This window comes from Rhinolophus sinicus, chromosome X (assembly GCF_036562045.2).
Source record: "Rhinolophus sinicus isolate RSC01 chromosome X, ASM3656204v1, whole genome shotgun sequence".
NCBI lineage: Eukaryota > Metazoa > Chordata > Mammalia > Chiroptera > Rhinolophidae > Rhinolophus > Rhinolophus sinicus.
In genome coordinates, this window is record NC_133768.1 from 81610293 (window position 1) to 81754471 (window position 144179).

The 144179-nt window shown below is 39.6% G+C and overlaps 2 protein-coding genes across 3 annotated transcripts; both read left to right on the forward strand.

The window, feature by feature from the left end:
- Window positions 1-774: 774 nt before the first annotated feature.
- On the forward strand, window positions 775-73055 carry IL13RA1 (interleukin 13 receptor subunit alpha 1). Its single transcript, XM_074323313.1, has 9 exons — window positions 775-982; window positions 6921-7060; window positions 12911-13049; window positions 14529-14649; window positions 32705-32892; window positions 35322-35485; window positions 49202-49341; window positions 51568-51652; window positions 70551-73055. The coding sequence occupies exons 1-9, from the start codon at window positions 904-906 to the stop codon at window positions 70641-70643; spliced, it is 1149 nt and encodes a 382-aa protein (XP_074179414.1). The 5' UTR covers window positions 775-903; the 3' UTR covers window positions 70644-73055.
- A 41641-nt stretch (window positions 73056-114696) lies between these two features.
- ZCCHC12 (zinc finger CCHC-type containing 12) lies at window positions 114697-117933 on the forward strand. Of its 2 annotated transcripts, none has more exons than XM_019717019.2 (4): window positions 114697-114919; window positions 115276-115327; window positions 115516-115662; window positions 116085-117933. In XM_019717019.2, exon 4 carries the CDS (start codon window positions 116196-116198, stop codon window positions 117414-117416), a length of 1221 nt encoding a protein of 406 aa, XP_019572578.2. In that variant the 5' UTR covers window positions 114697-114919; window positions 115276-115327; window positions 115516-115662; window positions 116085-116195; the 3' UTR covers window positions 117417-117933. The 2 variants fall into 2 exon arrangements, with proteins under 2 accessions (XP_019572578.2, XP_074179828.1); XM_074323727.1 differs by having other exon boundaries at window positions 114739-115092.
- The last annotated feature ends 26246 nt before the right edge of the window (window positions 117934-144179 follow it).

Below are 144179 nucleotides of genomic sequence, written 5' to 3' on the forward strand. Positions count from 1 at the left end.
ATAAGTCTAAGTGTTATAGCAACAAGCCAAGGGATGTGGGCAGTCTCTAGAAATTGGAAAGGCAAGGAAACAGATTCTCCCTTAGAACCTCCAGAAGAAAAGCAGCTCTGCCCACACCTTGATTTTAGCCCAGTGAGACTTCTGACATCCAGAACTCGAATACTTCAAAACTGTGTTGTTTTAAGTCACTAAATTCGTGGTAATTCATTACAGCAGTAATAGGAAACTAATAAGGGTTCCGGCTTTCCTCCATCCCCAGCCTCAATGACCCTCACATTTAGAGTTGCGCTTTTTCTTTCCCATTCGACATTATGTATTATTCAAATACACCTCTCTTCCTTGTCACAGAGCCGCTCTGCCAAGTCCCCTTTCTGGCCTTCCAAATCCACCCTGTGAGGTCGGTCTGCGATTATTCACCCTGATGTCACAGTTTAGGAAACAAGGGCTCAGAGGTCAAGATTGGAAGCCCAGACTCCCAGGCCAAGGTTCTTTCCGTAGCTGGCCCTATCCTCGGCATTCCTGAGGCCTCCCAGTCGGCACGCAGCGGCGACGCAGGCCGGGGCGGGGACGGCAGGCACTGGGGCTGGGCCTCGACGTGGTCGAGGAAGTTCTGTTGGGCCGGCGACCGGACTCGGGAGGGGATAGGGGCGGCGAGACCAGGTGTCGCGCCGCGAAGCCGCGGAACCGCAGCGTCCCGCCCCCTGCCCCCGCCCCACCCCCGCTCCCGCCCCCGCCCGCGCTCGCGGGCTCGGGTTACCTGCGGCCGGTGGGCGGGGCGGCCCTTCCCGTCTGCGCCGTCCCCCAGCCTCCAGGGCGGCGGAGCCGGGAAGTGGGAGCGGGAGCGAGGGAGGCGGAGACTGGCGAGGCTGCCACCGCCCGCCGGGATCCAAGGCGAGGGGCTGCATGGAGCTACCGGCGCGGCTCTGCGGGCTGTGGGTGCTGCTGCTCTGCTTCGCCGACGGCGGGGACGCCGCGCCCACGGGTGAGTGCAGCCCCTGGGCCCGGGGCGGCGGCCGAGGGACTGGCGACAGCTCCGCGGGGCCGAGAGCCGCGGCGGGGGTGGGCGCCGGCGGTTTTCTCTTGATACCCAGCGCTGGGCGACGGCAGCCTCCGGGGCAGGGTTCGAGGTGGGGGACCCTGGAGCGGTGGGGCTTGCCCGGATTCCGGGCGGCGACGGCGGCGGCGGAGCGGGAGGACGACTCGCCGCCGCACTTCCCTTGCGCTGTCGGGAAGAGCCAAGGAGCCCGGCGCCGGGGCGCGGGACCGAAACATGCCCGCGGCGTCGTCCGGGGGCGGGGGGGCTGGTTGGAATCCTGAATGTCCTGTGTGGGCTCTGGGGATGAGGGGCCAGAAGCCAGTGGGGGACGGCGACCGATGTCCCGGCGAGCCGGGTCCAATGAAGGGGTGGGTGTGAAGGGAACCTCTACAGAGCCTCGTCCTCGTAGAATAAGGACGTGATGGTCATGGCCTCCTCCGCAGTCCAAGAAATCCGTTGGGAAATCCGGAGCAGCATCCAGGCAGATGCCTTTTTATTTTCTTTAATAACCTTTATATTTTGGAATAATTTTCTATTTACAGAAAAAGTTGCAAACAAAGTACAGAGATCCTGTGTACCTTTCACCCTCTGCTGCAACTTTTATTCAGCTCGTCAGAGTTTCTGTGAAAACTTGGGGGTTAATGACTTCCTCACCAACAGCTCTTGGCATGAGTGACCTTGCAGACATTTTGGGCCATGATACTATCTCCAAATTTGATAGGTTTTATTAGCATATCGACACAAACACCCACAATTTGCTTACTGCATTTTCACCATCGTGTTGTGCTTTGAAACCCAAGTTGAATGCTGATTAGGAAACCTTGACGTCCTCTATTGATTCAGTCAACAATACGTATGCAAAGTCTGCTCTGTGCCACGCAGTGTTTAGGGGCTGAGAATGCAGCGGTGAGCAAAACAGACCAAGTCCCCACCTTGTGGGTAGAGTCACAGAGGGGGGAAAAAGTAAAATATTAAGGTATGTCATATGGCCCTGAGTAATGCACAGATAAACTAAGAGGGGAGGGGTTTGCCATTGTAACGAGGGTACAGTGGGAAGGCTCACTGAAAAGGTGACATTTGAGTAGAGACCTGAAGGAGGTTTGAAGTTTGTCAGTCTGTAATTATTCAAGTGTCTGCCTTGTTTAATACTGAGCCAGACTCTGTAGGTTCTCTTAGAACCTGAGCATTTACAGCATCATCCTTGTCTCCAATGTGCCTCTAAGTTTAGTTGAGATTCGATTCCCATAATAATTTGGGGAAACGGAGGTCCAGAGATGGGAAACGACTTGTCTAGGGTCACCCATCTCATTAGTCTCCTGATTTTCACAGTGCTGCTCCAGCACCCTCCCTCCTATAGATTCCCTCCCACACACACCTGAAACAACAGCTGGTGTTCTAGACAATACTGGCAACCCCCAACTTAATCAGTTTTGTCACATGGGTTCATTGGTAACTTGATTACTTAGAATACAGAAACTTTTTTCCCTATTAGAAATATTGATAAAATTGCATTGAGGTATGAGGAAGGAAAGGGGGGGGGGCTTGAGTTTTAGTGGTCTGACATTTCCCAGCTGTGGGACTCTGGGCTAGTCATTTCCCCTTCCTTATGCAGCAGTTTTCTCATCTGTAAAAGGAGGGGATTGAGCTCCGTAAGTTCTAAAGGCTCTCTAGCTCTAATCATCTGAAAGTTTATAAAATGATTACGTTACCAGCTTAGTTTAGTCTGTTTAGGCTGATAGTCCACATTGTGACATGTCTTAATAACCATCTAGCATTTATGTAGTGTTTATGCCAGGCAGTGTTCTAAGTTTTTCACTTGTACTATTTCATTTAATCTTTACACAAAACCTATCTTGTAGGTGCTGTTATTAGTTCCATTTTGTACATGAGGAAGCTGAGGCACAGTGAGGCTAAGAGTCTTGCTCAAAGTCTCATAGCTGGTAGAGTGGAGGAGCCAGGCTTCTGACACTAGCAGCCTGATTCCAGAGGCCAGGCCCTTAACCATGGTATTCGGCACCTCTCTGTTTAGAAGTGAGGGGAGTCCTTGGCTGGGAAAGGAGCTGGGCACCTCCCATAGTAGCAGGGCAGGACTGGTTGGAACCCATGAAAGTACGTACAGGCCATTTGTTATGAAGTGAATAATCATAGATAGGAGACTCGCTTTATAATTGCCAGAATGTGTGGTCCAAACAGTAAGCACTGTAGGCGTTCAGAAAAGTGGAAACCGAGGGCTGGTAGTTTCGTGGAAGAGGTAAAACTAGATTTAGACCTTCAGAATGGGTGGAATTTGAGTAGGCGGAGGAGAGAAGTTATTCCCGATGTGGGGGGATAGCAGGAGCAGAGACCTTGAAGAGAGAGGGTGAGTGTTCCTTTGTGGTCAGCAAGGAGGGTGCATTGGTAAAGTCAGTCCAAGCAGTAGAGCCTCATTTGCCCTTGAAGGCCCTGAGGGAGGGCCAGCGCGGGGGAAATGACACTGGAGGAGAAGCCAGCAGGGAAACTGGCCTGGGTGAGGGGAATTGCTGGAGTATGATGCTGTTGTGCGGGAGACCTTGCTCGCTGCGCCATTTGTCTTGCGGGGCGGCCTGTGGGGCCTCTGGTCCCGCTCCCCACATAAGAACGCAGGATGTGGCTAGTCCAAAAAGGAACACCCACGGAGCCATATATAGGGGAGTCATACCACTATAGTCTCTCTGGCGGCCATGCGAGACACACACAGTAGTAATAGCCACACAATCCACAGTCCGCCGTTCACTTCTCTGCCTGCCAACCAACCAACCAGTCAACACAGCCCCGCAGTTACATCAGTAGTCAATTGGCTAACCGGTTACAGCTGATGGCCAACCAGTCACAGTTGATGGTCATTCACTACCCGAGCCAGGGGAGGCGAGGCTGAGAGCCTGGAAACTGCTCTCTGGGACTCTGTCCCCACAGATGCTATGCAGGAATTTAGGCTCGAAGGTGTCCACTAGAAAGATGTGTTGTGAATGCCTTCTGTTCAGAACAATGGCTTACTGGTTTCTGCCTGCCTCACGGGGCCCAGCAAAGCACATTAGTGTGATTGCGATCACGAGAGAGGTATTGCAAGAAAGAATGGACCGAGGTCGATGACTGAGTAGACAAAGGGAAGGAGATGGATGACTTATATGTGATTCTTATGATTTCCTTAACTTTTCCCAAAATATGCATGCAAAACTATGAGCTAAGCAATATGTCTTATTATGAGAAAGAGCATTGCTCATGTTAATTCCTAGTTAGAATAGGATATTGTGCTAGATGATCACTTGAGGTTTGAAGTTTAATTTGGGAAGTTACGTGAGTCCCTCTCCTTCCCACTTCGCTCTCTGAAGTCAGTGATCAATCTCTAAGACCTGGGTGAAATTAGGTAACTAAGGAAAGCTTATCAGGCAGAATAGATATATGTTCTGTCTCAAATGCCATGGGCACATATCACTTCCAAAACAATCATTTAGAATTCTTTTGTCTCTTCAAAAAGAAAGAAAGCAGCTAGCTAACATTTGTCTAGCACTGCCCGGTGCCAGGCACTGTTCTGAGCATTTTATCTATGTTAATTTATTTAATCCTCATAACAATCATTAGATTATCGTGATCATCCTCATGTTATAGATGCATAAACAGGCATAGGGAGGTTAAGTGACTTGCCAGCTAGTGAGTAGCATAGCTGGCATATGAACTCAGGCAGTCTGGCTCCAGAGTCCATGTTCTTAGTCACTACACTATACTGAAATTATCTGTCCTACTACATCGAGCAGTTGTTAGAGACTTTTATAAGAAGTACAGTCTCCACTTATTTATGTAGATGTCACAATGTATTATACACACATACACATGTATTTACATATATTTAAACATCTGGAGATTGTATTTAAAATTTCTGTGTGTGTGCGCGCGTGTGTTAAAGTATAGGAAGTAGAAAAATCTCAAGAGAAATGGAAGGAACCATTAGAAAGAAAATGGATGGCAGATAGCCACAAGTAGCCTAAAATGCAAAACAATTAGACGATCTGACTAAAGGACACTTTAAAACAGATGGGGGGAAAAGCAAACCCATTTGGAGATTGGAAATAGGTTAGGTTATTTATTGTTCTATTAAAATACTGAGGTTAAAAAATGGACTAAAAAGGTCTTATACCTTGAAAATTGGGGTCCAATTTAAGTGAACCATAGCTAGATAATATTTTTTATTATCAGGGCTTTAATTTTTGTGTGGGAGTGGGAGGTAGGTGGGAAGATAGTGCCAGGAAGTTTGTTGCAATGTGGTTCTGGAACGTGCAGAATGCGTTAGGTAATCCTAAAGTAGATTGTAGTCTTCAGTAGGAGCAAGGTTTTATTGGAGGCTCTATACCTGACCAATGATTTGTCTTCAAAAACATCATTGATAGGGCCAAAATGGAATAGTGGTATACTACTGTAATCGCTTCATATCCTAACGCCAGCACTGTTGCCAGAGCCATTGGTGCTCTCTGGCACTAGCTGGGTGTGAATGCAGTTGGGATTCCCTGTTTCCACAAGAACTTGGCCTGCTGTGGGCTGTTCCCCCTCACAGTTGGGCCTCTGGTCTACCTTGCAGAAAAGCTAATGGTACTGGAGTCGGGAAAGAGGGAATGAACATTGAGTCAAGGGCCTCTGCAAGCTGCTGTGTAGTAAACTGACTGTTGGGGAAATCCCAACTACGTAGTGCCTGTGTGGTTGATATTTTTGGGACACGTAGAACTTTTTTGTTCAGTTAAAGAGGAAGGTAATGTTTTAAGTATTGCAGATTATATAAGAGGCCCAGTGTACTCTAAAGCGTTGGTATAGAGTATAAAATGTAACTATTGACTAATAAATTAATACAACTGTAGTCCTTAGTAATTAATAATGATTAAGTTTCCCACTTTAGACAGTTTGAGGGGGTTGTTTTTTTAAATTAGTTTAATAAACTTTATTTTGGAATAATGTTTGATTTACAGAAAAGTTGCAAAGGTAGGACAGAGCATTCCTGTACATCCCTCACCCAGTGTCTAAGGGGATGGTTTTGATAGTCCTGGCCTCAGGAGAAGTTCTCAGGAAAGACTGAAATGATGTTTTCTCCCCCCACCCGCCACCAATGTATTTCCCTGTATTTGGAAGAAGCAGTGAAACTCCTTTCTCTGATATTCAGAGCTGCGTCCAAAATAATAGTCAGTAAATATTTGGTGGAGACAGTGGTGGGTTTTCTCCAGATGAATTATTTTTAAGACACTGGTTCACAGTTTCTCCTCTTTTCCTCCCTCTTCAGATGAGTCGAAGCTACAGTTCCAGCTGTTTAGTGTCAGGCCTCAGCGGAGCAGCAAGGGCTGTTAAGTTTCTTTCTCAGTGCTTCTAGGGAAAAGTTATAAAAACAATTACCAGGTTAAGTTAGCAAGGACGATTAAAGATGAGCTGCTTAAGCTCACTGGCAGAACTGCTGAGAGTGAAGTGTCTATTGAGGGAGATGTGGATTCCAAGTGTAGGGGACCCCAAATTCCTGCAGAACGAAAACTTAAAAATTTGGGAATATACTCCTCTCTGTGTTCACAGTATAGCAAGTAGTTACGAATATGGAGCCTTTGGAGCCACACTGTTTGGGTTTGCATCCCAGCTCTGCCATTTACCAGCCTTGGGATATGGGACAAGTGACGCAAAGTCCCTGTACCTCAGTTGCCTCATATTTAAGGTTGTTGTGAGGATTCAGTGGTTGAATATGTAGAGAGTACTTAGAACGGTGCCTGGATCATTGAATGTTAGATATTTCTACTCAGTTTTCTTATTCTTGGCCTCTAGGACTTGGAGGAACGGATTAAATGAACCACTAAAAACACTGGCTGATGTTGATATATTTATTTCTTGTGCTTGATTTGAACAGAAACTCAGCCACCAGTGACGAATTTGAGTGTTTCTGTTGAAAACCTCTGCACGGTAATATGGACATGGAATCCTCCAGAGGGAGCCAGCCCGAATTGTAGTCTATGGTATTTTAGTCATTTTGGCAACAAGCAGGATAAGGTAAGTTTTCTGGAACATATCTCATTGATGAGATAAAGGGAACACTATGAATTAGAGTCAAGAATAAGCCAAATCTAATCTTACTTCAAAATGGGAATTTTATTTTGGGTTGTGTTCAAATTTTAACTGGCAAAATTACAGAAACAACTGTTGACAAAATTGAACATTTGAGGATATTTGCTAATTATTTGACAATCAAATGCAGTTTGAGATCCTCTGATAGGAAATGCTAGATATCTTTATCTATTAGGCACTCAGTAAATAATTATGTTAAAATTGGTTCCTGTGTTCCTGCCTGTAGCCTTGTATTTGTACAACACTTTTAATTTCTCAGGGGATTTTCACATTCACCATCTTGCTAATTATATGCATTGATAGGTATGCAAGAACTAGTGATGCAAAGCAAATGTCCATATGGAAAGTGGAAAAAAAAAGATGTCAATGGCAGGTGGGGTTGACTAGACTAGGTTTCCTGATGCCTGAGGAAAAATGAGGGGAGCTTTCATCCTATCCAGTCAGATGTAGTTGACCGATTTATGTGAATTTTTGTTAACAAGATTGGATAATTTTGGGTTCTTTATGATAATCTTATTCAACGGAATTTTCTCTTGGACCTTACTAGTTTGTAGCCCCTTCTAATTGATGGGTTCTTCAAAACATCAGATCATCTGTTCAAATCTGTTTTATATCTTTATACTTTCTTTCAGTGGGGGTGTGTGGGGTGGAGGTGGGAGATGTTTGGGGTTGACTTTGTCCAGGATTTTGTGGAGACCGAATGAGAAGTTGTTATTAGTGACTACTTTGGAGTAGGGAATTGTGAAATCGCCATATTCAAGTAGCTTGGTGGCAGAAAGTCAGGAGAACTAGGTTCTTGGTAGCTAGTGCACCACTCAACTAGCTCAGTGGCCTGTGGTAAATTACTTAATTGAAAAGACCTCTCTGAGCCTCAGTGTCCTTGTGTGTAAAGTGTGGCTCTACTCACTTCCCTGGCTTGCTGGGACATGGAAACTAATGTATGCGAAGGCTTAATAAAGTGAGGATGGAACAGGCTTTTTCTCTTGTGGGAAATTTGCTAATCTGCCTTCCTGCCCTTTTCTTGCTGAGATGTTAATTAAAGTGTAGGTGTTAATGGATAAAGAATTGAGGCTAGTAAAAGTATTTGCATTTTAAAAGATGTCCTCTAAATGCAGAAGCCTGCAATATTTCTAGCAGGAAAAAACTTGAGTAGTTGAGTTCCCCTTTTCACTATGTTGGCTTCCTCTTCTTCCTAAGGAGGGGCTTTAGGCATTTGGAGTCAGTAGCAGCTTTTGGTAGTTCAGTCTTGAGAAATTCCGAGAAAGACCCTTAAGTGTCCACTAAGTATCTAATCAAAACTCTGATGAGAGGTCACCTTTTTTCTAACAGGTCCCTATTCATTAGCCTGTCAACCATGCTCAAGGATCAGTCAGGTAGACATGCTGATATTCTAGCCTATAAATGGATCTAATTCCTCAGTATACTTACAGAAATTTAGACTTAAAAGTAACTTTAGGAGGCAGTGGAATCAGATAGAATTGGATTTGGAATTTTGTCTCTTCCCCTTTCAAGCTGTGATCTTGGGCAAGTCACTTAACCTCTCTGAGTCTCCATTTCCTTGTTTGTAAAAGTCGGGGGTGGGGTGGGGTGGGATGAGCTAATAATAGTACAGAGGACCCTTGAACAACTCAAGTTCTAACCACACAGGTTCACTTATACATGAATGTTTTTCAATAAATACAGTAGGCTCTTGATATGTGCCGGTTTTTGTATCCGCGGATTCAACCAACCACTGATCAAAAATAGTATTTTTATATTCCCAACCGCGGTTTTGCAACTGCGAATTGAAAATATTGTTTTGGATTGAAAATACTGGTATATATACACAATGGAATACTATTCGGCGGTAAGAAAAGATGATATAGGAACATTTGTGACAACATGGATGGATCTTGAGAGTGTAATGCTGAGCGAAATAAGTCAGACAGAAAAAGCAGAGAACCATGTGATTTCACTGATATGTGGTATATAAACCAAAAACAACAAAAGAACAAGACAAACAAATGAGAAACAGAAACTCATAGACACAGACAATGGTTTGGTGGTTGCCAGAGGGTAAGGGGGGTGGGGGGTGGGAGATGAGGGTAAGGGGGATCGAATATATGGTGATGGAAGGAGAACTGACTGTGGGTGATGAACACACAATGGGATTTATAGATGATGTAATACAGAATTGTACACCTGAAATCTATGTAATTTTACTGACAATTGTCACCCCAATAAATTTAATAAAAAAAGAAAAAGAAAAGAAAATACTGTTTTCAGTCAGTGGTTAGTTGAATCTGCGTATTCAAAGGGTCAGCTGTAGATCAAAGTTATATGAGTATTTTCTACTGCGTTGGGGGAGAGTGGTTGCCCCAACCCCCTTGTTGTTCAAGGGCCAACTGTACCTACTTCACGTGAAGGGCATGTGTATTAAAAGGAGGTGATGTTTATAATGCACCTGGCACAGAATTAATATTCAATAGTTGTTAGCTTTTATTATTACTATTATTAGGTTGAACCATAAGCAATTGTCACTTTTATAGGTCATATTCTATGGTGTAACCTAATGTCATTTAATCTTGTTCCCTCCATTTTGCCTCTGAAGAGACCAGATGGAGAACATAAAGGGTGACCTCTGCTTAAAGTCATTTATTCCAGCCATTTGACAGCATTGGTGGCTATCAGTCCCTCAGTTGTGATAAATATGGATTATTCCTTCCAGTCAGTGCTGGGGGTAGATTTCCTGTCTGGACCTTTTGAAGGTTACAATCTTGAGGCTAAGAATGAATGGCAGGAGTGACTTTCCTTTTTTCATTTTGTTCTTTGGACACAGCATTAACATCATCAGACAAAACTGGGGTGCATATATCCTTTGAAGCATATTGAAGCAGTGGCATTATAATAGTTTGTAAATGTTAAGGGGCTTATGCGAATGTCTAAAGGTCCCAAGTTGCTAAGTGAGATAAACCTTTGAGGTCATTTTCAATCTTCAGATTGGAAGACCATAAGATGAGTCAAGGATTCATAGATGATTTAAAAAAAAAATTATCTTAAGTGGTTGCCCTCCACCACTGTTTAAGCAATCTCTAATAGTTTCACAGTCTGGCAAGTAGAAGAAGGATCTGGCATTAGATTTTAGATAGCTTTCATCACCAAGAGATAGGCAGGTCTCACCAGGTGAGTAAATTAAAAGGCATCCAGAGAGGCAGAGCTGAAGCTGACACCCCTTTTCTTCTGAGAAAGACATCTGTAATTGGGAGGAGTTTGATCCAGCCAAATGAACATTGTTCCTGAGGGGTAGGGGTCAGTTCAGGACTCTGGCCTTGGTTTTTGATAAATTTTCAAAGGAGGCCTGATTCACTGAGATGTGGAACAATACCATACAGCAGCTAGCTACCAGTGGAATGAGTCACTGTAGCCAAAAGTCACATGGGAGCCATCACACATACCTCATCAAGATCTGCTGGGAGGGCTTTAGCTCCTCGCCTGATAGAAAGAGATGCACTTTACTTGGCAGTCATTGACAATTCGGGTTCCTATTTTATTCATGCCAATTTAATATTATTTACTTTGAGCTTTGAAGAAGATTGAAAAAAAAATTTTCTATCTTTTCCCCTACTGTCTCTTTTCCAAGTAATTTTATTATTCATATGCCCAAAACAAGGTTCAAATTAAGGTACTAAAGTATCTTTTCAATTCAGACAATTCCTTATAATAAACATATTTGTATAATAAAACTCAGCCCTCTCACTGGAACATCTAATATAATAAGAAAACTGGGATTTTTCCATGGTGATTCTAATTTATGGCATTTGACTGTATATTTTTCCCCTGGTGTCCTCAAAAGTCAAATGCAGCTTTCAAACAAGAATTATCAAGGATCCCTAGGTCATGGTGGCTCATTCAGGGGTATTCAACATGTCCTCAAATGACGACATTTCTTTCAATGTTTTGTTGTAACGCTGATGAGATGCCCTAGGAACTTAACTCTTGTTTACATCAACTAGCCTGTGGTGCAGTTGGTTTCCTTATATGTCGTTTCACTTAAAGTCACAGAACCTACTAACAACGTTAAGTGAGGATTTACTGTGTAGGACTTGTGCTTAATAAAATTATGAGGTTGGTGAAATTTGCATTTGGAGCTTTCCTGCCACCAATAACTATGATTCTGGTCTTCAGCTTCACAGGCTGAGAAACCTCATTTGCTCAGCACACATTCACCTCTCAAGGGCCACTTTCTTACTTTGCCATGAAAATTGTAAAGGTGATACATTCTAGAAAGCCCTCTGTTGGCAAAACTGGTGCATTCCATCCCTGTAAGCAGCAACTGTATGGAAAGCCAAATGATAAGTAGGTTTCTTAGCAAGGAATCAGGAATTAGGTGTGAAAATGTACTTGGCTAAGAATAGCTGGAGGCCCCATTCCGGGTAGGCATAGCTTTGCAGATGGGACAGAAATACTCAATGTTCATGGAGTCTTGTCTCCTGGCCAGAATTTTGCTCACAGACATTTTTTTCTTTTCCTGCAGGGCTAACCAAATAACTCCCTTTTCAGATTGCTGTCTTGCCTGGGTCTAAGAGCTGTTCAGTATCTAGAAAGTGATTTTTTTTTCATGTCTTTGCTATGGTTCATGAATTCTTGAATTCTTGAATTCATGAATTCTTGGCTAGCTACCTCTCAGAGGGCATCCTATGTCCTGGTTTTGGGAGTTGCTTTCATGTTCAGCTGGCAGCAGGCATGTAAAATGGCAGAGTATCCCCTCAGGGTGGTAGAGGTAGCTATGACAAATTTTCCCCTTCATGTCCATTAGCACGTATATAAAAGGAAATGCTGTCTCCATCTTGAGTCAGAAACTATTGCAAAACAGGAAACTCCTTGGAGCTCTGATTAAAAGCAGCTCCATTCTTAATTCCAACTCTGTCACCATGGGAAATGTTAATTTCCTGAAGAGCCCTTTAATCTCATTATTCTAAATCATAATAACCAGATTTATGATTTATGTCTGTGTGCTGTCTATGAGTTGGCTTTCTGTTGTGGTTCCACAAAGCTTATCTACTTTTCAGAATAAGAGTGTGGTATACTCAGTGCACATAGCGACCCTTAAAATTTATATGTAGACGTGAGGTAGTCAAAATGGTCAAACAGTACAGAAAGATGCTTAATGAAAAGTCTCTCTTTGGCCCTCAGGTCCCCCTTCTTTACTTCCTTTCCTCAGAGGTAACTAGGATCACTGGATTCTTAAAGCAGTCCCGTTTACCTTGATCTTGATGGCATACTGTGTCTGCTTGTAATTGAATTTTGAGAATCTTACTGTGTTTCCTTTAGAATGGCTTTTAGACAGTTGAATGTTTTAGTATGGTAGGCTTATAGGTAAAGGTCATGATGTTTCTACATTTAAAATGTGGGAAATTGTCTTTTATCTATACCGGGGTTTCTCAGTGGTAGCACCATTGACATTTGGCGCAGGATAATTCTTGTTGTAGGGGGAAAGGAAGGTTGTCCTGTGCATTGTAGGATGTTTAGCAGCATCCTTGGCCTCTACCCACTAAATGCCAGTAACAGCTCCCTTCAAGTTAGGGCAACCAAAAGTATTCTTAGACATTACTAAATGTCCCCTGGGGAGCAGGGGAGCAAAATCACCCCAGGTTGAGATGACTTATTCATATCATTGGATAACTTTCCTGTTTTTTTTTTGTCTTACAACATTCGTCGACATGCTAATGTTTTATTACATAGGTGTATTTCTGTATGTTTGCTACAGCAATGCCTATTTTTATTTCCAAACTTTAGAAAATTGCTCCAGAAACTCATCGTTCGAAAGAAGTGCCCTTGAATGAGAGGGTTTGTTTGCAAGTGGGGTCCCAATGTAGCACCAATGAAAGTGACAATCCTAGCACTTTGGTGGAAAAGTGCATCTCACCCCCTGAAGGTAATAACTGAAAGCAGTTTCTCTTGGTATTTGGAGAATAAATCTCAATTATCCATGTGCTTATGTTCGGTGTTAATTTCATTTTCAAACATTTGCTGAGTCTAATAAGTTTCCAGCACTTAACTAGGTGGTAGCAACACAGTGATCAATATGAGGTCATCCCTGCCTTCGAAGTCCTGATGAATACCAATGTCTTGATTCATTTTATGAGGAAGAAGGGAACTGAATGAGTTGTTGTAAGTCTTCAGATTCCAGGTCCAGTGCCTCAGAAAACCCCAAAATATGTACCATCTTCCTCATTATATATAGAGATTAGTTTGATATACAGGATTATTTGGGGAAAGATGTGTAAAAAGGAAAATGGGCATGGTGGCCTGGTTCCAGTTCAAGACTACCCCTAGGAAAAGCTGTCAAGTAGTCAGGTTGATCATTGTCCACCAGCTGCCTTCCCACCCATTATCCAGTGTCCTTTGGCTTTTATGTTACATGCAGGGAGTAGCATATACTGATTAAGAGCAGGGCTACTAGGACCCAGATGTTCAAGTTTAAATCTCAGCTTGGCTAGCTTCTAGTTGTATGACCCTAGGCAGATCACTTAGCTCCTCTTCCCTTCAGTTTCCTCATCTGTAAAATGGGGATGATGATAGTACCTGCCTCCCAGGACTGTTGAAAAGGATTACATGTCAGTATAAGTGAGGACCTTAGAATAGTGCCTGGCAAAGAGAAAGTGCTCTATACATATTATCTATTAATATTATGTTGCCCCTTGATTGTGCAGGGCCTCTTCTCTTACCTCCAAACCTTAGCACTACATGGCTTGCTCTATAGACCATTCTATCTACTTGCCTTGTACTAATCAAAAGTATATGAAGTAATATTTGTAAAATTGTAAAATTCAGTACTGCTAGGAGGCTGGGAGCATGGTTTAAAACAACTTACCTCCCCTGTTCTCATTAGTTTAGGAGTTTGATAAATAACAAAAGAAACCTAAATTGTATTATGATAGTAAATTGGTTGATGATGACTCAGTATAGTACCACTTCAAGGATTCTTAGGGATAACATGTTTGCATCTTAAACAGAGGCATTTAATTTAGAGACATGATGCCTTAACTCAAAAAACTTTATAAAGGTAGAGATTTTAGATCATAAAGATGTTAGGGCTCCTAAAGTCATAACACATAATAGGCAACTACTAAGAGTCACATTGATTTAGGAATCCTGTAGTCATTTCCTATGAGTGAAATATATTTCATCTTTAAACTCCCTCTCCAGTTAGGGATATAAGAGTTGGGATCTCTTTATGATAATAAGAATGTTTTCTTAGTATCAGGAGTTAAGAGAGAAAGTTGTGAATGTGAACATTTTAGATTTGGGTAAAGCAGCATGAAACACCCTCACCATCCCCATGCCCTGGAGTGATTGGCTAGTTTGCCTTACAAGGAGAAAAACATCCTAAACTCTTGGGTGCATATTCTAGGTGATCCTGAGTCGGCTGTGACTGAGCTACAATGCATTTGGCACAACCTGAGCTACATGAATTGTACTTGGCTCCCTGGAAGGAACACAAGACCTGACACTAACTATACTCTCTACTACTGGTGAGTATGGACAGGAGACTTACAGGGGAAACACTGATTGTGATGATGCTGGGAATCTTTGGATCTAGCATAGCTTGTTTTTTTTTTTTTTTTTTAAAAAAAAAGCAAAAGCCTATTTTTGGCACCCCCAAGAAGATGGGCAGTTTGCTTCAGTGGAAAATGCATCTGCTTTTGGTGTCTACTTTTAGGAAAATAATAATTATAGGTCCACAGGATTCTGCAAAAAAACCGTACAGGGAGATCTCATGTACCCTTCACCCAGCTTCTCCCAATGGTAACGATATCAAACCAGAAAATTGGCATTGGTACAATCCACCAAACTTACTCAACTTTTACCAGGTAACATGCACTCATTTGTGTGTGTGTGTGTGTGTGTTTCTATGCAATTTTATTACATGTGTAGATACAGAATAGTTCTATTACCTCAAGTTGCCCTTTCATGGCCATACCTACCTCCCTCTGCATTCCCCCCTACCCACATTCTCTTCCCCAAGTCTCTAACCTCTGGCAACCTCAAATCTGTTCTCCATCTCTATAATTTTGTCATTTCAAGAGTTCTACTGAAATGAAATCATACAGCATATAACTATTTGAGGCTAAAGTTGTTTTGTTTTGTTTTTAACTGCATGATACCCTTGAGATCCATCTAAGTTGTTGTATGTATCAACAGTTTACTCCTTTTTATTGCTGGGTAGTATTCCATGACATGGATGTACTACTTTGTTTAACCATTCATTTATTGAAGGATATATCAATTTCCTATTTTTTGCTATTATGAATGGAGCTGATGTAAATATTCGCATTCAGGTTTTTATGTAAACATAATTTTTCATTTCTCTGGAATAATGCCTAAGAGTGCAGTTGCTGGATTATATGCTAATTGCATATTTAGTTTTATAACAAACTGCCAAACTGTTGTTCAGTGTGGCTATACCATTTTACATTCCCACCAGCTGTGTATGAGTCACTGGTGCCTACCTTAAAAAAGGAAAATTATTATCATGTCCAGGGTTAAAAAGTAATTTAGCTCCCCACAAAATAACTTATATGTGACATTTGTGACTATAACTGCAAAATTTGTTAAATTTCTAAATTAATCTTTAATCATTCCCTTTCCTTTAGAGCCTAGAATTATTAGCAATAGAACAAGGAAGAAAGGACCAGGTTAATCAATTCAATAAAACTTTAATTAGTGCATATTATGGGTAAACCACTCAATAGGCAGCTGAGATAAGAAACATGTCTCTTCGCTCCTAAAGCTTAAAATGTAGAGGGGGAGACAGTGCCCAACACAATTACATATATATATATATATATATATATATATATATATATATATATATATATATATATATATAAAACATGAGTATGTGATGAAGGCAGTTGCAGAGGTCTAGACAAACTCTCGTGAGGTATAGAAAAACTCTTGTGAGTAGCTAGTGTGGATCTTGGGGTAGTAGCAAGGGGAGGTTTTGATGAAGGGGTGAACAGCATGGATGGAGGGTTTCTAAGAGGCTGGCTTTTGAGGAGGAGCATTCTGCGGAATGGGGATATTTAGTCAGTGTGATGTCAGGGTGGGAAATCTAGTGTTGGCAATCTGTTCTCCACAGGGCCTTGTCCTCCTTTCTATCATTCTTTCAAACCACTTCTGAGAGAATGGAGTGTAAAGGACCGTGTCCAGGACTTGTGAAGCTATAAGATAAACATGGCTTTTCATCCTGGAGTGTCCATTTTGCCCAATGACTTGAAAAATATTTTTGGCATATTAAAGCACTCGTGGCTAGATCATGAATTGCTTGCAAAAGTTAGGGTTCTGCTCAAGATGGCAGAGTAGGTAAATGCTGTGCTTGCCTCTTTCATGACCACATCAAACTTACAACTAAACTATAAAACAACCTTTATTGAGAATTGCCTGAAGTCTCCCTGAACCAAATTCCTACAACTAAGGACATACAGAAGAAGCCACGGGGAGACTGGTAGGAGTGGCGGAGGCACAGAACAGACTGGTGCCACACCCATATGTGGTGGTTAAAAATTAGGAGCGAGGTGTCCCTGCCCCACATCAGACTCCCCAGCCCGTGGCTCCAGTGCTGGAAAGAAAAGTCCCCATAACTTCTGGCTCTGAAAACCAGCAGAGATTGGGGCTGAGTGAGATGGGGAATGGCTGCACTCCCAGGAGCTCCTCTTAAAGGGCCCACACATGGATTTGCTCAGTGACATACTTGTTCAGAGCTCCAGCACTGGGGCAGCAGCTAAAAGGGCGCCAGGGATACATGGGGACAAACTGAATTGTCTAGCTTCAGGACAAGGGCTGGAAGGGCAGCTTTTTCCCACACAGAAGTGTTGGCAGAAGCCATTATACCTTTGTTGAGCCCTCCCTGCCACCCAGAGTGCAGAGTCTACATCAACCTAGCTGACACCATTTGCCCCACCCTGGTACCCCATCCTACCCAACTTGTGGACCCACCCAAGCCACTTGTAGTGGCTTTTCCATACAAATGGCCTGTCTTGGCTCATGCTTCAGACTTTCTTAAAACGTCTGAAAGATTTACCAACTGCAAACAAGCAGCATCTGGCCTCAGCATGCCCTGTACCTCTTTCTAAGCAGCCCCATGCCTAGCACTAGTGGCAGTTGGTCTCGGTTTGCATTTCTTCCAGGTACCACCAAGCTCAGCACAAGTGGCGACCATTGGCAGATCACACTGTAGCTCATACCTAGTGGCCCAGAACAAGGCACAGGCAGCAGCTGACCTTGGCGAGCAGTAGAGCCCCTCACAAGAGGCCCCAGGACCAACACACCTGGTGGCCCACTTCAGACCACACCAGAGCCCCACCCAACTACCTCCACAAATGGCACACCCAAAGGGCAGACTTGGCAGGTACCAGAGCCCCAGTAATCTGAACCCTGCTCTGTAGAGTCAGCCCCTGCACAACAGCTCCTCCACTGTAGTCACAGCCAGTCCTCACAACCAATCAGATGAAGGTCAATCCCTCCCATTGATGTGCAAACAGCAACCAAGGCTCAACTACAATGGGAGGGCATATACATCCCATAAAAGGTACACGCCTGGAGCACCCAGCTTAGGTGACTGGGGAGACTGCACTACTAAGTCCTTAGTTCACCTACTACATAATACCACTCTACTAAGAACAGAAGACGTAGCACCCCTACCTAATACATAGAAACAAACACAGGGAGGCAGCCAAAATGGGGAGACAAAGAAACATGTCCCAAATGAAACAACAGAACAAAGCTCCAGAAAAAGAACTAAACGAAATGAAGATAAGCAATCTACCAGATGCAGAGTTCAAAATACAGGTTATAAAGATGCTCAGTGATCTCAGGGAGAACTTCAACAAAGAGATAGGAGACATTAAAAGGAACCAGTCAGAAATCAAGAATACAATAACTGAAATGAAGAATACATTAGAGGGAATCAACAGTAGATTAGATGAAGCAGAGGATCGAATCAGTGATTTAAAAGATAAGGCAGCATAAAACACCCAATCAGAACAGCAAAAAGAAAAAAAAAGAATCCAAAAAAGGATAGTTTAAGAGGCCTCTGGGACAACATCAAGTGTACCAACATTTGCATTATAGGGGTACCAGAAGGAGAAGAGATACAGCAAGGAATTGAAAACCTATTTGAAGAAATAATGATGGAAAAGTACCCTAACCTGGTGAAGGAAATAGACGTACAAGCCCAGGAAACAAACAAGAGTCCCAAACAAGATGAACCCAAAGAAGCCAAGATACATCCTAATCAAACGTTAAAGACAAAGAGATTCTTAAAAGTAGCAAGAGAAAAGCAGTTAGTTACCTATAAGGGATCCCCCATAAGACTATCAGCTGATTTCTCAACAGAAACGTTGCAGGCCAGAAGACACTGGCACAAAATATTCAGTGATGAAAAGCAAGACCTACAACCAAGATTACTCTACCCAGGAAAACCTATCATTTCAAGTCTAAGGAGCTTTCCAGACAAGGAAAAGGTAAAGGAGTTCATTATAACCAAACCAGTATTACAAGAAATGTTAAAGAGACTTCTTTAAGAAGAGGAAGGAAAAAAGATAAAAAATAAAAATAATAAAATGGCAATAACTACATATCAATAATTGCTTTAAATGTAAATGGTTAAATGTTCCAATCAAAAGACATAGGGCGGCTGAATGGATAAGAAAACAAGACCCTTACATATGCTGCCTACAAGAGACTCACTTCAGATTGACAGACACACACAGACTGAAAATAAAGGGATGGAAAAAGATACTCCTTGAAAATGGAAAAAACAAAACAAAACAAAAACGGGGGCAGTACTTGTACCAGACAAAATGGACTTTAAAACAAAGGCTATATAGCAAGAGACAAAGAAGAACCCAGTAATCCCACTTCTGGGTATTTATCCAAAGAAACCCAAAGCACTACTTTGAAGGGACATGTGCATCGTATTTGCATTGCAGCATTATTTACAAGATATGGAGGGAACCTGGGTGTCCACAAATGGATGAATGGATAAAGAAGAGGTGGTACACATGTGCAATGGAATAGTACTACGCCATAAAGAATGAAATCTGCCATTTGCAAGAACATGGATGGACCTAGAGGGTACTGTACTGAGTGGAGTAAGTCAGAGAAAGACAAATGCCATATAATTTCACTTATATGTGGAATCTAAAGAACAAAGTAAATGAACAAACAAAACAGAGAACATTTTGATGGTTGCCAGATTGGAGGGGGGGTTGTGGGATAGGTAGAAAAGGGGGAAAGGATTAAGTACAAATTGGTAGTTAAAACATAGTCATGGGGATGCAATTTGAAGCATTAGGGAATATAGTCAATAATATGGTAATAAATATGTGTAGTGTCAGATGGGTACTAGATTTATCGGGGTGATCACCTTGCAAGTCATACAAATGTTTAATCACTATGTTTTACACCTGAAACGAATAGAATATTGTATGTCAACTGTAATTGAAAAATAAAAAATTATTTTTAAAAAATGCAAAAATCACATGAATTTTTGAAGGAAAACCTCCAGAGTTACCTGGGGGTTTGCATTCATTCTCCTTCCCTGTTCCACAGGGTATTCCTGGCAAAGTTGAGAAGCCTTGCAGGTGAAGCCAGGTGGCACTGAGATGGTGTGGTTGAGTCTGGAGGGGTTTTTCTGATATGAAGAATTGTCCTTGGAGGTTTTGTAGTTTCACTGCCCACTTGTGTGACCTGTTGTTTCATCTGTCCTTAACACGTTGCGTACGGCGGGGTTTAAATCCCTCATACCCCTCTGTTCCGGCAGGTTTTTAAAAGAAACTACTTTAAAATGCACTCTTCTCTTTAAAGCGTAAATGCTTCTATGTCATTTATTATTTTTCTATGGAATTTTTTAGGATTTACTCACCTATGATGTTAGTAATCCCTCCTGGTGTGATACTGCAGAAAGCAGCTTCCTTTGTGCAGTGGGACACGGCAAAAATTGCATATGTACCAAGTTTCACTTCTCACTTTTTTTGATGCGCACACTTTACACACCCGTGTGTGATGTTTTTTCTTTCCTCTTCCCACTATGGGCTCCAGATGATGCGTGGCCAAATCTCCCGAGAGCCTGGCCGGATTGTCTTCCTTGGGGGCCCGCTGCGTAGGCACTTTCACAGCTGGTTCCCTATCGCCACTCATCTCACCTCCCTGTCTTGGCCTCTCACTGCTCTCTGCCCAGTCTTTTGAAATTCTCGTTATCCGTCCTTAACGCATGGCTCAGAAAAAAACGAAGATTCTCGTGATCCGTATGCAACGTGTTAAAACCCTTCAGTGGCTTGCTCGTGACTTCAGGATAAAGTCCAAATCTTCAGTATGACAGAAAAAGCCCTTTATGACCTGGCTTCTGTCAGTCTCTAGCCTCAGTCTCACCTCTATCCGTGCACCCCACCCCTCTTGCACCCAACTGTCCAGCCCACACTACTTTCAGCTCCTCAGTCTGACTCTTCAAACACTCAAACAGAATAATGGAATTCAAACTGAACAGTGGAAGCATTTGTGTCCCTTTGCAGCCTATGTCTTGCCCTCTCACCTGGATGCCTCTTATTTGTCCTTATCTTAGCTCAGATATCACTTCCTCTCCAGAAAGCCTTCCTTGACCTCTCAAGTCTACATATGTTCCCCCATCATCATCGTGTCCCATGGTACCTTGCACTTTCCCGTGACTTAGTACTCAGCACATTGTGTTGTCATTTCCTGTTTGCTAAGAGGTAGCCTCCCTAGACTGTGGTCTCCCTTGAGAACAGGGTCTGTATCTTGTTTTCCCCAGTGCCTGACACGTGGTGGGTGCTCCATAAATAAATCTTGAATGTTTGGTAAGATCCAAAGCTAGAGAACATTTGGGACTGGCGTGAGGACTGAGGAGGGATAAACAACTCAGGAGAATTATACTTCAGAAATAAAAAGAGAGGAGGATTGGGTTGATCTGACTCCCCAAAGAATTGGGAGTGAAGGGGCCAGAAGAGCCTTAAAAGGAGTAGCTTGGCTCTGATAATGTTGCAGTGAAGTCTGGAGAGAGCTGTTACTATAGGCTTTAAGGGGTTCTTAAAACTGGTAGCATCCCTGTGTTTATTATGCTGCTAACCCCTCTTGCTTTCCCTGGAGTTGTTACTGGTAAAATCACAGGCAACGCCTTTAAAGAGTCTGTGTCTATAGAGGGGGCAGGGAAAGGAAGGGAAGAAATCTTAAAACTGTGTCTTATTCCATGGCCAATTGTGTGGGATAGGAATCGGGGTGACACTAGCGGTAGATGGTGGCCTAGTCATTGGAGTTCTTGTAACACAAAAATGGGGAAGTGTGTTCGGGCATGTACTAGCACAAACCAAGTCTTAGAGCAAAGTGCAAAATGATCGCCCTCTTGGGTGACTAAATTACAAAACACTGGACCAACCAATTCAAAACAGCATTCTTCTTCCTCTGGGTTGAAGTATTCCTCTTGCTCTGGGCTGATGCAGCGTCTTGCCAAAGCTAACAGCAGAAGGTGCTTGGGCTGGCTTTCAGCCCTTAGTTGACGCCATTGTGCAAGGCACAGTCTACCATTACTGGAGGTGGTTCTAGAAGCCATCCCAAGAGAGGGGCAGTTCGCTGGCACCCTCGGGGGCAGGGATCGTATTTCTTGTCATACACATTCCCGGAGTTGGTCATCAGCACGGGCTCTTGCTGTAGTGTAGACCTGTGCTGTCCAATACAGGAGCCACTAGCCACATGTGACTATTTACATTTGAATTTAAGTTAAAGCAAATTAAAGCTCCAGTTGCTCAATCTTATTAGCCTGTTTTGCAGATGGCTAGTGGCTCCTGTGTTAGCACAGATACCGACCATTTCCATAATCCCAGAAAACTCTGTTGGACAGTGTAATATAGATTCTATATCTTCTGTCCTCACCATCCCATAGCTTTTACTTTTTTGGAGGCACACTGCCTGGGTTCAAATCCTGGCTCTCTTACTAGCAAGTGTGATTTGGGGTAAGTGCCTTCCCTCTGAGACTCATTTTTGTAATCTGTAAAATGGGTATAGTAATAGTACTACTTAAGGTTGTTGTGAGGGCTGCTATTGTATGGAAAGTATTTGGAAGGAACTGTGCCTAACCCCTAACATGGATAGAGTAAGCTATATTGTTTTTGATTATTCATCCCCACTCCCTTGCAGATTAGCCAGTATACATTGCTGGCCTCTTCCCCCACCTCACAGGACTAGTACCTAGCCCATACTTCCTGCTCCTCTGCTCTTCCCTAGAGAGATTCTTTCCAATCAAAAATGCAAAAGAAAGGGACACATTTGGCTCATTGCCAGGCACTCAGAATTGGATTCAGTACCAGTTTAAACCATGTCAAACTGCCAGACTATTTCCCTAATCCCCAATCAAAAAGTGGAGGGTCATTTTGAAGCCCCAGGGCAGCGACCTGTGGCTCTGCAGGGACAGTCTGGCATTGAAGAAGCCTGACCTTAATAGCTACAGACTAGCCATGCCAATGAATTTTAGGGAATTTCTTACCACATTAATCATCTTCAGAGTTTAGGAAACAGCCTTTCATTTGTCCATATCCTCATGTCTGCAGGGTGAGTCTGGGGAGGATTTCAGTGTGTAAATTTTAACAGGAAGCACCTTAATGCATTCTGTCTTAGGTCATCATCCAATCTTTCACAAAAAGTCCCCAAAAAATCATCTATTCAAAACCAATATATTTCCCTTTTCTTATTTTTTCTAAATTACAACAATTTTTTTTTTAATTTTATGTATGGGGTCCGTGACAATATGTGAAATAGGGTACAAAAATGAAAAAGGAATCTCAAAGATTGCTCAGTAGAGGAGTGCTTTTCATTATTTGAAACAAAAATTAATTTTCTACATAGTTTTCTTTAGTTATGTAACAGAAATGTCATGAGTGTCTTCAGTTTCTGTTTCTGGCTGTGGATGGAAAACATTCCAGGCCTGTGTGATCTGAAAACTAGCCAGGGTAGTAACTTAGTTTTTAAAAAACTGTTGTCATTCACGAACCAGTAGGGCCTACAACTAGGAAGAAAACTTGATGTACAGTGTTTTTTTTTTTAAAGGGACAAGAGCATTTTCTATATTGAAGCCTTTCTTTGCACAGCCTTTGAAGGATTAAATATATTGGACCTAAATTTTTCTTCTCTCTTTTTAAAGACCTTTTAAGAGCAGTTTTGGGTTTACAACAAAATGGAGAGGAAGGTACAGAGATTGCCCATATATCTCTCCGCCCCCCCCCCCACACGCATAGCCTCCCCATTATCAGCATCACTCACCAGAGGGCACATTTGTTACAGAGGATGAACCTGCATTGGTTCATCATGGTCACCCAAAGTCCATAGTGTACCTTAGGGTTCACTCTTGGTGGTGCACATTCTGTGGGTTTGCACACATGTATAATGACATGTATACATGATTATAGTATCATGCAGAGTATTTTCACTGCCCTAAAAATCCTCTGGGCTTTGCCTATTCATCTCTCCTCCACTCCAACCTCTGGAAATCACTGATTTTTTTTCTATATTTTTACCTTTACTAAAATGTCATATAGTTGGACTCATATAGTATGTAGCCTTCACAGATTGGCTTTTTTCACTTAAGAATATGCATTTAAGTTTCCTCCACGTCTTTTAATGGCTTGACAGCTCATTTTTAATTAGTGCTGAATAATATTCCACTGTCTGAATGTACCACAGTTTATTTATCTATTCACCTACTGAAGGACATCTTGGTTGCTTCCAAGCTCTGGTAATGGATGAATAAAGGTGCTATAAACATTCGTATGCAGGGTTTTGTGTGGACATAAGTTTTCAACTCCTTTAGGTAAGTATCAAGGAGTGGGATTGCTGGATCGTATGGTGAGAGGATGTTTGGTTTTGTAAGAAACCACCAAACTGTCTTCCAAAGTGGCGGTAGCAGTTTGCATCCCCACCAGCAGTGAAGGAGAGTTCCTGCTGCTGCACATCCTCGCCAGCATTTGGTGTTGTCAGAGGTCCGGATTTAACCATTCTAATAGGTGTGTACTGGTATCTCATAGTTGTTTTCATTTACATTTTCCTGATGACATATGATGTGGAACATCTTTTCAAGTTTATTTACCTTTTGTGTATCTTTTTTTTTAAATTTTACTTTATTAAATTTATTGGGGTGACAATTGTTAGTAAAATTACATAGATTTCAGGTGTACAATTCTGTATTACATCATCTATAAATCCCATTGTGTGTTCATCACCCAGAGTCAGTTCTCCTTCCATCACCATATATTTGATCCCCTTTACCCTCATATCCCACCCCCCACCCCCCTTACACTCTGGTAACCACTAAACTATTGTCTGTGTCTATGAGTTTCTGTTTCTCATTTGTTTGTCTTGTTCTTTTGTTGTTTTTGGTTTATATACCACATATCAGTGAAATCACATGGTTCTCTGCTTTTTCTGTCTGACTTATTTCGCTCAGCATTACACTCTCAAGATCCATCCATGTTGTCACAAATGTTCCTATATCATCTTTTCTTACCGCCGAATAGTATTCCATTGTGTATATATACCACAACTTCTTTATCCATTCATCTATCGAAGGACATTTTGGTTGTTTCCATGTCTTGGCCACCGTAAACAAAGCTGCAATGAACATTGGAGCACACGGGTCTTTATGTATAAATGTTTTCAGATTTTTTGGGTAGATACCCAGGAGAGGGATGGCTGGTTATATAGCAATTCTATTGGTAATTTTTTGAGGAACCTTCATACTGCCTTCCATAACGGCTGCACCAGTCTGCATTCCCACCAACAGTGTATGAGGGTTCCTTTTTCTCCACAGCCTCTCCAACACTTGTTACTATTGGTCTTGTTGATGATAGCCATTCTGACTGGGGTGAGGTGATATCTCATTGTGGTTTTGATTTGCATTTCTCTGATGATTAGTGATGTTGAGCATTTTTTCATATGTCTATTTGCCATTTGTATGTCCTCTTTGGAGAAATGTCTCTTCAAGTCCTCTGCCCATTTTTCAATTGGGTTGTTTGTTTTTTTGTTGTTGAGTTGCATGAGTTCCTTGTATTTTCTGGATATTAGCCCCTTCTCTGAGGCACTGTTTGCAAAAATCTTCTCCCATTCAGTTGGTGGCCTCTTTATTTTGTCGATGGTTTCTTTTGCTGTGCAGAAGCTTTTAAGTTTCATGTAGTCCCATTCGTTTATTTTAGCTTTTACTTCCATTGCCTTTGGAGTCAAGTTCATAAAATGCTCTTTGAACCCAAGGTCCATAAGTTTAGTACCTATGTTTTCTTCTATGCAGTTTATTGTGTCAGGTCTTATGCTTAAGTCTTTGATCCATTTTGAATTAACTTTGGTACATGGTGACAAATAGCAGTCCAGTTTCATTCTTTTGCACGTGGCTATCCAATTCTCCCAGCACCATTTATTGAAGAGGCTGTCTTTGCTCCATTGTATGTTTTTAGCTTCTTTGTCAAAAATTATCTGTCCATATTTATGTGGTTTTATTTCTGGGTTCTCAATTCTATTCCATTGGTCTATGTGTCTGTTTTTCTGCCAATACCATGCTGTTTTGATTATTGTAGCCCTGTAGTACAAGCCAAAGTCAGGAAGTGTGATACCTCCATTATTGTTCTTTTTCTTAAGATTGCTTTGGCTATTCGGGGTCTTTTGTGGTTCCAAACAAATCTGATGATTTTTGTTCTATTTCTTTAAAATATGCCATTGGGATTTTGATGGGGATTGCATTGAATCTGTATATTGCTTTGGGTAATATGGCCATTTTAACTATGTTGATTCTTCCAATCCATGAGCACGGAATGTCTTTCCATTTCTTTGTGTCTTCTTCAATTTCTTTCAAAAATGTCTTATAGTTTTCAGCATATAGGTCTTTCACATACTTGGTTAAGTTTATTCCTAGGTATTTTATTATTTTGCTACAATTGCAAAAGGAATTGTTTTTTGTATTTCTTTTTCTGAGATTTCATTGTTGGTATATAGGAAGGCAATGGACTTTTGTGCGTTGATTTTGTAGCCAGCAACTTTACTGTATTCGTTGATTGTTTCTAATAGCTTTTTGGTGGAGTCTTTAGGGTTTTCTATATATAGCATCATGTCATCTGCAAAGAGTGATAATTTAACTTCTTCATTCCCAATTTGGATGCCTTTTATTTCTTTCTCTTGCCTGATTGCTCTGGCAAGGACTTCCAACACTATGTTGAAAAGCACAGGTGATAGGGGACATCCCTGTCGTGTTCCTGAACGTAGAGCAAAGGGCTTCAGTTTTCTCCATTAATTATGAGATTAGCAGAGGGCTTGTCATATATGGCCTTTATTATGTTAAGGTATTTTCCTTCTATACCCATTTTATTAAGTGTTTTAATCATAAATGGATGTTGTATCTTGTCAAATGCTTTTTCTGCATCAATTGCTATAATCATATGATTTTTGTCCTTTATTTTGTTTATGTGATGTATCACATTGATGGATTTGCGTATGTTGAACCATCCTTGTGCCCCGGGGATGAACCCCACTTGGTCGTGATGAATAATCTTTTTAATGCATTGTTGTATTCGATTTGCTAGAATTTTATTTAGGATTTTTGCATCGGTATTCATCAGAGATATTGGTCTGTAGTTTTCTTTTGTGCTGTCCTTACCAGGTTTTGGTATCAGGGTAATGTTGGCCTCATAAAAATGAGTTAGGGAGTACTGTCTCTTCTTCAATTTTTTGGAAGAGTTTGTGCAAGATTGGTATTAGATCCTCCTTGAAGGTTTGGTAGAATTCACTAGTGAAGCCATCTGGTCCCGGACTTTTGCTTTTGGGAAGGTTTTGGATGACTGATTCAATTTCACATTGGTGATCGGTCTGTTTAGATTTTCCAGTTCTTCATGGTTCAGCCTTGAAGGCTATATGTTTCTAAGAACTTGTCCATTTCTTCTAGGTTGTTGAATTTGGTGGCATATAGTCCTTCATAGTATTCTTGGATGATCCTTTGTATTTCTGTGGTGTCCGTGATAACTTCCCTTTTACGTTTCTGATTTTGTTAATCAGTGTCTTCTCTTTTATCTTAGTAAGTCTAGCCAAGGGTTTGTCAATTTTGTTAATCTTTTCAAAGAACCAGCTCTTTGTCACATTAATTTTTTCTATTGTCTTTTGTTCTCTATTTCATTTAGTTCTGCTCTAATTTTTGTTATTTCCTTTCTTCTGCTGACCTTGGGTTTTACTTGTTCTTCTTTTTCTAGTTCTTTAAGGTGTAACATGAGGTTATTTATTTGGGAGTTTTCTTGTTTCTTGAGATAGGCCTGTAATGAGATAAATTTCCTCTTAAAACTGCTTTCGCTGCATCCCAAAAATTTTGGTAGGATGTATTTTCATTGTCATTTGTTTCTATGTATCTTTTGATCTCTCCTCTAATTTCTTCTTTGACCCAGTCCTTCTTTAAAAGTATGTTGTTTAATCTCCATGTATTTGTGTTTTTTCCCGCTTTCTTTTTACAGTTGATATCCAATTTCAAAGCCTTGTGATCAGAGAATATGCATGTTACGATTTCAATCTTCTTAAATTTGTTGAGACTGATTCTATGTCCCAATATATGGTCTATCCTTGAGAATGTTCCATGTACACTAGAAAAGAATGTATAGTCTGATGTTTTAGGATGAAGTGCTCTATAAATGTCCATTATGTCCATTTCCTCTAATGTGTCATTTAGGGCTACTATTTCGTTATTTATTTTCTGTTTGGATGATCTATCCATAGCTGTCAATGATGTATTTAAGTCCCCTAGTATAATTGTGTTTTGGTCAATTTCTCCCTTTAGTTCTGTTAGTAGTTGCTTGGTATATTTGGTGCTCCCTGATTGGGGGCATAAATATTGATGACTGTTATGTCTTCTTGTTGTACAGTCCCCTTCACCATTATGAAATGTCCATCTTTGTCTCTTGTTATCTTTTTCACCTTGAAGTCTGTTTCATCATTTTGGCTACACCTGATTTTCTCCGGGTACCATTCTCTTGGAGTGTCAATTTCCACCCTTTCACTTTGAGTCTAGGCTTGTCCTTGTAGCTGAGATGTGTCTCTTGGAGACAGCATATGGTTGGGTTTAGTTTTTTGATCCAATCTCCTACTCTGTTCCATTTTATTGGTGAGTTCAGTCCATTTACATTTAGGGTAATTATTGATATGTAGGGATTTCCTGTCATTCAATCTTCAGTTTTCTGGTAAGGCTGTGTCTCCATTGTTTCTTTGCCTTTTTGTTGTTGTCTATCATTTATGTGTGGTGGTATTTTATGATGTTTCCCTCTGTTTCTTCTTTTATTTCAGTATATATTTCAGTTCTGGATTTATTTTGAGTGGTTACCCTTAAGTTTATGTAAAAGAAAGTTTGATATTTAGAGTATTCCATTTTCTTCAGCACGCTTACTTTCTCCATTCCCATATTCCGTTCAGGCCTTTACTCTCCCCTTTTTGAGTTTTGGTTGCCACAAATTGTCCCTGTTGATGGTGGTCGAATAGCCTCCTTTAGTATTTCTTGTAGTGCAGGTCGTGTATTAGAAAATTCCCTCAGCTTCTGTATGTCTGGAAAGGTCTTTATTCCTCCTTCATATCTAAAGGATATCTTTGCTGGATATATTATTCTTGGCTCATGATTTCTCTCTTTCAATAGTTTGAATATTTGGTTCCACTCCTCCTGGCTTGTAGAGTTTCTGCTGAAAAATCTGATGATAATCTAATGGGCTTTCCTTTGTAAGTTACCGTCTTCTTTTCCCTGGCTGCCTTGAGGATTCTTTCTTTGTCGTTGATTTTAGACAGCTTCAATACAATGTGCCTTGGAGAAGGCCTGTTGGGATTGAGGTAACTAGGTGTTCTATTTGCTTCTTGGATTCGAGGGTCCAGTTCTGTCCACAAATTTGGGAAGTTCTCATCGACAATTTGTTTGAATATATTCTCTGTTCCTTTCTGTCTTTCTTCTCCTTCTGGTATGCCCATTATTCTTATATTCCTCTTTCTGATGGAGTCAGAAAGTTCTTGTAGAGTTCTTTCATTTCTTTTAAGTCTCAAGTCTCTTTCTTCTTCCATCTGTGTCATTTCCAGGTTTCTATCTTCGATGTCACTGATTCTTTCCTCCATCTGGTCAACTCTACTACCTAAGCTGGTTATTTCATTCTTAATTTCTTATATTGAGTTCTTAATCTCCAGAAATTATATTTGGTTCTTTTTAAAATTTCAATCTCTTTCGTAAAATGCTCATGCTGTTCTTTAATTGAGTTTCTGAGTTCATTTAACTGCCTATCTGTGTTTTCTTGTATCTCGTTGAGTTTTTTCAGAACTGCAATCTTGAATTCTCTGTCATTTAGGTCACATATTTCTGTATCTTTAAGTGCCTTTTCTGGAGATTTTTCACTTTCTTTCTGAGCTATCTTGTTGCCTTGGTTATTCATGGCAATTACTGGTTTACTATTTCTCTTCCTAGACATCTACAGGAGTGGCTTCTGCAACAGGTTGATAAGAAGCTGTGTTTCTTTTCTTTTCCAGTAGTTGTTGGTAGAATGTTTTATTTTTTCTCCAACTGCAGCTTATTTTTCTTCTCCCACACGGTAGTGCTATGTTTTCTCTGCACTATTCCAGCTTCTCACACAATGGGGGGATTCCCTTGGAGACGGGCTTCTCCTCTGTTAATAGTTCATCTATGTCACAGCGCGCAGTGTCCCGGTGGGTATGCGGAGAGCTTTTGATGTTCCAAAGCTCTTCCAGCTCCTGATTCAGAGCCCGTATGTTTCAGCAGTTCTGTTTACTCCTGCAGGGATCCGCCCGGATAGGTGGGGCCAGGGGCTGGGTGAGTTGTGAGAGGTGGCCCAGAGCAATGGCGCCGACCACCACCACAGCTGGTCCTGCTTCCACAGCTCCCTCCCTTTTACCAGAACTAGTTGGGCTGCGAAGTTGTGTCTGTGGTCCACAGTTCTCAGAACAGCAAATATTCTGTTCTTTGCTCTGACACTGCTACTGTTCTGTTTCTAGCATTGGGCAGGTGGGGGCGGGGCGAGCTCTGGGAGGGGAGTGAGGGGGCGGCTAGTCTCAGTGCCTAAGGCTCCCTTCTCTGTTCGGCCGTGAGGGCTTAAACCACTGTTTTCAGCCTTTTTCCCTCAGTCTTTTCTCCGAGGCCTCTGCTATGAGCGTTGGGTTCAGCCGTGTTATATGCTGCCCCCTCAGCCCTGTGGAGCCCTAGTGGAGCCCAAGCAGTCCGAGTTCTTCCCTCTCCCGCAGCTGCGGTAGTTGCGGGAAGCATCAAGCTCGGAGCACTGAGCTAGGTCTGCATCCTGCTCCCGCGCTGCTCCGTCTCCGCACTTCTCCCTCTCCTCCTCCCCTGCTCGCATGATTCTCCCACTTGTAGGTGACTACGGTAGTCGGCCTCTTTGTCTTGCCTGTCTGCTGTGCAGGGAGTTTTTTGTGGAGTTCTTGTTGTTCGAATTGTTGTAAGTTCCAGTGGAGCTTTACAGAGGCTCACCTCACGCCGCCATTTTTCTTCCGGAGTCCACCTTCTGTGTATCTTTGGTGAGGAGTCTGTAAAGGCCTTTGGTCCATTTTTCATTTGGGTTGTTTGTTTTCTTAGTGTTGAGTTTTAAGTGTTCTTTGTATATTTTGGATAACAGTCCTTTATCAGATGTATCTTTTACAAATATTTTCTTGCAACCTGTGGCTTGTTTTCTTATTCTTTTGATATTGTCTTTTGCAGAGCAGAAGTTTTTAATTTTAATGAAGCCTAGCTTATGAATTATTTCTTTTATAGATCATACCTTTGGTGTCATAGCTAAAAAGTCATTATTCTACCCAAATTCATCTAGGTTTTCTCCTAGGTGTTTTATAGGTTTGAATTTTCCATTTAGGTCTGTGATCCTTTGTGAGTTTAGTTTTGTGATGAGTATAAGATCTGTGACTAGATTATTCTGGTGTTTTTTGTTTGTTTGTTTGTTTTTTTGCATGTGGATGTCCAGTTGTTCCAGCACCATTTTTTGAAGACTGTCTGCTCCCTTATATGGCCTTTGCTCCTTTTTCAAAGATAGGCTGACTATATTCATGGAAGTAGATCTGAGTTTTATAAAACCTGATTTGTAGCAGAATCCCCTGGAGAATTGCTGTCAAAATGATGATTCTTAGGCCCTGGGCAAAGCCTTCTAAGTAGGATCCTCTGGGAGAAGGGTTGAGGAATCTGCATTTTAAATGACTACAGATGATTGTGAGGCAACAGGTCAAGGGTTTGGAATTCTTTACCCTTAGTTCATTTTTTAAATCGTTTCCCTTTTCTGCAGAACTTTTGCACACCTCCCATTGTGGTTGATGATGTAAGGCTTGACTCTGTGTCTTCTGCCAGTTATTACAAAACAGATAGCCTAGAAAAAATAGTGTAATGAGCACATGCTATCTGCCTGCACTGTGCTAGGTGTCAGTGATCATTGAGGAAAGGTATGTGTAGAGGTTTTCGAAACAGGAAATAAGATACCAGTAGTACTGGTTATGGAACACATTTAAAGCCACACAGTGAAGTAAGACACTTAGAAAGCCAGTGTGTTCTGGAACACTGTTCTGGCAGTGATCGGAGGGAACTAATAATGAAGGTCCAAGAGGTCAATCTGGAGAAGATATGAAGCCTGAAGTGATTAGGACATGAAACAGGGTTAGGGCAATGGAAATATTGTAGGAGAGAATGCAAGAAGCTTTGCAAAGGATGAAATAACAGAATTTGTTACTAGAATGTAGGGAAAGGAGGGAGGAAAGGTGATTTCAAAGGCTCTAATCGAGGAGCCCAGAAAAAATGAGCTATAACTGATGGAAATTGGGAAGGTTAGAAGAAAAGGCAGTTTGTCAAGGGAGAGGGGACACATGTTTTGGATGTTGAATTTGTGGCAAGAGTGGAACACTCAGATGGAGCACTTAGAAATCTGGGACTGGATCCAAGGTGAGAGAGCAGGACTAGGAATCCCCAGCATAGAAAGTCTAGTCGAGAGATGGAAGTGATAAGCTGGGGGTGAAGAGATGAGGGAGTTAGAAATAGAGAGGAATGTGCAGAGGGCTGAGGATTGAATGGGAACCCTCTGAGAAGAGGAGAAAGGACAGGGGCAAGACAAGAAAACAAGGAAGGAGCAGACATAGGGACCAGAGGAGAACCATGGACTTCAGCAGATGGGGCATTTTCAAGAAGTGCAAAATTTCTCATCCTGGCCTCATAACATCTTGTATACAGAAGAGGAAAAAGAGTCAGGATCCCTATAGTTTCCATAGCTATTGAAAGTACCAATGTTCCTCAAAAAGGAACATTCATTTCTGCCTAGAGTATGAAATGGTGCCACATAAAATCGGGTTTAGGAAAAGCTATCTTACCATATTGCAAATACTGCTTTTCATGGACATCTTCAGTCATTAAGAACAAACAAACTTCTGCTTTTGTTTCTTGAATGCCTTGTTAAAAATAATGCAGACCCCAATAAATTTAATAAAATAAAATTTTAAAAAAATTAATGCAGAAGATTGTCTCGTTTTATCTTGTAGGCACAGCAGCCTGGGAAAAATTCTTCAATGTGAAGACATCTATACAGCAGGTCAACACATTGGTTGTTCCTTTGCTCTGAATAAGTTGAAGGATTCCAGTTTCGACCAACACAGTGTCCAAGTAATGGTCAAGGATAATGCAGGAAAAATTAGACCATCCTTCAATATAGTACCTTTAACTTCTCATGGTAAGTTTGGGCAATCAACACAAATAATAAAAAAATGATGATTTTGGTTTTAAGATCTTTCCAGAAACACACACACACACACACACACACACACACAGAAACAAAACAAAAAAACAAAAAAAACCTGTTGTGTTTATATACCTTTCTTTGATCCTTTTTAAAGAAGCAAGCTTGGGAATTCTATATTAATTGAGCACGTGCCACATGCTTTCTCCTTATTTACTTATGAGTACACTGAGCCTGAAAGCAAGCAGTTAGTTTTAGAACCAAGATGTGAACCCAGGCTCTCTGACTCATAAGATCTACTCTCTTTTATTTGTAATATTTGACAGGATGCTGCTGCAGAATAAATATGATCAAATATAGCTCCTGAATAATCTACCTCTTAGTTTAAAAAAGCTTAGACTGGCGGTTGAGTGATCATGGGGTGATACTCAAACTACCTGCCATTCTGGGTGCCCAGGCACTGATCAATCAGAACAACCAGTGCAGCCAAGTGTTAGCTATTAGAAAGAGTCCTCCACTTGAAAACAAAATATCTGTTTGAGGTCTTAGCTTCTTCACTTTGGAAAAGGTGTATAAATTCTTTTTAAGTGTTTCCTTACCTATAAAACGGGGTACATAGTCCTTAACCTCAAAGGATTGTGCAGTTGACCCTTGAACATGAGTTTGAACTGTGTGGGTCCACTTATATACATGGTTTTTTTTCAGTGAATCCGTTTAGTACTGTAAATGTATTTTCTCTTCCTTATAATTTTCTTAATAACATTTTCTTTCTCTGGCTTACTTTATTGTAAGAATATAATATAAAGTACATATGCAAAATATCCATTAGTCGACTGTTTATGTTATCAGGAAGGCTTCTGGTCAACAGTAGACTACCGTGTTTTCCCACAAATAAGACCTAACCTGAAAATAAGCCCTTGCATGATTTTTCAGGATGACATCCCCTGAACATGAGCCCTAATGCGTCTTTTGGAGCAAAAATTAATATAAGACCCGGTCTTATTTTTGGGGAAACACAGCAGTTAAGTTTTGGAGAAATCAAAAGTTATATGTAGATTTTCGACTGCACAGGAAGTTGGCTCCCCTAACCCGTGTTGTTCAAGGGTCAGCTGTAGTAAGGTCCAAATAATGTGAGGTGTATAAAAGTGTTTGTAAATCTCTAAAGCAGACTACTATAAGCATCTTGTTTATTTATCTGTTATAATACCCCAATGGGAACTCAGATTCTGGCTAAGTGGTATACAGAAAATTTATAGGCAAATAACCATGAATTAACAGAGGCTCCCAAGTCTGAGAGTAGAGCACTTTCAGATTTACCGCCCCTTCAGATGGTCATGGAAGTGAATTCTAAGAGTGGACCAAAGGCAGCTTGGTTTGTAGGCCAAGGAAGTGAGGTCACGGTAACTTGCCAGGTGGGATAATCTGAAGCAAAGCCCATCTCTGTCTTCTCCCTTGCTTGGCAGGTTGTCCTCCGTAGACCTTTTAAAGCTCATTTTGCTACTTTTCTTCCCAGAGGTTAGTGGTGACATAAAGGGAGATCCTTCTCAGCTAGAAGATGACATCTTCAAGTTGTTTTCTGTTAATTATCTGTTCTCTTCTGTTGTGCAGTCTTAAGCATAGTTGACTCCTCCAAAACTAAATTGGCTAAGCTAATTTTTTTTTACTTTAAATTGTAGTTAGAGTAACATAACATTAAATTTACTGTCTTAAAAATTTTCAAGTGTACTGTGCAATAAAGTATGTTCATATTGTTGTGCAGCAGATCTCTACAACTTTTTTTCATCTTGTAAAACCAAAACACTAATTCCCCCACCCCTCCCACAGCTCTTGATAACCATCCTCCTTCTTTCTGTTTCTGTGATTTTGACTACTTTAGATGCCTCACATGAGTGGAATCATATAGTACTTGTCCTTTTGTGATGGGCTTATTTCACTTAGCATGATGTCCTTGAGGTTCATCCATGTTGTGCATGTGACAGAGAGTAAACTAATATTTTAATTGCAGTTTTTGATTGGCACAAATGAGTGATAGCTTGGGAACCCTTGTACCTGGTGCCCCTCATTACCCACCAGGTGGAGGCACATCTGGACCCAAGCATTTCTTTATTCTCTATGTTGCAACTGGGAGTCCTGATTATACCCCAGCCATGTTCTAACCAGATGCAGGTCAGAATTCATGTCATTTGCCAGAAACCCCAGAGATGTTCTTTAGATGCATTTTTCTAGGCAGTTTAAAAGAAGCTTCCTACATTAATTGTGGCGAATCAGAAATTGAGAACTATATGTCTGGTCATGTAAGGTCATTAGAAGTATCAGCCCTATTTTGATTTAAATTTATGACCTTCGTTATCTCTGCCCATATACATATTTCTCCAATATAAACTCTGGAAGCTAATTTGTATTCTTCTATTTCTGTCTTTCAGTGCAACCTGATCCTCCACATATTAAAAATCTCTTCTTTCAACATGGTGACTTATACATACTAGGGAAGAATCCACAGAATTTTTATAGCAGATGCTTATCTTATGAAGTAGAATTCAATAACAGCCAAACTGAGACACATTATATTTTATCCGTAAGTTTTTTTTAAATCATTGTTTTTATTTGATATTTTTCTTTCATTTGAATTTCTTACAGTACAATAAATTGAAATATCCATGAAATTTAGCTCTTAGATTTTTCATATGATGATAATGAAATGTCTTGTCTGAAATAGGGTGGTGGAACGTTTGAGGGTTTATGGTAGTAATGACTGCAAGATTCAAGCTATACATTAATTCATTTGCTCAACAAATTTTTACCATGTGTCTGCCAGGTGCCAGGCACATGACACCTGACAAAAAAAAATTTGTTTTTCTATGGAGCTTACCTACTAGAAGATAAGTATGTAAATAAGCAAGTTAATTTCAGAAAATGGATGTTGTGAAGAAAATGAAACGGGGTGATATAGTAGAGTGAGGGGAGAGCTTGAGGGAATATTAGGCAGGGCAGTCATCCAAAGTGATGGCATTTGAGATGAGACCAGAATGATGAGAAGGAGCTAGCCATGTGAAGGTCTGGGAGTAGACAGCCATGTGAAGGTCTGGGAGTAGACAGCCATGTGAAGGTCTGGGAGACAGCAAGTACAATGACTATGGCATGTGGGAGAAGCAGAAAGGAGACTGGTGTGGCCTAAATACAATAGGAAAAGATGTCTGAGCAGGAGGCTGGGGTCAGATCAGGTAGCTACGTGGAGGCTCTGGTATTGCCATTCAGTTTTCTTGGAGTTTGTGGCAACTAAAGTAGTCAAATTTGAGTAGTCAGCATCGATTGGATTATGTACAGTTTCACTATTTGGAATCTAATACAAAACATGCTTATTAGAGGTCCCTGTGGAGCACCGGGCATAACCTCAGGGCATCAGTCTCATTATTACGCTTTAAAATTGAGGTCACAAACTGGGCCTCAAACATTTTTGTTTGGACCACAATCAAAGAAGGGTTTTGTTTGTTTGTTTATTAAATTTGAATTTTTGCCCAGATTTAAAATGGTGGTAGTACCTGAGAAGTGTAGTTTCCATAAGGTGGTGCTTCAAGGCCATGGGGAGGGACTGTACCACTCACTTGTGTGCCACCTGCCCAGGCATTGTGTGCATTGGAGTTTTAGAGGTTAGAATGACCAAGTGTTTTATATTGGCTTTTAAAGGAGCACAGCATCACACATGTGGGCAAATTCCTTGGTTCACTTGTCTTAGCTCATCATGGAAGTTTCAAAATGCAGGCGGTCCCCGACTTACCATGATTCGACTTACGATATTTCGACTTATGATATTTCGATTTATGATATTTCGACTTTACGATGGTGTGAAAGCGATATGCAATCAGTAGAAACTGTACTTCAGATTTTCAATTTGATCTTTTCCTGGGCTAGTGATATGCGGTACAATACTCTCGTGTGTGTAATTAATTTTAGTTCAGTGCTTCAAACATTCATCAGGCCCAGTGTGCTTTCAGCTGTGTACATTAATGGTAAGTAGCCATACAACCATTCTGTTTTGCACTTTCAGTACAGTAGTCAATAAATTACATGAGATATTCAATACTTTATTATAAAAGAAACTTTGTGTTAGATGATTTTGCCCAACTGTAGGCTAATGTGAATGTTCTGAGCACGTTTAAGGTAGGCTAGACTAAGCTATGGTGTTCAGAAGGTTAGGTGTATAAAATGCGTTTTCAACTTATGATATTTTCAACTTATGAGGGTTTTATCAGAATGTAACCCCATCATAAGTTGAGGAGCTTCTGAACTTACTAAAATAAGCCAGTGTTGACAAGCTGTAACTCCAGAAGGAGTGACCAAGTCCACAGCTGAGCAGAGCTCTTGAATCTGTTTCTGAAATAGAATAACCATTTTCCGAACCAGAAACCAGTGTCCCCATATAATACCGCAAAGGGAAAAAGCAAAGGGCTTCCAAGTGGGGAAGAGGTGCAGCTTGGAATTCCAACTAAGAGAGCTATCAGAAAGCTGAAATATACTTGAGTACTCCAGCCTTTACAGCTCTCTTCTGTCAAATCATGAGACACATGCTATTTGTATTACTCATTTAGCACTGAATTATGTCCTGCTAGTTACCCTGATCACATTTGTAGGCCTTTTCTCTATGCTAAAAATATTAGCTCCTATAGGGAGGAGTTGAGTGATGTTTACTTTTTGCTGTTTCTGCTATTAATAACTGCTAACATGTATTGAGCAATTACCATGTATTAGTATTTTAATAAACATTTCATCTGAATTGTCCCATGTAGTCCTCATAGTAACCCCAAGGATATAGATCCTGTTATTTTGTCCCCATTTTACAGATGAGGAAACTCAGTCTCAGAGGTTACTCCTAAGATCACTTTTCTAGAAAGTGGTAGAACCAAGATTTCAGCAAAAGCGTAACTCCAAAGCTTTTCTTCTGAACCACTGGGAGCCATCTCAATACTTGCTCTTAATAGTAACAGCCATCATTTATTGTTCATGGTATAATATCTGTGTACTTATTATACAGTGGCTCATAACAATTCACAAAATAGATTACATTTTATTGAGAAACTAAGTCTCAGAGAGGTTAACTAACTTATAGGCAATACAGCTAATAAAAGTTGGCCTGCGAGTACTAAACTTTGACCAATAATACTTGCATAGTCATCATTTAATACATTTTTATTGAATTGAGTTATCTTTTAAAAAAAAATAAATTTCAGAACTGAAGAGAACACATGTACTATGGAATTTATCCACCTAAATCAGAACTGTAGTCTATGTGGAATTAACTTTGTTTATACACTTGAGTTTAATGTTCTGTCTTCTAGCAGATGGTCACCAGCTGCTTCCTCTCCTAGAATGTCATCAGCCTTTTGTGTGTTCACTGATCTTGAGCTCTGTTGGTTAGACCCTTTTTTTTGTCTTTTTCAAGACTTTTTGAGGAATTATTTTGCCTGGTGTTCCAGTTAAGAGGGGGAAGTAGGCTTGAACATGAACTGGTGCCATCACATGGGGACTGTGGTTAGAATCATAAAGGAATTACTTGTCTTTGACCAACCCCATCCCTGCAAACGATCTATTTGGTGCTCTGTGCCCTTGTTTGCCTTCTCTCACAGAGGTATCTGAGCAGCTGATAAACAACACAAGAGGATTTACATTTGAACAAGAGCCCAGAACCTTCAACTGACATGATGATTTGCTGACTTTTGAATACACACACACACACACACACACACACACACACACACACACACACGGTGCCAAAAAATGTATACCCATTTTAAGAAAGGAAAACTGTATTAAAACCGATTATACCAATAACAAAAGATGAATACAAGTCATGTTTGACTTCTTCAATTACAAGAGGTGCTCAAAGTAGTTACCATCAGTGTAATTTTAATACAGTTTTTTTCTTTCTTAAAATGTGTATATATTTTTTGGCACCCTCTGCGTGTGTGTGTGTGTGTGTGTGTGTGTGTGTGTCTGGGAGATGGCCCAGGGGGTGGGGGACATCAGCCTGCAAGTTGATCCCTCAATTAGTAGTTGACACTTGTGATTCTCCAGCAAGCCTCTGATTCCAAATGGCCAACAATGGGGTACAGTAGCCCCTGAGTGGCTTTTTCTCTGCCCCTATATGAAGTATTGATAGGATGGCCTTTCATCATTCAGTTGGCCTTTCAGCTCTTCACAAATGCTGGTAGGAACCATTTAATGAATTACATTGAATGCCAAAATTCATAGCTATGTGTTCTGGTTTCTGTCCCATGTTTAAATATCTCTTTGATAGAAGTTGACTATTTTTCCCAGCTTTATGGAGGTATGATTGACAAGTAACATTGTATATATTTATGTTGTATAGTGATTATTTTTAAGATGTACGTGATGATTTAATATACATTTATATTGTGAAATGATTACCACAATCAAGTTAATTAACACATTCATCACCTCACAAAGTTACTTTTTTTTCCTTTTTTTTTGGTGTGGTGAGAACGTTTAACATCTACTCTCTTAGCAAATTTCAAGTACATAATACAGTATTATTAACTATAATCACCAGGCTGTACATTAGATCCCCAGAACTTATAACTGAAAGTTTGTAGCCCTTAACCAACATCTTCCCATTTTCCCTATTACCTAGCATCTGGCAACCACCATTTAACTCTCTGCTTCTATGAATTTGACTTTTTTAGATTCCACATATAAGTGAAATCGTATGGTATTTGTCTTTCTCTGTCTGACTTATTTCACTTAACATAATGCCCTCAACTTTCATCCATGTTGTTACAAATGGCAGGATCTCTTTCTTTCTCATGGCTGAATGATATTCCATAGGGTGTGTGTGTGTGTGTGTGTGTGTGTGTGTGTATGAATGCTATATCTTCTTTATCCATTCATCCATTGATGGATACTTAAGTTGTTTCCATATCTTGGCTCTTGTAAATAATGCTTCAGTGAACATGGGAATGCATATCTCTTTGAGACCTTGGTATCATTTCCTTTGGATTATTATACACAGAAGTGGGATTGCTAGATCATATACTAGTTCTATTTTTTAATTTTTTGATGGATCTCCATACTGTTTTCCATAATGGCTGCACCATTTATGTTCCCACCAACAGTGTGCAAGGGTTCCATTTTCTCTACACCTTTGCCAGCATTTATTATGTCTTATCTTTCTGATGATAGCCATTCTAACAGGTATGAGGTGACATCTCATTGTGGTTTTGATTTACATTTCTCGGACGATTAGTGATGTTGAACCATCTCTTCATATACCTGTTGGGCAGAAGTAGACTAAGCAACAGATTTTCATGTGTTGATTTTTTTACTCGATATTGAAATATTTGCATTTCAGGAACTGATTATTCTCTTTACATCAGATAGCAAGAAAAATTGCACAAGTCTTTGTGTAGATTTCAATGATTTTTCACGAGTGATTTTTCACAAGTGATGTAACCAGCATCCCACAAGCCCCATCATAATCACTTTTGGTCTCTACTCTCCCAAAAAGCAACTTATTATCCTGAATTCTAATCCCATAGGTTAGTTTTGTTGCCTCTTTTTAAACTTTATATAAATGAATTATAGAGAATTTACTTTTTTGGGTGTCTGCCTTCTTTCATTCAGTGTTATGTTTATGAGATTGACTGATATTGTTGCCTATAGTTATAGATGGTTCATTCTCATTGCATTCATTCCATCATGCCAACATACCACATTTGATTTCTCTGTCCTCCCATTGATGGACATTTGGATAGTTTTCAGTTTGGAGTTTTATGAATAGAGTTTTTATGAACATTGGCGTACTTGTCTCTTGGTACACATGTGCATACATTTCGTTTGGGCGTATATGGGTCATAGGGTTACCTCTGATTCTCTCTAGTAAATAACAGTTTTCCTAAGTGGCTGTGCCAGTTTACACCGAGAGCAGAAACTGAGAGTGCTAGATCCTTTACATCCTCACCAACACTAGGTGTTATATGGTAGGTGTGTGTATTATTACCTTGTGGGTTTAATTTGCATTTCCCTGATGACTAATGAAGTTGAGCACTTTTTCATATGTCTATTTGCCATTTGTATGTCCTCTTTGGAGAAATGTCTCTTCAGGTCCTCTGCCCATTTTTCAATTGGGTTGTTTGTTTTTTGTTGTTGAGTTGCATGAGTTCCTTGTATATTTTGGATATTAGCCCCTTATCGGAGGCACTGTTTGCAAAAATCTTCTCCCATTCAGTTGGTTGCCTCTTTATTTTGTCGATGGTTTCTTTTGCTGTGCAGAAGCTTTTAAGTTTCATATAGTCCCATTCATTTATTTTAGCTTTTACTTCCATTGCCTTTGAGTCAAATTCATAAAATGCTCTTTGAACCCAAGATCCATAAGTTTAGTACCTATGTTTTCTTCTATGCAGTTTACTGTGTCAGGTCTTATGCTTAAGTCTTTGATCCATTGTGAATTAATTTTGGTACATGGTGACAGATAGCAGTCCAGTTTCATTCTTTTGCATGTGGCTATCCAATTCTCCCAGCACCATTTATTGAAGAGGCTGTCTTTCATCCATTGTATGTTTTTAGCTTCTTTGTCAAAAATTATCTGTCCATATTTATGTGGTTTTATTTCTGGGTTCTCAATTCTATTCCATTGGTCTATGTGTCTGTTTTTCTGCCAATACCATGCTGTTTTGATTATTGTAGCCCTGTAGTACAAGCTAAAGTCAGGGAGTGTGATACCTCCAGTATTGTTCTTTTTTCTTAAGATTGCTTTGGCAATTCGGGTCTTTTGTGGTTCCAAACAAATCTGATGATTTTTTGTTCTATTTCTTTAAAAAATGCCATTGTGATTGTGATTGGGATTGCATTAAATCTGTATATTGCTTTGGGTAATATGGCCATTTTAACTATGTTGATTCTTCCAATCCATGAGCATGGAATGTCATTCCATTTCTTTGTGTCTTCTTCAATTTCTCTCAAAAATGTCTTATAGTTTTCAGCATACAGATCCTTCATATCCTCGGTGGTAGTTTATTCCTAGGTATTTATTCATTTGCTGCAATTGCGGAAGGAATTGTTTTTTGCATTTTTTTTCTGAGATTTCATTGTTAGTATATAGGAATGCAATGGACTTTTGTACATTGATTTTGTAGCCAGCAACTTTACTGTATTTGTTGATTGTTTCTAATAGCTTTTTGGTGGAGTCTTTAGGGTTTTCTATATATAGCATCATGTCATCTGCAAAGAGTGATAATTTAACTTCTTCATTCCCAATTTGGATGCCTTTTATTTCTTTCTCTTGCCTGATTGCTCTGGCAAGGACTTCCAACACTATGTTGAAAAGCAGAGGTGATAGGGGACAGCCCTGTCGTGTTCCTGAACGTAGAGCAAAGGGCTTCAGTTTTTCACCATTAATTATGAGATTAGCTGAGGGCTTGTCATATATGGCCTTTATTATATTAAGGTATTTTCCTTCTATACTTATTTTATTAAGTGTTTTAATCATAAATGGATGTTGTATCTTGTCAAATGCTTTTTCTGCATCAATTGATATAATCATATGATTTTTGTCCTTTATTTTGTTTATGTGATGTATCACATTGATGGATTTGGATGTTGAACCATCCTTGTGCCCCGGGGATGAACCCCACTTGGTCGTGATGAATAATCTTTTTAATGCATTGTTGTATTCGATTTGCTAGAATTTTGTTTAGGATTTTTGCATCTGTATTCATCAGAGATGTTGGTCTGTAGTTTTCTTTTTTGTGTTGTCCTTACCAGGTTTTGGTATCAGGGTAATGTTGGCCTCATAAAATGAGTTAGGGAGTACTGTCTCTTCTCCAATGTTTTGGAAGAGTTTGAGCAGGATTGGTATTACATCCTCTTTGAAGGTTTGGTAGAATTCACTAGTGAAGCCATCTGGTCCCGGACTTCTGCTTTTGGGAAGGTTTTGGATGACTGATTCAATTTACTGGTGATCGGTCTGTTTAGATTTTCCAGTTCTTCATGGTTCAGCCTTGGGAGGCTATATGTTTCTAAGAACTTGTCCATTTCTTCTAGGTTATTGAATTTGGTGGCATATAGTCCTTCATAGTATTCTTGGATGATCCTTTGTATTTCTGTGGCATCCGTGATAACTTCCCTTTTTCATTTCTGATTTTGTTAATTAGTGTCTTCTCTCTTTTTATCTTAGTGAGTCTAGCCAAGGGTTTGTCAATTTTGTTAATCTTTTCAAAGAACCAGCTCTTTGTCACATTAATTTTCTATTGTCTTTTGTTCTCTATTTCATTTAGTTCTGCTCTGATTTTTGTTATTTCCTTTCTTCTGCTGACCTTGGGTTTCATTTGTTCTTCTTTTCTAGTTCTTTAAGGTGTAACATGAGGTTATTTATTTGGGATTTTCTTGTTTCTTGAGATAGGCCTGTAATGATATAAATTTCCCTCTTAAAACTGCTTTGCTGCATCCCAAAATTTTGGTAGGATGTATTTTCATTGTCATTTGTTTCTATGTATCTTTTGATCTCTCCTCTAATTTCTTCTTTGACCCAGTCATTCTTTAAAAGTATGTTGTTTAATCTCCATGTATTTGTGTTTTTCCTGCTTTCTTTTTGCAGTTGATATCCAATTTCAAAGCCTTGTGATCAGAGAATATGCTTGGTATGATTTCAATCTTCTTAAATTTGTTGAGGCTGATTTTATGTCCCAATATATGGTCTATCCTTGAGAATGTTCCATGTACACTAGAAAAGAATGTATAGTCTGATGTTTTAGGATGAAGTGCTCTATAAATGTCAATTATGTCCATTTCATCTAATGTGTCATTTAGGGCTGCTATTTCATTATTTATTTTCTGTTTGGATGATCTATCCATAGCTGTCAATGATGTATTTAAGTCCCCTAGTATAATTGTGTTTTGGTCAATTTCTCCCTTTAGTTCTGTTAGTAGTTGCTTGGTATATTTCGGTGCTCCCTGATTGGGGGCATAAATATTGATGACTGTTATGTCTTCTTGTTGTATAGTCCCTTTACCATTATGAAATGTCCATCTTTGTCTCTTGTTATCTTTTTCACCCTGAAGTCTGTTTCATCTGATATCATTATGGCTACACCTGATTTTCTCTGGGTACCATTTGCTTGGAGTGTCAATTTCCACCCTTTCACTTTGAGTCTATGCTTGTCCTTGTAGCTGAGATGTGTCTCTTGGAGACAGCATATGGTTGGGTTTAGTTTTTGATCCAATCTGCTACTCTGTGCCTTTTTATTGGTGAGTTCAGTCCATTTACATTTAGGGTGATTATTGATATGTGAGGATTTCCTGTCATTCTATCTTTAGTTTTCTGGTAAGGCTGTGTCTCCATTGTTTCTTTGCCTTTTCTTGTTGTCTATTATTTCTGTGTGGTGGTATTCTATGCTGTTTCCCTTTGTTTCTTCTTTTATTATAGTATATATTTCCGTTTTGGATTTTTTTTAGTGGTTATCCTTAAGTTTATGTAAAAGAATGTTTGATATTTAGAGTATTCCATTTTCTTCAGCATGCCTACTTTCCCCATTCCCATATTCCGGTTCAGGCCTTACTCTCCTCCATTTTATGTTTTGTTTGCCACAAATTGACCCTGTTGATGGTGGTCGAATAACCTCCTTTAGTTTTTCTTGTAGTTCAGGCCATGTATTAGAAAATGCCCTCTGCTTCTGTATGTCTGGAAAGGTCTTTATTCCTCCTTCATCTCTAAAGGATATCTTTGCTGGGTGTATTATTCTTGGCTCTTAATATCTCTCTTTCAATAGTTTGAATATTTGTTTCAACTTCCTCCTGGCTTGTCGAGTTTCTGCTGAGAAATCTGATGATAATCTAATGGGCTTTCCTTTGTAGGTTACCATCTTCTTTTCCCTGGCTGCCTTGATGATTATTTCTTCGTCATTGATTTTAGACAGCTTCAATACAATGTGCCTTGGAGAAGGCCTGTTTGGGTTTAGGTATTTAGGTGTTCTATTTTCTTCTTGTATTCGTGTATCCAATTCTTTCCACAAGTTTGGGAGGTTCTCGTCGACTATTTGTTTGAATATACTCTCTGTTCCCTTCTCTCCTTTTTCTCCTGCTGGTATGCCCATTATTCTTATATTGCTCTTTCTGATGGAGTCACAAAGTTCTTATAGAGTTCTTTCATTTCTTTTAAGTCTCAGTCCCTCTCTTCTTCCATGTGTGTCATTTCCAGGTTTCTGTCTTTGATGTCACTGATTCTTTCCTCCATCTGGTCAACTCTACTAACTAAGCTGGCTATTTCGTTCTTCATTTCTTCTATTGAGTTCTTAATCTCAAGAAATTATATTGGGTTCTTTTTTAAAATTTCAATCTCTTTGGTAAAATGTTCATGTTGTTGTTTGATTGTGTTTCTGAGTTCATTAAACTGCCTTTTTGCGTTTTCTTGCATCTCGTTGACTTTTTTCAGAACTGCAATCTTGAATTCTCTATCATTTATGTTACATATTTCCATATCTTTAAGTTCGTTTTCTGGAGACTTTTCACTTTCTTTCTGAGCTGTCTTGTTTCCTTGGTTATTCATGGCAATTAATGAATTATTATTTCTCTTTCTAGGCATCTACAGGAGTGGGTTCTGCAACAGGTTAATAAGAAGATGTCTTTCTTTTGTTTTCCATTATGTGTTTGTAAGATGTTTTCTTTTCTTTTCGACTGCAGCCTTTTTTCTGTCTCACACTGTAGTGTTATGTTTTCTCTGCACTATTCAAGCTTCTCACACAATGGGGCGATTCCCTGGAAGGCGGGCTTCTCCTCTGTTAACTGTTCACCTGGGTCATAGGGCACCACGTCTGCATGGGGATGCATAGAGCTTTTGAAGTTCCAAAGCTCTTCCTGCAGCAGATTCAGTGTGTCTATGTTTCAGCAGTTGTTTACTCCTGCAGGGATCCGCCCAGATAGGTGTGGCCAGGGTCGGGGTGATTTGTGAGAGGTGGCCCAGAGCAATGGCTGTGACCACCACCACAGCTGGTCCTGCTTCCACAGCTCCGTCACATTTGCCAAAACTAGTTGGGCTGCGAATCTGTGTCTGCAGTCCACAGTTCTCAGAACAGCAAATATTCAGTTCTTTTGATCTTACACTACTACTGTTCTACTTCTAGCACCGGCAGGTGGGGGCGGGGCGAGCTCTGGGAGGGTAGGGAGGGGGCGGGTAGTCTCAGTGCCTAAGGCTTCCGTTCTCTGCTCGGCAGTGAGGCCTTAAACCACTGTTTTCAGCCTTCTTCCCTCAGTCTTTTCTCCATGAGCGTTGGGTTCAGTCGTGTTACATGCTGCCCCCTTAGCCCTGTGGGCCATATGCAGAGCCCTAACAGTCTGAGTTCTTCCGTCTCCCTCAGCTGCGGTAATTCCTGGATGCAGCGAGCTCGTAGCACTGAGCTGGGTCTGTGTCCTGCACCTGCGCGGCTCCTTCTGCGCACTTCTCCCTTCCCTCCCCCCCCCACCTGCGCAATTTGCTCACCTTTAGGTGAATTCAGTAGTGAGAGTCTTCGTCTTGCCTGTCTGCTGTGCTGGGAGTCCTTTGTGGAGTTATAGTTCCATTTGTTGTAAATTCCAGGGGAGATTTCCAGAGGCTCACCTCACGCCGCCATTTTGATGACCCATTCGAGTTTTCATTTCTTTTAATTCTCCTTTCTCTCTCTTCTTTGATCTGTGTCCATTCCAGCTTTCTATCTTCAATGTCACTGGTTTTTTCTTCCATCTGGTCAGCTCCAGTACCGAAGCTGTCTCTTACGTTCTTCATTTCTTTTTTCTTTTTTTTTTTTTGAATTCTTAATCTCTAGAAATTCTATTTGGTTCTGTTTTAAAGTTCAATCGCTTTGGTAAAATGTTTATTTCATTCTCTGATTGTGTTTCTGCATTAATTAAACTGCCTGTCTGTGTTTTCTTGCTTTTTATTGAGTTTTTTCAGAAATGCAATCTTTAGTGCCCTTTCATTTAAGTCACATATTTCCATGTCTTTAAGTTCATTTTCTGGAGACTTTTTGTTTTCTTTCTGAGCTGCCTTGTTACCTTCATTATGAGAATTAGTGTATTATTTCTCTTTCTAGGCATCTACAGCAGTAGGGTCAGCAACAGGTTTGTAGAAAGACGTCTTTCATTTGCTTTACTGTAGGTGTTGGTAGAATGCTTTATTTTCTTTCCAACTGCAGTATTTAATTCTCTCTCTCACTCTGTAGTGTTGTATTTTCTCTGTAATATTCTGGCTTCTCACTCAACACAGGGATTCCCTGGCAGGTGAGCTTTTCCGTTGTGAGACGATTGCCTGGGTCTCATTCACCACTTCCATTGGCATATGTGGAGAGCTTCTGAAGTTCTGAAGCTCTTCTTGCACCAGATTCACGTTCTGTATGTTTCAGCAGCTCTGTTTATCCCTACAGGGATGCACCCCAATAGGTGGGGGCAGGGGCGGGGTGGGTTGTGAGAGGTGGCCCAGAGCAATGGCGGAAACCACCATCACTGCCTGTCCTGCACCCAGGGCTCCCTGCCCTTTGCCAGAACTAGTTGGTCTGCCAGTCCGTGGCTGTGGGCTGCAGTTCTCAGAACTGCAAATGTTCTGTTGTTTTGATCTGAAACTGCTACTGTTCATCTTCTAGCACTGGGAGAGTGAGGGCAGGTTGAGAGGGCCAGCTAGGTTCCATATCTAAGCCTTCCATCCTCTTCTCAGCAGTGAGGGCTTAAACTGCATTTTCACCCTTCTTCCCTCAGTCTTTACTCCAAGGTCTCTGCCGTGATTGTTGCGTTCAGCCATGTTATATGTTGATCCCACAGGCGGGACTCTGGGCCATGAGGGGAGCAGTAGCATATGGAGTTATTCTCTCTCCTGTGCCTGTGGTAGCTGCGGAGTGCAGGGAACTGGGAGCTCCGAGCTCAGGTCTGCGTCCTGCTCCTGAGAGGCACTCGTCTCTGTGCTTCTCTCCTCCCCCTCCTCCTACTCATCCCCTGCTCTCCAAATTTGCCCATCTTTACATGATGTCAGTTGTGCGTCTCTTAATCGTGCCTGTCTGCTGCGCAGGGAGTCCTTTGTGGAATTATAGTTGTTCAATTTGTTGTAAATTTCAGAGGAGATTTCAAGAGGCTCACCTTATGCTGCCATTTCTAAGATGTCTGCTATTGAATTCTTTACAAATGAGTCAATTAGTCCAGCCCACTCTCAAGGGGAGGGGATTATGGAAGCATGTGAATATCAGGAAGCAGGGATCATTTGGGGTCATCTTAGAGGCTGCCTACCATAATGATGCTAGGCTCCGATGACACTTTCTGGATATTAATGCCCCAGTGAAAAGCATAAGGGAATAAGTAGACATAGGACATTCCATGTGTTAGGTGTAGCAAAGCAGTTAATGAAAGACTTTGGAAGTAGTGCTGGATGTAAGGTTTGACTTCATCACTTACTACACCCTTCTGGACAAGTCAGTAAACTGCTCTGAGCCTTATCGTTCTCATCTGTATAAATGTGAGATAATATTATTTATTTCCATAACATATATATGTATGTAAAAGCACTTGTATGGTATCAGACATAATAGTAGGTACTCAATTGAAAATAGTAGTAACAGTTGTTAGGATTATTTCAAGTGTTCTAATAGTATTAAGTAACCAATAAGAAAAGATAGTCACTGTTAATGAGGTGACATATTTAACACATATAACATCGTTGTTAATAGTGTCTGAAACCAGTTAACATATCCTGGTTTCAGAAAGTCTTTAAAATGTTTATTCATCCATGGAATTTTAGGCACCAGAGCAGGTCTTTTATTTATTTTTTCATTATTAAGATAACATTATGGGGCCGGCCTGGTGGCTCAGGCGGTTAGAGCTCCGTGCTCCTAACTCCGAAGGCTGCGGTTCAATTCCCACATGGGCCAGTGGGCTCTCAACCACAAAGTTGCCAGTTCTACTCCCGCAAGGGATGGTGGGCTGTGCCCCCTGCAACTAGCAACAGCAACTGGACCTGGAACTGAGCTGCGCCCTCCACAACTAAGACTGAAAGGACAACAACTTGACTTGGAAAAAAGCCCTGGAAGTACATACTATTACCCAATAAAGTCCTGTAAAAAACAAACAAACAAACAAAAAAAAAATGAGGAAGGGTCTGCTAAGGGGAAACACAGGTATTTCAAGGGACAAATGAGAACTATGAGGGACAAGGGATAAAAAAAAAAATAATAACTTTACATAAGATCATTGAAGAGTTTTGGAAAATAGGTTGGGGTAGAGGGCAGAAATATCTGTGACCTCACTAATCTAATAGAGCTGCTGCTTGGTTTATTTGTAAAAGGATTTTATTTCTCATATCTTTTTGTTTGCTTTCCATTTTCTAGGTAAGAAGGCCAATCCGACATTCTACATAACCATGTTACTCATCATTCCAGTAATTGTTGCAGGTGCAATCATAGTCCTTCTTCTTTATTTAAAAAGGTAAGGCCGCTGTCCAGGCAGGCTTGACACTTTCTGCTAGCCTGGCTGCTATGCTTATTTCAGCTACAACTGGCTTTTGGTAGTATGGCATAGCAAAGAAGTATGTTTGTGCCCATTTTTTGGTGCAGAAAGTATTAGATTTGTTTCCCAAGGCCCTGCTTAGCTACTATTCTCTTTGCATGTGTTTAGAATTGTTAGTAGGACCGTTGTTCCTTCTACTCTTTCAAATGCTTAATTTATCGACAGTTAGTTGGTAGCTGTTGGAATAAAGTTTTAAAAATGGAGACCATTACTAATTAAATGACTTGTCTGATATGAATGCAAAGTAGCTTGCTACTTAATGCTGCAAAGAGAACTTCACCAAGTTATCTGTAATATGTAGTACTCCTTCCTTGAGAATGTTTTACTTTCTCTGTCTCACAATATGGACTAGTCTAGTGCTATTATTTGCTCTTTCAGTAAATACCTATGGTTGGAATAAGGTTATTAAGCTGGGTCTAGAACCAATATTTTATTATATCAATAGTCATTCAACATACATTTATTGAATGCCTGTTTATGTGCCAGTCACTGTCCTAATTGCTGGCATAGTAGTGACAGGACAGAGTTCTAGTGGGAGGGATCTATATCCACATCTCCATAGCTACCTGTATCTATAAAACAAAAATAAATATTACGACTTCACATAGTATACAGTAAAGTTGTTGGGGGTGGTGGGGAGAAAGTCTAGGAAGTGATATGGGGTTCATCCTACATAGGATGGCCAGGGAAGGCCTCTCTGAGTAAGTGACATATGAGGAGAGTCTTAAAATAAAGTCGTGAGATATTCAGGTATTCAGAGAAAGAGCATCCCAGGCCAAGGGAACAGTAAATGCAAAGCTCCAAGTGTGTCTTACTGACGTAGAGTGTGCAAGGGAGAGAGTGCCAGGAGATGAATCTGGAGAGGTTAGCAGGATCAGATCATGTAGGCCATGGCAAGGAATGGAGATTTTTATCCTAAGCATGATGGAGGGTTTTAAGCAGGGGAGGGACAGAATCTGATTTATGATCATGAAAGATCATTGTGGTTGCTGAGTGAAGAATGGGCAAGAATGGAAATAAGTACATTAGTTTATGAGGCAGTACAGTATCTGGGGGTGGGTGGGTGGTAGAAGATGAGAGTGGCCTAGGCTAGGTGGTTGGCAGTGGAGGTAGTAAGAAGTAGTCTGTGTGAGATATATTTTGAAGATAGAATTGATAGCACTAGCAGATAGTTGCTTCTCTGTGGAGGTGTGGGGGAAATTGAGGATTCAAAGATAACTCTTAGATTTTTGGCTTCAGCAATTGAGTGAATGCTGGGATCATTTACTGAGGTTGGGGGAGACTGAGGAGAACAGATTTTTGTGTAAAGGTGAGAACTTCAGTTTTGAACATGATAAGCTTGAGACTCCTGTTAGATGTTCAAGTAGAGATGTGAATGGGTAGTTGTATACATGAATCTGGAGTTTAAGGGAGAGGTCTGGGCTGGAGATAGAATTTTGGGAGTCCTCAGCATGTAAATGGATTTAAAGCTCCAAAAAAGGAAGAGATCGCTCATTAAGTGTGTGAGATAAAGAGGACAAAAGGCTGAACCCCGGAGCACACCAATGTGTAGAGACCTAGGAGATGAGGTAGGTCCACCAAAGGGTTCTATAAGATGCAAAAATAGAGGAGAGAAGTAAGAAAAATAAAGCAAAATAAAAGAGGAATGTACCCTGTTCTCAGATTATTTTTTTCAAAATTACAAACAGTAGGCTCCCATCTGGTCTGTGATAACTAAAGCATTATTATTGTTTAAATGAAGGGTATCACACACACAGTCATAATTATGTGAGGTGATGGATGTGTTAATTAGCTTGATTGTGGTGATCATTTCACGATATATTCATAGCAAATCATCACATTGTATACCTCAAATGCATACAATTTTATTTGTCAAGTATATCTCAATAAAGCTGGAAACATTTTTTTAAATGAAAGTGTGTAAGTGGCCTACTTGTCCTGATGGCCCTTTTGCTCCACACAGACTTGATGCTCTTTGGACATCGATTTTTCAGCTTGTTTTAGAAATTTCTTCATAACTGCTGTCACTAAAGATGACTTATTGTACCATGTCTCTTGTTCAAGCCTCCTTTTAATATGGCTGTATTTAAGTGGGATGTTCCTATTGGGTGGAAGATTTGATTAAAAATGTCTGTTTTCTTAAAGGCTCAAGATCATTATATTCCCTCCAATTCCTGATCCTGGCAAGATTTTTAAAGAAATGTTTGGAGACCAGAATGATGATACCCTGGTAAGCACTGACTCTGTGAGACTAAAAAAAAATTGTTTTTTTGGAGGCTTTGGAATTTATAAAAAGCTTGGTAAAATATACATAACATAATATTTACCATTTAAACCATTTTAAGTGTATAGTTCAATGGCATTAAGTACATTTATAATGTGCAAATATCATCACTATTTCTAGAAAGTTTTCATCATTCTGAACAGAAACAATAACTCCCCGTTCTCCCCAGCCTCTGGTAATCTCTGTTCTATTTTCTGTCTCGCTGAATTTGCCTATTTAGAGAGAATCTTAATTATAAGTGGAATCCTACAATATGTATCTTTTTGTGTTTGGCTGCTTTCACTTAGCCTAATGTTTTCAATGTTTTCAAGGTTCATCCATGTTGTAACATATGTCAGAATTTCATTTCAAAATTGGTTCTTTGAAACTACATTTTATCTAAAAGATTAAAGAAGTGCTGATTGAAAATGTTGTATTTCAGGCCAAGCATAGCTTTTAAGAACTTCGTCCATCTTGTATCGCTGGGCTTCATTCTCTCTCTGGGGTAGGGAACATAATTTGATGCAAACATGCAGGGGAGGAGTCTGCTTTATGAAAATAACCTAATAGGCAGGGCTTCTGACTCTTGGATAACTTTTACAACTTGATTTGGGGAAACAAAAAGAGAAGGGTAACTATAGCAATAGATTTTGTTCATGTTATTGCCTGGAAAGCTGGCCTCTGAATTCATGGAAGTAAAATAAACCCACCCCAACTGTTATAGTTAGCTTGCTGCAGACTCTCATGCTAGAATTTGTGGTTGGAAAACCTAAGACTTTGTGGGAACAAAGGAATTTGAAGTTTCCCTGATAGATACATTCACTCATAAAATAATAAAGACATTAAATGAAAATGAATACCAGTATTATTGTATATGTCTTAAATTAGTAATAACAGGCATAGGACAGTTAATTTAGGGAAGTAGTTCAGCATAGTAGATAATAGCCTGGGCTCTGGAGTCAGACTGTCTGGATTCAGATTTCTGTTGTGTCATTTACCATCTATTTGACCTCAGTAACTTTCTTAACCTCTCTGTGCCTCAGTTTTCCCATTTGTTAACTGCAGGTAATGATAGCATGTGTCTCATAGTGTTGTTATGTGGATTAAATTCATTTAATACATAAAAACTGCTTAGCGTGCCTGGCATATTATAGGTGTTTAGTATCATGTTTCCCCAAAAATAAGACCTAGCCGGACCATCAGCTCCAATGCATCTTTTGGAGCAAAAATTAATTTAAGTCCCGGTATTATATTATATTATATTATATTATATTATATTATATTATATTATATTATATTATATTATATTATATTATATTATACCTGGTCTTACATTATAGTAAAATAAGACTGGGTCTTATATTAATTTTTGCTGCATGAGACGCATTAGAGCTGATGATCCGGCTAGGTCTTATTTTCAGGGAAACATGTTAAGTGTTAGTGATTAGTATTACTATTAATACTACTTTCTATTTATCTTTAGGCCCCAAACAATTCTTATAATGATTCATATGGATCATTTTTTCACCAAGTCATGGTCACAGACAGTGGGTATCTGCCAGACCCTGGGGGATAGGGCACAACTAGGCAGAAGTCAGCTACGTGAGAAGGAGATAGTACACTGTAACTGAGGTGAATATGGCAACCAGTAGTTCTTTAACTTTAGTTGAGTCACAATCAATTGGAATGCTTGTACAAATGTAGAATCCTGGGCTATATCTAGCTCCAGAAATTCTGATTCGGCAGTTCTAGGATGCGGCCCAGGAGTCTGCATATTTAACAGGAGCCCACAGGTGATTCCTATCCTGGCATGATAGTCTGTGGACCTGAGTTTGAAAATCATATAGATATTTGCCTTAGGATTACTACTATCTCTTTCTTCATTTCACCAGCTACTGTGATAGATCCTGGAGGTTGGGAATTGTGCAAGTACTTAACAACAACTCTAACCCGCTATTAAAAGTCTACTATGTGCCAGGCATTGTACTAAGTGCTTTGCTGATAGTCCCTTATTGAATCCTGCACTATAGCTGCTGTTAGTACCATTTTACAGATGAGGAAATGCAACCTCAGTGAGGTTAAGTAACTTGACTGAAGTCACACAGCTAGTAGGTAGGTAGGTGGGATTTGACCCAGAACTGTCTGATCCCGAGTTCTCTCTTTGCCTCTTGTAAGATAGAATGCTTATCCTCAAGAACTTTGCCCCCTCCAAAGAGTTCTGTATGACAAAAGTAGAAGGTTGGGACAGGGGAGTTCTGAGAAAAAGATGTGGGGAGTCACATTATGGCTGGCCTTTTATGGGAAGGTATTAGGAATATCATTCTGATAGCAGCTTGGAGGGAATGGATTAGAGAACGGAGGCACTGGCATGGTAGCAAACTGGGAACCTAGTCCTGAATTTGCCCCAAAGATGTTTTGTTTTGCCAGCATGGTATGTTTAAAATTTTTCAATTTGAAGTCTTAAGCAGGGCACATACTCTCCAATTCATTTCAGGCCCTACCATTCCCAATTGCCACTGTGGTTTCACACGTTGACCTAACATGCAGACTCCTGGAAGGCGTTTGAATTTGCTACCCCTTTAGCAGAATAAGGCCAAAGTGCCGTGATACAAATGCCCAATACCTGTGAAAACATATTTGGACTCACTAATATACACAAGACATGCCAACCAAAGTATTGATGAGATATAAATTTCCAGCCTAATATGTTTTTAAAAAGTGATAATATTCAGTATTTACAAGTGGACAGGGAACTGGCACTTTTCATGCACTACTGGGGGGGCTTTAAAATGGGATATATCCTTGCTGGAGAGCAACTTGGTAAAATGTAACAAGAATCTTTGATCTTAATTATACTTTTAGGAATCTATTTTAAAGAAATAATCCAATAATGGCACAAGGATGGTCAATGCTGCATTTGTTTCTAACATGAAAAATTAGAAACCAATGAAACATCAACAATCGAAAATTAGTTTTAAAAAGTTAGGTTTTCAAAACATTTACTGTCATAGCAAAATATTCTTGATATAAAAGTAAGAAACATCACAAATGTGTAGTATATTACAATCCTAATTTTTTTTAAAAAAGAATGAATATATACATAGAACAATGAGTGGCAGGAAGTGGATCAAAATGACAATCTCTTGGGCAGAAGGATTGTGGATAATTGATATCATTCTCCCTCTACCTTTCTGAAATTTCCAAATTGCCTATAATGAGAATATATTACTTTTATGATAAAAAGAAACCCTATACAAGTCATTAAGGAAAAAGAGAATATTGTAGTCATCTAGGTCTGAGAATTAGATAATAGGGACTTGAACTTGGGTGGTAGCAGAGGAAATTGACGCAAGAGACATTATTAAAGGAAACTCATTAGACTTGGTGACTGTGTGGCTGATGAAAGGTGGAGAGAGTAAAAAATAATTTCAGGGTATCAAGCCTGAGTAATAAAGTGAATGATGGTAACACTAACAGCAAAATCAGATCAATTATCTTTCTCAGAGATGGGAAAATTGCTTTTTTTTTTTCAATTTGCTGTCTGGAGGATAATATGTTGTCCCAATGAGTCAGATAATTCTATAATTTAGTGAGGCGGATACACTGACAAAATGGACCACTAAAAGCATACGAAGTTTTTGTGATGGTTGCAGACCATTAAATAAAATCAGTGTTTCAAACTAAAAGTATAACAAAAATGCCAGACAGGGGAAAGGATAATAGAACAAATTTTCATGTTTTCTTTTTAACCAAATGAACAATCCCCTTTCTCTACACGGCAGCGCATCTCCCAAATTCAACTGTGTATGCAGCAGGAAGACTAACGTTTTACTTCTAGAATCGTCGAATTGTAGAATGAACATGGCCCTAGAGATCATCTAGTGAGGTGGAGTTTAGCATGGTTAATTTATATTTCTTAATATTATAAATTTTCAGAACTTTAGATTCTAGTCCTACTCCCTCATTTGAGAGATGGGGACTTTGGGGACCACAGAGAAATTTCTCGAGAGCTAGTATACTCAAATTGCAGAACCTGAACTAGAACCCATTGTAGCCCAAGTTACTGATTCATAATACAAAGAAATAATCCGTGCCCTTTCTAAACACTTTCTTCTTCCACACTGAACCGTCAGTAATATTTCTTTAAAAAGCTCATTTAGGTGTGTCCACAAATAAATTTAATCATCTGTATAGTTTTCCTTAAGGTTTCTAGTGTTTTGACAATGTTTTGTTCATCGCTGTAGTAACATTTTGGCCAACAGCATTTCTTTCTGTTGCTTTGCTGTTTGCCTTTTCTTTGTGACTAATTGGGCTGCTGGCCATATTGGGGTGGGGGGGGAGGTGCACACAGGGAATTGTTCCTCCTTTGCATCTGTGTTTCTTCTTTCATCCACAAAAAATTATCTATTCTTCCCCTGCTTCTTGGAAGCCAATTATATTTTCAGTACTGTGCCAGTTTTGCATTCCTGATTGGAAAGCAGCTTTTTAACTTGGAGTTGACTTCCAAATATTGCTGATGTTTTTTTACTTCAGTATATCTCCTTAAAAACTAACAATGCTTTCCTATATGGCAAAAATAGCATGATCATACTTTAAAAATTATTCATTTCTTAATATCCCCTAATGCTCAGTCCATATTTAAATTTTTCCAACTGTCTCAGTTGTCAAGAGGCAGATAATATCCAGTTGTCCCACTGTTAGTGAGGCTAAGATTGACCACTGAATTTAAGGTGGTAATAGCATATCCCCTCCTGCCATCTACACTTTTTCCCCCCTTGCCATTTGAAGATAATCTGTGTGGTATTATGTTAGCACCCTGACAACTGTTCAGCTAATGCTTTTTATGCCAGTTGGTATCCTTGCTTGAATCACTAATTTCATTAAAGGCTGTGGAATGATGGTTTTTTTCTACATTTAATCTACATTTATAAGCTGGCACTTTAATATAAAGCACTGCTTTCAGTCATCAACTAACTTCTTTGGTTGTTCTGAAATTCAGTTTCTGCTAGAAAGGCAGGATACATGTTTAATTCTTTCCCTTTAATTATCAGTTTTTAAAGTGAAGAGTTGGATTATTAACCGCCTCAGGTGGTACCAAATTAGTCCCCTCCACATCACATTCAACTAGTTATTTTTGAAGCTGCAGTGATGAAGGCATGGGGGACCTACAATTCATATTGTACAACTTTCTATTGTGAATGTTGGTCTGAAGAAGACTGGGGAATACAATCGGTTGACTTGTGTACAAAAGGCCAATGTTTTGTGTGGCATTCAGGTGCATGAAAGCCACTTCACTCCTATAGAAAATTCCTATGGGAAATAACCAGATCTTGAAAGTACTCTTAAATTGAAGCTGTATGTTTCATTATACTATGAAATTTGTTTATTTCTTGAAAACACAAAAGCCTGTATAACACTCTGTTTTTCTCTGATTAGATGACTAACAACTAAAAAGCCACTTGTGTTAGCCTCCTGAACACTATTTTCCATCTATGATGTTTTTCATCCTTGGCCATTATTCTGTTGTTGATTACCTTGTTTAAAAAATTGGCAGTATGAAAATTGAATTATGGACTGGTAATTTTGTGGGTTTGTTTTTTTCTACAAGTGATTTTAAAATTACACTGACTTAAAACTCACAAAATTGAAGAGTAGGTCAGAGCCTTTCCATTTGTTCCTTTTACCTTACATGGCCATAGTCATAGAACCAGCACTCAGAAAAAGGTCATGATGCACATGATGGGTGGATATGAGAGTAATTCAAGTTTCAGAAATGAAAAAAGGCAACTGAAAAAATGAATGTATACTTAGAAGCCATTTCTGCTGCAGTGTTCACCTCATTAAAACAGATTGCTTTTTTCCTGTCCAACATAGCTAAGCATTGGGTCTATGACCAGAAAACAATGAAAGTGTAATGTTCAGGGTACATTTAAAAAAATTAAAATGTTTTCTTTTAAAAGCAATACATATTTATTGTAGAGAAATTAGCACTACAGATAATCAAAAGAGAAAAATAAAATCACACTTAATCCTATCACCCAAACATAACCATATTTAATGTTATGTAAACAACATAGAGAAATGGAAATACTTTTATTGGTAAATGGAATAATATAATAGCAATAACAACAGTAATAGTTCATACTTACTGAACTTTTACTATTATCAGACACTTTTCTAAGCACTTACTTCCCTAATTAATATGTCCCCATCCTGCAGAATTATCTTCATTACACAGATGAAGAAAATGAGGTACCAGAGGGATTATGTGTAACTTGCTCAAGGCTATACCTGCTAGTACATAGCAGAGCTAGGATCCAAACTTAACTATCAGAGCTGGGATCTGAAGCCAGGCATCCTGATTCTCCACTCCACACTTTTAACCAGTCATACTACATAATATGTTTTAATAAAATGCTCATATTTTATTTTATTTGAACTTAACAGATGGGAAATAGGTGAAACTGAAGGAATTTCTGAACTTTTGACAAATTATAAAATAATTTTTAATGATTATTGAAAAGAGCAATTTTTCCATGTGTTCTCCCTCTTCTCTCCATTTTTAAAGTTGTCCAGTATCTATATTGTCAGTGCATAAGGACATTATATACTATATTGTCTCCCTTTTAGCCCTCATTTAGTCTTAATTCTGTGTGTGTATATATTCTATGCTCACTACTGGTCTTTATGTCTCTCCAGTCATTTTGGTGGTTTGAAGCTCTAAAAGTTTTCTCAGGAAGGATTCATGGGACCAGTATTTCCCAAATTATTTACACGTTGATGGAGTTTGCTACATTAATAATTGAAAATCATTTTAGCTAAATATAAAATCCAAGGCTCACATGGTCTTGCCTTGGGTATAATAAATATGTCATCCATTTTCCCCTGTCATAAAATGTTGTCAAAGTCAGCTGACAATATAATTTTCTTTCTGTATTAAAACACTTGGTGTTTTCAAAAGATGATTTTTTTCTTCAAAGTCCAATCATTTTACTAAAATATGACTTGCTATTGTTGGTCATTCTGGGTTGATTTTCCAAGGTATATGGTGTGCCCTTTCAGTATGTAATTGCAGATCTTTTTTTTTTCTAATTTCAGTAAAAACTTCTTCACTTATGCACGTTAGTTATGTCCCCTTGTTTTCTTTGCCTGTCTTCGATGTTTATCACATCCTCTTGATAATTTTCATCCACCTTCAATTTCTTTTTGATTAAAAAAGCTTCCTTTTCACCTGTTTCTCTTAAGGTATTATCTGTTGTGTTTATTTACTCCTGTGTTCCAATTAGCTTTGTCTGTATTTCTGAAATGATTGTTTTCTTCTAATTCTTCCCTGAGTTTTATTCTGTCATTTCTGAGTTGTTCTTACTCTGAATTTTATAGTCTTCCATATCATGTACATTTTTAATATCATATAACTCTTTCTTAATATATTTTAGCTAGTTTTGAAATATTATATTTTAATTTTCATCATTTTTTTTGTAGATGTATCTTTCTGGCATGTTTTAATTCTCTAAGTATATTATTCTGTTGCTTATTTTTACGTGAAATTAATTTACCTGAAGTTTTAGAAGGAGGCTTGATTTAGGATAGGTTTTTTTTTTCCCCCCTAATGTCATGGCTATAGAGTTCCATCTTCTATTGTTTTTGAGAATTGTTCAAAATTATAGTTAATTCCTTTCTATCTCTTCTACTTTTATCTGGATGTTCTATTTTGTCTCTCTTGTCCCTTTCCTGGCCAGTGTGGAGTCCGTTCCCACCAGTTTCTCCTCAGAGTGAGACTTCGCCCTGGAAGGGAGTTTTGGATGGTTTTGAGAGTTCACGTGGCCCAGGCGGCTCCCGGCTGTACAATTGACTCCTTGCACTCAGTCACTCTTTGAAAGTGCAAACCCCTGCTAGTGTCAGTTGTTCATAAATTAGCTTGCTGAGGTTTGAGTGAATTATTTTAGTTCTCAGATCTCACAGATAACTTGGTGATTCTCACTGCAGACTCTTCCATAGCTGATACCATTTTGCTCTTGTAGCTATCTCTAATTTGTCACCATCCACTCAGATTTCAGGGTTTATGGGGGAATCATTTTCTTTTTTTTTCTTTTAAAATTTTATTGGGGAAGGGGAACAGGACTTTATTGGGCAACAGTGTGTACTTCCAGGGCTTTTTTCCAAGTCAAGTTGTTGTCCTTTCAGTCTTAATTGTGGAGGGTGCCGTTCAGCTTCAAGTTGTTGTCCTTTCAGTCTTAGCTGTGGAGGGCGCAGCTCAGCTCCAGGTCCTGTTGCCGTTGCTAGTTGCAGGGGGCACAGCCCACCATCCCTTGCGAGAATCGAACCGGCAATCTTGTGGTTGAGAGCCCACGCTCCAACCAACTGAGCCATCTGGGAGCTCAGCGGCAGCTCAGCTCAAGGTGCTGTGTTCAATTTAGTTGCAGGGGGTGCTGCCCATCATCCCTTGTGGGAGTCGAGGAGTTGAACCGGCAACCCTGTGGTTGAGAGCTCACTGGCCCATGTGAGAATCGAACCGGCAGCCTTCGGAGTTAGGAGCACGGAGCTCTAACCGCCTGAGCCACTGGGCCGGCCCCGGGGAATCATTTTCATTTGATTTTGTTCTACATTGTGTCCATGGATTTCGGTTTTGCTTTCCTACTTGCCTTCCCTACTTGTGGTTTTTATGGTGGTATTTGGGGAGATTGAAAAAAACATGCTGCCAACCAGAGCCTTCCTCCCAGGATGTCTCTGTAAATGATAGACACAGGTCAAATCCCACCTGCCACTTGTTTGTGTACAACCCACAAGCTAAGAATGATCTTCATGTTTTAAAATAATTGAACAAAATCTAAAGAAGAAGACTCTGTCACGGCATATTAAAAGTATATGAAATTCAAATTTCAATGTCCGTAAGTAAAGTTTTGTTGGAACATAGCCACGCCTATTCATTTATGTATTATCTAAGGCTGCTTTCATGCTACAAAAGCAGAGTTGAGTAATTGGAACAGACAGTATATGGCCCTCAAAGCTGAAAATATTTATTATCTGGCCATTTACAGAAAAAGTTGGCCAACCCTGGTTATAGAATATGCTTTATAATGGCTAAATAGTATTCCTTTTAAGTAAATATGTCATAATGTACTTAACCAAATTCCTATTATTGGGCATTTAGATAAATACATTCTAAGTTTCATTATTATAGATATCATTTCATAGCTAATATTAGCATATATAATTTTCTTGGGATAATAATAAATAGTATTCCTTTATGTAAATATGTCATAATATACTTAACCAAATTCCTATTATTATTCCTTTATGTAAATATGTCATAATATACTTAACCAAAATTCTATTATTGGGCATTTAGATAAATAAATTCTAAGTTTCGTTATTATAGATATCATTTCTTTTTTTTTTTTTTAATTCATCGGGGTGAAAATTGTTAGTAAAATTACATAGATTTCAGGAGTACAATTCTGTATTACATCATCTATAAATCCCGTTGTGTGTTCACCACCCAGAGTCAGTTCTCCTTCCATCACCATATATTTGATCCCCCTTACCCTCATCTCCCACCCCCCACCCCCCTTCCACTCTGGTAACCACTAAACTATTGTCTGTGCCTATGAGTTTTTCTTTCTCATTTGTTTGTCTTGTTCTTTTGTTGTTTTTGGTTCATATACCACATATCAGTGAAATCACGTGGTTCTCTGCTTTAACTGTCTGACTTATTTCGCTCAGCATTACACTCTCAAGATCCATCCATATTGTCAAAAATGTTCCTATATCATCTTTTCTTACTGCCGAATAGTATTCCATTGTGTATATATACCACAACTTCTGTATCCATCTATCAAAGGACATTTTGGTTGTTTCCATGTCTTGGCCACCGTAAATAAAGCTGCAATGAACATTGGAGCACACGTGTCTTTATGTATAAATGTTTTCAGATTTTTTGGGTAGATACCCAGGAGAGGGATTGCTGGGTCAGATGGGTAATTCTGGGTATATTCGTAATTTTTTGAGGAACCTTCACACTGCCTTCCATAACGGCTGCACCAGTCTGCATTCCCACCAACAGTGTATGAGGGTTCCTTTTTTTCCACAGCCTCTCCAACACTTGTTACTATTTGTCTTGTTGATGATAGCCATTCTGACTGGGGTGAGGTGATATCTCATTGTGGTTTTGATTTGCATTTCTCTGATGATTAGTGATGTTGAGCATTTTTTCATATGTCTATTTGCCATTTGTATGTCCTCTTTGGAGAAATGTCTCTTCAGGTCCTCTGCCCATTTTTCAATTGGGTTGTTTGATTTTTGTTGTTGAGTTGCATGAGTTCCTTGTATATTTTGGATATTAGCCCCTTATCGGAGGCACTGTTTGCAAAAATCTTCTCCCATTCAGTTGGTGGCCTCTTTATTTTGTCGATGGTTTCTTTTGCTGTGCAGAAGCTTTTAAGTTTCATATAGTCCCATTCGTTTATTTTAGCTTTTACTTCCATTGCCTTTGGAGTCAAATTCATAAAATGCTCTTTGAACCCAAGGTCCATAAGTTTAGTACCTATGTTTTCTTCTATGCAGTTTATTGTGTCAGGTCTTATGCTTAAGTCTTTGATCCATTTTGAATTAATTTTGGTACATGGTGACAGATAGCAGTCCAGTTTCATTCTTTTGCACGTGGCTATCCAATTTTCCCACCACCATTGATTGAAGAGGCTGTCTTCCTCCATTGTATGTTTTTTTAGCTTCTTTGTCAAAAAATTATCTGTCCATATTTATGCAGTTTTATTTCTGGGTTCTGAATCGTACTCCATTGGTCTATGTGTCTGTTTTTCTGCCAATACCATGCTGTTTTGATTATTGTAGCCCTGTAGTACAAGCTAAAGTCAGGAAGTGTGATACCTCCATTATTGTTCTTTTTCTTAAGATTGCTTTGGTTATTCGGGATCTTTTGTGGTTCTAAACAAATCTGATGATTCTGTGTTCTATTTCTTTTAAAAAATGCCATTGGGATTTTGATGGGGATTGCATTAAATCTGCATATTGCTTTGGGTAATACGGCCATTTTAAGTTTGTTGATTCTTCCAATCCATGAGGACGGAATGTCTTTCCATTTCTATGTGTCTTCTTCAATTTCTTTCAAAAATGTCTTGTAGTTTTCAGCATATAGGTCTTTCATGTCCTTGGTTAAGTTTATTCCTAGGTATTTTATTCTTTTGTTGCAATTGCAACAGGAATTTTTTGTGTGTTTCTTTTTCTGAGATTTCATTGTTAGTATATAGGAATGCAGTGGACTTTTGTACACTGATTTTGTAGCCAGCAACTTGACTGTATTCGTTGAGTGTTTCTAATAACTTTTTGGTGGAGTCTTTAGGGTTTTCTAAACATATATAGCATCATGTCATCTGCAAAGAGTGATAATTTAACTTCTTCATTCCCAATTTGGATGCCTTTTATTTCTTTCTCTTGCCTGATTGCTCTGGCAAGGACTTCCAACACTATGTTGAAAAGCAGAGGTGATAGGGGACAGCCCTGTCGTGTTCCTGAATGTAGAGCAAAGGGCTTCAGTTTTTCACCATTAATTATGAGATAAGCTGAGGGCTTGTCATATATGGCCTTTATTATGTTAAGGTATTTTCCTTCTATACCTATTTTATTAAGTGTTTTAATCATAAATGGATGTTGCATCTTGTCAAATGCTGTTTCTGCATCAATTGATATAATCATATGATTTTTGTCCTTTATTTTGTTTATGTGATGTATCACATTGATGGATTTGCGGATGTTGAACCATCCTTGTGCCCGAGGGATGAACCCCACCACTTGGTGTTGATGAATGATATTTTTAATGCATTGTTGTATTCGATTTGCTAGAATTTTGTTTAGGATTTTTGCACCTGTATTCATCAGAGATATTGGTCTGTATTTTTCTTTTTTGTGTTGTCCTTACCAGGTTTTGGTATCAGGGTAATGTTGGCCTCATAAAATGAGTTAGGGAGTACTGTCTCTTCTTCAATTTTTTGGAAGAGTTTGAGCAGGATTGGTATTAGATCCTCTTTGAAGGTTTGGTAGAATTCACTAGTGAAGCCATCTGGTCCCGGACTTTTGCTTTTGGGAAGGTTTTGGATGACTGATTCAATTTTGTTACTGGTGATCGGTCTGTTTAGATTTTCCAGTTCTTCATGGTTCAGCCTTGGAAGGCTATATGTTTCTAAGAACTTGTCCATTTCTTCTAGGTTATTGAATTTGGTGGCATATAGTCCTTCATAGTATTCTTGGATGATCCTTTGTATTTCTGTGGTGTCCGTGATAACTTCCCCTTTTTCGTTTCTGATTTTGTTAATTAGTGTCTTCTCTCTTTTTATCTTAGTGAGTCTAGCCAAGGGTTTGTCAATTTTGTTAATCTTTTCAAAGAACCAGCTCTTTGTCACATTAATTTTTTCTATTGTCTTTTTGTTCTCTATTTCATTTAGTTCTGCTCTGATTTTTGTTATTTCCTTTCTTCTGCTGACCTTGGGTTTCACTTGTTCTTCTTTCTCTAGTTCTTTAAGGTGTAACATGAGGTTATTTATTGGGGATTTGTCTTGTTTCTTGAGATAGGCCTGTAATGATATAAATTTCCCTCTTAAAACTGCTTTCGCTGCATCCCAAAAATTTTGGTAGGATGTATTTTCATTGTCATTTGTTTCTATGTATCTTTTGATCTCTCCTCTAATTTCTTCTTTGACCCAGTCGTTCTTTAAAAGTATGTTGTTTAATCTCCATGTATTTGTGGTTTTTCCTGCTTTCTTTTTGCAGTTGATATACAATTTCAAAGCCTTGTGATCAGAGAATATGCTTGGTATGATTTCAATCTTCTTAAATTTGCTGAGGCTGATTTTATGTCCCAATATATGGTCTATCCTTGAGAATGTTCCATGTACACTAGAAAAGAATGTATAGTCTGATGTTTTAGGATGAAGTGCTCTATAAATGTCAATTATGTCCATTTCATCTAATGTGTCATTTAGGGCTGCTATTTTATTACTTATTTTATATTTGAATTATCTTTCCATAGCTGTCAATAGTGTATTTAAATCCCCTAGTATAATTGTGTTTTGGTCAATTTCTCCCTTTAGTTCTGTTAGTAGCTGCTTGGTATATTTCGGTGCTCCCTGATTAGGGGCATAAATATTGATGACTGTTATGTCTTCTTGTTGTATAGTCCCCTTTACCATTATGAAATGTCCATCTTTGTCTCTTGTTATCTTTTTCACTCTGAAGTCTGTTTCATCTGATATCATTATGGCTACACCTGATTTTCTCTGGGTACCATTTGCTTGGAGTGTCAATTTCCACCCTTTCACTTTGAGTCTATGCTTGTCCTTGTAGCTGAGATGTGTCTCTTGGAGACAGCATATGGTTGGGTTTAGTTTTTGATCCAATCTGCTACTCTGTGCCTTTTTATTGGTGAGTTCAGTCCATTTACATTTAGGGTGATTATTGATATGTGAGGATTTCCTGTCATTCTATCTTTAGTTTTCTGGTAAGGCTGTGTCTCCATTGTTTCTTTGCCTTTTTGTTGTTGTCTATTATTTCTGTGTGGTGGTATTCTATGATGTTTCCCTCTGTTTCTTCTTTTATTACAGTATATATTTCAGTTCTGGATTTTTTTGAGTGGTTACCCTTAAGTTTATGTAAAAGAAAGTTTGATATTTAGAGTATTCCATTTTCTTCAGCACGCTTACTTTCTCCATTCCCGTATTCCGGTTCAGGCCTTTACTCTCCCCCTTTTTATGTTTTGGTTGCCACAAATTGTCCCTGTTGATGGTGGTCGAATAGCCTCCTTTAGTATTTCTTGTAGTGCAGGTCGTGTATTAGAAAATTCCCTCAGCTTCTGTATGTCTGGAAAGGTCTTTATTCCTCCTTCATATCTAAAGGATATCTTTGCTGGATATATTATTCTTGGCTCATAATTTCTCTCTTTCAATAGTTTGAATATTTGGTTCCACTCCTCCTGGCTTGTAGAGTTTCTGCTGAAAAATCTGATGATAATCTAATGGGCTTTCCTTTGTAGGTTACCGTCTTCTTTTCCCTGGCTGCCTTGAGGATTCTTTCTTTGTCGTTGATTTTAGACAGCTTCAATACAATGTGCCTTGGAGAAGGCCTGTTGGGATTGAGGTAACTAGGTGTTCTATTTGCTTCTTGGATTCGAGGATCCAGTTCTGTCCACAAGTTTGGGAAGTTCTCATCGACAATTTGTTTGAATATATTCTCTGTTCCCTTCTCTCTTTCTTCTCCTTCTGGTATGCCCATTATTCTTATATTGCTCTTTCTGATGGAGTCAGAAAGTTCTTGTAGAGTTCTTTCATTGCTTTTAAGTCTCAAGTCTCTTTCTTCTTCCATCTGTGTAATTTTCAGGTTTCTATCTTCAATGTCACTCATTGTTTCCTCCATCTAGTCAACTCTATTACCTAAGCTGCTTATTTCTTTCTTAATTTCTTCTATTGAGTCCTTAATCTCCAGAAATTCTATTTGATTCTTTTTGAAAATTTCAATCTCTTTCGTAAATTGCTCATGTTGTTCTTTGATTGTGTTTCTGAGTTCATTAAACTGCCTTTCTGTGTTTTCTTGCATATCATTGAGTTTTTTAAGAACTGCCATCTTGAATTCTCTGTCATTTAAGTCACATATTTCCATATCTTTAAGTTCCTTTTCTGGAGACTTTTTACTTTCTTTGTGACCTGTCTTGTTGCCTTGGTTATTCATGGCAATGACTGATTTATTGTTTCTCTTCCTAGACATCTACAGGAGGGGCTTCTGCAACGGGTTGATAGGAAGAGGTGTTTCGTTTTCCAGTACTTGTTGGTAGAATGTTTCATTTTCTCTCCAACTGCAGCCTTTTTTTTCTCATCACAGACGGTAGTGCTATGTTTTCTCTGCACTATTCCAGCTTCTCACACAATGGGGGGATCCCTTGGTATACGGGCTTCTCCTCTGTTAATAGTTTGCCTGGGTCACAGGGCGCAGTGTCCGTGTGGGTATGTGGAGAGTTTTTGAAATTCCAAAGGTCTTCCTGCACCATTTTCAGAGCCTGTATGTTTCAGCAGTTCTGTGTACTCCTGCAGGGATCTGCCCAGATAGTTGGTGCCAGGGGCGAGGTGAGGTGTGAGAGGTGGCCCAGAGCAATGGTGGTGACCACCAGCACAGCAGGTCCTGCTTACACAGCTGCCTCCTCTTTGCTGGAACTAGTTGGGCTGTGAATCTGTGTCTGCGTTCCCCAGTTCTCAGAATAGCAAATATTTTGTTCTTTTGATCTGATACTGCTACTGTTAGGCTTCTAGCACAGGGCAGGTGGGAGCCGGCCGAGCTCTGGGAGGGTAGGGAGGGGGTGGCTAGTCTCAGTGCCTAAGGCTTGTGTTCTCTGCTCAGCAGTGAGGGCTTAAACCACCATTTTAAGCCTTCTTCCCTCAATCTTTTCTCCGAGGTTTCTGCCGTGAGCGTTGGGTTCAGCCGTGTTACATGCTGCCCCCTCAACCCTGTGGGCCATAAGTGGAGCCCTAGCAGTCCGAGTTTTTCCCTCTCCTGCAGCTGCGGTAGTTCTGGGATGCAGCGTGCTCGGAGCACTGAGCTAGGTCTGCGTCCTGCTCCTGTGCGGCTCCGTCTCTGCACTTCTCCCTTCCCTTCTCCCCTGCTCCTGCGATTCCCCCACCTTTAGTTGAATTCAGTAGTCGGCCTCTTCGTCTTGCCTGTCTGCTCTGCAGGGAGTCCTTTGTGGAGTCATTGTTGTTCGATTAGGCATAAATTCCAGGGGAGCTTTACAGAGGCTCACCTCACGCCGCCATTTTGATGACGTCAATTCTATAGATATCGTTTCATAGCTAATATTATCATATATATTTTATTATTTTCTTGGGATAGATTGTTACAAGTAAGATTGCTGGATCAAAGGAGAATATATACATTTTAAACTGTTTTATTGATATTGAGAAATTGTCATCCGGAAAGGATCTAGAGGTTAAATATCTATTAATGATACTGGTTAAATAAGTTATCATGCATTCATGCAGTGAAATATTATGCAGAGGTTAAAGAAAATGAGGTAGCTCTGTTTTACAGATGTATAAAAAAATATAATATATGCTGTTGAATTAAACACTCTGGTTACATATGTAAGGTGTGATTCTTTCATATTAAGGCAATGGGGCCCTGGAACACATAGAAACATTTCAGAAGAAGCATAGATTACAATTAGGTTGTACCAATTTATATACGTACCAGTAATCTGTCTGAATGGTTGTTTTACCATGCTTTTGTGTGAATGTATCTAATTTTAAAAATTATTGCCAATTTGATAAATGAGGAAAGGGCATCTTGTTTTGTTTTTACATATCAACTTTTGTATTTTTTCATATGTTCATTGGCTTGAATTAATTCTTTTGTGCATTTCTTGTTCATTGTCCATGCTTTCCCTGCAATATTCATCTTTTCCTTGGTGGTTTATAAAACTCTTTTTATATATCAGATATTAATCCTTTGGCTTGTCATCTGTGTTTGCTTTTGTATTGTATTTAAGGTGATTAATGATATACAAATCTTTTTTCTTTTTTAAAAAATAAATGTTCCTTAATTTTTTTTATGTGTAGAAAGTGCTTTCCTACCTCAGATTTATATAAGTGTTGCCCAATATATTTTCCTATTACTTGTGTGATTTTGTATTTTAGATTTCAGTCTAAAATACATGTAAGCTGTGAGGTATGGCTTAACTTTATTCTTCAAATGCTAAGCCAGTTGTCCTAGTGAAATTTCTTGAATGAAGCATTATTTTAAAGTTATGTAATTTTTTCAGATTTTTTTTATTAGAAATCTGCATTTCTCATTTTTAATATCAGGTTTCTTGGTTTGATTTACATTCAGTAAAATTTACTGTTTTTAAGTGCATAGTTAGAAGAGTTTTAGCAAATGTATGCAGTTTTATAGCCACCACTTCAATCAAGATACAAAACATTTCCATCATTCTCTATAAAGTTCCCTTGTGCCCCTCTGCAGTCAACTCCTACCCCCTGACCCTATACCCTTGCAATCGCTGATCTGTTTTCTGTCTGTAAAGTTTTGCCTTTTCCAGAATGCCATATAAATGGAATTATAAGTACACAGAGTTTTTAAGTCTGCCTTCTTTCTTAGCATATGCATTTAAGAGGTATCCATGTTGCATATATCAATAGTTCATTTATTTTTATTGATGAGCAATATTCTATGATATGGCTGTACCGTGGTTTATTTAACCGTGCATTTATTCAAGAACTTTGAGCTTATCTCCAGTTTTTGGCTTTTAGGAATAAAGCTGCTATAAACATTCATGTAGAGGTCTTTGTGTGGATATTTTTCTGTTGTGTAAATACATGGGAGTGGGATTTCTGGGTCAGTCGGTAAGCATATGTTTTGTTTTATAAGAAACGGTCTAACTGTTTTCCATAGTGACTGTACTATTTTGTTTCCTCCAACAATATATGAGAGATCCAGTTACCCTGTATCCCTGGAAGCACTTAGAATTGTCAGTATTTATTATTTTAGCCATTCTGCTAGGAGAATCAGAATTAAGTAATTTATTTAGAATTATTTGGATGTTTTAAGCAGTGTTTCACAACTCATCTTTCCATAGGCTTTATAAGACTGGATGCTCCTGATTTGCTCAGTCCATCTCCAGTTAGTCAACCTAAAGTGGCTGAATATCCATTGTTGCTCTTGCTTATGTTTTCTTTCTTTCCATTTCCTTTCCTAGGCTTATAGAACCATAAAACAGAAGAGCAGAAAGGGAGTTTAGAAATAATCTAGTGCAGGAGTTGGCAAACTTTTTTGGAAATGGCCAGATAGCACTGTGTCCATGGGGGATTGGTTCCAGTGCCCTCCGTGGATACCAAACTCCGGGAATGCTTAAGTCCCTTATATAAGATGGTTTAGAACAATGCATACAATTGGCCTTACACATCCATGGATTCCCAACCTCAGATAAAAAATACTGCCTTTGATCTGTGGTTGGTTGAATCCGTAAATGTGAAACCCACAGATCCAGAGGACCATCTATAAATAGTTTTGGTTTAGTAAGCAATTTGTCAGTTCAACTCTGCTGTTGTTGCATGAAAGCAGCCATAGACAGTACAGTAACAAGTGGGCATGGCTGTGTTCCAGTAAAACTTTATTTACAAAACCAGGCAGCCTGCTGGTTTGGTCTTTAGACCATAATTTGCCAACCTCTGATTTAGTCTAACAACTTTTATTTTACAGATGAGGGGACTGAGCTAAGGTTTTACCCTTTTCCTTGATTTATAAGAAGGCAAGGACCAAGATATTGGGTTTCACTATAAGAGTTCAAGATGGGCTTAACATATGCATAATTCCCTGTACTAGCAAATGGTGTTATATGAAATTGTTAATACAAGGTCTTTCAAAAGTCTTAACTGCACTAAGACTTTTGGGACATTTTATGTTGCCATTCAGATGCTAGTTGACTTTTTGAACCTATTATATATCTCCCAAGCAATGGTCAAATTTGAGTGGTGAGAAAATAAAGGTAAAAAAAAGTATACAACTCTTTTATTTTTCTTCCAAAGACTCTGTTTTCAATTTTGGAGATGTCCAAATTTGTTTCTCTCTTAAGATAGCCATTAAATGTCACATAACAATCCCATGCTTTTTCTCTCTTTAAAGTTAATTCCTGATTCTTTTGTTTCATTAGTTGTTCAAATACATGAAGATTCTTAGGTCAAAAAATAAAAACATAACAGGAAACATATACTCATGGCTCCATGCACGCAATCCTAAAAATAAGCATTGGCTGTGAGTACTCAGGGAAAGAACATTATTTAGAAAAGTCATTGTGTATGTGTTTTTTCCTTTCTTCCAGCACTGGAAGAAATATGACATCTATGAGAAACAAACCAAAGAAGAAACTGACTCTATAGTGCTGATAGAAAACCTGAAGAGAGCCTCTCAGTGATGGGGATAATTTATCTTAACCTTCAATGTGACCTTGTGAAGACTCATCCCATTCTCCATTTGTTAACTGGTAACTTGTTAAATGGAAACGGAAACTACTGGAGCATTTAAAAACAAGCAGCTCAAAGAGCCAAACGTCTTTATGTTGAGTCATGTGCCAAAAAAACAAAAATAATGGGCCCTTTGGAGAAGTGAGTGGAGTCATTCCCATTGAATTATAAAAGCAGATGTCTTTTTTGAAAGCTTCGAACTAGGGGACAAAGAAAAAAGTGATGATCACAGTAGAGTTAATCTTATCAAGAGTTGTGACAACTTCCTGAGCGATCTATGCCTGCTTTGTATTCTTTATGTCAAACAGTACCAACAAATTTTATTTGTGGGGGAACTCATTTTGGGTGCAAATGCTCATGCCAAACTTGTGTCACAGAGAACACCTAACAAACAAAATTGACAAAATCTGTTCTCTGTTCGACATGCCATTAAGTAATGTTTGTGGCTATTAAAACTTCAGAGTCCGAATCCTCATCCCTTCATCAGCATTTCCCTCTGCTTTGAAAGGCCCAGAACAGCAGAGTTGGCTATGATAATGACAACTACAGCAAAGGCAGAGGCAACTTCTTTTACCAAGACCTTTCAAAGCCATTGCAGTCTTTTAAGGGCAGCAGAGACAGAATGACTTATTGGATATTAGAGTTTGAACCACGGCAGTCTCTAGTGATGCATTGTTTTTTCTTTACCTGTGCTACTCAGGTCAAGTATTTACTATGTGTCCAAATTGTGCTGGGGGTCCCCCCACGTGTGAGGCAGACTCCCTCCAGGTGTCCACAGTCTGGTTGGGACTCCTCAGTTCTCACCACTTTATTTTTCTCCACCAGTCATTTTTCAGACCTTTCATCTCCCCAATTCCCACACCAATTTCCCCTTTTAAGTTCTCCCTCATTGTATTCTTTCACCTTTCGTTAGATATTAGAGTATAAATCTGCTCAGAGCATCTAGAGGAGCAGGGAGTGATTAGCATCTCAGGTAAAGTGTGAGTAGACTGAGAAATGATGACAAATTCTTGTATATTTTGTAACTTCTATGTGAAGTTTGAAGATTTGTTTGAATATTTTCAGCATTTACTATAACTACATATTTTCTAAACAGAAAGGAGATATTATCTTTACTTAGAACTTTGCTATTTGCTTGATAAAAAGAACAGTTGTATTTTTTCTTCTTTTCCCTTACTGCCACAAATAGTTATTAGTAGGTTTTGTGTCTTATATTGATAACCAGCATCCAAAGGTCCAGTGTTTGTATGCCCCTTTTTTTTTTTTTTTTGCATATGTTAGGGTTCTATCCTCACGTATCCCCACGACATATATATTCCCTCTACTCCTACTTCCTCCAAATTGAAAGAAGTATGGCAATGAGATGTCCCACCTCCACCCCAGTGTTTTTCTTACACACATAGACTCAGATTACTGGTAGGAACTTGAGAAATTTGTATCACCAGTTCTGCAAACATTCACCCATTTGTATTAAATAAGATGGTGCTACTTGCAGTTCCTGCTCATAAAGGGAGGGAGATCAGAGATCCCTGCTCTTCACAGGTTTGAGCAAAAGTGGCAACCTGTTAGCACTGCAGAGGAGGAGCACTGTGCCCAAGTTTTTCTGAGAAAATTGGGGTTCAGAGCTAGGGTAGATAGATGTCAAGGTGTTGCCTCCCTGTGCTTTTATTTTTGAGGTCAGATTGAGGCTGGGAGACAGGCATAGTGGATGTTCCACTTTGTTCTACTGTTCTGTAAAAAGAATATTTGGTTTTCATTTGTAGGAACGAGATTACTTCCTAGCCAGGTGTTTTATAATTCTGGGAAGCAAAACACCTAAATGCCTCACCCAAGGGCATTTTTTCTGTTACCCTATTTAGATGGTAATTGGTGCGGGGTGCTTTGATATTCTGTTTACCCAAGAACTACTGATGCTAACATGCAGCCTGGGAGTGGGGAAATTGTATTTTGTTTCCATCCTCCTCTTTTAGCAGTAAAATAGTTAAGGGAAAAGGGGACAGTGAGTTATGGGAGTAACTATGGCAGTTTCATAATTGCTGAAAAGTGATCCCCAGGGTGCTGGGAACTCTTGGAGACTTTAATCAGTGGGATTCTCATCACCTATAGGAAACTAGTAGGTCCATTTACTGTTTTATGTCTAATCCATATGGATTTTTTTTCTACACATACCTAAGCAAACCTACTGTAAGAATGTCCATGCTTATTCTTTAATTTCGATTAAGTGTTTTCTTCATCTGGGCACTAAAGGGATATGTGAAACAATGTTTAAGAACTTTTTTGGTAATGCCTTCACCTAGGGATCATTTTGTTTAACTTCTTATAGGAAAGCTTCAGTAAAATAAATTTTGTCTTTTTGTATGTCACCCAAATGTTTTCTTTGGGTTTTATTTTGGGGAAAGTGTTGTGAGGAGTGGGTGGCAGAAAAAATTGGAATTAAAAGAATAAATGTGAAAAATTCTAAGAGAATTGTTTTATCTGGCAATCATTTATTATAAGCTTCCCTGCTGTTCTCATTGTGGCTGTTTTCTGATAAGTGCATGCACTTAGTTTAATATTAGTACAGCCTTTGCAAGCAGTACCTAAAGCAACATAAGTATTTGATAAAGTATAGCTATGATAATTAAGGGAAATGGAGAACTGGTCCTTTCTAATAACTAGGCTTAAACTAGTGTAATATACTTAAGGAAACTGTCATGGTATACATGAAGGGGGACCCCTAGTTACAAATTAATCACATTATCAGTTCAGATTTGAGACTAAGAAAATAAATTCTCAATAGAGATGGTGATGCAGTTTCATATTTTCTATAACTACAGCAACGTGATTTGAATGTCACAGAGGGTTTTTTCTCATTTGTGTTAAGCTCTAGGAGTAGGTCTATAGCCAGACCACATTTGTTACTTACTCTGAATCTTCACAGGATCCAAACCCTAGGGTGTGGGTAGTGGGTGCTACTCTTGGTCAGGTAACTCCTGTTAACTATCTAGAATGATCCAAGAAAATTCTGGAAATCTACCTCCAGGTAAGTATGAGTATAGTTTTGTTTTATTTTTAATAAAAAACTTCCTTTTTATTCTTAATATATCAACACACTGAATATTATGACAGAAAACATTTTACTGAAGACCCTTGAGATTGTATATCTGAGACCGATGGAACACAAATTCCTGTAGCCACAAACACGTTCACTTTATCTCAGTGGGAACGGAGCCAGAATGATCTAATAAGCACATTGATTTCCAGAATCTCTTTTCTTTTAAACCCTAATGATTATATCAAGCCATACATACATATATATATATATATATATATATATATATATATATATATATATATACATACACACACATATATGTGTGTGTGTGTGTGTATGTATATATATAAATACTGTAGGTAAATCATGGCATACTTTTAGTTTAAGCAAGGGAGGCGTTTTACTGATATTTGGATATGTTAGCTATTTTCGATATCAATCTCCAAGATGATTTCTTCCTGACAGTTCTTTGGTCTTTAACTCTCTTTCTTAATGGCCACACTTTTAGTTTACCATTAACAATAGGAAAATATCTCACTGCTAGTTTTCAACATTTTTCAGGTAGACTATTATATAAAAAGAGAAAATTAATAGTTATTGAGTGGCTACTATATGACAAGTTAAATGTATTATTTCACTAAATCCCCACATGAGTCCCATGAGATAGGTTGCATTATTATATTCATTTTATAGATGAAGAAGCAGGCATAAAATGATTGATTTATGTGTGCAAGATCACACAGCTAGTAAGTGACTGAGACAGAATTGGAAAACAAATTAGCCCAACTTTACAGCTTATGTAATACAGCCAGTGATGTATATATTTGTCCTAAGGAGGCAACTACCTAAAGAGGAAACATTTCACATTATTGCCAAATTCCTTATCATCTGGAAGACTGAGGATTTAAATTATTTAATTGTTAAGTGAGCTTTTTACACTGTCTTAAGATTCATTTATTCATCTATGTGCCAGGCAATGTGCTAGGTACCAGGAATTTAGAAGTGAATAAGATTCGGCTTAGTACCCAGTTTGCCTGAAAATAATACCTAGCCGGACAATCAGCTCTAATGCGTCTTTTGGAGCAAAAATTAATATATAAGACCTTGGGTCTTATATAAGACCCGGTATTATATTATATTATATTATATTATATTATATTATATTATATTATATTATATTATATTAATTATATTAATTATATTAATTATATTATATTATATTATATTATGTTATATTATTATATAAGACTCGGTCTTATACTAAAATAAGACCGACTCTTATATTAATTTTTGCTCCAAAAGATGCATTAGAGCTGATTGTCTGGCTAGGTCTTATTTCCGGGGAAACATGGTGTCAGGTGGTTAGTCAGGGGGAGGCTACTTTGTTCAGGAAAAAGAAAACATAGATTCGAATTAATGAGTTCCAGATGACTTTGGGTAGGTATTTCTTGTCTGTATCCTCTTTCCCATTTATATAATGAAGATGTTAAACTTAGCAATTTTTCATCGCATCCAAGGCTCATATCAGTGGCCATAAATTGTGGAGCTAATCTGGAAGTAAGGATCTTTTACATGCATTGTAGCAATACCATGAGCAGGTCCCTTCCTCTACCTGGGCATCAGTGTTCTCTGTAAATGAGACAGTTGTACTAGATTAGTTCTATTCCGACATCCATCAAAAATTAATATGACTTCTGTTTGACATATCAAGAAAGTATGTTTATAGTTATCTCCTACGCTTACTACAGGAAGTAAATAGCTATTAGCAGCAACTGCCAAAAATAACCAGAGTAGTCCCTTCAATAAAAGGAATTGGGGATTGATGTCATCAAAATGGTGGCATGAGGTGAGCCTCTGTAAAGCTCCCCTGTAATTTACAACTAATTGAACAACAATAACTCCACAAAGGACTCCCTGCACAGCAGACAGGCAAGACGAAGAGGGCCACTGCTGAATTCACCTAAAGGTGGGTGGATCGCAGGAACGGGGAAGGATGGGAGGGAGAAGTGCGGAGACGGAACCGTGGAGGCGCAGGACACGGATCTAGCTCAGTGCTTCGAGCTCGCTGCTTCCCAAAACTACCGCAGCTGCGGGAGAGAGAAGAACTCGGACTGCTAGGGCTCTGCTTAGGGCCCACAGGGCTGAGGGGGCAGCATATAACACGCCTGAACCCAACGCTCACAGCAGACACCTTGGAGAAAAAACTGAGGGAAGAAGGCTGAAAACGGTGGTTTAAGCCCTCACTGCAGAGCAGAGAACCGAAGCCTTAGGCACTGAGACTAGCCACCCCCTCTGGACCCTCCCAGAGCTCGCCGGGTCCCCACCTGCCCGGTGCTAGAAGCAGAACAGTAGCAGTGTCAGATCAAAAGAACAGAATATTTGCTGTTCTGAGACTTGTGGACCACAGACACAAATTGGAAGCCCAACTAGTTCCGGCAAAGGGGAGGGAGCTGTGTAAGCAGGACCTGCTGTGGTGGTGGTCGCCACCATTGGTCTGGGCCACCTCTCACACCTCACCCCGCCCCTGGCACCACCTATCTGGGCAGATCCCTGCAGGAGTACACAGAACTGCTGAAACATACGGGCTCTGAATCTGGTACAGGAAGAGCTTTGGAAATTCAAAAGCTCTCTGCATACCCACACAGACACTGTGCCCTGTGACCAAGGTGAACTATTAACAGAGGAGAAGCCCGTCTCCCAGGGAATCCCCCCATTGTGTGAGAAGCTGGAATAGTGCAGAGAAAACATAGCACTACTGTGTGGGAGAGAAAAAAAAAGGCTGCAGTCGGAGAGAAAATAAAACATTCTACCAACAAGTACTGGAAAAGGAAAGACTTCTTCCTATCAACCTGTTGCAGAAGCCACTCCTGTAGATGTCTAAGAGGAGAAATAATAAATCAGTAATTGCCATGAATAACCAAGGCAAAAAGACAGCTCAGAAAGAAAGTGGAAAGTCTCCAGAAAAGGAACTTAAAAGATATGGAAATATGTGACTTAAACGACAGAGAATTCAAGATTGAAGTTCTGAAAAACCTCAACGAGGTGCAAGAAAACACAGAAAGGCAGTTTAATGAACTCAGAAACACAATCAAAGAACAACATGAGCATTTTACGTAAGAGATTGCAATAAATACTGTAATAAAAGAAGAAACAGAAGGAAACATCATAAAGTACCACCTCACAAATAAAACAGACAACAACAAAAAGGCCAAGAATCAATGGAGACACAGCCTTACCAGAAAACTAAAGACTGAATGACAGGAAATCCTCACATATCAATACTCACCCTAAATGTAAATGGATTGAACTCACCCATAAAAAGGCACAGAGTAGCAGACTTGATCAAAAAACTAAACCCAACCACATGCTGTCTCCAAGAGACACATCTCAGCTACAAGGACAAGCATAGACTCAAAGTGAAAGGGTGGAAATTGACACTCCAAGCAAATGGTATCCAGAGAAAATCAGGTGTAGCCATAATGATATCAGATGAAACAGACTTCAGGGTGAAAAAGATAACAAGAGACAAAGATGGATATTTCATAACGGTAAAGGGGACTATACAGCAAGAAGACATAACAGTCATCAATATTTATGCCCCCAATCAAGGAGCACCGAAATATACCAAGCAACTACTAACAGAACTAAAAAGATAAATTGACCAAAACGCAATTACACTAGGGGACTTAAATACATCATTGACAGCTATGGATAGATCACCCAAACAGAAAATAAATAACGAAATAGCAGCCCTAAATGACACATTAGATGAAATGGACATCATTCACATACATAGAGCATTTCATCCTACAACATCAGACTATACATTCTTCTCTAGTGTACACGTAACATTCTCAAGGATAGACCACATATAGGGACATAAAATCAGCCTCAGCAAATTTAAGAAGATTGAAATGATACCAAACATATTCTCTGATCACAAGGCTTTGAAATTGGATATCACCTGCAAAAAGAAAGCAGGAAAAAACACAAATACATGGAGATTAAACAACATACTTTTAAAGAACAACTGGGTCAAAGAAGAAATTAGAAAAGACATCAAAAGAACATAGAAACAAATGACAATGAAAACACATTCTACCAAAATTTTGGGGATGCAGCAAAAGCAGTTTTAAGAGGGAAATTTATATGATTACTAGGCCTATCTCAAGAAACAAGAAAAATCCCAAATAAATAACCTCATGTTACACTTTAAAGAACTAGAAAAAGAAGAACAAGTGAAACCCAAGGTCAGCAGAAGAAAGGAAATAACAAAAATCAGAGCAGAACTAAATGAAATAGAGAACAAAAGGACAATAGAAAAATGTAATGTGACAATGAGCTGGTTCTTTGAAAAGATTAATAAAATTGACAAACCCTTAGCTAGACTCACTAAGACAAAAAGAGAGAAGACACTAATTAATAAAATCAGAAATGAAAAGGGAAGTTACCACGGACACCACAGGAATACAAAGGATCATCCAAGAATACTATGAAGGACTATATGCCACCAAATTCAATAACCTAGAAGAAATGGACAAGTTCTTAGAAACATATAGCCTTCCAAGGCTGAACCATGAAGAACTGGAAAATCTAAACAGACTGATCACCAGTAACGAAATTGAATCTGTCATCCAAAACCTTCCCAAAAGCAAAAGTCCGGGACCAGATGGCTACACTAGTGAATTTTACGAAATCTTCAAAGACAATCTAATGCGAATCCTGCTCAAACTCTTCCAAAAAAATTGAAGAAGAGACAGTACTCCCTAACTCATTTTATGAGGCCAACATTACCCTGATACCAAAACCTGGTAAGTACAACACAAAAAAAAGAAAACTACAGACCAATGTCTCTGATGACTACAGATGCAAAAATCCTAAACAAAATTCTAGCAAATCGAATACAACAGTGCATTTAAAAGATTATTCATCACGACCAAGTGGGGTTCATCCCCGGGGCACAAGCATGGTTCAACATCCGCAAATCCATCAATGTGATACATCACATAAACAAAATAAAGGACAAAAATCATATGATTATATCAATTGATGCATAAAAAGCATTTGACAAGATACAACATCCATTTATGATTAAAACACTTAATAAAATAGGTATTGAAAGAAAATACCTTAACATAATAAAGGCCATATATGACAAATACTCAGCTAATCTCATAATTAATCTTGAAAAACTGAAGCCCTTTGCTCTATGTTCAGGAACATGACAGGGCTGTCCCCTCTCACCTCTGATTTTCAACATAGTGTTGGAAGTCCTTGCCAGAGCAATCAGGCAAGAGAAAGAAATAAAAGGCATCCAATTTGGGAATGAAGAAGTTAAATTATCACTCTTTGCAGATGACATGATGCTATATATAGAAAACCCTAAAGACTCCACCAAAAAGCTATTAGAAACAATCAACGAATGCAGTAAAGTTGCTGGCTACAAAATCAATGTGCAAAACTCTGTTGAATTCCTATATACTAACAATGAAATCTCAGAAAAAGAAATACAGAACACAATTCCGTTTGCAATTGCAGCAAAATGAATAAAATACCTAGGAATTACCTTAACCAAGGATGTGAAGGACCTATATGCTGAAAACTATAAGACATTTTTGAAAGAAATTGAAGAAGACACAAAAAATGGAAAGACATTCCGTGCTCATGGATTGGAAGAACTAACATAGTTAAAATGGCCATATTACCCAAAGCAATATACAGATTTAATGCAATCCCCATCAAGATCCCAATGGCATTTTTTAAAGTAATAGAACAAAAAATCATCAGATTTATTTGGGACCACAAAAGACCCCGAATAACCAAAGCAATCTTAAGAAAAATGAAAAATACTGGCGGTATCACACTCCCTGACTTTAGCTTGTACTACAGGGCTACAATAATCAAAACAGCATGGTATTGGCAGAAAAACAGACACATAGACCAATGGAATAGAATTGAGAACCCAGAAATAAAACCACATAAATATGACAGATAACTTTTGGCAAAGAATCTAAAAACATACAATGGAGGAAAGACAGTCTCTTCAATAAATGGTGCTGGGAGAATTGGATAGCCACGTGCAAAAGAATGAAACTGGACTGCTCTTTGTCACCATGTATCAAAATGAATTCAAAATGGATCAAAGACTTAAGCATAAGACCTGACACAATAAACTGCATAGAAGAAAACATAGGTACTAAACTTATGGACCTTGGGTTCAAAGAGCATTTTGTGAATTTGACTCCAAAGGCAAGGGAAGTAAAAGCTAAATTAAACGAATGGGACTATATGAAACTTAAAAGCTTCTGCACAGCAAAAGAAACCATCGACAAAATAAAGAGGAAACCAATTGAATGGGAGAAGATTTTTTTAAACAGTGCCTCCGATAAGGGGCTAATATCCAAAATATAGAAGGAACTCATGAAACTCAAGAACAGAAAAGCAAACAACCCAATTGAAAAATGGGCAGATGACCTGAAGAGACATTTCTCCAAAGAGGACATACAAATGGGAAATAGACATATGAAAAAATGCTCAACATCACTAATCATCAGAGAAATGCAAATAAAAACCCCAATGAGATAATCACCTCACCCCAGTCACAATGGCTGTCATCAACAAGACAAATAGTAACAAGTGTTGGAGAGGCTGTGGAGAAAAAGGAACCCATATACACTGTTCGTGGGAATGCAGACTGGAGAAGCCGTTATGGAAGGTCGTGTGGAGGTTCCTCAAAAAATTACGAATAGTATTACCATATGACCCAGCAATCCGTCTCCTGGGTGTCTACCCAAAAAATCTGAAAACATTTATACATAAAGACACGTGTGCTCCAATGTTCATTGCAGCTTTGTTTACAGTGGCCAAGACATGGAAACAACCAAAGTTTCCTTCGATAGATGAATGGATAAAGAAGTTGTGGTGTATATACACAAGGGAATACTGTTCGGCAGTAAGAAAAGATGATATAGGAACATTTGTGGCAACATGGATGGATCTTGAGAGTATAATGCTAAGCAAAATAAGTCAGATAGAAAAAGCAGAGAACCATATGATTTCACTGATATGTGGTATATAAACAAACAAACAAAAAAAACCAAAAGAACAAGACAAATGAGAAAACCTCATAGACACAGACAATAGTTTAGTGGTTACCAGAGGGTAAGGGGTGTGGGTTTGGGAGATGAGAGTAAGGGGATCAAATATATGGTGATGCAAGGAGAACTGTCTCTGGGTGGTGAACACACAATGGGATTTATAGATGATGTAATACAGAATTGTACACCTGAAATCTGTGTAATTTCAGTAACAATTGTCACCCTAAGAAATTAAAAAAATATCAAAAGTCGTTTTTTTCTTCTTCTTTCCTTTCCATTTTATTTTTGTTTTTTACTTTTTAAGTTATCTGGAAACAAACAAACATAGATCTCCTCTATCTCCTTACCCCTTGGGTAGATAAAAACTGGAAAAATAATGCTGTATAGCTTCTCCTTGATAGTAAAATAGGTAGTTTGGCGCCCAAATTAACCATTTCTCAGAATGCGAGTGTAGTCCAAATCTTTAATTTATGAGGATTAATGAATATTCTGCCATGCAGTCCAAAATAAGTCTGCCCAGTACCTGGTTCCTCTGTGAAGGCTAACAGACAATTCATAAACCTCAGCCCCAAAAGGAGACCTGGGTTAGCTGTGAGCTTCACTGCCAAGATCCATAGGGTGTGAACATAGGTTCCCAATGGAGACCAGAGCTAGAATTACAGAGTAACAAGGTCCATAAGTCAGATAGAGTCTAACTTTGTTTTCTCTATTTACTCATATTTATTTGTTCATTTTTTTTCAACCAGGAGTGATATTAAAACTATATTACATGAACACCAACCAATCAGATCTGGTACCAGCTATAATTTCTTGGTAAGGTTATACTAGTATTTGTCAATCCTGGATTCAATAGGTATTTCTTAAGTGCCTATCATGTGCCCGCACTGTACGATACTGGGCAAGTCAATTCCTTTCTCCTACTTTAAGTTTTCTCACCTGTGGAAAAAGGAGTATGAATTCCAGGGGCCTCTTCAGCTCTAACGTTCGCAATCAATAAAATGGTAACTGTTGGTTGTTTTTAGAAAAAAATGATACATCACAAATATGCTTTGTATTGACATTTGCTAAAACATTCCTAGACATACTAAACTTTGGCATTTGGTTGTTTGTATGTGCGTGTGTGCACGTGCATGCAAGGGTTTATTTTTCCAAGGAAAACTATGTGTTTGTTGTATAAGAATTTTCAAATTTCAAAGCCAAACTTTAGTTTTCGCTTGTTTCACAGATGTCTTACTGTTCTTATAAAGAATTTCCAGAGTCCAATGAAATACTAAACTAATGTTTAGTCACAGAAATCTGAAAGAGGGAAAAAAAGGTATTTTGTGGTAACAGGACCATATTCATTACGAGATGCCAACGCAGTGTGGTTTTGAGGGCCAAATAATTGTTTGTTCCCAAATTCTTGCCCCTTATATTACAAAGCACCAGTACTCAAAATTCTACCACGAGCCTTGTTAGATCCTGATTCAAACAGGGTGGAAAAACAGACTTACGACTCTGAATGTTAGGTTGAGAAAAATTATGCGTGGTTAAGTATGTGCTCTTTAAATCTGCTGAGTGTACACTTAGTTATGCAGCTTTTGGCAAGTTGCTGCCTTAAATACTATTGGGAAATATTGACATACACCATGTAACAAGCAGCAGCAGGATATAGTAGATATATCGGAGTCTGGGGGCAGCATTCCTGCTGTCATGGTCTGCTCTGTTTCACGTTACCTTTTAATTTATTCATTTAAGAAGTCTTTACATGAGTATAGATTATGTGCAAGATGCTGTGATGGATTCAAGGAAGAATAGGACATGCTTTTTCTTATTTATTTTTATAGCCCAGGGGAAGGATAGAAAATTAATTTCATCTTGTGAACCAGGTCTGCCTGATTCGAAGATTTTGAGATTGAGTTTGGGCTTAGTAGGAAGATAGCTAAGATGTATTACTGATGTCTCTCAATGGATGCTGGTGGAGGGATGACTTGAAGCATTTGTGCCACATAGTTGCCATCTGGGCTAAGGGATGGAGAGAGATACTCATGTGTATAAATAATGAATAATCTGCAAGGCAGAATGTTAAAAATCAGAGCTGTAAAAGGAGGTCTAAATAAAGTGCTGTAGATAGGCAGTGGAAAGAATGATGGGGGTGTCGGTGCTCGGAGAAGACCCAGAAAAATTTCTTGAAAAAGGTGCTAGTTGATTTGCATTTTGAAGTGTGAGTAGAATCTGAATAGATTAACAACAAAAGGGGGCATTCCTGTCCTTGGTGGAGTTTAAGTAAAAACACAGATCATGGTGACAGAATGGATTGTGGGAGGAAAATGATGCAGATAAGCAGATGAGTTAGGAGCTTAGTCAGGAGGATCTCCTGTGCCAAACAAATTGAAGAGAAGGATGCAGATGTGAAATATTTTAGGGGTGGCTTCACCATGACTTGAATGGATGAGAAATGTTCTTGATAATATAGAGACGTGAAGCTTTCAGTTGGGAGTGGAAGATGGGGTAGGTGAGAAATATGAATTCCGTTTTGGACATGTTGACTGGATTGTTGGAGGGAACCTATGGGTCATGATTTCTAACAGGGTTGGAAGGCGCAGAGGTGGCAATGAGAGGAGAGCAACTTTAAGAGTCAGTGTCATGGGAGCCAGTTACCAGGAAAAGACCAGTGAGGTCATTCCCAGAAAAAAGATACATTAAAAGTCTTCTTGGCACAGGGTGAAGAAATCCTAGATCTAAGCCTATGGGGACATCATGAGATGGCAAGCAAGACTTTGTCAAGGCAGAGCACTTATCAAGAACTTGCAGCTCAAGAGTAACACACTGCTGCCACCTGGGGGCTGCATGTAAAAATTGTAATCGTAAAGTTGTGAAATCCACTTAGCAAGAGGGGACATTATTTTGGAACCAGGAAGACCCCGCCTCTCAAACGCCTTTTATAGGTCTTCTTAGAACTCTTTTTAGCCTAGCTCTATTTCTCTGTCCCCGGTGAAGAAAACCATGAGGGCACGTGTTCTGTAGTAGCCTCTTTCTCAAGAACAGTTTAACTCTGAACAGCAGACTACTTCTGGTCAGCTATGGCATCCTAGCACTGAATTGAGATCTTTCATGCTGCTCCTGCTGTCCTGTAGATACTAAGCAAGGTTCTATCCAGGACTGCAACTCACTGCTGGACCCACCAAATCCCTTGTTTTGAGTGAGTCACTAGCTGGTTCTGACTTTTGATACTAGAATATCCTACTTTTTGCCTCCAGGGGCACCACTTATCATTGATGGTCTCTTTGCCAGCCTCCTTTTTTGGAGTGGAATTGGATCTTCACCTTTTTGTTCAGTCATTCAACAAACATTTATTGAGTGGCTACAGTGTGCTAGGTACTGAGGAGACATTGGGGAGCAAAAACAGATGGGCTCCCTCAAAAAGTTGCATTACAGTCTAACTGTAAAGACAGAAAACCAATCATATGAAATGTGATCATTGCTATGAAAGAAAGGTTATGATGTAGTGAGAGCAGGTTAAGGGGGGAATCTGACGTAATTTTGAAAGCAAAAACTTTTCTGAGGATGTGACATTTAAGCTGAAATTTAAAGGAGTAATATAATAGGAAATTACCTAGGAGTTAACTGTTCTGGAAAAATAAGAAACCTGCAAAGCCGAGAAAAGATGGAACGGTGAAAAAAAAAAAATCTTCCTAGTTCTTCTGTCTTCTAGGATGACAATGAAGTAGGGAGATTCAACAGCTTTACACATGCAGTTTGGAGGAGAATTTTTAATCCTGAGGTGGCATGTCAATTAAAGTGAAAAGTATGTGTCATAAATAAAAATAATTACAAAAAAACAATAAAAACAAGAAACATAGAGATAGAAAACTGAAAAAAATAATTCCAAATTAGACTGCCCCTTTTGGAAAGGAATAGATATAACTAGATAAGGAAATATGAATTTTCTTGAAGCCTTGAAATGCTGTTTTGGTTTCTTTCTTTCATTTTTAGTTTTCTTTCTAAGAATACACACACACACACACACACACACACACACACACACACATATATACATATATATTTAATACTACTGGCCTCATTCTTTTTATTTTGTTGTTAATTTACAATGAGACCTGTTTAACTTTAGCAATGAGCAATATTCATATTTGGATACATGACCTAAATGAAAAAACCTTATCCCATTTATTTCATGAAAAGATGCATTTCCAATAAAGTTTTATATTTTTACATTTAAGTATAAAAACTTTCAATGTATTTAGTTTTTGATCAATAGTAATTTAGTAGTAAGCAATATAATAGTAATTAGATTTAACAAAAATTAGTAATATTTAAATTACGATTTAAAAGAGTCATTAAATAATTTGTAAATAAAAAAAATTTTAACCCTCAGAATCATAAAAGCACAAGAAAAAATGTATTGTAATTTATAATTACATATACATTTCTGTAACAGAAAATATAGGGTGATTAATAAAAGACATCCAAGCATAAAAATACATTACATTAAGATAAACTTCAGTGGTGACGTGGAATAGAAATGCAAGTCAATTGAAAAATGTAAATTTCCAAATGTTAAAAAAAGAGCTGTGTATTTTTAAGAATAGGTAGTATTGGTTACCTGAGGCCACTTTTGAATAGATTTTTTTAAAATCCAAACTACCAAGATTTAAATATATATATATTTTTTTTTTTCAGTTACAATTGACATTCAATATTATTTTATATTAGTTTCAGGTCTACAGTGTATTGGTTAGACATTTATATACTTTATATAGACATTTATATACAACTATGTATAGTTGTTGCAACATTACTTACAATATTCCTTATGCTTTACTTTACATCCCCATGACTATTTTGTAACTACCAATTTGTACTTCTTAATACCTTCACCTTTGTCACCCAGCTCCCCAACTTCACTCCACTCTGGCAACCATCAGTTTGAATTGAACCAATTTTTTAAATCTCCATATACAGTCACTTGAACTGGAACATAATGTCTTTTTTTGTACTTTATTTTATTTTTTATTTATATTTATTTTTTATTAGATTCAGGTGTACAAAACAATGTAATAGTTAGACATTTATCATTTATATCCCTCACACAGTGATAACTCCCTCACCCAATCTACTACCCCTCTGATATCGCATACAGCCATTACATTTCCACTGTCTCTATTCCTAATCTTGACTCCACTTCTTTTGAAAAAATAAATAAATAAATAAATAAAATATATATAAATTGTAGCTCACATTCATTATTATTCAGCTTCAGCTTCAGGTGTATAGTGCAGTGATTAAGCATCCACACCATCCCTGAAGTGGTCTCCCTAATAAGACAAGTGTCCATCGGATACCCTAAAAAATTTTACGTTATTGATTATATTCCCCAAACTGACTTTCATATCCCCGTGGCAATCTTGTGGTTACCGATTGTGCTTTCTAATCCCCTCACCTTCTACCTCATCCCTAACCCCCCTTACATCTAGCAACCATCAGTTTTTCCTCTATATCTCTGAGACTGTTTCTGATTAGTTCGTTCATTTATTCTTTTCTTTAGATTCCACATATAAGTGAGATCTTAAGGTATTTGTCTTTCTCTGTCTGACTTATTTCACTTAGCACAATGTTCTTGGGTCCATCCATATTGTTGCAAATGGTAAGATTTCATTCTTTATGGCTGCATAATACTCCACTGTATAAATGTACCACAGTTTCTTAATCCAGTCGTCTACCGATGGGCATTTTGGTTGTTTCTATGCCTTGGCTATTGTGTATAGTGCTGCAATAAACACAGAGGTGCATAATTTTTTTCGAATTAGAGTTTTGGATTTCTTTGGATAGATACCTAGGAGTGGAATTGCTGGGTCATAAGTTAGTTCCATTTTCATAATTTTGAGATACCTCCATACTGATTTCCATAGTGGCTGCACCAATCTGCAATCCTACCAACATTGCCCAAGGGTTCCCTTTTCTCCATATCCTCGCCAGCACTTCTAGTTTGTTGATTTATTGATGATAACCATTTCAACTGGGCTGAGGTGGTATCTCCTTGTGGTTTTTATTTGCATTTCTCTAATGATTTGTGAGGTTGAGCATTTTTTCATATGTCTGTTTGTCATCTGTATGTTCTATTTCTGTGAAAAACGTCCTTGGTAGTTTGATAGGAATTGCGTTGAATATGTATATTGCCTTAGGCAGTATGGACATTTTAACTATATTAATTCTTCCTATCCATGAACATGGTATGTGTTTCCATCTATTTGTATCTTCTTTAATTTCTCTCTTCAGTGTCTTATAATTTTCTGAGTACAGATCTTTTACTTCTTTGGTTAAATTTATTCCCAGGTATTTTATAGTCTTTGAAGCAATTGTAAATGGGATTGTTTTCTTAATTTCTCCTTCTGATATTTTATTATTGGTATATACAAATGCAACTGATTTCTGAATATTAATTTTGTATCCTGCTACTTTGCTAAATTCATTTATCAGTTCTAATAGTTTTTTTGGTGGAGTCTTTAGGATTCTCTCTCTATAGTATCATTTCATCTGCATATAATGACAATTTTACTTCCTCCTTACCAATTTGGATGCCTTTCGTTTCTTTTTCTTGTCTGATTGTTGTGGCTAGAATTTCCAGAACTATGTTGAACAGAAGTGGAAAAGGTGGCCATTCTTGCCTTGCTCCTGATCTTAAGTGGAATGGCTTTAGCTTTTCCCCATTGAGTATGATGTTAGCTGTGGGTTTATCATATATGGCCTTTATTATGTTGAGATATGGTCCCTCTATTTCCACTTTCTTAAGAGTTTTTAACATCAGTGGCTGCTGGATTTTGTCAGATGCTTTTCTGCGTCTATTGATATGATCATATGACTTTTGTTTTTTCATTTTGTTACTGTGGTGTGTCACATTAATTGATTTGCACATGTTAAACCACCCTTGCACACCAGGAATGAATCCCACTTGATCATGGTGCATGATCTTTTTAATGTATTGCTGAATTCTGTTCGCTAATATTTGGTTGAGGATTTTTGCATCTATGTTCATTAGGGATATCAGCCTATAGTTTTCTTTTTTTGTAATGTCTTTGTCTGATTTTCGGATCAGGGTGACAGTGGCCTCGTAAAAAGTGTTTGGGAGCCTTCCCTCCTGGATTTTTTGGAATAGTTTGAGGAGAATAAGTGATAATTCCATTTTGAATGTTTTGTTAAATTCACCTGTAAAGCCATCCAGTCCAGGGCTTTTGCTTGTTGGGAGCTTGTTGATTACTGATTCAATTTCCCTGGTGGTAATCAGTCTATTCAGGTTTTCTGTTTCCTCTTGAGTTAGTCTTGGCAGGTTGTATGCGTCTAGAAAATTGTAGATTTCTTCCAGATTGTCTAATTTGTTGGCATATAGTAGCTCATAATAATTTCTTAAAATTTTTCAGAGTTCTGTGGTGTTTGTTATCAGTTCTCCTCTTTCATTTCTGATTTTATTAATTTGGGTCCTCTCCTTTTGTTGATGAGTCTGGCTAAAGGATTGTCAATTTTGCTTAACTTCTCTGAAAAACAGCTCTTGGATTCATTGATCCTTTGTATTGTTTTTTTGGTCTCTATTTCATTGATTTCCGCTCTGATCTTTATTATCTCCTTCCTTGTACTCCCTTTGGGCTTATTTTGCTGTTCTTTTTCCAGATCCCTTAACTGTGAGGATAAACTGTTGATTTGTGATTTTTCTTGTTTCTTTAGGTAGGCCTCCATTGCTATGAATTTCCCTCTTAGGACAGCTTTTGCTGCATCCCATAGATTTTGGGTTGTTGTGTTTTCATTTTCATTTGTCTTGAGATATCTTTTGATTTCTTTCTTGATCTCATGGTTGAACCATTCATTATTTAGTAACTCGTTATTCAGCCTCCATGTATTCATGTGTCTTCTGTTTTTTTTTTTCCTGTAGTTGATTTCTAATTTCATAGCACTGTGGTAAGAGAAGACACTTGGTCTGATTTCAATTTTCTTAAATTTATTGAGACTTGTTTTGTGGCATAACATGTGGTTTATCTTGATAAATGTTAGTTGTGCTCTTGAGAAGAATGTGTATTCTACAGATTTGGGATGAAATGTTCTGAAAATGTCGATTAAATCCAAGTGGTCTAATGTGTCATTTAAAACCACTGTTTCCATATTTATTTTCTGTCTGGAAGACCTGTCCCTTGTTGTCAGAGGTTTGGTCAAGTCCCCTACTATGATAGTGTTACTGTTGATCTCTGTCTTTATGTCAGTCAATATCTGTTTTATATATTTAGGTGCTCCTATGTTGGGTGCATAGATTTTTCCTAGGGTTATGTCCTCTTGTTGGATCGATCCCTTTATTATTATGTAGTGCCCATCTTTGTTTTTAATATGTTCTTCATTTTAAAGTCTATTTTGTCAGATATAAGTACTGCTGCTCCAGCTTTTTTCTTATTGCCATTTGCATGAAATATCTTACTCTAACCCTTCACTTTCAGCCTTTGTGTATCTTTTGATCTGAGGTGAGTCTCTTGTATACATCATATGCAAGAGTCTTGTTTTCTTATCCACTCAGCCACCCTACATCTTTTGATTGGAGCATTTAATCCATTTACATTTAAAGTGATTATTGATAGGTACATGGTTATTGCCATTTTTTTATTTGTAGTTAGATTGCTTTCATCTTTCTTCTGCTTTCAGAAGCCCTTTTAATATTTCCTACAGTGCTGGCTTCGTGGTAATGAATTCCTTTAGCTTAGTCTTTTCTGGGAAGCTCTTTATCTCTCCGTCAATTTTAAATGATAGCCTTGCTGGACAAAGCAGTCTAGGTTGTAGGGCTTTGTTTTTTTATCACTTTGAGTACCTCCTGCCACTCCCTCCTGGCCTTCAAAGTTTCTGTAGAAAAGTCATTTGATAGTCTTATAGGAGTTCCCTTGTATATAACCCTCTGTCTTTCTCTTGCTGCTTTTAGGATTCTCTCTTTGTCTTTAACCTTTGCCATTTTAACTATAACGTGTCTTGGTGTGGAGCTGTTTAGGTTTATCCTGGTTGGAACTCTCTGCACTTCCTGGGCTTGTATGTCGGTTTCCTTCACCAGGCTAGGGAAGTTTTCAGTCATTATTACTTCAAATATGTTCTTGATCCCTTGCTCCCTCTCTTCACCTTCTGGTATTCCTATGATGCACATGTTATTGTACTTGATGTTATCCCAGAGGTCTCTTAAGCCATCTTCATTGTTTTTTGTTCTTTTTTCTTTTTGTCATTCCGCTTGAGTGATCTCTGCTAACTTGTCTTCTAAGTCGCTGATTCAATTCTCTGCCTCATCTAACCTGCTGGTAATTCTTTCAAGTGTGTTCTTTATTTCAGTTATTGTATTCTTTAGTTCTCACTGGTTGTTCATTATCATTTCTCTATCCTTCTTTATGTCGTCACTAAGCTCCTTAAACATACTTATCATCAGTGTTCTGAACTCTGTCTCTGATAGGTTGGTACCTTTATTTCATTTGGTTCCAATTCTAGAAGTTTTTTTCTGTTCTTTTATTTGGGATATGTTTCTTTGTTTCCCCATTCTGGCTGACTCTCTGTGTTTGCTTTGATGTATTAGGTAGATCCCCTAGGGTTCTTGGGTTTTGTTGGGTTATCTTATGTATTATGTGTCCTTTATATTTAACTTGCACCACTTCCCTGTTCTCCTGTGCATGTGCTCCAAATGTGATTCTTGTGTTGTGTGTATTGTCCTGTTAAAGTTGATCTTTAAATGCTTTTGGCTTATGAGTAGGTGGGATTGACTCCTAGGCTGACTCGTTGTGAGACTTGGCTCTGCCTACGGTGGATGATCTGCTGCGTGAGGGTTGACCGCTTAAATGAGGCTCGGCCTCTATGGGCTCTTGTGCCTGTAAAGAATTCCCTCTGGGTGTGTCACTTGTAGGTCAAACCTGGTAATACTCTGGCTTGGTATGGAATTGCCTTCTGGGTTTGTTGAGTGTTGTTCCTCTTGGACTGGGCCCTGGTGTAGGGCAATTGCAGAACAAAGCCAATCACCAAGCACAACAACAACAAAGAAAAAGCAAATACTCTCACATGTAAAAACAACTGATAACCCACACTCAACACAGGCAAAAATATCTAAAATACACACACACACACAAAAAGCACCAGTCTTGGCTTAAGTCCACCAAGTAATCTCCAGGTTGTCCTTTGCTGTACCAAAGAGTCCTCTGTGTCTTGTGTAGGCAGAACCAGCCACCTGGCTCCCAGAGTGACCCTGGCACTGCAGTTCTAGATGAGTGGGGCTATGGGGTCTGGATGGTAGTTTATACAAAGTCAGTGCAGTTTCTGCTCTCTCCTGTACATACGCGCACTGTGAGTTGGGCCAGCTCTGTGCCCAAGTCTCCTGAGTCATAAGGCACTTCCTTCTTGGGGATGGCGTGAGATTTCTGAGCTGCTGAAAGCCCAGAGCTGCGTCTGCCACCTGCTGCTGACCCCTGGGAGTGTCTCCACAGTTGTAATTGCCCTGCCCCAGGCAGGCCAGAAAAGGTGGGGGCTGGAGATGGAGGAGTCTTCTCTCTCCCAGCCCAGCAGTGTCACACTCATCCTGCAGGCAAGAAAAGGTGGGGGCTGGGGATGGAGGAGTCTTTTGTCTCCCAGACCAGCAGTGTCACACTTTTCCCAGACTCTATCCTAGGTCACAGCTGCAAACTGGGTTCTCCAAGATCCTGAGATCTATGGCTCCTTTGTAATCTGACACTACTCCTCAGTTCAGGGGCCAGCTTGATTTTCTGGAAGGGCGGGGGTAGGATTGGGAGAGTGGGGGGAGGGTCCCAGGTATGGAGTTTATTTCCTTTGTCCTACCTAGGGCCCAGCTGGAGGTCTCAGCTGAGGTTACTGCCTCCAATGCTGGATATGCTGCTCTCAGCAGGAGAGATCAGCTGTGGGACACAGGGACAGAGCCCACCTCTTTGCTCTTGTGGTCTCTGTTCTGTCCTGAGACCCCCTGTGTCTCTGCAGCCAGGATGCAGGCAGCGTCTCCACTCTGCTCCCTTTCCTCTTCCCCTGCTCGCCCAGTTTGCCCACCTTCAAGTAATCCTCCTACGAGTCTCTTAGCTGTTGTGTGTGGTGAGCAGAGAGTCCTTTGATGGGTTACAGATGTTCAATTTGTGGTAAGTTCCGGAGGAGAACTCAAGAAGACCACCTCGCTGCCACCATTCCTATGATGTCACCCCCGTAATGTCTTAAATATTCTGACACGTTGGACCTGAACCAAATCAAGACATCAAAATCGACCCAAACTTTAGATTCCTCATTGGTAAAATGGGGATAATAATAATAGCTACATCCTGGGGTTTTGGGAGACATAATGAGTTAACATTTCAAAGCACATACCCCAGTGCCTGGCCCATAATAAGCACATAATACATGTTAGTAATATTATTTCAGGGCTGACCTGTTTATAGAACATGTCACGGGAAACACTTTCAGGCTGATGGAACATTGAGGTTGCTTCAACACCGTCTCATGGAAGAGGCTGGCTGTTCCAGCTACACAAAGGGCCAACCCTGAAATGGTAAGTGGAAAAAAAATCAAGTCCAATATATTCCATGTAGGTCACCTGGTTTGCAGAAGTACATACAGAGAGAAGGTTCCTCTGTAGTTCATGTTCATAAGGGACTTCCTCTTCACTCATTCCTAACAGGGAATTTAGTCTCTTCCTAAATACATCCAGAAACAGGGAGTTCCCTATTCTTGGAGAAAGGCCATTTCGTTCATTGGTAGACAATTCTAATTTTTAAGATCAATCTTTTTTAAATAACATAATCACGATATTCTTTTTTTAATTAAATTTTATTGGGGAATGTTGGGGAACAGTGTGCCTCTCCAGGGCCCACCAGCTCCAAGCCACCGCCCTTCAATCTAGTTGTGGAGGGCACAGCTCAGCTCCAAGTCCAGTCGCCGTCCTCAATCTTTAGTTGCAGGGGGCACAGCCCAACATCCCATGCGGGAATTGAACCAGCAACCCCACTGTTCAGAGCTCACACTCCAACCAACTGAGCCATCTAGCCACCCCAAGATCAATCTTTACATTATGTAGTCCAAAATCATAGTCTTCATATGACCACCTATGTGTCTTTTTCCTTGTGCCCTGGAGAGCTAAGCAGAATAAAAAATGCTTCCCTCACAATTGGCAAAATTGGAATAAGGACTGTAGACTGCAATAGTGTATCACTGTTAAACATCCTGAATTTGATAACTGTATGGTGGTTATCCATGAGAATGTCCTTGTCCTTTGAAATTATGCTCTGAAATATTAAGGAGAAAAATGTCATGATGTATGCAACATACCTGCAAATAGTTCAGAAAATAGAACATTAATATATAATTAGTGAGAGAAAGAGATAAAACAAATGCCAAAATGTTTTAAATTGGTGGGATCTGGATAGATGGTATACAAGAATTCTTTGTAGTATTCTCGCAGTTATTCTGTAACTTTGAAATTATTTCAAAATAAAAGTAATAAAAAGTCCTCCCTTTTCCATATGACAGCTCTTTAAAGGCTTGAGAATGGTTGCCACATTTATTTGATTCTATTTTCATCTATCACTCACTTGTTCATTCACTCATTCGTTCATTCATTCATTCATCAACGATGTTGATAGAGCAACTGCTTTGTGCCAGGCAGATGCTCTGTGGATAGAGCAGAATCAGTCAATTCCATCTGCTTTCATGGAAGTTGGGGGCACTTAGACAAGACCAAAGTTCATCAAATTACTCCACAAATAGTTATATTCTTTCTGTGATAGAATTAGGATGGAAAAGTGGGGATGGGGTGCTTTGAGGAAGCCTACCATAATGTTCTAAACCAAGCAAATGGCTCCAGCATCTAAGGTTGGAGGGATGCAAAGGGCAATGAGCCAGAGAGATTAGCACGCCTTTACGAAAACTCTGTTGGCTGAGGGGAAGGATTTGTGGGTCCAGGTGAGCAGCTTCGGACAAGCATTTGACAAGTTGTTCCATCTGCTCCCTTAAATGTCACAGAGCATTGAAAAGCGATTACCTGCATTTGAATGATAGCTGCTGTGTCCCAGCAGTATAATTGTAAAAGAAATCGAATAGCCTCAGTGCCATGGTTCAGGTTGGAATCAATCAACAGTAGGAGTCCTTAGCCGACCTCTCAGAATGTGGGGGACTACCTCAGGAACCAGACCCCAGCTTCTCCCATGCCTATACTTTTGCCCCCATCAATCACAGCCCCTGATGGCACAGTTTGCCACATAATTTTGAGCTCAGGTTTGATTTGGGCCCAGAAGAGTCCTCGAAACAGAAACTCTAACAGGAACCATGCCAGTTTCTGCAGCAGGATTTGCCTTACAGCCTAGATGAGAAAACTTAAGCTTCAAAGCCATCAACATGTATTTTTCCCCAAGAACAACAGTCATTAAATATGGGTAGATCTGAAGATGAAGCTGAGCATGTGCATGTGAAGCTTCGTGCTGAGAACATAACAAGCCTTCAATGAATAGCAGCTAGCTTTCATGATTGGTGTCAAGTGGGCCAGGTAAGGGAAAACTTGGTAGCATGAGGACGCTGGATGTTTAATACCTCCAGGGCACCTCTCTGTCAAGGGAGAGGGGACAGGGCTCAGAGTGGAAACATACAAGAACTTACTTTTGCCTGTCTCATAGTTTTGCTTATCACAAGCACCTAGTATTCTAAATAGTCAATGCTCAAAATCTAGTACATATTTTATTCATTCATTCAGTGTGAATGAATTGAGTACTTGCCATGTGCCACTGTCCCAGGTGCCAGCAATATACATGTAAAGAAAACAAGTAAACATGTAACCTCTATATATCATGAGAGTTTTCACAATGCTTTCATACGCATGATTTCATTTGATCCTCATGACAATCAAATGAGATAGATACTATTGTTATTATGTCCATTTTATAGATGAGGAAACTAACATACTCAGAGATTAATTAATTGTTCTGAGAGTGGAAGAGCTGACATTTGAGCCCTGGCCTCCAGTCTGTTTTAGTGCTCCCTTCATTGCACAAATTTGGAATGGCCACCAGCCTGATCTACTTCTCTCCAGCCTCCCTTTGCCAGTTGGGCAGCCAGGGTTTTCCAGCCTGCCTTCTGCCTCTGCACTCCACCCTCCTCCCTCTCTTGCTCTAGATCTGGTCTGCGCTGCAGCAGCCCAGTTAATCAGGCAGCAGGAATTTTCCAAGTGCTCAGCACTGTGACTTCACAGTAAATAGGTCCCAAAGGGTCACTCGGATCTCAGTCACCTCAGTCAATCAAGACCAGCAAGGAGGGGCTGGTCTACATTTTCTGAAGTGTTATCACTGCACAGATGTGATTGGACATTTAGCTGAGACCCTCTATGGTGGTGGTCTGGGTGAGTACTTTCCTATGTTCAGAGACCTGGGGCAGAATGAGAACTGGTGAAATAATGGTTTTGGATGCCAGGTACCTCATCAGAAGTTTGACACTGGGCCCCCTCAGATTTGGTGGCCTGTGCTCTCCTGTCAGTAATAGACTCCCCCTGAAAATCCTACCACTGTATCCACGAGATTTGGCCAGACCGCTAGATTGTTGCAATTTAAGAAACTTCTAGGAACACCTATTTACAGAGCGCAAGAGATTTAGGTCTGCTCTGAAATGGTACACTTGCACTGTGTAAACTTTCTCAAGACACAAAGCACCCAGGCTTTTGGACATGCTTTCTCCATATTAAGACATATAAATAGCTTAATTAAGCAGTGCTTGTTTTCAAAATTATTTGAGTCCCTTATGATTAATGGTTATGTTCGACACCATGGCAATATGTGCAGTGGGAAGTGCAAGGGCTTTGGTGTTAGATGGAACTGTTTTCAAAACATGACCCTTTCTCTTCCAAGCTGTGCAAACTTAGGCTTCCAACTTAACCTCTCTGAGTGTCAGTTTCTATTAAATGTAGCAATCCACATGAGAGTTTTGAGGATTAAGGGAGTTGGTGTATGTAAAACTCCTGACACAATGCCTAGCACATTGGACCACTCAATAAATACTCCTTTCAACTTCCTTTGGGCTGAGGAGGCAGAACCAGTCTGAAAGAGTGAAAAGTAAAAAATGCAGATGTTTAAAATGCAATTTCAATGTTTTCAAGTATCTACAACAAATGGAAAATAGGACAATAACAGACATACAAGAGGGACTTAGAATCAATGTAATGTACCTTATAAAGAGCTGTAGAAAGAAATAAGATGACAGTTATTGAGCACTTAGGTGTCAAAAACCATTTTCGAGACTTTATAAAGATTATCTTCTTTAATCCTCACAATAACATTTGTACTAGATGTGATTATAAACTCTGTTTACAGATGTGGAAACTGAGGCACAGGAGGATTAAGAAACTAAAAACTAAGTGGCAGGTGCAGATTTTGAACCTAGTTGGTTGGGCTGCTGAGCCTGCATACTTCCCCACTATTACCCCATCTTTAGTGCTTTACTAAACCAAACGAAAGAAGTACTTCCTTTAGGAAAGTCAAATCTTCCTTCCTGCTCTACCCAATCCCTCTCCACTTCTACTCCCCCTTTCAATCTCATGGTCACTTAATTTAGCAACTCTTTTCTTTAAATATCTGGAATAAACAGCCTGGCTCAATCTAACATTTTGCAATTCAGTGTCATCCACACAAACTCACACAAATGAACTTAATTTTACCATTTTACTGAAAATACAACATATATACAGAAATGTACATAAAGCATGTGTGTACATTTTAACAGAGCAAAATCTCCACATAACCACCAATCAAGATCAGAAATTAAACACTGGGGTGGCATGAAAGCCCTGTGTAGGTCTTTTTCAATCAAAACTCCTTCCTCACCTCCACGGTAACCACTATGCTGACTTTTATGATAATACTTCCTTGCTTTCTTTTATAGTTTTATAATCTCTGTATGCATGTCTGAACAATATAGTTTAGTCTCAACTGTGTTTGAGCTTTATATAAATGGATCCATATCACAGGTATTTAAAAAAAATTTTTATTTATTTTTTCTTTTTTTTTTTTACTTTTTTTTATTAGTTTCAGGTACACAAAACAATGTAATAGTTAGACATTTATCATTTATATCCCTCACACAGTGACAGCCCCCCTCTCCCATCCACTATCCCTCTTGTTTTTACTTTTAAACAGCTTTATTGTGATATAGCGCACATAAAATTCATGCTTTTAAGGTGTACAATTCAGTGGTTTTAAAAATATTCCAAGGGCGGCCAGATGGCTCAGTTGGTTAGAGCATGAGCTATGAACAACAGGGTTGCTGGTTTGATTCCGCATGGGATGGTGGGCTGTGCCCCCTGCAACTAGATTGAAAACGGCCATGGACTTGGAGCTGAGCTGCTCCCTCCACAACTAGATTGAAGGACAGTGTAGTGACTTGGAGCTGATGGGTCCTGGAAAAACATACTATTCCCCAATAAAAATTTTCATTTATTTATTTATTTATTTATTTATTTATTTATTTATTTATTTATTAAATTTCTAAAAAATAAAATAAAATATATTCCGAGTTGTACAGTCAACATCACAATCAATTTTGGAACATTTTCATTACCTCAGAAGGAAACCTTGTATCTATTAACAACCATTCTTTTTTCTCCCAGCCCCAGGCAACCATTAATCTACTTTCTGTCCCAATGGATTTGACTATTCTAAACATTTCATATAAACAGAAGCATACAATATGCTGTCTTTTGTGACTGCCTTCTTTCATGTAGCATAATGTTCATCCACGTGGAAGCATGCATCAGTGCTTCATTCCTGTTATCCATCGATCAGTTGATGGACATTTGTGTTCTTTCCACATTTTGGCTATTTTTAATAATGTTGCTATGAGCACGTGTGTACAAGTTTTTGTATGGACATATGTTTTTATTTCTCTCAGGTATTTACCTAGTAATGGAATGGTCAAATGATATAGTAATTCTGTATTTAAACTTTTGTGGAAATACCAAACTGTTTTCCAAACCAGCTGCACCACTTTATATCCCCACCAGCAATATTTGAGGATTCCAATTTCTCCATATCTTTGCCAACACTTGTTATTGTCTATCTTTTTAAATTATCGATGTCTTAGTAGGTATAACATTGTATCTCATTGTGGTTTTTTAAATTTTATTTTATTGGGGAATAATGTGTTTCTCCAGGGCCCATCAGTTCCAAGTCGTTGTCCTTCAATCTAGTCGTGGAGAGTGCAGCTCAGCTCCAAGTCCAGTCACCATTTTCAATCTTAGGGTAGTTGCAGGGGGCACAGCCCATCATCCCATGCCAGAATTGAACTGGCAACCTTGTTGTTAAGAGCTGGGGCTCTAACCAACTGAGCCATCCGGCTGCCACTCTCATTGTGGTTTTCATTTGCATTTCCCTGATGGTTAATGATGTTGAGCATCTTTTCATATGTTAATTATTCATTTGCATATCTTTCCTGGAGAAATGTCTATTCAGGTCCTTTGCCCATTTTAAAAATAGCTTATTTGTTTTTGTTTTAATTAAAGTTTATTAGGGTGACAATTGATAGCAAAGTGACATAGATTTCAGGTGTACAATTTTGTAATACATCATCTATATATCACATCGTGTGTTCACCACCCAGAGTCAGTTCTCCTTTCATCACCATATATTTGATCCCTTTTACCCTCATCTACCACCCCCTCCCCCTTTACCCTCTGATAACTTCTAAACGACTGTCTCTGTCTATGAGTTTTTATTTCTTCATTTGTTTGTCTTGTTCCTTTGTTGTTTTCAGTTTTATATACCACATATCAGTGAAATCATGTGGTTCTCAAATATTCCTGTCTGACTTACTTTGCTTAGCATAATAATCTCAAGATACATCATACATATGAAAAAATGTTCAACATCACTAATCATCAGAGAAATGCAAATAAATACCACAATGAGATATCACCTCACCCCAGTTGAAATGGCTATCAGCAACAAGACAAATAGTAACAAGTGTTGGAGAGGCTGTGGAGAAAAAGGAACCCTCATACAGTGTTCATGGGAATGCAGATTGGTGCAGTCGCTATGGAAAGCAATGTGGAAATTTCTCAAAAAATTAAGAATAGAATTACCATATGATCCAGCAATCCCTCTCTTTGGTATTTACCAAAAAAAATCGGAAAAATATTGGTCTTTTTATTATTGAGTTGTAATGTACTTTATATAATCTATGTACAAGTCCCTTATCAGATATGTCATTTGCACATATTTTCTCTCATTCTGTGGATTGTTTTTTAACTTTCCTGACAGTGTTCTTTGATGCACAAAAGTTTTAAACTTTGATTAAGTCTAATTTATCTATGTTTTCTTTTGTTGCTTGTGCTTTGCTGTCATAGAAGTTTTTGCCTAATTCAAGGTCACAAATATTTACTTCCATGATTTCTTCTAATAGTTTTGCAATTTTAGCACTCATATTTAGGTCTATGGTTTATTTTGTGTTAATTTTTGTTCATGGTATGAGATAGAGGTCCAACTTCATTATTTTTTATGTGGATATACAGTTGTCCCTGCATCATTTGTTGCATAGACTATTCTTTTCCCCCATTGAATCATCTTGTTACGCTTGTTGAAAATTGATTTACATAATTGTGTGGGTTTATTTTTAGACTCTTAATTATATTCTGCTCTGATCTATATGTCTATTCTCATGCCAGTACCACACAGTCTTGATTCTGCAGCTTTTTATAAGTTTTGAAATTGGGACGTGTTGAAACTTCAAACTTTGTTCTTCTTTTTCAAATTTGTTTTGCGTATTCTGGGTGCCCTGCATTTCAATATGAATTTCACATCAGCCTGTCAATTTCTACCAAGCAGCCAACTGGGATTAAGATAGAGATTACAGTGAAACCATAAGATCAATGTATAGATCACCATTTTGGCAATATTAAGTCTTCCAATCCAGGAAGATGAAGTATCTTTCCATTTATTTAGATGTTTAATTACTTTCAACAATGATTTGTGTGTTTTTTAAGAGTCTTGTATTTCTATATTTAAAATTTATTCATAAATACTTTACTTTTCTGGAACAGGAATTGTTTTCTTAATTTATACACTTAGTACTTTTTCCGTGATTTCTGAACTAATTTATTCACTTAGTAGCTTTTTAGTGATTTCCTATATACAAAATTGTGTCATCTACAAATAGAGATAGTTTTATTTATTTCTTTGTTTCCAATTTGGATGCCATTTATTTCTTTTTCTTGCCTAGTTTCTCTGGCAAGAGTCCCCAATACAATACTGAAAGAAGTACCAAGAGAAGACATTCATGAATTGTTATTTTTTTCTAATTTATTGGGGTGACAATTATTAGTAAAATTACACAGATTTCAGGTGTACAATTCTGTATTACATCATCACCTATAAATCCCATAGTGTGTTCACCACCCAGAGTCAGTTCTCCATCCATCACCATATATTCGATCCCCCTTACCCTCATCTCCCACCCCCCACCCCCCACCCACCTTACCCTGTGGTAACCACTAAACTATTGTCTGTGTCTATGAGTTTCTGTTTCTCATTTGTTTGTCTTGTTCTTTTGTTGTTTTTGGTTTATATACCACATATCAGTGAAATCACATGGTTCTCTGCTTTTTCTGTCTGACTTATTTCGCTTAGCATTATACTCTCAAGATCCATCCATGTTGTCACAAATGTTCCTATATCATCTTTTCTTACCGCCGAATAGTATTCCATTGTGTATATATACCACAACTTCTTTATCCATTCATCTATCGAAGGACATTTTGGTTGTTTCCATGTCTTGGCCACCGTAAACAAAGCTGCAATGAACATTGGAGCACACGTGTCTTTATCTCTAAATGTTTTCAGATTTTTTGGGTAGATACCCAGGAGAGGGATTGCTGGGTCATATGGCAATTCTATTCGTAATTTTTTGAGGAACCTCCACACTGCCTTCCATAACGGCTGCACCAGTCTGCATTCCCACCAACAGTGTATGAGGTTCCTTTTTCTCCACAGCCTCTCCAACACTTGTTACTATTTGTCTTGTTGATGATAGCCATTCTGACTGGGGTGAGGTGATATCTCATTGTGGTTTTTATTTGCATTTCTCTGATGATTAGTGATGTTGAGCATTTTTCATATGTCAATTTGCCATTTGTATGTCCTCTTTGGAGAAATGTCTCTTCAAGTCCTCTGCCCATTTTTCAATTGGCTTGTTTGTTTTTTGGTTGTTGAGTTGCATGAGTTCCTTGTATGTTCTGGATATTATGCCCTTATCGGGGGCACTGTTTGCAAAAATCTTCTCCCATTCAGTTGGTGGCCTCTTTATTTTGTCAATGGTTTCTTTTGCTGTGCAGAAGCTTTTAAGTTTCATATAGTCCCATTCGTTTATTTTAGCTTTTACTTCCATTGCCTTTGGAGTCAAATTCATAAAATGCTCTTTGAACCCAAGGTCCATAAGTTTAGTACCTATGTTTTCTTCTATGCAGTTTATTGTGTCAGGTCTTATGCTTAAGTCTTTGATCCATTTTGAATTAACTTTGGTACATGGTGACAAATAGCAGTCCAGTTTCATTCTTTTGCGTGTGGCTATCCAATTCTCCCAGCACCATTTATTGAAGAGGCTGTCTTTGCTCCATTGTATGTTTTTAGCTTCTTTGTCAAAAATTATCTGTCCATATTTATGTGGTTTTATTTCTGGGTTCTCAATTCTATTCCATTGGTCTATGTGTCTGTTTTTCTGCCAATACCATGCTGTTTTGATTATTGTAGCCCTGTAGTACAAGCCAAAGTCAGGAAGTGTGATACCTCCATTATTGTTCTTTTTTCTTAAGATTGCTTTGGCTATTCGGGGTCTTTTGTGGTTCCAAACAAATCTGATGATTTTTTGTTCTATTTCTTTAAAAAAATGCCATTGGGATTTTGATGGGGATTGCATTGAATCTGTATATTGCTTTGGGTAATATGGCCATTTTAACTATGTTGATTCTTCCAATCCATGAGCACGGAATGTCTTTCCATTTCTTTGTGTCTTCTTCAATTTCTTTTAAAAATGTATTATACTTTTCAGCATATAGGTCTTTCACATCCTTGGTTAAGTTTATTCCTAGGTATTTTATTCTTTTTGCTGCAATTGCAAAAGGAATGGTTTTTTTTATTTCTTTTTCTAACAATTCATTGTTAGCATACAGGAATGCAATGGACTTTTGCACATTAAATTGTAGCCGGCAACTTTACTGTATTCGTTGATTGTTTCTAATAGCTTTTTGGTGGAGTCTTTAGGATTTTCTATATACAGCATCATGTCATCTGCAAAGAGTGACAATTTAATTTCTCCACTCCTAATTTGGTTGCCTTTTATTTATTTTTCTTGCCTGACTACTCTGGCAAGGACTTTCAACACAATGTTGAAAAGCAGAGGTGATGGGGGACAGCCCTGTCGTGTTCCTGAACGTAGAGCAAAGGGCCTCATTTCTCCATTAATTATGAGATAGGCAGAGGGCTTGTCATATATGGCCTTTATAATGTTAAGGTATTTTCCTTCTATACCTATTTTATTAAGTGTTTTAATCATAAATGGATGTTGTATCTTGTCAAATGCTTTTTCTGCATCAATTAATATAATCATATGATTTTTGTCCTTTATTTTGTTTATGTGATGTATCACATTGATGGATTCTTGGATGTTGAACCATCCTTGTGCCCGAGGATGAACCCCACTTGGTCGTGATGAATAATCTTTTTAATGCATTGTTGTATTCGATTTGCTAGAATTTTATTTAGGATTTTTGCATCTGTATTCATCAGAGATATTGGTCTGTAGTTTTCTTTTTGTGTTGTCCTTACCAGGTTTTGGTATCAGGGTAATGTTGGCCTCATAAAATGAGTTAGGGAGTACTGTCTCTTCTTCAATTTTTGGAAGAGTTTGAGCAGGATTGGTATTAGATCCTCTTTGAAGGTTTGGTAGAATTCACTAGTGAAGCCATCTGGTCCCGGACTTTTGCTTTTGGGAAGGTTTTGGATGACTGATTCAATTTCGTTACTGGTGATCGGTCTGTTTAGATTTTCCAGTTCTTCATGGTTCAGCCTTGGAAGGCTATATGTTTCTAAGAACTTGTCCATTTCTTCTAGGTTGTTGAATTTGGTGGCATATAGTCCTTCATAGTATTCTTGGATGATCCTTTGTATTTCTGTGGTGTCCGTGATAACTTCCCCTCTTTCGTTTCTGATTTTGTTAATTAGTGTCTTCTCTTTTTATCTTAATAAGTCTAGCCAAGGGTTTGTCATTTTTGGTAATCTTTTCAAAGAACCAGCTCTTTGTCACATTAATTTTTTCTATTGTCTTTTTGTTCTCTATTTCATTTAGTTCTGCTCTGATTTTTGTTATTTCCTTTCTTCTGCTGACCTTGGGTTTCACTTGTTCTTCTTTTCTAGTTCTTTAAGGTGTAACATGAGGTTATTTATTTGGGAGTTTTCTTGTTTCTTGAGATAGGCCTGTAATGAGATAAATTTCCCTCTTAAAACTGCTTTCGCTGCATCCCAAAATTTTGGTAGGATGTATTTTCATTGTCATTTGTTTCTATGTATCTTTTGATCTCTCCTCTAATTTCTTCTTTGACCCAGTCCTTCTTTAAAAGTATGTTGTTTAATCTCCATGTATTTGTGTTTTTCCTCCTTTCTTTTAGCAGTTGATATCCAATTTCAAAGCCTTGTGATCAGAGAATATGCTTGGTATGATTTCAATCTTCTTAAATTTGTTGAGGCTGATTTTATGTCCCAATATATGGTCTATCCTTCAGAATGTTCCATGAACACTAGAAAAGAATGTATAATCTGATGTTTTAGGATGAAGTCCTATAAATGTCAATTACGTCCGTTTCATCTAATGTGTCATTTAGGGCTTCTATTTTGTTATTTATTTTCTGTTTGGATGATGTATCCATAGCTGTCAATGATGTATTTCAGTCCCCTAGTACAATTGTGTTTTGGTCAATTTCTCCCTTTAGCTCTGTTAGTGGTTGCTTGGTATATTTCGGTGCTCCCTGATTGGGGGCATAAATAGTGATGACTGTTATGCCTTTTTTTGTATAGTGATGGACCTTCATCATTATGAAAAGTCCATCTTTGTCTCTTGTTACCTTTTTCACTTTGAAGTCTGTTTCATCTGATATCGTTATGGCTACACCTGATTTTCTCTGGGTACCATTTCCTTGGAATGTCAATTTCCATCCTTTCACTTTGAGTCTATGCTTGTCCTTGTAACTGAGATGTGTCTCTTGGAGAGAGCATATGGTTGGGTTTAATTTTTTGATCTAATCTGCTACTCTGTGCCCTTTTATTGGTGAGTTCAGTCCATTTACATTTAGGGTGATTATTGATATGTGAGGATATCCTGTCATTCTATCTTTAGTTTTCTGGTAGGGCTGTGTCTCCATTGTTTCTTTGCCGTTTTGTTGTTGTCTATTATTTCTGTGTGGTGGTATTCTATGACGTTTCCCTCTTTTTCTTCTTTGAATACAGTATATACTTCAGTTCTGGATTTTTTTTGAGTGGTTAACCTTAAGTTTATGTAAAAGAAAGTTTGATATTTAGAGTATTCTGTTTTCTTCAGCACTCTTACTTTCTCCATTCAAGTATTCCGGTTCAGGCCTTTACTCTCCCCCTTTTTATGTTTTGGTTACCACAAATTGTCCCTGTTGATGGTGGTCGAATAGCCTCCTTTTGTATTTCTTGTAGTGCAGGTCATGTATTAGAAAATTCCCTCAGCTTCTGTATGTCTGGAAAGGTCTTTATTCCTCCTTCATATCTAAAGGATATCTTTGCTGGATATGTTATTCTTGGCTCATAATTTCTCTCTCTCAATAGTTTGAATATTTGGTTCCACTCCCTCCTGGCTTGTAGAGTTTCTGCTGAAAAATCTGATGATAATCTAATGGGCTTTCCTTTGTAAGTTACCGTCTTCTTTTCCCTGGCTGCCTTGAGGATTCTTTCTTTGTCGTTGATTTTAGACAGCTTCAATACAATGTGCCTTGGAGAAGGCCTGTTGGGATTGAGGTAACTAGGTGTTCTATTTGCTTCTTGGATTCGAGGGTCCAGTTCTGTCCACAAGGTTGGGAAGTTCTCATCGACAATTTGTTTGAATATATTCTCTGTTCCCTTCTCTCTTTCTGGTATGCCCATTATTCTTATATTGCTCTTTCTGATGGAGTCAGAAAGTCCTTGTAGAGTTCTTTCATTTCTTTGAATTCTCAAGTCTCTTTCTTTTTCCATCTTGGTAATTTCCAGGTTTCTATCTTCGATGTCTCTGATTCTTTCCTTCTTCTGGTCAATTCTACTACCTAAGCTGGTTATTTCATTCTTAGTTTCTTCTGTTGAGTTCTTAATCTCCAGAAATTCTATTTGGTTCTTTTTTAAAATTTCAATCTCTTTCGTAAAATGCTCATGCTGTTCTTTGATTGTGTTTCCTAGTTCATTTAACTGCCTATCTGTGTTTTCTTGCATCTCGTTGAGTGTTTTCAGAACTGCAATTTTGAATTCCCTGTCATTTAAGTCACATATTTCTGTATCTGTAGTGCCTTTTCTTGAGATTTTTCACTTTCTTTCTGAGCTATCTTGTTGCCTTGGTTATTCATGGCAATTACCAATTTACTATTTCTCTTCCTAGACATCTACAGGAGTGGCTTCTGCAACAGGTTGATATAAAGCAGTCTTTCTTTTGTTTTCTTGTACTTGTTGGTAGAATGTTTTATTTTTTCTCCGACTGCAGCTTATTTTTCTTCTCCCACATGGTAATGCTATGTTTTCTCTGCACTGTTCCAGCTTCTCACACAATGGGGGGATTCCCTGGGAGACGGGCTTCTCCTCTGTTAATAGTTCGTCTAGGTCACAGGGCCCAGTGTCCATGTGGGTATGCGGAGAGCTTTTGAATTTCCAAAGCTCTTCCATCTCCAGATTCAGAGCCCGTATGTTTCAGCAGTTCTGTTTACTCCTGCATGGATCCGCCTAGATAGGTGGGGTCAGGGGCGGGGTGAGTTGTGAGAGGTGGCCGAGAGCAATGGCGGCGACCACCACCACAGCCGGTCCTGCTTCGACAGCTCCCTCCCCTTTTCCGGGACTAGTTGGGCTGTAAATCTGTGTCTGCAGTCCACAGTTCTCAGAACAGCAAATATTGTGTTCTTTTGATCTGACACTGCTACTCTTCTGTTTCTAGCACCGGGCAGGTGGGGGCGGGGCGAGCTCTGGGAGGGTAGGGAGGGGGTGGCTAGTCTCAGTGCTTAACGCTTCTGTTCTCTGCTCGGCAGTGAGGGCTTAAACCACCATTTTCAGCCTTCTTCCCTCAGTCTGTGCTGTGAGGTCTCTGCCGTGAGCGTTGGGTTCAGCCGTGTCATATGCTGCCCCCTCAGCCCTGTCGGCCATAAGCGGAGCCCTAGCAGTCCGAGTGCCTCCCTCTCCCGCAGCTGCGGTAGTTCCGGGGGGATTCTCCCACCTGTAGGTGACTTTGGTAGTCGGCCTCTTCGTCTTGCCTGTCTGCTGTGCAGGGAGTCCTTTGTGGAGTTATTGTTGTTCGATTAGTTTTAAATTCCAGGGGATATTTACAGAGCCTCACCTCACGCCTCCATTTTGATGACGTCTTTGGAAATAACCTTCTATATCTGTAATAATGCTTTTAGCTTTTAAGTGTATTTTGTGTGACATGAGTATAGCTATACAAGTTTTCTGTCACTTACATGTTATTTGTGTGATTTATCTCTCTCCATCTTTATACTGTCAACTTATCTGTATCTTTATATTTTGGATTTTCCCCTCTGAAACAGCATAGGGGTGTATTTATTAATCACATTTGACAATATTTGTTTTTATTTTAATTTGAGCATGTAGCTCATAAACGTTTAATAAAATTATTTATATGGTTGTGTTTCAAGCTATTATTTTTGTTGTTTGGTTGTTTTGGTCCTACGTATGTTTCTTTCACTTTTTGTTTCTTGATTTATTTTTTTTAATTGAGCATTGAAAAATATCAATTATTTTCCCACTCTACTATTTTGGAAATTTACAATGTGATGCTATTATTTTAATAGCTACATCCTATTAATTCCTACATATAGATTTACCTTATCAAAGTATATATTTAATAAATACCTAAATCAATTCCAATATGATACAAGCCCTTTAGAAAAGTTCAACTCCATTTATGCTCTTCCTGATGTCTTTTCTTATTGTACAGTTCTTCAAGTTTATTTTTAAAAAACGGAATAGGACGATGTCATAAAAATGGCAGCATGAGATAAGCCTCTTGAAATGTCCCCTGGAATTTACAACAAATTGAAGAACTATAACTCCACTAAGGACTCCCTGCGCAACAGACAGGGAACACTAAGAGGCACACTACTGAAATCATCTAAAGGCGGGCAAATTGCGCAAGGGGGCAGGAGGGAAGGGAGAAGTGAGACAGGGCTGCTTGGGTGAAGGATGCAGACCAGTTTGGTGCTCCAAGATTGCTGCATTCCAGAACTACTGCAGCTGTGGGAGAGGGAGAACTTGGACTTCTAGGGCTCTGCTCATGGCCCACAGGGTTGAGGGGACAGCATATAAGATGGCTGAATCCAACACTCACAGCAGATACCTCAGAGCAAAGACTGAGGAAAAAGGCTGAAAACGGTGGCCTTCACTGCAGAGAAGAGAAAGGAAGCCTTAGGTACTGAGCCTAACTGCCCCTCCCTACCCTCCCAGAGCTTGCCCTGCCCCCCACTGCGCAGTGCTAGAGTGGAACGGTAGCTGTGTCAGATCAAAAGAACAGAATATTTGCAGTTCTGAGAACCGTGGTCCGTAGAAGCAGACTCCTTGCCCAACTACTTCCGGCAAAGGGCACGGGGAAACCATGGAAGCAGGACTGGCTGTGGTGGTGGTTGCCACCATTGCTCTGGGCCACCTCTCACCACTCACCCCGCCCCTCCCCCACCTATCTGGGCAGATCCCTGAAGGAGTAAACAAAGCTGCTGAAACACATGGGTTTTAAATCTGGTGCAGGAACAGCTTCGGAACTTCAGAAGCTCTCCTCGTCTCCCCACAGATGTGGCGCCCTATGATCCAGGCGAACTATTCACAGAGGAGAACCCGTCTTCCAGGGAATCTCCCCCATTGTATGAGAAGAATAATAGTGCAGAGAAACTATAACATTGCAGTGTGAGAGAGAATAAAAGGCTGCAGTCGGAGAGAAAACAAAACATTCTACCAACACCTACTGCAAAACAAAAGAAATACCTCTTTCTGTCAACCTATTGCAGAACCCACTCCTGCAGATATCTAAGAAGAGAAATATTAAATCATTAGTTGCCATGAATAACCAGGTAACAAGACTGCTCAGGAAGAAAATGAAAAGTCTCCAGAAAATGAACTTAAAGACATGGGAATATGTGAGTAAAATGACAGAGAATTCAAGATTGCAGTTCTAAAAAATATTCAACAAAATTCAAGAAAGCACAGATAGGCAGTCAAATGAACTCAGAAACACAATTAAAGAACAAAATGAACATTTTACCAAAGAGACTAAAATTTTAAAATGGAACCAAATAGAATTTCTGGAGATTAAGAACACAGTAAAAGAAATGAAGAATGAAATAGCCAGCTTAGGCAGTAGAGTTGACCAGAAGAAGGAAAGAATCAGTTACATTGAAGATAGAAATCTGGAAATGACATAGATGGAAGAAGAGAGGGACTTGAGACTTAAAAAAAATGAAAGAACTCTACAGGAACTTTCTGACTCCATCAGAAAGAGCAATATAAGAATAATGGGCATACCAGAAGGAGAAGAAAGAGAGAAGGGAACAGAGAATATATTCAAACAAATTGTCGATGAGAACTTCCCAAACTTGTGGACACAACTGGACCCTCGAATCCAAGAAGCAAATAGAACACCTAATTACCTCAATCCCAACAGGCCTTCTCCAAGGCACATTGTATTGAAGCTGTCTAAAATCAACAACAAAGAAAGAATCTTCAGGCAGCCAGGGAAAAGAAGACTGTAACTTACAAAGGAAAGCCCATTAGATTATCATCAGATTTTTCAGCAGAAACTCTACAAGCCAGGAGGGAGTGGAACCAAGTATTCAAACTATTGTAAGAGAGAAATTATGAACCACGAACAATATATCCAGCAAAGATATCCTTTAGATAAAAGACCTTTCCAGACATACAGAAGCTGAGGGTATTTTCTGACACATGACCAGCACTACAAGGAATACTGCAGGAGGCTATTTGACCAGTATAAATGGGGTTAATTTGTGGCAACCAAAACAGAAAACGGGGGAGAGTAAAGGCCTGATCTGGAATACGGGAATGGAGAAAGCGAGCATGATGAAGAAAATGGAATACATTAAATATGAAACTTTCTTTTATATAAACTTAATGACAAGCACTCAAAAAAGAAATTGGGAACTGAAATATGTAACATAATAAAAGAAGAAACAGAGGGAAAAATCATAGAATACCACCACACTGAAATAATAGACAAAAACAAAACGGCAGAGACAATGGAGACACAGCCTTACCAGAAAACTAAGGATAGAATGAGAGGAAATCCTCACATATCAATAATCACCCTATTGCCAGTTCAATTCCTTGACTCCCGCAAGGGATGGTGGGCAGCGCCCCCTGCAACTAAAATTGAACATGGCACCTTGAACTGAGCTACCGCTGAGCTCCCGGATGGCTCAGTTGGTTGGAGCGTGTCCTCTGAACCACAAGGTTGCCGGTTCGACTCCCGCAAGGGATGGTGGGCTGTGCCCCCTGCAACTAGCAACGGCAACTGGACCTGGAGCTGAGCTGCGCCCTCCACAACTAAGACTGAAAGGACAACAACTTGACTTAAATAAATAAATTAAAAAAAAAAAATAATAATCACCCTAAATGTAAATGGACTGAACTCACCAATAAAAAGGCACAGAGTAGCAGATTGGATCAAAAAACTAAACCCAACCATACGCTGTCTCCAAGAGACACATCTCAGCTACAAGGACAAGCATAGACTCAAAGTGAAAGGGTGGAAATTGACACTTCAAGCAAATGGTATCCAGAGAAAATCAGGTGTAGCTATAGTGATATCAGATGAAACAGACCTCAGGGTGAAAAAGGTAACAAGAGACAAAGATGGACATTTCATAATGATAAAGGGTACTATACAACAAGAAGACAGGGAGCACAGAAATATACCAAGCAACTACTAACAGAACTAAAGTGAGAAATTGACCAAAACACAGTTATTGTAGGGGACCTAAATACATCATTGATAGCTATGGATAGATCATCCAAATAGAAAATAAATAAAGAAAATGCAGCCCAAGTGACACATTAGATGAAATGGACATAATTGACATTTATAGAGCACTTCATCCTAGAACATCAGACTATAACTTTTTTTCTAGTGTACATGGAACATTCTCAATGATAGACCATATATGGGGACATAAAACAAGCCTCAGCAAATTTAAGAAGTTTGGAATCATACCAAGCATATTGTCTGATCACAAGGCTTTGAAATTGGAAATCAACAGCAAAAAGAAAGAAGGAAAACCCACAAATATGTGGAGACTTAACACACTTTTTCAGAATGACTGGGTCAAAGGAGAAATAAGAGGAGAGATAAAAAGATACATAGAAACAAATGAGAATGTTCACCACCCAGAGTCAGTTCTCCTTCCATCACCATATGTTTGATCCCCTTTACCCTCATCTACCACCTCTCTTCCTCCACAATGAGATGTCACCCCACCCCAGTAAGAATGGCTATCATCAACAAGACAAATAGTAACAAGTGTTGGAGAGGCTGTGGAGAAAAAGGAACCCTCATACACTCTTGGTGGGAATGCAGATTTGTGCAGCCATTATGGAAGGCAGTGCAGAGGTTCCTCAAAAAATTACAAATAGAATTACCATATGACCCAGCAATCCCTCTCCTGGGTATCTATCAGAAAATATCTGGAAACATTTATCCATAAAGGCATGTGTGCTCCAATGTTCATTGCAGCTTTATTTATGGTTGCCAAGACATGGAATCAACCAAAATGTCCTTCGATAGATGAATGGATAAAGAAGCTGTGGTATATATACACAATGGAATACTATTTGGCGGTAAGAAAAGATGAAATAGAACCATTTGTGACAACATGCATGGATCTTGAGATTATAATGCTAAGCGAAATATGTCAGACAGAAAAGGCAGAGAACCATATGATTTCACTGATATGTGGTATATAAAACTGAAAACAACAAAAGAACAAGACAAACAAATGAAGAAACAAAATGTCATAGACACAAACAATGGTTTAGTTGTTACCAGAAGGTAAGGGGGGAAGGAGGCTCTAGAAGAGGGTAAACAGGGTCTAATATATGGTAATGGAAAGAGAACTGACTCTGGGTGGTGAACACACAATGTGATATAGATAATGTATTACAGAATTGTACTCCTGAAATCTATGTAACTTTGCTAACAACTGACACCCTAATGAACTTTAAAAAAAAGAATAGATTTTTTAATGATTCTTCCTTCCATCAATCTTGACTTACGTTGCCCACGTACTATTACTGTCCTTGCTCTTCATTCCTGGCATTTCTTTCTTTTAAGATCATTTCCTCCTAAAGTACATCCTTTAGAATTTCCATTATTTCAGTCTGCTCGTAACAAACTCTTAGTATTTGTTTGTCTACAAATATCTTTATTTTACCCTCTTGTTGAATGTTTTCTTGAAAGATGCCGCACTTGGGATCCCAGCTTAGTGTGGGCAGGGTCTCCCATAAACATCCTCATCTGCGCTTTTACTTCCAATGAGCCAAAGCCCTAGTGCGAAGTAGCTGCATGTCCTCAGCTCCTTCAGTGGAAAAATGATGTCTATCTCAAAAGGATTGCCAGAGACACTTAAATGATGAGAGGATGAAGGAAAAATTCTCAGCAAAAAGGAGGAAGGCAGCCAAAGGTAGCTATTTTTGTTTTAACTGAAAGCTATAGCTCCTAAACTTTAGATTTTTAAGTTTTATGCTTTTGCAATTGGAAAATAAAATGTGGCCTCCTTAAAGCCACCATAGCCAGAATCTTTGCAATTTGAAGTGTCCCCCAATGCCCCAAAACATGAGGCCAGAGATAAGGGATGCTTGATATCCAACTGGAGCCAGCTTAGAAAATGCTCCTCTCAGCTGTGTATGGAGAGACTCTCTTTTTTTTCTAATGGCCCAACCCAGGCACCTGATACACAATCCATTTCCTTTGAACATTTTTGTCAGAGATCTAATGTGTATCTTTGTCTTTATTGATGCCACCTGGTCCAACTGTAGATCACCTGATTTGGTAATGAAGTCATAAAATTTCAAAACAAGAATCTGCTTCGAGGCCAGGGTCAGAGGTCATTGTACTGGGGAGCAAAAGGAAGAGTCTAAAGGTAACCCATATGCTACTGCCAGCATCACCCCTGACTCTGCAAAGTGACCAGTCTGCCTTCTCTCTACCTCTACCACCCTCCACCACTACCACCACATCCCACTGCTCTATGCACAATCCTGAGATGGAAGGTGCTTTGTCTCCAAGTTTGGATTGTCTACTCTAAGGAGTTCTAAGTATTGGGGTTGGAAATAAGAAAGCAGAAAAGTGTAGGCAAAACAAGTACTTTGGCAAGCTGCAGACGACCCCAAAAGCAGCGAAAGGGATCGTTTCCTTGCTTCCAAGCATCAGCAGTCAAGAACAAGCAACAGCAACAACTTTGCACTTGGGCATTTCACTTGTACAATGAATGACACCACCACCCTGACCCCCAAAAGCACTACAGGGTCCTCCTAGTCACACTTCACATGAGGGAAAGGAGACATGCTTTCCCAGAACCAGAAGTAAGGGAAAATAGAGTGTTTTGGGCTGAATTGTGTCCCTCCAAAGTTCATACGTGGAAGCCTTAACCCTGTACCTCAGAATGTGACTGTATTTGGGAATAGGGCCTTTAAAGAGGTGATTAAATGAAAATGAGTCCATTAGGATGGGTCTTAATCCAATATGACTGAAGTCCTTATAAGAAGAGGAAATTTGGATATCAGGAGTGGGTGCACAGAGGTGGGATCCTGTGAAGAGGCAGCAAGCAAAGGAGAGAGGCCTCAGGAAAAACCAAACCTGTGGGTCATGCAGGCCAACGCAGCATGCTCTTTTGTCTCAGTGAGCAGCAGATAAAAGCACCCTGAACTGGACTGCTAGCCTCCAGAACTGTGAGAAAATCAATACCTGTTGTTTAAGCCTCCCCAATCTGTGGTACTTTGTCATGTCAGCTCAGGCAGACATAGAACCACTGGCTTCGCGGCCCATTCACTTTGGACAGCTCTACATGCTATTTTCATGGACTTGCTCCTTCTCTGCTGCCAGTGATGCCAAGTCTAGCAGAGGTGAAGTGTCTTCAAGAGCATACAGAACAACCACCTAGCAACCTATCCTTGAGCAAGGAAAGGAAAGAGCTATGTCTCATTGCAGAAAGCTGTGGTTCAGCACTATAGTCAAACTGTGTTTCATTTCTCACACTCCTTCCTTAAGTACAAATTGAAAGAGTAAGATATTAATGAAGAAAGACTGCAGGGGAGTGGTTTTTAACTAGTACTGGGCCACTAACCTATTTAAAAATCTACAAAGCTATGGATTCAGAAAAATACAGAGTCAGTATTAGTTTCTTGTGGCTGCAGTTAACAAATTACCACAAACTTGGTGGCTGAAAACAAGATAAATTTATTCTCTCATAGTTCTGGAGGCCAGAAGTTCAGGCCAGAGGATCAGTTTCTCTGGGCTGAATTCAAGGTGTGGTCAGGGCTGTACTCTGTTCCTTGCCTTGTCCAGTTTCTTGTGGCTGCCAGCATTCCTTTGATTGTGGCTGCATCTCTCCAATCACTGCCTCTATCTTTACACCACCTGCTCTTTTTCTGGGTGCATCAGCTCTCCCTCTTCCTCTCTCTTATAAAGACACTTGTGATAGGATGTAGGGCCCATTCAGATAATCAATCCAAGATAATCTCCCTGGTCAAGAGCCTTAGTTTAATGACATCTGCAAAGACTGTTCTACTTTATAAGGTAACATTTACAGGTTCCAGAGATTAGGACTTGATGTATTTGGATGGCCATTATTCTGCATCCTACAGAGTCCAAACTCTTTCCATACAATTTCAGGAAGATCATGAACCGAGGTAGGAACATCTGCTCTGGAGATGCTTTTCACCACAGATATGCTATGAACAGACACATTGGAGGTAGGTCCATTTACTGATTCACGATCTTCTATATACCTCAGTCAACTACAGTGCCAGTTGAAATTCCAAAATCCTAAATCACACCCCCAGCCCTATTCCTGAATCAGAATCCTTCAGAGGCCAGGCCCAGGAATCTTAATTTCTAACAGGCTCCCTCAAATGATTCTGATGCAGCCAGCCTTGCACCCATAGTTTAGTTAATAATTGGTTAATAGCCTGGGTGCCTACCTCCCCTCACTGTTAAATGGACATACTGCCATCTCCTTCACAGTAAAAGAGGAGATGTCTGTGCAAGTCTATTTGCACAAAGAAAGCGCTAATGTTCATTTTTTTCTCCCTTTCTCCTATACAAAGGTGAAGTACTTTTATTGTTTATTTACCTTCGATTCCACCTCGTGTTTAATACACCTGGCCTCAAGGCGCAGAGTGGAGCCAAGGGAGACAGACAGGGAGAAGGGAAGAGCCGCAAACTCTTGCAGCCATTAACGCCCAGCGAACCTGCGCCTCCCCCAACCCCGCCTCCGCCTCGGGTATAATTTGCAAGGGGCTGAAGGCTCCGCGGATAACTCGCTCCCCCGCCTCGCTGATTGGCCGCGCCAGGCCACGCGTCACGCTCTTTTGTCTCAGTGGGCAGAGGATAAAAGCAGCCGCGGCTGCCTTAGGAACCGTGCTGCCTCTATTCAGTTCCCCCTCGCTGGGCTAGCGGACGGAGCAGCTCCGTGGGGCAGCCCCGGGTCGCTTAGCGGCCGGGGAGCCTCCCGTCCTTTCCCACTGTAGGGCCGCGGAGACTGAAGGCGGCATCCACAGCCGTCACACTTGAACGTCGGCTGGCCACCGGCCGCTCACAGGTAAAGAAAGGGGGCGTGATTGCCTGGCGCGGAGAGAGGAGGGGGAAGCCCAATTAGGACTCAGCAGCTTCCTGCTTGGAAAATCTGTAACTGCGAGGCTGGGCAAGGAGCACTCCCAAGGCCCGGCTGCGCTGAGGGAGGAGGTGGGGGTGCCACTGGATGCTGCCCAATGGGTAGGATTTGCCTGGATTGAAAGGGGGGCGTTTTCGGGGGTGGGGAGGCAAGAGGGAGGGGGGAGGCTGTCTTGAACCTCCATCGGTGGCTGGCTGCCTTGAACCCCCTTTGCATTTCATCTCTTCCTGGAGAGGAATATGTGGGTGTGCATGTTCAACTCCTATTCCCTTTCTCGGTGGCAGGCCATCAAAGCCGAATCCGAAGTTGAATTCTGTGCAGCTGATTGCAGAGCTGGTAGGCTGACGATTTTCCGGGGGAAATGTAATGGGGCAGAGGTCGCTTTACCTTGTATTCAGAAGGTGGGAGAGGGGATTTTCCTCTTGGCTACATAAGAGGCAGCGAGGGGTGGGGGAGAGGGTCGTGGGGAGGGAGGGAGCAGATGAGGGATAAGGCTGCTTCTGACCCTTCCTTTCCCTGCACAGCCCTCTGCGGCGGCGCAGTCTTGACGCCCTGAGGTCCCGGATCCGCGACAAAGATCGACTGTACCCCGGAGACGATCTTTCTCACGGAGGCTACCAGTTGCAGAGACTGGAAATGAAATAAAGGGACGCGCTTGTTCCTGAGCTCTTGTAAGAATCTGAGAGATACGTGGGGGGAACTTTTAGAAGGGGGTGTGGTTGCGACCTGAGACTGTAAGTTTAATGAGATCTTATTTATTCCCACAAATCTGTGACCACTTTGCTCTATTTTGAGAGCCCAACATCAGCTCCATCCACGATTATACTTAGAATTGGAAGCAACAGTTGCAGTCCCTCTTGAAGGACTGGCGGGAGGGATGGTTGGGGCTGTCAAAAGCTCCCTGCTAACACGGACACACCGGCTGGCTCCATGAGGTTGTAATTGCCAATCTCCTGGAGGATATTATTAGGGCAGTGGGCAGATATAAAATATACTGCAGGATATTCAGAAAGGGAGAGAAAACAACTGCAGCCTTATTTACTCCCCCCAGACACTTACTAATCCCATTTCTGCTATTTTTTCCTTTTCACAGTCCCTACTGAGATAGGGGGAAGGCGGATCCCTCCCACGCCTGCAGAGTAGGCTTTTCCAAAAAGCCCGAACATCTGTTATAACATATTCAGATATATGATCATCGTTGGTCATGGCTAGCATCATTGCACGTGTGGGTAATAGCCGGCGGCAGAACGCACCCTTGCCTCCGTGGGCTTATGCTATGCTGAGGTCCCTGGGGAGGAGTCTTGGTCCTTTAATGGCCAACATGGCAGAGAGAAACATGAAATTGTTCTCGGGGAGGGAGGTGCCAGCCCAGGGGGAAGAAACCTTTGAAAACTGGCTGATCCAAATCAATGGGGTCCTGCCTGATTGGAATATGTCTGAGGAGGAAAAGCTCAAACGCTTGCTGAAAACCCTTAGGGGCCCTGCCCGTGAGGTCATGCGTTTGCTCCAGGCGGCCAACCCCAATCTAAGTGTGGCAGATTTCTTGCACGCAATGAAATTGGTATTCGGGGAGTCTGAAAGTAGCGTGACCGCTCATGGTAAATTTTTTAACACTTTGCAGGCACAAGGGGAGAAAGCCTCCCTTTATGTGATCCGTTTAGAGGTGCAGCTCCAGAACGCTATTCAGGCAGGGATCATAGCTGAGAAAGATGCAAACCAGACTCGCCTGCACCAGCTCCTTTTAGGAGCTGAGCTGAATGGGGACCTGCGCTACAGGCTGAAGCATCTTCTCAGGATGTATGCAAATGAGCAGGAGCGTCTTCCCAATTTCCTGGAGTTAATCAGAATGATAAGGGAAGAAGAGGATTGGGATGACACTTTTATTAAATGGAAGCGGTCCAAAAGATCTGACACAATGGTGGAGAGGGCAACCAGCCCAGTGGCATTTCAGGGCTCCCTACCGATAGTGATCAGCAGTGCCGACTGCAACGTGATAGAGATAGAAGATAGTCTGGATGACTCAGATGAGGATGTGATCCTGGTGGAGGCTCAGGACCCTCCACTTTCATTCTCAGGTTCTCCGCCCCCCAGAGGCAGGGCCAGGCCTCGGGATCAAGTGCTAGTCATTGATTCCCCCAACACTTCCCAGGCTCAATCTCCTTCCACAAGTGCGGGTTCTGGGTATAAGAATGACAGTCCTGGGGATATGCGTAGAGCCAGGAAGAGAAAATACACAATCCGCTGTTCACATTGTGGAGAGGTGGGCCACTCGAAGGAAACCTGTGACAATGAGAGCAACAAGGCCCAGATGTTCGAGAATCTGATTGTCACCCTGCAGGAGCTGACACATACTGAGGAGGAGGGTTCAAGAGAGGCCCTTGATGAACCTAATGACAGTGAAGTGCTAGTCCCCAGCCTTAAGTGAACCCTAAGCTATATTCAGAGTCCAGAGATGGGAAAACTGGGGAGGTAGGAGGCATTCTTCTAACTGCATGACTTAATCCACAAAGCGGCTTTCTTTTGGGGTGGAGGAAATAGGGTCTTGGATACCAGCACAATGGAGGAAGACGGCCTGACCTCTGTCCTTGCTCCCCCACACCCACACCCACCCCTGCTGCCTAAGGATCTATTTTCTGTGTGTGCACATTTCCTTGATGGCTTTATTCTCTTTGTGAAAGTGGTATAATTCACTGTTAAATCTTTAAACAATAAAATACAAAAATTAAAGTACAAATTACCCCAAACCCTCTATCCTTATATAACCATCGTTAACCCTTTGATGAATGTCCTTCTAGATATTTCCCTATACCTGTGAACCCAGATAGAGATATGTATAGATAAAAGTGATCAAATATAAGTGCTGTTCTATAGTCTGTATTTTTTCACTAAACAATATATGTTGCGGGCTTCTTTCTATGTCAATAAATATATATCAGCATCTATTTTAATGTCTCTGTGGTATTATTTTAAGAAAAGTGAATAAGAGAAATACAGCAAAAATCTATAAAGGGGTGGAGTTGTACCCTGAGGTGGGGTTTTTAGCAACCTCATTTTGCAGATGAGGAAAAGGGAAGAAGAAATGGGCTGAAAGATTTCCCAAGGGTAAGTGGACAGTAGTAAACAACTTGTCCCTTTGTCATAGAGCCAAACTATGGCACCCGCTAGTTGAAAATTCCCTAATGTTTTCTTCTCTAATGTATTCAGAGGAGTCTGATGACTAGGGAGTTTGGTGCTGAGGTTATAGCCCAAAATGGGGATCCCAGGGGCTCCTTTCCTGGTCCATTTGGGGAGGGGCAGCTCTTCCTCCTCTAGGTGGATTTCTTAGATTGCTGCTGCTGCTTCTAGATGACACTGTGGTCACAACCAGTAATCTCTCCTGTGGGCTGAAACTGTCCTCTCCTACCTAGTTAAGGAAAGGAGAGGCTCAGCTGATAGCACCAGAGCCACCCCCCCCCACACCCATGAGCCCTGAAGCTACATTCTAGAGGCCACAGGTAGCCTAGGACTCCAAGCCAACCCCACCTCAACCTGAGAATTAGGAATAGCAGCAGGCCATGTAAAGGAACATGGGGATCAGAAAGCCAAGAAGCCCTCTACACCATTCTAGAGTGGAGGGCATTCTGGGGGAGAGAGGAAAAGAGGGCTCTTTCTGGGAACCTGCGCTGTCCCCTCTCCTGATCTCATATTGGAGGGCAATTAAAAAAGGATATGTGTGACCTCAGGCCCTGTGGGTCCCTAAGTCTCGTGTAGGTGCATAAATCCCTATCTTTGTAAGCAGGACAAGGCTGGTGGTGTGGAGATGATTGCATTTAAGGCAGGGGTTAGGGAGTGAATTGAATATGCAGATCTGAGGACCTGAAGGAGTTTGTCAGACAGGAAATTGGTGTTCCACAGAACTGAGGGGACAGAATGTGCAGCAGTGGGAGATGGTGTTTCAGGGGAAAAGCACAAAGCTGTGTAGGTAAGAGGGAGTGGTGACCTTGAGACACACATCAATATTGACAGGGACAGGAAGACTGGTAGGCACTGCAAATTCCAGGGTTTCATACAGAACTCTGGGCTGTGTTGTATTAGGAATTGCACAGGTTGGGGGGCCCAAGGAGAGGTATTGGGGTTCTAATTATGTTAGCAGTTGATGTGTCATTCATAGGAACAAAGGGCCCCAAGGGAGGGGGAGAAGCCAGGGGCTATAAGAAGCCAGTGGAGCATTCCCTGGGCTGCTATGCCCAGAACCTGCTTTGAAGTGCTTCTCTTTCCAGAAACAGCCCCTCAGCTCCTCCCTGGCTTCTTGCTCTTGTTCCATCCATGACTCCACAATTTGACCTTACAACTCCCTGCTCCCTGCCCCCAGCCATTCTTCTCTCTTGGTGGATGGGGATGGAGGCTCCACTTCCCATGCTCTGCCAGGAATCCTCTCCACCCCACATTCCATGTATGCCTTAAAGCCTCAAGCCTTCTTAAGCCTCAGCCTCCTTAACCCTCACAGACAGGAGACTGGGAGGGGCCCTTTGCCTCAGACCCTTTAGCTGAGAACTGGCCAGTAGCAAAGGCCACACTTCGCAACTCTTCAGGGCACCTCTGAGACACTGACAGCCATCTTGTTCTCTCCAGAACCAAATGGGATCCCTCCCTTACCCACCAAGGAAGTGGCAGCTCTACTCAGGCCCCCAAGGGCACAGGGCCACCCCTCACACTTCCCAGCTAACATAGGTTTTAACGCTTAATTCCTCTCTGACCCTCCATAAATCTACCCTAGGAGGTAGCTACCTCCTTTATCTAGTCCAGATTAGAAAATCATTTAACTTCCTGCTCATCTTTTCTCAATTTTACTCTATAAGCACTTGTTGAATATTTGCCTAATGACATGGTTTATGCTGCCATAATTTGTTTTTGACACCAGGTAGTATAGAAAGATGAAATGAAGAATAAAGAACTTCCATCTTTACCACTAACTTCCTTTTATAGACCCCTGCTTTGAAAACCTGTTCTGCGATTCATCCCGTTTCCTCACTCCCCCATCCTTCTCTCTGTTGTATAAATTTGAGATTGTCTGAATTTTTATTTCACCAAGCTAACATTTCTTTTCTTTTTTCTTTTTAATTTATTGGGGTGACAATTATTAGTAAAATTACACAGATTTCAGGTGTACAATTCTGTATTACATCATCTATAAATCCCATTGTGTGTTCACCACCCAGAGTCAGTTCTCCTTCCATCACCATATATTTGATCCCCTTTACCCTCATCTCCCACCCACCCACCCTCCTTACTCTCTGGTAACCACTAAACTATTGTCTGTGTCTACAAGTTTTTGTTTCTCATTTGTTTGTCTTGTTCTTTTGTGGTTTTTGGTTCATATACCACATATCAGTGAAATCATATGGTTCTCTGCTTTTTCTTTCTCACACATTTCGCTCAGCATTACACTCTCAAGATCCATCCATGTTGTCACACATGTTCCTATATCATCTTTTCTTACCACCGAAGAGTATTCCATTGTGAATATATACCACAACTTCTTTTTTTTTCTTTTTAATTAAATTTATTGAGGTGTCAATTGTTAGTAAAATTACATAGATTTCAGGTGTACAATTCTGTATTACATCATCTATAAATCCCATTGTGTGTTCATCACCCAGAGTCAGTTCTCCTTCCATCACCATATATTCGATCCCCCTTACCCTCATCTCCCACCCTGCACCCCCACCCCCCTTACCCTCTGGCAACCACCAAACCATTGTCTGTGTCTCTGAGTTTCTGTTTCTCATTTGTTTGTCTTGTTCTTTTGTTGCTTTTGGTTTATATACCACATATCAGTAAAATCACATGGTTCTCTGATTTTTCTGTCTGACTTATTTTGCTCAGCATTACACTCTCAAGATCCATCCATGTTGTCACAAATGTTCCTATATCATCTTTTCTTACCGCCAATAGTATTCCATTGTGTATATGTACCACAACTTCTTCATCCATTCATCTATCGAAGGACATTTTGGTAGTTTCCTTGTCTTGGCCACCGTAAATAAACCTGCAATGAACATTGGAGCACACGTGTCTTTATGGATAAATGTTTTCAGATTTTATGGGTAGATACCCAGGAGAGGGATTGCTGGGTCATATGATAATTCTATTCGAAATTTTTTGAGGAACCTCCACACTGCCTTCCATAACGGCTGCACCAGTCTGCATTCCCACCAACAGTGTATGAGGGTTCCTTTTTCTCCACAACCTCTCCAACACTTGTTACTATTTGTCTTGTTGATGATAGCCATTCTGACTGGGGTGAGGTGATATCTCATTGTGGTTTTGATTTGCATTTCTCTGATGATTAGTGATGTTGAGCATTTTTTCGTATGTCTATTTGCCATTTGTATGTCCTCTTTGGAGAAATGTCTCTTCAAGTCCTCTGCCCATTTTTCAATTGGGTAGTTTGTTTTTTTGTTGTTGAGTTTCATGAGTTCCTTGTATATTTTAGATATTAGCCCCTTATCGGAGGCACTGTTTGCAAAAATCTTCTCCCATTCATTTGGTTGCCTCTTTATTTTGTCAATGGTTTCTTTTGCTGTGCAGAAGCTTTTAAGTTTGATATAGTCCCATTCGTTTATTTTAGCTTTTACTTCCATTGCCTTTGGAGTCAAATTCATAAAATGCTCTTTGAACCCAAGGTCCATAAGTTTAGTACCTATGTTTTCTTCTATGCAGTTTATTGTGTCAGGTCTTATGCTTAAGTCTTTGATCCATTTTGAATTAATTTTGGTACATGGTGACAAATAGCAGTCCAGTTTCATTCTTTTGCACGTGGCTATCCAATTCTCCCAGCACCATTTATTGAAGAGGCTGTCTTTGCTCCATTGTATGTTTTAGCTTCTTTGTCAAAAATTATCTGTCCATATTTATGTGGTTTTATTTCTGGGTTCTCAATTCTATTCCATTGGTCTATGTGTCTGTTTTTCTGCCAATACCATGCTGTTTTGATTATTGTAGCCCTGTAGTACAAGCCAAAGTCAGGAAGTGTGATACCTCCATTATTGTTCTTTTTCTTAAGATTGCTTTGGCTATTCGGGGTCTTTTGTGGTTCCAAACAAATCTGATGATTTTTGTTCTATTTCTTTAAAATATGCCATTGGGATTTTGATGGGGATTGCATTGAATCTGTATATTGCTTTGGGTAATATGGCCATTTTAACTATGTTGATTCTTCCAATCCATGAGCACGGAATGTCTTTCCATTTCTTTGTGTCTTCTTCAATTTCTTTCAAAAATGTCTTATAGTTTTCAGCATATAGGTCTTTCACATCCTTGGTTAAGTTTATTCCTAGGTATTTTATTCTTTTTGCTGCAATTGCAAAAGGAATTTTTTTTTTTATTATTATTTCTTTTTCTGAGATTTCATTGTTAGAATATAGGAATGCAATGGACTTTTGTACGTTGATTTTGTAGCCAGCAACTTTACTGTATTCGTTGATTGTTTCTAATAGCTTTTTGGTGGAGTCTTTAGGGTTTTCTATATATAGCATCATGTCATCTGCAGAGAGTGATAATTTAACTTCTTCATTCCCAATTTGGGTGCCTTTTATTTCTTTCTCTTGCCTGATTGCTCTGGCAAGGACTTCCAACACTATATTGAAAAGCAGAGGTGATAGGGGACAGCCCTGTCGTGTTCCTGAATGTAGAGCAAAGGGCTTCAGTTTTTCTCCATTAATTATGAGATTAGCAGAGGGCTTGTCATATATGGCCTTTATTATGTTAAGGTATTTTCCTTCTATACCCATTTTATTAAGTGTTTTAATCATAAATGGATGTTGTATCTTGTCAAATGCTTTCTCTGCATCAATTGATATAATCATATGAATTTTGTCCTTTATTTTGTTTATGTGATGTATCACATTGATGGATTTGCGGATGTTGAACCATCCTTGTGCCCGAGGATGAACCCCACTTGGTCGTGATGAATAATCTTTTTAATGCATTGTTGTATTCGATTTGCTAGAATTTTATTTAGGATTTTTGCATCTGTATTCATCAGAGATATTGGTCTGTAGTTTTCTTTTTTGTGCTGTCCTTACCAGGTTTTGGTATCAGGGTAATGTTGGCCTCATAAAATGAGTTAGGGAGTACTGTCTCTTCTTCAATTTTTGGAAGAGTTTGTGCAGGATTGGTATTAGATCCTCTTTGAAGGTTTGGTAGAATTCACTAGTGAAGCCATCTGGTCCCGGACTTTTGCTTTTGGGAAGGTTTTGGATGACTGATTCAATTTCGTTACTGGTGATCGGTCTGTTTAGATTTTCCAGTTCTTCATGGTTCAGCCTTGGAAGGCTATATGTTTCTAAGAACTTGTCCATTTCTTCTAGGTTGTTGAATTTGGTGGCATATAGTCCTTCATAGTATTCTTGGATGATCCTTTGTATTTCTGTGGTGTCCGTGATAACTTCCCCTTTTACGTTTCTGATTTTGTTAATCAGTGTCTTCTCTCTTTTTATCTTAGTAAGTCTAGCCAAGGGTTTGTCAATTCTGTTAATCTTTTCAAAGAACCAGCTCTTTGTCACATTAAATTTTCTATTGTCTTTTTGTTCTCTATTTCATTTAGTTCTGCTCTAATTTTTGTTATTTCCTTTCTTCTGCTGACCTTGGGTTTTACTTGTTGTTCTTTTTTCTAGTTCTTTAAGGTGTAACATGAGGTTATTTATTTGGGAGTTTTCTTGTTTCTTGAGATAGGCCTGTAATGAGATAAATTTCCCTCTTAAAACTGCTTTCACTGCATCCCAAAAATTTTGGCAGGATGTATTTTCATTGTCATTTGTTTCTATGTATCTTTTGATCTCTCCTCTAACTTCTTCTTTGACCTAGTGCTTCTTTAAAAGTATGTTGTTTAATCTCCATATATTTGTGTTTTTTCCCGTTATCTTTTTACAGTTGATATCCAATTTCAAAGCCTTGTGATCAGAGAATATGCTTGGTATGATTTCAATCTTCTTAAATTTGTTGAGACTGATTTTATGTCCCAATATATGGTCTATCCTTGAGAATGTTCCATGTACACTAGAAAATAATGTACAGTCTGATGTTTTAGGATGAAGAGCTCTATAAATGTCAAATATGTCCATTTCATTCATGTGTCATTTAGGGCTGCTATTTCGCTATTTGTTTTCTGTTTGGATGATCTATCCAAAGCTGTCAATGATGTATTTCAATCCCCTAGTATAAGTGTGTTTTGCTCAATTTCTCCCTTTAGTTCTGTTAGTAGTTGCTTGGTATATTTCGGTGCACCCTGACTGGGGGCATAAATATTGATGACTGTTATGTCTTCTTGTTGTATAGTCCCTTTTATCATTATGAAATGTCCATGTTTGTCTCTTGTTATCTTTTTCACCTTGAAGTCTGTTTCATCTGATATCATTATGGCTACACCTGATTTTCTCTGGGTACCGTTTGCTTGGAGTGTCAATTTCCACCCTTTCACTTTGAGTCTATGCTTGTAGCTGAGATGTGTCTTGTACCTGAGATGTGTGTCTTAGAGCAGCATATGGTTGGTTTTAGTTTTTTGATCCAATCTGCTACTCTGTGTCTTTGTATTGGTGAGTTCACTCCATTTACATTTAGGGTGATTATTGATATGTGAGGATTTCCTGTCATTGTATCTTTAGTTTTCTGGTAAGGCTTTGTCTCAATTGTTTCTTTGCCTTTTTGTTGTTGTTGTTATTTCTGTGTGGTGATAGTCTATGATGTTTCCCTCTGTTTCTTCTTTTATTACAGTATATATTTCAGTTCTGATTTTTTTTTTTTTGAGTCGTTACCCTTAAGTTTATGTAAAAGAAAGTTTTATATTTAGATTATTCCATTTTCTTCAGCACGCTTACTTTCTCCATTCCCGTATTCCGGTTGAGGCATTACTCTCCCCCTTTTTGAGTTTTGGTTGCCACAAATTGTCCCTGTTGATGGTGGTCGAATAGCCTCCTTTAGTATTTCTTGTAGTGCAGGTCGTGTATTAGAAAATGCCTTCAGCTTCTGTATGTCTGGAAAGGTCTTTATTCCTCCTTCATATCTAAAGGATATCTTTGCTGGATATATTATTCTTGGCTCATGATTTCTCTCTTTCAATAGTTTGAATATTTGTTTCCACTCCTTCCTGGCTTGTAGAGTTTCTGCTGAAAAATCTGATGATAATCTAATGGGCTTTCCTTTGTAAGTTACCGTCTTTTCCCTGGCTGACTTGAGGATTCTTTCTTTGTGTTTGATTTTAGACAGCTTCAATACAATGTGCCTTGGAGAAGGCCTGTTGGGATTGAGGTAATTAGGTGTTCTATTTGCTTCTTGGATTCGAGGGTCCAGTTCTGTCCACAAGTTTGGGAAGTTCTCATCGACAATTTGTTTGAATATATTCTCTGTTCCCTTCTCTCTTTCTTCTCCTTCTGGTATGCCCATTATTCTTATATTGCTCTTTCTGATGGAGTCAGAAAGTTCTTGTAGACTTCTTTCATTTCTTTTAAGTCTCAAGTCTCTTTCTTCTTCCATCTGTGTCATTTCCAGGTTTCTATCTTCGATGTCACTGATTCTTTCCTCCATCTGGTCAACTCTACTACCAAAGCTGGTTATTTCATTCTTAATTTCTTCTATTGATTTCTTTATCTCCAGAAATTCTATTTGGTTCTTTTTTAAAATTTCAATCTTTTTCGTAAAATGCTCATGGTGTTCTTGATTGTGGTTCTGAGTTCATTTAACTGCCTATCCGTGTTTTCTTGCATCTCGTTGAATTTTTTCAGAGCCGCAATCTTGAATTCTCTGTCGTTTAAGTCACATATTTCCGTATCTTTAAGTTCCTTATCTGGAGATTTTTCACTTTCTTTCTGAGCTGTCTTGTTGCCTTGGTTATTCATGGCAGTTAATGATTTACTATTTCTCTTTCTAGACATCTATAGGAGGGGCTTCTGCAACAGGTTGATAGGAAGATGTCTTTCTTTTGTTTTCCAGTACTTGTTGGTAGAATGTTTTATTTTTTCTCCGACTGCAGCCATTTTTTTCTCTCTCACACGGTAGTGCTGTGCTTTCTCTGCACTATTCCAGCTTCTCATACAATGGGGGGATTCCCTGGGAGATGGGCTTCTCCTCTGTTAATAGTTCCTCTGGGTCACAGGGCGCAGTGTCCCGGTGGGTATGCGGAGAACTTTTGAAGTTCCAAAGGTCTTCCTGTACCAGATTCAGAGCGTATATGTTTCAGCTGTTCTTTTACTCCTGCAGGGATCCGCCCAGGTAGGTGGGGTCAGGGGTAGGGTGAGTTGTGAGAGGTGGCCCAGAGCAGTGGTGGCAACCACCACCACAGCCAGTCCTGCTTCCACAGCTCCCTCCCCTTTGCTGGAACTAGTTGGACTGCGAATCTGTGTCTGCGGTCCAGAGTTCTCAGAATAGCAAATATTCTAGTCTTTTGATCTGACACGGCTACTGTTCCGTTTCTAGGACCGGGCAGGTGGGGGCAGGCTAGCTCTGGGATGGTAAGGAGGGGGTGGCTAGTCTCAATGCCTAAGGCTTCCGTTCTCTGCTCTTCAGTGAGGGCTTAAACCACCATTTTCAGCCATTTTTACTCAGTCTTTTCTCCAAGGTATCTGGCGTGAGTGTTGGGTTCAGCCATGTTATATGCTGCCCCCTCAGCCCTGTGGGCTATAAGCGGAGCCCTAGGAGTCCGAGTCTTTCCCTCTCCCACAGCTGTGATTGTTTCGGTATGCAGCGAGCTCGGAGCACTGAGCTAGGTCTGCGTCCTGTGCCTTCGTGGCTCCGTCTCCGCACTTCTCCCTTTCCTCCTCCCCCTCTAGCGCAATTCTCCCACCTGTAGGTGATTTCAGTACTGGGCCTCTTCGTCTTGCCTGTCTGCTGTGCAGGGAGTCCTTTGTGGAGTTATTGTTGTTCGATTCTTTGTAAATTCCAGGGGAGCTTTACAGAGGCTCACCTCACGCCGCCATTTTGATGACTGATTCCTGAAATTTCTTTTTTAAATTTAATTTGTGTGGCACTGGCTTTTCCTTTACTTAAGAAATATACCTTTTTCCTGATTAGAAGACATAGAATACCTGGGCATTCATATCAGGCTAATGGGGTTAGCCTAAAAAAGTCTTCATTTTGGGAGACAACCAATATAGCGCAGTAAGTAAATGCTCTGTTTACCTTCTCTCACAACCACATCAAAATTACAACTAATCTGTAAAACAACCATTATTGAGAATTGCCTAAAATCAAGCTGAAATGAAAGGTTTCAACTAAGGACGTGCAGAAGAAGTCACCTCCAGACTGGTAGGAAGGTTAGAGATGTGGAATGGGCTGGTCCCACACCCACGTGTGACCAATCAAGGTCAGGAGGGGTATTTCGGCTGTGGGGGTCCACCCTAGCCCCTAGAAGAGCAACAGATACCAGCCCCACCCCAGTCCAGGGTTCCAGTGCCAGGGAGAGAAGTCCCCATAATATCTGGCCGTGAAAATCAGCGGAGAGTGTGACTGAGTGAGACTGAGTGCATCTGCACTCACAGGTGCTCCTCTTAAAGGGACTGCATGTGGACTTACCAACAGAATAACTCGCTCTGAGCTCCAGCACTGGAGCAACAGCTGGAAGGCGGCAGGGACATATGGTGGGGAACTGAGTTGTCTGGCTTGGGATGGGGCCTGGAGAGGCGGCTTTATTCTGGATGTGGGATCTGACAAAGGCCGTTGTTTCTTTGTTGAGCCCTCCCCCTTCCTGGTGTGCAAACACAGGCAGCAGACATATCTGAGTCTCTGCCGTTTGTTTGCCATGTCCTGGCAATTGGAGACCCTGCCCCACCCAACTTACAGACACACACAAGCTGCTTCCAGTGGCTTTTTCATACAGACCACCTGCCTTGGCTCAAGCTGCAGATTTTCCTAGGGTCTCTCAAAGGTTCATGGAACCCAGACAAGCAGCATCTGGCTTGAGCATGTCCTGTGCCTCTGGCTGAGCAGCCCTAAGTGTGGCACTAGCGGCAGCCGGCCTTGGTTTGCGGCTTGGCCTCTCAAGGCTCTTCCAAGTACAGCATGGTTGGCAGCCATCTGTGGTTTCTTTCTGGCTCCTGCTGGGTGGCCCCAGGTGGGGCATGGTCTGTGGCTAAAGTATACCTACAGCGGATCCCCTCCAAGGTGGTCCTGAGGCTGGCGCCCCCAGTGGCCAGCTTCAAAATGAGCTGGAGCATCACCCAGCCACCTCTAAGTATGACACACCCAAAGGGCGGATGGGGCAGGCACCAGAGTCCTCCTGAGGCAGGATCAAACCCTACGCAGCACCTGTTCCACTATAGTCAAAGCCTGTCCTCATAACCAGTGAGCCCAAGGGTCAGTCCCTCACAATGATGGCATTTATCAACCAAGGCTCAACTACAAGAGGAGAGCACACATAACCCACACAAGGGACACACCTGGAGCACATGGCTCAGGTGACCAGAAAGACTGTGCCACTGAACCCCACAGCACACCTACTACATAAGGCCACTCTACTAAGACTAGAAGACCGAACAGCCCTACCTAATACATAGAAACAAACACAGGGAGGCAGCCAAAATGGAGAGACAAAGAAATATGTCCCAAATAAAAGAACAGAAGAAAGCTCCAGAAAAAGAACTAAGCGAAATGAAGATAAGCATTCTATCAGATGCAGAGTTCCAAACACCGGTTATAAGAATACTCAATGATCTCAGGGATAACTTCAACAGAGATAAGAAGCATAAAAATGGAGATGGAAACTGTAGAAAAGAACCAGTCAGAAATAAAGGATACAATAATGGAAATGAATATATTACAGGGAATCAACAGTAGATAATATGAAGCAGAAGATCCAACCAGCAATGTAGAAGATAAGGTAGCAAAAAACAGCCAACCAGAATAGCAAAAAGAAAAAAAGAATCCAAAAATTGAGAGGAGTTTATGGAGCCTCCAGGACAATATCAAGTATACCAATATTCACATTATAGGGGTACCAGAAGGAGAAGAGATAGAGCAAGGAATTGAAAACCTATTTGAAGAAATAACAGAAAACTTCCCTAACCTGGTGAAGAAAATGGACATATAAGCCCAGGAAACACAGAGAGTCCCAAACAAGATAAACCCAAAGAGGCCAATACCAAGATACATCATAATTAAAATGTCAACAGTTAAATACAAAGAGAGAATCTTAAAAGCAGCAAGATAAAAGCAGTTAGTTACCTACAAGGGAGCCCCCATAAGACTGTCAGCTGATTGCTCAACAGAAACTTTGCAGGCAAGAAGGGAATGGCAGGAAGTATTTCAAGTGATGAAAAGCAATGACATACACCAAGATTGCTCTACCCAGCAAGGCTGTCATTTAGAATAGAAGGACAGATAAGGTGCTTCCCAGACAAGAAAAAGCTGAAGGAGTTCATCATCACCAAAACAGTATTACAAGGACTCTTAGAGGGACTTCTTTAAGATGGGTGGGGGGTTAAGGGTGGGTGAAAGGGGAAGGGAGTAAGAAGTACAAATTGGTTGTTATACAGTAGTCATAGGGATGTAGGGTATACCATAAGGAATATAGTCAATAATCTTCTAATAACTAGGTATGGTGCCAGATATATACTAGGTCTATTAGGGTGATAGATGAAAATGGGGTTGGGGGCAGGGTGGAAAAGGTGAAGGCATTAAGAAATACAAATTGATAGTTAATACAGTATGGGAAATGTAATCACAATGTTGTAAAGATCATGTAAGGTGCCAGATGGGCACTGGACTTATCAGGGGGATCACGTCATAGACTGTGTAGATGCCTTACCAATGCACTATACTCTCGAAGAGCTGAAGTAGAATAATATTGAATGTCAACTATAACTAAATACACGGGTATATATAGTCATGGGATGTGGAGTACAACATAGGGAAGAGAGTTGATGGTATTGTACCAGCTATATAGGATGTCAGAGGGGTAGTAGCTTGGGGGGGTAGGTTATCACTTTATGAGGGGTTTAAATGTCTAACTAATACATTGCTTTGTACACCTGAAACTAACAAAAATATGATTTTTTTAAAAAATGGCTTCATTTCAAACTAAGGGTTTATTTTCTTCCCTTCTGCTTTCATTCTCATTGGTCTCTAAGAGAAGAAAACCACTCTTTTGTCAGAAGAAACAGGTCTTTGAATACCCTTTGGCATTCTATCTCCTTGTTTCCTGGCATTCTTTTCCCTTGGTTTCCATGACACCCTTCTCTCATGTTTCCCACTCCTTGACCTTTTTGGTACCCACTTCTCAGTCTCCTTTACTGAATCTTCTTCCTCTTTCTGATTCTCCATAACAGTAATAAAAATAAAAATCATTACAGCTGTGATTTATTAAGAGCTTACTGTGTGCCAGGCATCCTGTACCAAGTCCTTTAAATGCATTAGCTCCTTTAATCCTCATATAAATCTTATAAGATAGGTATTACTATTAGCACATATTGCAGATGAGAAAATAGGGTGGAAATTTAAGACATGTGCCTAGGTTCACGCAGCTAGTCAGTGATAGGGCCAGAAGTCAGACTCCAGGGTGGAAGACGAAACTTTTTATTTGTCTTAGCTCTCATATGTTCACAGCACCCTATTGTTACTGAGCTAAAGGGGTTCTCCATTTGGGATGTTCTATTCAAGAACAAGATGAGACGTGGTTGACGTTAGGTAGTTTTATTTACTTGCAGCAAGTAAAAGAGACATAGGATTCACATTCAAAGCTCTGTGTTCCCGAAGGGAGGCTTATATACACTATTTGGTTAATTGCATGTTGATTTCTTCTTGGCAGTTAGCTAAACTTATATGGATTTGTTTTTCTTATTTTTGTCTTTCTTATTTTATTTTTTAAAAGATTTATATGGATTTTGTTAATTACATGTTGATTTCTTTGCAACTGATCTGGCTGGATTCTGGTCAGGCTTATCAGATTATAGCTGCGTCTGCAAAATACTGGGCTACATTTTAACATTTGGAAGGAATACCATTTAGTAAGAAATGTCTAGACCTTAAGACCCTTGTCCTATCTAACACTATGATGTAGGCATTATTATCTGCATATGATGCATGAGGAAATTGAGGTGTGTAAATTCACACCTGTCTTTCCCATGTGTGCCCTGTGTATGAGTGAATAACACAGGGCTGGTCCGCTGTACGCTGTCAAGAAATGGTAGCTAGTATTACTCTCCTAGAATGCATTACTGTACTACAGAAGGATGTGGAAAAGTTAAATGTCCATGCCATGTGGACAATGCTTATTTAGTGTTAATCTGATGATGTGACAGTCTGGCTCCAGGAGCTACACCAAGGCTGGCCCTTGACAGGCACTGGAGTGGATTCAAAAATGCCTGAGAGTTTAACAATGATGGGATGATAAGGGAACACTTATTGAATGCTGAGTTGGATTTCTACTAGTTTTCTGTATCCCCAGGGACTGTCTCATTCCCCCACTTGTCAGTGGAACCTCTATCCTTTCAGATAGCTCATGACCAGCCAAATTGTCCCCCACCCAAAACACTTCTCTGAGCAACAGATGGCAGCTAAGAGTGAGGGGAACTGATCTCAGAGGGACACAGAGGCTCCCCAATGTGTGGTGAGAAGGAGACACGATTGAGGTCTCAGGAGTCATTTATAATCCAGGTAATGCTGAAATCCTTCATTACCAAGGATCTCAGGGGCAAACTAAAATGGGTTAGAGAGAGTGGGGCTGAGTCTCCCACTTCATCCTGAAGGGATGATATATGGATCCCCAGCTGAGGCATCTCATCTCAGACCAGAACTCACAATTTATTACGGCCTCTCACAACTGCTCGCACAGATATGTGCCATTTCACCATCCCCATTTTACAGACCAGGACACTGAGTCACACAGGGTTATAGTGACTTGCTTAAGATCAGACAGCTAGTAAGAATTGGAGTTGGAATTGAACATCAGATCTGCTGCTCCTCCCCAGGGCTGGAAGTCTACTGTTGTGCTCTAAAGTCCGTCCTCAGGTAATGGGTACAAAATATATGATCCTTCTATTGGCTCTGTGCTGGTTACAGGTTTCTGAATTGTTATACGCAAAACCTAAACTCTGCATAGTAGGATGACCTCAGCCTCATTTTTTTATTGACCAAGACAGAAACAAAATTATTAGTTTAGGAAACTTCCTTCTCAGAGCCTGAAATCATCTTCTGCTCATATTTATTCTTATATCCAATTTCTGGGATAAGATACTAAAAGTAACAAACTGTTGGTAAGCATTTGGGCTTACCAACACTGCTTGAAAGGACTAACAATTCACACATTCTTTCTGGAAGGCTAACTAGGAAGTGTAACAAGGGCAGACATTTTCGTCTGCTTAGTTCACTGGTGGACTGCCAGCTCTAGAACACAGCCGGGAACATAAGCTGGCTCTCAATAAATGTTTGTGGCTGGAATGAATGAAGTGCTTGGCACTCAGAGAATGGCAGCCTTTATTATTGCTGCTCTCCAGGAACAGCTGCTGCTGGAGAGGAGCTAGTCAATGAGAGAACAGTTTCCTCTGCTGAACCTCCATCTACCTGGTTGATAGGATCAGAAACCTGGGGGCATTCTAGATTATTGCTTGCATCTCACTCTTCCAGACCATTCACTTCTATCATGGCAGAAACTGAGACATGTGTTTCTTTGTAGCTTCATCCATGTCATATCATGAAACCTTAGGTTTAGGTGTTTCAAATTCCCGGTCACTCCACGTGCATTTATAAATATTAAAAACAACTGCCCTAGTGTGGAGGTTCCTCAAAAAATTACGAATAGAATTACCATACGACCCAGCAATCCCTCTCCTGGGTATCTGCCAAAAAAATATGAAAACATTTATACATAAAGACACGTGTGCTCCAATGTTCATTGCAGCTTTGTTTATGGTGGGTAAGACATGGAAACAACCAAAATGTCCTTTGATAGATGAATGGATAAAGAAGTTGCGGTATATATACACCATGGAATACTATTCGGCGGTAAGAAAAGATGTTATAGGAACATTTGTGACAACATGGATGGATCTTGAGAGTACAATGCTAAGCAAAATAAGTCAGACAGAAAAAGCAGAGAACCATATGATTTCACTGATACGTGGTATATAAACCAAAAACAACAAAAGAACAAGACAAACAAATGAGAAACAAAAACTCATAGACACAGACAATAGTTTAGTGGTTACCAGAGGGTAAGGGGGGTGGGGGGTGGGAGATGAGGGTAAGGGGGATCGAATATATGGTGATGGAAGGAGAACTGACTCTGGGTGATGAATACACAATGGGATTTATAGATGATGTAATACAGAATTGTACACCTGAAATCTATGTAATTTTACTAACAATTGTCACCTCAATAAATTAAAACAAAAACAAAAGCAAAAACAAAAAACAACTGCCCTATAAAACATGAATGTTTTGGGTATTGTTTGCTATTTTCCTTCCATTACAGAATAATTGAGAGTAATGATAATGAATATTATTTTCAATGGCTGTGTGTTGAACATATCAATAATAAAGTAAAAATGATTAACCTCGTTTTATTTTTTTTATTTTTTATTTGTTTTTTAATTAGTTTCAGGTGCACAAGACAAAGCAAAACTTAGACGTTTATCATTTATATCCCTCACACTGTGTGAACCCCCCTCCCCCATCCACTATCCCTCTGTACGTTCCCAAAACCTCTCACCTTCCCCTTATCCCCACCCCCGACCCCTCTAGCAACCCTCTGTTTTTCCTCCATGTTTCCAAAACTGTCTCTGATTAGTTCATTCACTTATTCTTTTCTTTAGATTCCGCATATAAGTGAGATCATATGGTATTTGTCTTTCTCTTTCTGACTTATTTCACTTAACATAATGTTCTCTAGGTCCATCCATGTTGTTGCAAATGGTAAGATTTCTTTCTTCTTTATGGCTGCGTAATACTCCATTGTATAAATATACCACAGTTTCTTAATCCAGTCATCTACTGATGGGCATTTCGGTCATTTTATTTTTTAATTTAAAATTTTCCTTACTTTTGTTTTTATTTTTTGTGTGTAAACATAACTTTTTATTAGTTTCAGGTATACAGAACAACATAGCGATTAGACATTTATATACCTCACAAATTCCCTATTCTGTACTATTCCTGCGACTATTTTTTGTAGTTGACGTTCAGTATTATTTTACATTATGTTCAGGTGTACAGGGTATTTGTTATTAACCTCATTTTAGAGGACATAGGTGAGCCTCAGTAAGAGATAGTAACAGGACTAAGGTTATACAGCCAGTAAACAGATGGTAAGTCTGGCACCAAAGTCTGTGAACTTTCCATCATATATTTCAAGTAAAAATATTGACATTACTGAGAGAAACTGTATCACGGTGGAAGATCAGTTATTTGGGCAGGGATAATATGATTGTTTCCTGTTTTTCAAACACAGGTTGAAGCTGTTTGAAAATTGGTAAGTAAAATAATTTAAATTTTACTAGAAGGCACATGACAAAGGTTGATTTTAAATATCCTGGATGGACATGGAAAACATAATTGAAAATAGAATCTCTTTAGTATAATTGCTACTTGAAACTCAAGGAATGACATGTAAACTTTTTCCTTTTCTGTCTGCCAGAATGTTTTGTAAAACTATTTTATTCATGAAGTAATTTTAGAGTTGTTATAAAAGTAGAATATTTAGAATGTAACAAAGCTATGCAAAAGATTTTACATGTTTAATATTTAAATAGCCATAAAAGTATACAGAAAGAAAAAATAAATCATAGGTAAACACTGAAATTTCAGCATATTTCTTTTAAGTCTTTTTTCTAATTCTGTATGTAAGTGTAGATATATGTATAATTTACTTTATTGAGGTTACACTTTCTATAGAGTGTTACATATGACATGGTTATAAAATGTTTTGTTCTTTTTCTATTAATAAATCCAAGAGCAGAAAATAAAGTTTGGCAAAAAGCCAAAGTTTGGGATAAAGCTTGAGCAAATATAAAAACATACCAAAAACAAAACAAAACCCTACAAGAGATAAAACACTACATTGTTACTGCCTGACAAATACTGATCATTAATTGTAGTAAGTATGATTGTTTTCACAGAAAAAGCAAAAGAACTGGTGGAAACATCTGAAAATAAAACAACGAGAGGCATTAATATAAAACCTGAAAGGCCTAGGAAAAGAAAATGATAAAACTCTTTTGAGTGCACTATTAGAAGATTTTTTTTTTAAGTATTGCTACCACAACTTTATTTGTTTCTTGTTTCCATTTTCATGAAATATCTTTTCCCCATCCCTTTACTCTCAGTCTGTTTGTCTTTTGATCTGAAATGAGTCTCTTGTATGCAACATATGTAATGATCATGGTTTTTAAATCTATTTAGCCTCCTTATCTTTTGAATGAAAGAAGAGAACTCAAACTTAGCTAGAGGATGGTGGGCGTGGTAGCCCCAGCCACATCGCAGGTTGACTGCACAATTGCAATGCAGGTACCCTTTGCCCCACTAGGCTTGCCATTATATGCAGTAGCTCATCGGGAATAAAACAAGTATGGTGATAGCTATGGCAGGGGTTAGACAGGACAGTTGGAACACAGACAGCCCTATAATCCAGAGGGTCAGAAATGGCTTCTCATAGGTGGTGATGTGTGGGCCATAGGACTAGTATCCTCAGCAACCGGGAGCTCAAAGAAAGAGATCAGAATTTCAACCAATGTGAAACCCATGTACTTCACCAGTGCTGTCAGAGAGCCCCAAGCAGGAGGTTCAAGAGGCCTCAGAGGAGCACACTATTTCCAAGTTGAAGGTCTTGAGCTGTGGTGGTGAGGTCTCAGCCTCCTGTGGATATCTGTGGAGTCTTCAAAACTGTCAAATGCTGTCCCCCCACCCCTGAATATCACCAACACACCTGTTGATATGACAAAGCTGAATTTATTGCTTACCTCATTAAGGGAGAACCCTGCTTCTCAAAGTTGTGGTAGTGTTTCGGGGAAGAAAGGAAAGGTCAGCATTTACTGAGAAATGAATGTTTGGTTTAAGGCACAGGATCTTTCAATGTGGGAAATTGATTAGGATTGGGTAAGGATCATGATACCAACAGTCTAGTATTTGTGGAAGCAGCAAAGGGAAGATTTTGAGGAGGGGGATTCAAAGAATTTTAGGATACAAACCACTGATGCTTTCCATTGAAGATTTGGTGGGTCTTTGTGGAAGTTACTGTAATGAAGAAACTACTTTCCTGGATAGGGGGATCTTGGAAAATGCCAGTAACGACAGTGGACTAGCAAAGTCATATTCATGTAAATTTAAGGTGGTTTTGTTTCTGTGTCCAGGCTGAGTATATGGATAGACTGTTTTGCTTATCATATACATAACATTTTAATAACTAATTAACCTTAGGTATGTGTTTATTTTGTGGTGTCAAAATCCTACAGTTTCCCAGGGGTGGCCGGTTGGCTCAGTTGGTTAGAGTGGGAGCCGGTTCAATTCCTGCATGGGATGGTGGGCTGTGCCCCCTGCAACTAAAGATTTAAAAAGGTGACTGAACTTGGAGCTGAGCTGTGCCCTCCACAACTAGACTGAAGGACAACGACTTGGAGCTGATGGGCCCGGGAGAAACACACTATTCCCCAATATCCCCCAATAAAATAAAAGTTAAAAAAAATCCTTCAGTTTCCCTGAATCCCAAGGAAAGATGACACATACTCTTAGGCGTATGCTAAGCCCTGAGAAACAAATTAAATTGCTAGCTTTCAGCAGTCTGCTAAACCCTTAGGTCGATATTTTATATAATCCTTACAAACACCTTGTGAAGTAGGCACTATTATTATCCCTATTTTACAGAGGAGGAAACTGCGGTTCAGGAAGGTAATAATTAGCTCACATTCATGTGGCTACAAATACACTTTTTTCTTTTCCGGGAAGATCATGAAAAACCACCTCAACAAAACTGCCTTATTCTGATCCATTTTTGCAGAAGGAAGCTGGGATCCAGGTTCAAGGTAATGATTTGGCCATTCTGTCCAAAGGGTGAAAGCCGGAGGCCTTCACCTACTCCCGTTTGGGTCTGGGTCGGCTCCCCTCCACCTTATGAAGCCGCCTGGGTCCCTCCAGCAGGGCCATTTCCACCACAGAAGCCTGGGCCTGGGCCAGGACTACCACGTGGATTGGAAGCTGCTCGTCCACCCGTTGGCTCAAGCTCAGGCCAGCTGGTGTCCGCCGGCTTTCTCCACTTCCGGTTACGGGGGGTGGGGGGGTGGGGGGTAGGACAGAATCGCCAATGGTCGGGAGGAGGGGAGTGCGCTGCGGCGGATGGCGGCCAAGTAACCAGGGAGCCGGGCGCAGGTTATTGGAGCGCGGGGTGTGGGGGGTGGCGGCCAGCTGGAGGCCAGGATGGCTGTGCCCACTCAGACTGCTTTCCTAACTCCATCACTGCCTCCTTTCGCTTTGCGTGGACCACACGGTGGAGCCGCAGTAGCGAACGCAACTTAAGTCCGGGCGCACTTACCTGAACGTCCTGGAGATTCTGATAAAAAGCTGCGTGTGTTTCTCGGGCACCAGGAGGCCCTGGGAAAAGACATCTCACCCTGATTTTGTGGCAGTTTTTGCCCTTCCCGCATTGCAAAGAAGGAGGGATTTAGTCCCAGTCTTCCCTCTAGCTCGGAGAGGTGCTGTTACATTCTGTTGCACCTTCCCACCTCCCGTGAGAAGGTGTGCTTTCCCCTGGAGTACCCCACAGGAGCGGGCCTAGGGGATGGAGTTTGTATCTTTTGACTGTCCTAGCTAGACATGTTTGCCCAGTAAGCACTGACCAAGTTGCCCACCCCCTCAAAAAAAGAAAAAGAATCAACATTTTCACCGATGTGCTGTGATAGAACAATTCACCTGGTTATGAATAGGGCTCCAGAGTTGCAAGAAGTGAATTTGTTACCTGACTTGTTTATTGCTTGGAGTAGGGGCCTCAAGCATACTCATGCTTAAACTGGTAGCAAGGCCACGGATTATCTAGATTATACACTGGGATCACCCAACTGGAAAAACATTGAAAACCTCAAGACATCTTAGAGTTACACATAGATGCTGACTTTGCTTTCTGCCAGCACATCCCCAAGCGCCAACCAACAAAAGTGCTTCAGAAACTTCATTCACCACAGTTCTTACCAGGTCTTATAACGGGATAGTCCAACTGGGGGTAAAATGTTGAGAAACTAATGTAATAGATTGAGGGATTTTTTTTTTTTTTTAGAGCCTTATAATTTGCATACCTCAAAATTCACTCATTTTTAAGTGTACAATTGTTTTTAGTAAACTTGTGCAACCATTACTACAATCCAGTTTTTTTCTCTTTTTTTTTCTCTTTTTTTAATTTATTGGGGTGACAATTGTTAGTAAAATTACATAGATTTCAGTTGTACAATTCTGTATTACATCATCTATAAATCCCATTGTGTGTTCACCACCCAGAGTCAGTTCTCCTTCCATCACCATATATTTGATCCCCCTTACCTTCATCTCCCATCCCCCACCCCCCTTACCCTCTGGTAACCACTAAACTATTGTCTGTGTCTATGAGTTTCTGTTTCTCATTTGTTTGTCTTGTTCTTTTGCTGTTTTTGGTTCATATACCACATATCAGTAAAATCACATGGGTCTCTGCTTTTTCTGTCTGACTTATTTCGCTTAGCATTACATTCTCAAGATCCACCATGTTGTTACAAATGGTCCTATTTCATCTTTTCTTACCGCTGAATAGTATTCCATTGTGTATATATACCACAACTTCTTTATCCATTTATCTATTGAAGGACATACTGGTTGTTTGCATGTCTTGGCCACCGTAAAAAAAGCTGCAATGAACATTGGAGCACACATGTCTTTGTGGATAAATGTTTTCAGTTTTTTTTTGGTAGATACCTAGGAGTGGGGTTGCTGGGTAATGCGGTAATTCTATTTGTAGTTTTTTGAGGAACCTCCAAACTGCCTTCCACAGTGGCTGCACCAGTCTGCATGCCCACCAACAGTGTATGAGGGTTCCTTTTTCTCCACAGCCTCTCCAACACTTGTTACTATTTGTCTTGTTGATGATAGCCATTCTGACTGGGGCGAGGTGATATCTCATTGTGGTTTTCATTTGCATTTCGCTGATGATTCATGATGATGAACATTTTTTCGTATGTCTATTTGGCATTTGTATGTCCTCTTTGGAGAAATGTCTCTTCAGGTCCTCTGCCCATTTCTCAATTGGGTTTTTTTGTTCTTGAGTTTCATGAGTTTCTTGTATATTTTGGATATTAGCCCCTTATCGGAGGCACTGTTTGCAAAAATCTTCTCCCATTCAGTTGGTTGCCTCTTTATTTTGGCAATGGTTTCTTTTGCTGTGCAGAAGCTTTTAAGTTTGATATAGTCCCATTCATTTATTTCAGCTTTTACTTCCCTTGCCTTTGGAGTCAAATTCATAAAATGCTCTTGGAACCCAAGATCTATAAGTTTAGTACCTATGTTTCCTTCCATGCATTTTATTGTTTCAGGTCTTATGCTTAAGTCTTTGATCCGTTTTGAATTGATTTTGGTACATGGTGACAAATAGCAGTCCAGTTTCATTCTTTTGCAAGTGGCTTTCCAATTCTGCCAGCACCATTTCATTGAAGAGGCTGTCTTTTCTCCATTGTATGTTTTTCGCTTCTTTGTCAAAAATTAACTCTCCATGTTTATGTGGTTTTATTTCTGGGTTCTCAATTCTATTCCATTGGTCTATATGTCTGTTTTACTGCCAATACCATGCTGTTTTGAATATTGTTGCCCTGTAGTACAAGCCAAAGTCAGGGAGTCTGATACCTCCAGTATTATTCTTTTTTCTTAAGATTGCTTTGGCTATTCAGGGTTTTTTGTGGTTCCAAACAAATCTGATGATTTTTATTATATTTCTTTAAAAAATGCCATTGAAATTTTGATGGGGATTGCATTAAATCTGTATATTGCTTTGGGTAATATGGTCATTTTAACTATGTTGATTCTTCCAATCTATGAGCACAGAATGCCTTTCCATTTCTTTGTGTCTTCTTCAATTATTAAAAAAAAAAATGTCTTGTAGTTTTCAGCACATAGGTCTCTCACATACTTGGTTAAGTTTATTCGTGGTATTTTATTCTTTTTGCTGCAATTGCAAAAGGAACTGTTTTTTGTATTTCTTTTTCTGAGATTTCATTGCTAGTATATAGGAATGCAATGGACTTTTGCATGTTGATTTTGTAGCCAGCCACATTACTATATTCGTTGATTGTTTCTAATAGCTTTTTGGTGGAGTCTTTAGGGTTTTCTATATGTAGCATCATGTCATCTGAAAAGAGTGATAATTTAATTACTTCATTCCCAATTTGGATGCCTTTTATTTCTTTCTCTTGCCTGATTGCTCTCGCAAGGACTTCCAACACTATGTTGAAAAGCAGAGGTGATGGGGACAGACCTGTCGTGTTCCTGAACGTAGAGCGAAGGGCTTCAGTTTTTCTCCATTAATTATGAGATTAGCAGAGGGCTTGTCATATATGGCCTTTATTATGTTAAGGTATTTTCCTTCTATACCTATTTTATTAAGTGTTTTAATCATAATTGGATGTTTTATCTTGTCAAATCATTTTTCTGCATCAATTGATATAATCATATGATTTTTGTTCTTTATTTTGTTTATGTGATGTATCACATTGATGGATTTTCATATGTTGAACCATCCTTGTGCCCCTGGGATGAACCCCACTTGGTCATGATGAATAATTTTTTTAATACATTGTTGCATTCGATTTGCTAGAATTTTGTTTAAGATTTTTGCATCTGTATTCATCAGAGATATTGGACTCTAGTTCTCTTTTCTTGTGTTGTCCCTGCCAGGTTTTGGTATCAGGGTAATGTTGGCCTCATAAAATGAGTTAGGGAGTACTGTCTCTTCTTCAATTTTTTGGAAGAGTTTGGGCAGGATTGGTATTAGAGCCTCTTTGAAGGTTTGGTGGAATTCACTAGTGAAGTCATGTGGTCCCAGACTTTTGCTTTTGTGAAGGTTTTGAATGACTAATTCAATTTCTTTACTGGTGATCAGTCTGTTTAGATTTTCCAGTTCTTCATGGTTCAGTCTAGGAAGGCTATATGTTTCTAAGAACTTGTCCATTTCTTCTAGGTTATTGAATTTGGTGGCATATAGTCCTTCATTGTATTCTTGGATGATCCTTTGTATTTCTGTGTGTTCCGTGATAACTTCCCCTTTTTGATTTCTGATTTTATTTATTAGTGTCTTCTCTCTTTTTATCTTAGTGAGCCTAGCCAAAGGTTTGTCAATTTTGTTAATCTTTCCAAAGAACCAGCTCTTTGTCACATTAATTGTTTCTATTGTCTTTTTGTTCTCTATTTCATTTAGTTCTGCTCTGATTTTTGTTATTTCCTTTCTTCTGCTGACCTTGGGTTTCATTTGGTCTTGTATTTCTAGTTCTTTAAGGTGTAACATGACGTTATTTATTTGGGATTTTTCTTGTTTCTTGAGATAGTTCTGTAATGATGTAAATTCTGTAATGATGTAAACCTTAGTAACAGTGTGTGACAAGTTTCAACTTGTTTGGTGCAGTAGAAGCGTATGAGCTACCGTTGAGAGAAGGTGTGTTTAAAAGTGTTCTGTAAATCATCCTCCATCATGATAATGCTCCGTGTCACACATCGCTTCTGGTATATGGCAATTTCTGTCAAATAAAAACATTATGGTGTGTCCTCATCCACCTTATTAACCGGATCTGGCACCGTGCAACTTCTGGCTCTTCTCCAAAGTAAAAATGACCATGAAAGGTAAACGTTTTGAGTTGATTCAGGACATTGAGTCAACCATAACAGCACACCTAAAGACACTCACAAAAGAGGACTTCCAGAACTGCTTCAGAAAGTGGCAAGAAAGATGGTATAAGTGTGTTTGAAGCGAGGGGCAGTATTTTGAGGGGGATTAATGGCAATGTGTCTTTTACTGTAATAATTTTCTTTATTTAAACATTCACCATATTGTTTGATCACACCTCGTAATTACAAGGGTCCTTATAAGAGGAAGACAGAATGGCCAGAGTCGGAGCAAGGAGATGTGATGATGGAAACAGGTCACAGAGATTTGAAAATTCTATGCTGTGGCTGGCTAGAAGATGTAAGAATGGGCCATAAGCCAAGGCATGTAGGCAGCCCTTAGAGGATGGAAATGACAAGTGAATAGATTTGCTCCTGTAGCCCCCAGAAAGAACTCAGCCCTGCGGATACCTTGACTTCAGCCTGTGAGGCGCATTTTGAAATTCTGACCTTCAGAATTGTAATATACGTCTGTGGTGTTTTAAGCCACTCAGTTTGTGGTAATTTGTTACAGGAGCCAATACTCCCTGTGTGGAAAGATAAATCCAAACTAATGATATTAAGTAATTTACAGAGGTGGATAGGAACAGGCTAGAAAGGTTGGGAGAATGGGAATGGAATAAAAGGGATGGGAAAGTGACATTTTTCTGAGTTTACCTTTTGTATATAGTTCAAATTTTTAGAATGTTAATATTTCACATGCTAAAAAATTTTAAATCAAAATGGATGAAAGGAGGGCCCAAAATGGAATAAAAACAGAAACAAAGGAACTTAACTGTATTACAAGTGAATAACAACCACAATGAAGGGGTGGAAGAAAATAACTAACCTAAGTATTACAGACTGAATTTCGTTCCCTCAATTCATATGTTAAAACCCTAAACCCCCAGTGTGAATGCATTTGGCAATAGGGACTTTAAGGATGTAATTAAGATTAAATGAGGTCATAAGTGTGGGGCCTAATCCAATGTGACCAGTGTCCTCATTAGAAAAGGAAGAGATACCAGGGATATGAGCACACAGAAGAAAGATCATGTGATGACAGAGTAAGAAGGTGGCCATCTTCATGACAAGGAAAGAGGCCTCAGGAGAAACCAAACACTTTGGTCTTGGACTTCTAGCTTCCAGAGTTGTGAGAAATACATTTCTATTGTTTAAGCTACCATTTGTGGCATTTAGCTATGTCAACCCAAGCAGACGAATGCACTAAGTGATTTTGGAAAAGAATATTTTGACTCTATAAGGTAGTGGTTCTCAAACTCCAGTATACATCAGAATCATGGAGAGACCTTGGAGGGATTGTTAGAACTCTGGTTGCTAGTCCCCACCTTCAGAATTTCTGATTGAGTAGGTCTAGGCTGGGGCTCAAGAATTTGCAATTCTAACAAGTTCCAGGTGATGCTGCTGCTGCTGGTCCAGGGACCACACTTTGAGATGCACTGTTCTCAGGCTAAAGACAAAACAAAACTATATATAAATACTATGAGGTTGGACAATTAGGTTCATGAATGAACTCATCCTAGAAAAAGTGCCACATACCTCATTGCTGAATATCACTATGGTCACCTTCAAAGTACTCCCCTTGGGAAGCTATGCACCTGTGCCAGTGCCTAGTCCATCCTTCAAAGCAATTTTGGAACTCATTTTCTGGAATGGCCGTCAGAGCTGTCATCATATTACCCTTGACGTCCTGAATGTCATCAAAATGCCTATCTTTCAATAGTTCCTTTATCTTCAGGTAAAGAAAGAAGTCATTGGGGGCCAGATTAGGGGAGTAGGGGAGTATGTTCCAATACAGTTAGTTGTTTATTGGCTAAAATCTCACGTACAGACAGTGCTGTGTGAGATGGTGTGTTGTCGTGATGCAAGAGCTATGAATTGTTGGTGAAAAGTTCAGGTCGTCTAACATTTTCACGCAGCCTTTTTAGCACTTCTAAATAGTAAACTTGGTTAACTGTTTGTCCAGTTGGTACAAAATCATAATAAATAAGCCCTGTGATATAAAAATAAAAGTTAGCAACATCATTGCAACAAGTTCGCGAACTTAATTGTCAGACCTAGTGTATTATGTTACTTGGTGACTTTAGTTGCTCAGCCCGTGCAACAATTTGCTGCTGTCATTTTTGTTTTTCCTTTAAATCTCAGGCATAAGCAAACTAAGAAAATGAGTTACTCTTTCATTTTTTTAGTTTTAAAAAATTTATTTTTCTTTTTTTTTTCCTTCAATCACTATATATTTGACCCCCTTTACAAAGACGATTTTTGAAGAAAAAGCAATAATAAGAAAATTTGATTACAGTAGCTCTGTAGTGAATTTTGAAACCAAGAAGTTTGAGACTGCCAACTT

What these genes read in the sequence shown, in the direction of transcription:
- ZCCHC12 (XM_019717019.2), top strand. Translation starts at nt 116,196, where the DNA reads ATGGCTAGCATCATTGCACGTGTGGGTAATAGCCGGCGGCAGAACGCA.
- IL13RA1 (XM_074323313.1), top strand. Translation starts at nt 904, where the DNA reads ATGGAGCTACCGGCGCGGCTCTGCGGGCTGTGGGTGCTGCTGCTCTGC. An exon ending in TTGGCAACAAGCAGGATAAG is followed by an intron (nt 7,061 to 12,910) that starts GTAAGTTTTCTG and finishes TCCAAACTTTAG; the next exon opens with AAAATTGCTCCAGAAACTCA. An exon ending in GTGCATCTCACCCCCTGAAG is followed by an intron (nt 13,050 to 14,528) that starts GTAATAACTGAA and finishes TGCATATTCTAG; the next exon opens with GTGATCCTGAGTCGGCTGTG.